The sequence below is a fragment of the Phyllobates terribilis genome, unplaced genomic scaffold, assembly GCF_046119375.1.
Source record: "Phyllobates terribilis strain yellow unplaced genomic scaffold, ASM4611937v1 Scaffold_11__3_contigs__length_659146591, whole genome shotgun sequence".
Lineage (NCBI taxonomy): Eukaryota > Metazoa > Chordata > Amphibia > Anura > Dendrobatidae > Phyllobates > Phyllobates terribilis.
In genome coordinates, this window is record NW_027362771.1 from 283,167,749 (window position 1) to 283,311,927 (window position 144,179).

The window sequence follows — 144,179 nt, forward strand, 5'->3', positions numbered from 1 at the left end:
GAAGTCAGCGGTAACGGTCACAAGCTCTCAATGTAAGTCTATGAGAGGCTCTTTCTGGCCTTGTTCTCGTTCTCATAGACTTACATTGAGAAGTGACTTCCAGATCGCTCCAGCAAACACTGGAATGATCTAGCAGGTCACAACCTGCAGAAGACGACAAGAGCGCCGCCGGCTGGTAACTATAATAATACAGGGGGGCAAGGAACTTAGATTAGTTGCACCACTCCAGAGCTGCAACAACAAAAAACAACACTGGAGTGGTGCTTTAAACATGGCTGCTTTTTCGATAAGTGACTCAAGACACAAAATGTGTTCTTGATTTACTGTTACAGGTGACCACAATTTAAAATACCGTCAAATACCAAAATACGGCAAGTCCCTAATTTAGAGGTTGTCGAAGAAACATCATCCAATAAACAGCCGCTTACTTTTTTTTTATAGAATTTGAAAAAAATGCCAGTCAGCGAAACACCGTTACAGAAAATAATGAAGCATATTTATTGACTATAAAAATAGGCCTAAAGTTGATGCATAAAATGTCAAATGAGAAACAACATTTTTATTGCTTTTTGTTTTCCTACATTTGAGATGAATATCTGTTTGTTATTTGAATTCATTACAGAATATTGTCAGATGCCACGTCATCCAAAAAGTGTGTGTCTCCTTCTAAATTTTTTCTCTCATTTTTGACCAGAGGGCTTATGAAATCCTCATATTTTACACTATAATAATATTACATTTTGCATGGGGCAAAAAAAATCCTTTTAGCATGACAATTATGTAGGTTGTTATCACAACTGCTCCCCTGAACTACAACAATAGGTGTAACAAAAAAATTCAAGGAAAATCCTATGCTCAATTTTCAAGTCCCTTAACAGGGACCAAAGCTATTTATATGGTATTATTTCATTTTTCTCAGCAAACTTTACCGAAAAAAAAAATTAAATGGATGACATTTTGCAGCATAAAATAAACTCAGGGTAAGCTAAAAGTAACACAACAGATGACATAAGTGCTGCTAGACACTAATTATAGTGATTTTTCACTAATACAGTGGGTACGGAAAGTATTCAGACCCCTTTAAATGTTTCACTCTTTGTTTCATTGCAGCCATTTGGTAAATTCTAAAAAGTTCATTTTTTTCTCATTAAAGTACACTCTGCACCCCATCTTGACTGAAAAAAACAGAAATGTAGACATTTTTGCAAAATTTATTAAAAAAGAAAACTGAAATATCACATGGTCATAAGTATTCAGACCCTTTGCTCAGTATTGAGTAGAATCACCCTTTTGAGCTAGTACAGCCATGAGTCTTCTTGGGAATGATGCAACAAGTTTTTCCACACCTGTGATATTTCAGCTTTTCTTTTTTAATAAATTTTAAAAAATGTCTACATTTCTTTTTTTTTTCAATCAAGATGGGGTGCAGAGTGTACTTTAATGAGAAAAAAAATGAACTTTTTAGAATTTACCAAATGGTTGAAATGAAACAAAGGGTGAAAAATGTAAAGGGGTCTGAACACTTTCCGTACCCACTGTATATCTGTAAGGACAAGTCCATTGTATGTATTTCAAAAGAGAAACGTGAACATCTAAGTTCAAAAACGCTTTGTCTCATTTTACCTTATACTGGTAAGGGTTGTGTTCAAAGAGCAAAGTGTGTGAAACCCGATAGAACATTTAAACTGGATTACGTATATTATCCAGACATGTATGTGCCTGAAGACGTCTCCATGAGATTAGTAATAATCCAGCATTCATCTTTAAATACCTGGCATGACTTTAAGAATAACATGATATCAGTGCAATAGAAAAAACTAAGCATCAGTCACGAGTAGTGTTGAGCGATACCTTCCGATATCAGGAAATATCGTATCGGATTGGATCGGGCCGATACCCAAAAAGTATCGGATATCGCCGATTCCGATACCGGAAACCAATGCAAGTCAATGGGACACAAATATCGGAATGAAAATAAACCCTTTCTTTCCTTGTAGGTTAATTCTACATGAAGTAAAACAACTAAGAATAATGTAGAATGACATGAAAAGCCGGCAATTCATCAGCGGCATTCACCGGTACCCGACAATTTACAACAGAAAGAATAGAGCTTCACACATAGATTAGATAGATAGAAACATGTCAGTCACACATATAAGAAGCACAGTGACAGTGTTGCTTACTGTACTTGTCATTTAGTGTAAAGGATTTATTAAAAAAAATATTAGTGTTTTCGTGCACCGTCTCTTTAAAAAAGCCGGCCGGCAATTCAGCAGCGGTACCCGACAATTTATAACAGACAGAATAGAGCTTCACACATAGATTAGATAGATAGAAACATGTCAGCCACATATATAAGAAGTACAGTGACAGTGTTGCTTACTGTACTTGTCATTTAGTGTAAAGGATTTATTTAAAAAAATAATAGTGTTTTCATGCACCGTCTCTTTAAAAAAGCCGGCCGGCAATTCAGCATCTGTACCCGACAATTTAGAATAGAAAGAATAGAGAATCACACATAGATTAGATAGATAGAAACATGTCAGTCACATATATATGAAGTACAGTGACAGTGTTGCTTACTGTACTTGTCATTTAGTGTTAAAATAAAGGATTTATTTAAAAAAAAATTGGCGTGGGGTTCCCCTTAATTTTAGGCTCTAGCGGAGGTTAAGCAGACAGCTGGGGCAAATGTTTGAAGCCTGGGAAGGGGGTAATACCCACGGAGCTTCCCAGGCTACTAATATCAGCCCCCAGCTGAATACCTAGCCTTTACTAGCTATTAAAATGGGGGAACCCCCCCAAAAAAATGACGTGGGGTCCCCCCTAATTTAATAGCTAGCAAAGGCTAGGCAGACAGCTGGGGGCTGATATTAATAGCCCAGGAAGGGTGCCATGAATATTGGCCCCCTCCCAGGCTAGAAACACCAGTCGTCAGCCGCCCCAGAAATGGCGCATCCATAGGATGCGCCAACTCTGGCACTTAGCCTCGCTCTTCCACGCTGCCCTGGTGCGGTGGCAGGGGGTAATAGTGGTGGGGTTCATGTCAGCGCCAGCTGCCATGAAGCCCAGGTTAGTAATGATGGGCGTCTATAAGACACCCCCATTACTAACCTACAAAGTGTTAAAAAGAAAAAACACACACTACACCCAGAAAAAAATAATTTATTTGAAATAAAACACACAATTTTATTTAATTCTTAGTTTACTAAAAATAATAGTTACCTGTCCACGTTCCTGCGCTGATCTCCCATGCACAGCTGTCACATCTGGAGATGGTGACAGCTGTGCATGGCTGCTGTAAGCTCACGCTGCCGGGAACACGTCCGCTCCCGGCAGCGGGAGCCACTGACTGAGGTCACCGGAGTGCATTCAGGCAGCGCAGCTCCGGAGACCTCCTTTACGGCACTGCTGTACCGTGGGAATTTCTCACGATACAGCAGGGCCGTAAAGGAGCTAACCGGAGCAGCGCTGCCTGAACTCCGGTGAACCCTTACGGCCCCGTCATTCTAGCGGCAGCAGCGGTTCAGAGCGGTCACATTCTATGTGGCTGCTCTGAACTGGAGATCTTCGTGGGACACTCGTGGACTGCTACGGAGGGGTAAGGATAAGGTTGTGGTTTATTATTTTATATTTTATTACAGGAGATCGATGGCTTCGGGGAATTAGGTGTCTTGGTGAGTATAGGTGTAGTTTTTTATTTTTTACTTTATTTTAGGTGGCGATCGGCGGGGACAGGTAATGTATGAACTAATTTCTTTTAGGTAACCACTGGCCACCAATGACATGTATTTAACATTTATTGGGGACACAGTAGGGCAATTTAAATAGCAGGATCAGTCTGATGGGAACTACTGCTCCCATCGAGCTGATCCTGCTGGCAGGAGTGGACGGGGGACAGACATAGGCCGATGGGAGTAGTAGTGTCACATCGGCCTATGTCTGCCTGCACGCACACACACCGCACACACCCGCACACATCGCACAGACACCCGCACACACACACCCCGCACACACACACCCCGCACACACACCCGCACACACACCCCGCACACACACCCCGCACACACACCGCACAAACATCGCGCACACACACCCCGCACACACACTAATCATGACGGGCTGATGGTCTGGGAGGTGAGGCTGACCTGTGCGGCCGTGGGAAAGTTCATGTGAGTTCATGCAGTCAAGCATGAACTCACATGAACCCTCTGAGGGCAACGCGGCGACTTCAAATGAACAGCTGATCGGCATCACCTGATACCTCAGCTGTTCATTTGAAATAACCGGCGGGAAAGCGCAGCACAGAACGGGAAAGCCGGCGGTGAAGTCTTTTCACTGCCGGCTTCCCCGCCCGGGTCCTTCACTCCCCGCTCCTTGGAGCTGCGCTCCCCGCCCGGTCCTAACTTACGATCGGGATGGGAGGTGGCGAGGGGAGCGGAGGATCGGGGTGGGAGGCTGCGAGGAAGCAGTATGGGGCTGTGTGATTGTTTAAAAGCCGGCGGCTTTATACCGCCCGCCGGCTTTTAAACAATCAGGAGAATTCTCCCCCGCTGGGATGGCATTCTGATGACAGGCTGGATTGCGCTGCCATCCAACTTGTCATCCTTCACAGACACTGCAGAGCGCAGGCATTATGGGAACTTCCGATTCCGGTATCCGATATTGTAAAAGTATCGGAATTCCGATACCGCGAATATCGGCCGATACCCGATATTACAGTATCGGAATGCTCAACACTAGTCACGAGTGTAATGAACATTTTAAGGGTTTATTGTCATGTGAATAGAAAGAATATGCCGAGATATGGAGTCCTTGATACACTGAATCCTGAAGGCTCCTCGTGGTATTTGGCCATGTTTACCAGCTTACATGCTTCAATGGAATTATTCCAATCTGGTGATTTGTGTTTCCACTGAACACAAGGTTGCTAAAGGCATCAAGTGAATTATTATTAATCTCTCTGAATACCGACATTCTTCAGATTCTGGTATCCTTGTTGAAGTTTATATTAAACATCTGTGAACACAAGCATTTTCCCACTTTACATTTCGGAATGCCTTGCAGAGAGAAATATGTGATAGAGACAGTAAATCATACGTGAATGGGCCAGGGCTGCGCTGCTTAATCTGTATGGTTGGCAAATCATCACTTCATAGTTCTGCTATCTGTTCTAAAGCCAACTAACATAGGAATCTCTGCACCACTGACTTAATGTAAAGACATATATGTTTCCACTACAAACAATAATAACAACGATCTACTTTGTAACACTAATTATGTTAAGTATTTTGCAGCTATTTTCCAACTCTTGCCTTATAATGTTTTTTTTTTCCCCAAAGATAATGGAAAGCTACAAGAGTTGCTTACAGCTCAAAGAGTTACTAGACATTTCTAGAAAAATAAAAAGAGGCATGTACTTTTCTAGAAGGTATTCCACTCTAAATGTGGCCATACATATGAAATAACTGTTGGTCTGAATCCTCTGGCAGCGGCTTATTTTCAGTGAGAAAGATAAAGAATAAGGCATGTTGAAATCTGACATCCCAACTCAACTCTCCTCTGACATCAGAAGAAATTGGGAATGCCCCCATATACATAGGATGATCTAGGTACTATTGGGCACATAGGCTCAGAAGGTATGTGCCCGACCGTGGCTTTTTAGGAAACATATGGACCCAATTTTAAAAAATGTACGCTGCAAAGTATACAATTTTTCCATTGGCTGTCTTTTTGGGAAAGGGCAGTCTGCTGTGCTTTCCTATATGGTAAAACAAACAGTATACAGATGCATTCAGAGGCCAAAATAACAGACTTTTAGCTTCCATCTACTGAATGGGGACATATGGAACAAGTTCCCGACATATACTGTAGGCTAAGTGCACATACATAGCGTGCAATTAGATACAGACACGTCTAAATGGGTGTCTTCGGCTTACATTCATCTAATGTTTATGGCTACATTAAGCACCATTATACATCTGATCAAGTTCATAATGAGATGCAAAAAGTCAATAAATAGGAAAATAGCTATTTATAGATTACAATTATTGTTCCCAAGGAAGAAAAAAATGATTTTAAAACCCCAGCTAAAATAACAAAATCAATTAATTGGTGCATTTTGACAACATTTTTTAAGAAATTTTAGTTTATGAGAACATAGAATTGTTCTGTCCTGATGAATCCCTATAGTTAAATACATTTTCCATTTGCAGTGGAATGTTTAATATCTGAACCTATATGTATACTATAATATGATTACATTAAGAATATAAAAAATGCATATCTGAAATATATACATGAAACATGCTATACATAGAAGAGGCTGCAAGTTAATTATCAGTCCTTTTATGTTTTTGATATGTGATATAGACATCTTAATTGTATGATAAAAGTGTCCTGGAAATGTGGAATTATTTCAGTGTCCCGACAGCAGGCCAAGTCTTCTCAAAGCGTCTTTTCTAGACTCCTCTGAAGAATCACGTCCAGAGAACTGCACTGTGATCCCTTGAGATCGTAAACCTGCAGGTCTTGGCATAGAATAAGTTCTTTTGACTTCCTGATGGTTAATTATCTGTTTTTTCTCTTGTGCAACTTGTAGGCTACTATGTCGTTTGTTCCTTTCTAAAGAAGATGTTGGCTCACCTTTAATAAGAACAGTTTTCCCCATAGGAACAAAGTTGCTTGGTTCATTCATCAAGATTTTGCTGATACTCTCATGCTCATTTGACTGTCGTCTCTTGGTTTCTGGAGGCAAAACTTTTAAGAAATGCTCACCATTTGAGACTGGAGATTTGCAGACATCAGGTGAAGGAACTTCAGCTTGAACAGGGATTTCTTTAACTAAGCCAAGCTTAGTAAGGGCCTCATATCTTGTCTGCTCAGATGGTACATGGAATGAAGGCCTCCGCCCCAGTTGTTCATGTCGATTTTTTGAATCAATTTCATCGGCCAGCAATGCAGACCCATGTAAATTAGCCAGCATTTGAGCTTTGCGCTCTTGTACATTGACAGCTGCCTTAGCAATAGTTTTGTTATACTGTTTCCCAACTGGTTTAATAATTATATTGTTTGGAAAACGACTGAGTTTGGCATTTGATGACCCAGGAAAACTAAAATGTCCTTCATCAATAGGTGATGTACCTACACTTTTTTTCGGCTCAGGTGATTTTTCATCTTTTGGTGACAAGGGTGACCTATTTATGCTGTCACTTTTCCTCTCTGATATTTTTTGAGCAATAATGACAGGTGTTGGAATAGCACCAAGTAGTTTCCGATGTTCGGTTGCTTGGTCATGAAGATGCTTTTCAGTGTCCAATTGTTGAACAGTCACAGGTGAACTTACTGTCATGGTTGATTGTGAGGTCCAAGAGTCTTTCTGACTATGATTCCAGCTATTAAGGCTTAGTCCAATTCCAGAGTCTATAAAAAAAGAGATTTATATGTGTCAGTAAATTCCTGGGTACTACATAAGGATCAAAGTGAGGAACTTGACAAAAAACCCAGGGCTGAAGCCACCAAGAACGTAATGTAACCTGCAACCTACATTTTCCTTACTCCATTTATGAAAACTTGAATGTATAATGAGTTTTACTAATGTTTATCTGAGTAGACATCAATAATTTACATTAAAAGAGCAAAATAGTTCATTTTAGTGTTGCTTAATGTTTTAATGAATACAAAATTAATTTAGGAAGAATATTTCAACAGCTTACCTTCCGGTGAAGCCTCGATTTGGTTATGCTCAGTTTGCACAAGGTCAATAATGTCATCAGCGTCAGAGTGGCTATCTTCTGTTGACCTTGGAGAGTAGTAACCAAGACTTGAATTAGCGGAAAATGGTGGTTCTTCAAAGTCATCTTCAAAAGCATCTAATGTTTCCTCCAAGAACATGAGGGCATTCTTCTCTTCATTTGTTAAGTATTTCATGTTTTCATCATCCTGTGAAGAAATAGAAAACTCATAGCAAGAGGCATCACGGTAAAAGTACACATCTGCTCGTCATGTCATAGCTTTCCTAAGGATGGTCACTGTTAGAGCTTATAATGACAGCTTATAAAACACAATAATGCAACTCAGTGAATTTTATATACAATATGCAATGGGTGGTACAAAGAAGGAAACATTCTCTACAAAGGAGACGGTTTATGTATTGAAGTTTACAGATAATTATTAAGGAACTATACATATGATTTCCCACATCTTTAACTCCTCATCCACCCCATCGTGGTCCCTGCGTCAGAGGTCTGTTAAATTGTGTCCTGTCTTACATGATAGACTAAGTTATTAAAAATAAAACAAAAAAAAGTAAAAAGAAAATCCTACATTCAATTATCCTGCAACTGCACCTGCACTAGAGAACTGTGGTCAGAACCTACACAAATGCAGATCACTGTCATGGTGTGTTTGTATGGAGGAGGCTGTATGACCTGTCTGGTCACATACTCCTACAGCTACAGCCATCTTATGTACGGGATTGTTACGTGCTTCAATAATTTTTATTAACATTTTATAACAGTTCAAGGGGTAGGGATATGGTTAGGGAATAGAGGAATATATGGGGACGGGAGAGGAAAGGATAGGTGTGGGAAAATGGATAAGGGGAAGGAGCAACTCAAAATTGAATAAACAGTAGAATATATAGTATTACAACAAGTAAATTAAGATGAAAATCAAAATATGGTTATAGAACAACTTAGTCGTAATATAATAGATATCCACTTAAACGGGATTGTTATGTGAACGGCAATGAAGTCTGGTGAAGGGGTGGAGTGGTTTGGTGGCTTCAAAAATAAAGATTATGGCACAGAACTTAAAGAAGCACTCCCATCAAAGTTTTTATCTTCTTAATATATTTCAATCATCATATTATATGGCATTGTGTACTTAAAATTGCTTATTTTGCCTTTCTACCCAGTTAGTTTTTCTGTTTTGAATTAGGTCTATGACATCTCATGATTAAAACAGACTAGTTGAATCCTTCTAAGCTCTATGTAGAAACAGGAAGTTTCTTTTCCCTGCACGAGTCATCATTAGAACTACAATTCTATATCATTGAAAAGTCCTTGGTAGCCCTGCTCCACCTCCTCTTCAACTCCTGACCCAGCTACTCCATTCCTCCCCCCCTGTCAGAGACTTTGCAGTGAGGTAGAATTGTAGCCCTAATGGTGACTCATGCAGATGATAATCGGACCATGGGTACCCATATAAATCTATGGGTGTGTGTAAAACATCGGACTGCACTCGCATGTCATCTGAGTGCAGTCCAATTACCGTGGACGCAGAGAATGGAAAAGATGGAGAAATTAAGTTCTCCATCTTCTCCAAACCTTTGCTGCGATTTTCTCATGGAATCGGATCAGAGATTGATCGGAGTGTCATTACCATATTCGGCAAGATTCTCAAGCATGAAAGAACATACAGCTGTCTGACAGCAGCCTTAATATTTAACACTCAAGTTGTATTTCTCATCGAATACATGATTTCTGCCAAGTTGTCCAAGTTTTCCTACTCTGTTGATAGGTTGAGTTAAGCTTGGCTTGTCACTCTCCAAAAGGAGAAACGTTACCCCTTAGATCCCAGTCTTAAGCTTCTCATCTAGGCTAATCAGTTCTCATACTTTGCACTAACGAGGGGCAAAACCCCGAAACACTGTCTGCATATTGAGATTCTGATTTGCTTTTAACCTAAGTCATGTGGCAAGGCTCGTTAAAGGGCCAATATTGACTTTTAGGATTGCTACTTCCAATAGGTGGCGCTAGAGTTCTAGTCTTCTTCGAAGAGTCAATTTGCATATTTAACATTAGCAAAACAAACATGAAAACATTAGGATATAGTATATATTTCAATTTATGTCACCACAATAAGTTAAAAACTGGGGAAAAAAAGTACCATCTTTGTTAATGTTCAAGATCTGATAATAAATTAGCATTGAAAGGGCAGGGAGAAGGATGTATGGTAATCGGTCAGCGGAGGCCACCAGCCCGTGACAAGTGGAAGAAAACAGTGTTTTACAACACAATACAAGCCATGTAGCGCATTTTGTTAATTAGTGGCTAGGGTTGCACATTCCTTTTAAGGCTTTGTTGTTACTCTAAGAAAAGTGGTTTATCACGTACACACAATCTGGATATCACCGGTTATTTATAGCTAAATTCCATGCATAGGTGAACGACAATGACATAACTAACTAATGCGTCCCATTATTCTTGCTATGAGTAAGCAAATGATTTACAAAAATCATGATTAAGAATGACAAACTTTGTGAGCATACCTGTGATCTTCATAATTAACCCTTGGCATTTATACAAAAAAATTCTTCTTAGCGAAGACACAGTGGATTGCACAGCAAATCTATGGCAAATTCTGTAACAAAAATTGTCATGCTACAGATCTAGAATTCACTGATGAGTTCTTGCAGTGTGTGGATAAGATTTGTTAAAATCCCATGCACTTTGCTTCTATTGTAATATGCTGGAAATACATGGCTATGGCCTTTTTTATATTTAGTTTAACTATAGCATTATGAATATTATTATAACAACAACATTATTGAATGCGAGACTAAACCACTATGCAATGTTAATTTATACCATTATATAACCATTAAACGGCACTATGTCTAATGGCGGGAGGCAGAAAAAACAAGTTATGCAAATGTAAATGCCAGTCAACTTCAACTGAAGAAATGAAAGTCACCTAGTAGTCCATGTAGACTATAAGAGGATAAATTGGATTGACATTATCCAAGAAAAACTTATATAATGACTAAAATGCAACTAGTATATTAACCAATCCAGTATGTGTGATAGAGTTCCTTCCAAAGGACTGAAGGGGATCAGTGAAGACCCCTGGAAGTAAAATACAGTGGGGGTCCCTGAGTCATATGATACGCAGCTAAATGACTCCGAACATAAACATTAGATATCTGATTGTACGCTCAACCTCACGATATCTTCTTGTTAGCAGCACAAGCAAATGCAGCATTGGGTCCATACAGGACAAAAGATGTCCGTCTCTTAAGCCATACATATAATACAGTAGATAACTGAATGCTCGTTTGCCAGGCCGATCTCTCTCTCGGCTTCCCCATACAGATGAGCGCTCAGCTAAATGTAGATATGTTCATAAGTTGTCAACAAGGCGAGAGGAGAAAACTGATGTCAAACTACCCTGATAACAAAAAGGTTGGCCACTATAATTCACCAGCCGGGAGAGAGTCTAGAGACCCCTATACACATAAGAAGGTCAGCCAGTCCTCCTACAATCAGCAGTTTGTCCAACTTTCATCTAATCTATATTTGAACTTTAATATATTGACAGGACTTATGTATATGTACACACATATAAACTTTTGCACAGTACTTTATATCTGTAGAATGTGCATGAGGCCCTCTCCCTATGTGCCAGTCTGTCACTGTTGGTTTGTTCACCATAATTTATATTTGTATTTTGTATGTAACCCCATTTCATGACAGTAACATGGAATCAATGGTGCTCTAAAAATAAATAATAATAATAATAATATCCACATCCACACCATCCGCAACCTCATCAGGAGCATGCCCAGGCCTTGTAGGGAGGTCATACAGGCACGTGGAGGCCACACACAATACTGAGCCTCATTTTGACTTGTTTTAAGGACATTACATCAAAGTTGGATCATCCTGTAGTGTGTTTTTCCACTTTAATTTTGGGGGTGACTCCAAATCCAGGCCTCCGTTGGTTAATAAATTTGATTTCCATTGATGATTTTTGTGTGATTTTGTTGTCAGCACATTCGACTTTGTACAGAACAAAGTATTCAATGAGAATATTTCATTCATTCAGATCTAGTATGTGTTATTTGAGTGTTCCCTTTATTTTTTTGAGCAGTGTATATATATATATGCAGAACCTAAAAAAAATCAAATACCCTGCAGCAAGCAAATAAATAAAAAGCAATAAGTCAGCTGAGACATAACGAGGTGAACTACAAGAGTTACGGACCATACTGATTGGGTACACCTTGTCGCGGTGGAATGACTTTTATGCTTTTTTGATCAAAATAGTGTCTACTAAGTGCCCTATGTTATTTACATGTACTACTACTATTTATTTGTTTGCTTACTGCAGGTTATTTGCTTATTTCATATTTATACTAGGTCCTGTCTGTTGAATGGTCACAGTGTAAATGTGCATCTATCTCCAGTAACTTGGAGGAGAACTAACCAAAGATCTTATGTGGATGTCATTTGTGCAAATCCTTCTGTCTGTTAATGTAATCCCACACAGACTAATGATGTTGAGATCAGGGCGTTGTCATCACCTCTAGGACTCCTTCTTCTTCTTTAGGCTGAAGATAGTTCTTAAGACATTGGCTATATGTTTAGGGTTATTGTCCCGCTGCACAATACATTTGGAGCCAGTCAGATGCCTCCTTGATAGTACTGCATGATAGATCTTTAACTGCCTGTATTTCTAAGCATTGAGGACACCATTAATCCTGACCAAATCCCTAAATAAACTTGGAACAACCATGATTCACTAGACACTGTGGTAGATTGATTGCACATATAGGTAGACACAGGAACACTGTCTCTTTAAATCTTCTGTGGTTTATTAAGAGCACTGCATAAACCACGGCAACGTTAGCAAAACAAACACGGCCTTCCCGGCCTAACAGGAAAAACAAAACATAACGTATGGCACAGTGATAGTTGCTACGGGTAACCACCAGCTTCAGGTACAAAACAACCCAAGATTTAGCTTTCCTTAACATGACAAAACAGCTCAGAGATTTCAACTCCAGACCCATCCCACACCAAATGCTCTAAAAGGCTGGGATTTTATTCTCTAAGTTCCTCCCTTTCTACAGGTGTTAAATTACCCTAGTACTAAAGATGGCTGATTAACCCCTTTCTATACTTTGTGTGCTGGAGCATTTCCTATATTTATATTACTGGAGCTAACAATCTCAGTGCTACACATCTTTCCTCCGGTACTTTGTCAGTGACCTTGTCACAACACTTATTATAATATTGCTCTCCAGCCCTTTGTCAAACAAACTGTTTTTTGTTCAAGTCAAATATTTCAAATTTTGAGTCATAAATCCAGAGCATCAGCAGCCATTTTTCTGCACCCCAATTCATATGTTTTTGTGCATAGTTGAGTTGCTTAGTCTTGTTTCCATGACAAAGGTATGCTTTTTTTTTTACTGCAATTCTTCCAAGAAGACCACTTCTGGCTAGACTTCTCTAGACAGGAGATGGCTGTAGCTGGGTCTCACTGGTTGCTGCCAGTTCTGAGCTGATGGCACTGCTGGACATCTTTTGCTTTCTAAGTGAAGTAAGCATGATGTTCCTTTCAGCGGCTGCACTAAATTCCCGTGGCCGACTACTGCATCTAAAGTTCTCAACTTTGTCTATTTTAGGTGCTTCGTCAAAACAGCTTGCACAGCTCATCTTGATTCCCCAAGCGTGCTTTGAAAACTTTGCTTGAAGAGAGACATTGCTGATGTAGTATAACTACCTTGTGTCTTGTTGCTGTGCTCGGTCTTTCTATTGTGTATGAAATGTGACAACACTGTCTTCCACAACTTCTCAACTGTAGCAGGGTTTTGCTGTTTCACTCACTTTTACAAAGCTGTTCATGTTTTAGCTAATGACTGTGTTTTTAACATTAGGGAGCAGTCTGAGCACGTGTGAGAGTGTTAAAGTAGTAATCAGCTTTACTAAGAATCCCATTGACGACAATGCACTAATGACTGCCAGTTACAGCTATTCACTGTATTGCTACATGACAGCTTGCATATGTGTCATAGAAACATGAAACCTCATGACCACAGTGACAGTATGCATATGTCGCCTAACCAGCCTATAGGATGCAGCAGGCTGTAGCCTGGAGTACTAATACTTATGTGATAATTACTGCTTTACTACTACGTAACATTCTTGCCTCTTTGTAGCCAAGGAAACATCTGCTGTCATATCCTGCTATACATAGCCATGTAATCCATATGGCATTGCATGTGTTTCATTAGATAATTATGTGGCTCTAAAATGAGTATTTGCTTTATACTATTACAAGTTTTGAATCATTATTATATCCTTGATTTAGAAAAATCTGCAATGACTACTAAGGCAAATAATGCTGGAAATTATACAGTTCTAAATGAAACAATAAAACACGATAGAAATCTTAAAGCGCTAATGGCAGAATAACTCTAATGACATTAGGATACTATTGTAGATGCAGACCAACCGCGTCGATGGTTCGCTCTCTAAAAAGATCAATCGCTTTTATTGGAAACCATTAAAAATCAGGAAATGAACACTTTAGCTTCACCATCTGAAAGTCATAGAAGTCTCCTACTTCTTTCTTTTTAGGGTATGTACAAATAACATCTTTTCCAGGTTGCCTAAACCAACGAGGTTTTAGGCAGCAGCTCATCTTGATTCAACAAATGCCAGCGTTATTTTACTGAAGAGTCTTGTGTGTTTTTCTTATGTTTTGTGAAGCACTTTGTAAATGTTTTTTGTTGGCATTTTGATAATGTTTTTTAAAGGCATTTTGTAAGCAATTATTTAGCTTTTACATTAAAGGGAATCCGTCACTATGATTATACAGTCCAATCTGCAAATCTACAATGTTGTAGAGCCCACTTACGCAAAGAAAGTTGTCAATCACTGATAAGACCAAAACTGAAAATCCCAGAAAGAACAGAGGTTTAAACGATTAAAACTCAAATTATACTGAATCTTTTCTCACAAAACTATATATTAATCTGCCCAGCGCCTCCTGCTCTATAACACACTGCCTGCAGATTGGACTGGATTTTCATGGTGACAGGTTCCCTTTAAGTAATGAGTAAAACGTTTTCTGGATGTCTTTTTAGCCTTCCCAAAGACTTGTATTGTAACTATGGAGTGTCTTCCAAGTGGAAAATGCATGAAGTATGCTCAAATCACTCCTTTTAACTGCTGATGATGACTACCACAATTAGTTAACCAAAGTTTGAAACTTTATTTTCATATTAATTACATGAATAAAAAGTCAATAAAAAAAGGAGATCATACTGAAATGAAGACCATTAGGTGAGTACATGATTAAGTTGAGGTTTAATATCAAAGGTACTAAGTGCACATGGTAAGAATAACACTCAATAGGAGATAAACTTAATGTACCGTATTTTTCAGACTATAAGACGCACTTTTTTCCTCCAAAATTTTGGAGGAAAATGGGGGGTGCGTCTTATGATTTTTTTTTATGTGCAGCATGATGGGGATTAGGGGGACCATGCATACCAGGATAGGAATGAGGGGTGCCATACATACCAGGATGGGGATTAGGGGTGCCATGCATACCAGGACAGGGATGAGGGGTGCCATGCATACCAGGACAGGGATGAGGGGTGCCATGCATACCAGGACAGGGATGAGGGGTGCCATGCATACCAGGACAGGGATGAGGGGTGCCATGCATACCAGGATAAGGATGAGGGGTGCCATGCATACCAGGATGGAGGGGTTCCATGCATATCAGGATGGAGGGATGCCAGGCATACCAGGATGGGGATGGGGACCATGTACAAACGGAAAGGGGGGCATATATACCAGGATGGGGGATATTGTCAGAATTGGGGGACATTACCCCTATACCAGTGTCAGCAGAAGACCCCCTCCCCCTTAAAAGTGCATCATGACCACATTTTTTGCTTAATTTTTTTTTTTCCTCCTCTAAAACCTATGTGCGTCTTATGGTCTGATGCGTCTTATAGTCCGAAAAATACGGTATATAAGAATAGATCATATCTAAATAATAAATGCAGATATTCAATTAATAGGTAATAGTATTGTGGATCTCCATAATAAGAGCTACCATAGAGATTATGTGCAATCAATCATATGATAAATGATAAGTATAACCATAGTGCAGAGTAATAATTTGAATAAACAAGCCCTATGGATGTAGATATAAAGTACACAATGCATAAGTAATGTGCACATACAGTACAGACCAAAAGTTTGGACAAACCTTCTCATTTAAAGATTTTTCAGTATTTTCATGACTTTGAAAATTGTACATTCACACTGAAGGCATCAAAAATATGAATTAACACATGTGGAATTATATACTTAACAAAAAAGTGTGAAACAACTGAAAATATGTCTTATATTCTAGGTTCTTCAAAGTTGCCACCTTTAGCTTTGATGACTGCTTTGCACACTCTTGGCATTATCTTGATGAGCTTCAAGAGGTAGTCACCGGAAATGGTCTTCCAACAATCGTGAAGGAGTTCCCAGAGATGCTTAGCACTTGTTGGCCCTTTTGTCTTCACTCTGCGGTCAAGCTCACCCCAAACCATCTCGATTGGGTTCAGGTCTGATGATTGTGGAGGCCAGGTCATCTGGCGTAGCACCCCATCACTCTCCTTCTTAGTCAAAAGCCCTTACACAGCCTGGAGGTGTGTTTGGGGTCATTGTTCCTGTTGAAAAATAAATGATGGTCCAACTAAACGCAAACTGGATGGAATAGCATGCCGCTGCAAGATGCTGTGGTAGCCATGCTGGTTCAGTATGCCTTCAATTTTGAATAAATCCCCAACAGTGTCACCAGCAAAGCACCCCCACATCATCACACCTCCTCCTCCATGCTTCAAGGTGGGAACCAGGCATGTAGAGTCCATCCATTCACCTTTTCTGCATCGCACAAAGACACAGTGGTTGGAACCAAAGATCTCACATTTGGACGCATTAGACAAAATCATAGATTTCCACTGGTCTACTGTCCATTCCTTGTGTTCTTTAGCCCAAACAAGTCTCTTCTGCTTGTTGCCTGTCCTTAGCAGTGGTTTCCTAGCAGCTATTTTACCATGAAGGCCTGCTGCACAAAGTCTCCTCTTAAAAGTTGTTGTAGAGATGTGTCTGCTGCTAGAACTCTGTGTGGCATTGACCTGGTCTCTAATCTGAGCTGCTGTTAACCTGTGATTTCTGAGGCTGGTGACTCGGATAAACTTATCCTCAGAAGCAGAGGTGACTCTTGGTCTTCCTTTCCTGGGGCGGTCCTCATGTGAGTCAGTTTCTATGTAGTGCTTGATGGTTTTTGCAACTGCACTTGGGGACACATTCAAAGTTTGCCCAATTTTTTGGACTGACTGACTTTCATTTATTAAAGTAATGATGGCCACTCGTTTTTCTTTACTTAGCTGCTTTTTTCTTGCCATAATACAAATTCTAACAGTCTATTCAGTAGGACTATCAGCTGTGTATCCACCAGACTTCTGCACAACACAACTGATGGTCCCAACCCCATTTATAAGGCAAGAAATCCCACTTATTAAACCTGACAGGGCACACCTGTGAAGTGAAAATCATTTCCGGTGACTACCTCTTGAAGCTCATCAAGAGAATGCCAAGAGTGTGCAAAGCAGTAATCAAAGCAAAAGATGGCTACTTTGCATTTCCAATAATTTTATTAAATTTTAAAGAACAAAGAAACTAAGGGAAGGTTTATAAGGGAAGGGGAAAAAATACAAAGGGATAAACATTACAAACAAATAGAAGGAAGAACTCAGGTTTACAAATATTTGTATCAATAAGAATACATATAATCAAATAAGATAAATGCATATACTAATGAAAATAACAACCACTTGAAAGATTTAGTGTCAAGGTCTAAGCAATTAAGGAAACAATTCTGACCAACGCAACCACTTTTTGGAGAATCTATCAAAGCAATTATTTACTATAGCAAATTTCTGCTCATAAATTTTATGCAATTTGATTTTTTCCACAATGTCAGAAAATAAAGGGGGATTTGCATCTTTCCAATGATAGGCAATGGAATTTTTAGTGACCAAAAGAATATGTATTAGGATAGGTCTAAGTAGCGGATCAAGATCCTCCATACCAATGGAAAATAAAACTAGTTGGGGAGTAATAATAATACTATTTTGGTAATTCTTTTTAATAGGTCTAATATTTGTGTCCATAGATATTTAATTCTAGGGCATTCCCAAAACATATGAAACATATCTCCAATCATTCCACAACTCCTCCAACAATTTGGCTGATTATCTGGGTCAATATAGGATAATCTTAGGGGGGTATAATACCATCTTGATAATAACTTAAAGTATGACTCATGCAATGGCATAGAAATATTAGATTTATATGAATACAAAATGGCATTTTCCCATTTGTCAATATGAAAATAAGCTTTTAGAACAGATTCCCATTTAGTCATATAAGGAGTTTTAATTAATTCTGTGTCTTTATTGTACCAATTATATATATATTTTAAACTCCAGAAAATGTTATGATTTATATTAGAAAGTAAGTTGGAAGAGGCCTCAGAGCAAAGGGGATGACTTTTAATACATTTATTAATATTATCTTTTATTATGAGATAATATAAAAAATCTGAATTATTTAGATTAAATTTATCTTTCAGAGTTTTAAAAGGAAGAAAGTCTAACCCATCAAAAATATCTTTTAATTTTTTAATACCATGGTCCAACCAGGAATCGGGAATGCAGAACTTATATAAAGAAGCAATAAAAGATAATGGTAAAGTTTTTATATGGGTATGTCTATTTGAACATTTTTTGAGAATTGAGAATAGTTTCCAGGCATATATCAATGCCTGGAAAATAGGATGAGAAGTAGTTAAAGGCAATTTAGTAAAAATATGTCGAAGTAATAACTCTTTAGGGTGAGTGTTATTATTTAAGGTATATTCCAAATCCAACCAGGCCGGAGCCTCAGAGTGCGAAAGCCAATATAAACTTTGCTTGATAAGAATTGCTTTATGATAGGCCGAAATATTTGGAAGGCTTAGTCCTCCATGTATCTTTTGCTTATATAAAATATTAGTGGCGATTCTAGCCTTCTTATAATTCCATATGAATGAGTTTAGTAATGACTGAAGATAAGTTAATTGAGTGATAGAAATTAAAAGAGGGAGAGATCTGAACACATATAAAATTTTTGGTAGGATAATTGATTTAACTATTAAATTCTTCCCTATCCATGAAAGGTCAATATTACGGAAAGAATTTAAGTCTTTAGTTATAATCTTATTTAGTTGTTCACAATTAGATGTGATAATATTATCAATATTTTTTGTAATTATAATTCCTAAATAAAGGTGGCTACTTTGAAGAACCTAGAATATAAGACATATTTTCAGTTGTTTCACACTTTCTTGTTAAGTATATAATTCCACATGTGTTAATTCACAGTTTTGATGCCTTCAGTGTGAATGTACAATTTTCATAGTCATGAAAATACAGAAAAATCTTTAAATGATAAGGTGTGTCCAAACTTTTGGTCTGTACTGTACCTATTGTCAGTTATCACCCATAGTCATGAGTCATTAGTTATCTGGTACATATGCACAACATGAATGCATTGAGAACTCACAAAAACTGTTCATTTTACGTGTGTTAGTACTAAATCAGTTCCACCTAGAAGTGTGCGCATGATGTGCCGTTCGCTGTCCCTTTTTAATGAAGTGCCCTATGATCTGCCCCATGAAGAATAGATGGTGAAAAAAGTTGATCACCTATCTAGTGTTGTTATTCCTAGGGCTCGTGACTGCAAAAATCGGACGAGTTCTATCCGTCGTTTTGATAGCACTCATCCCCATGTTATTCTATGGGGCTGTAGAGATGTCTGATTTTTTTTCCCGGACAGAGTCGAAAATCGCAGCATACCCAAGTTGCATCCGATTATCGGATTATCCAAGTATACTTGGAAGATGCAAACTTTGCTAGTCAATAGGCTCTATTTAGATAAAACCCTTTAAGGTGGACACAGATATACTTAGTAACAGAAAAAGTGTGAAACAGATAAGTGAATACATTAACTCTGTCTGCCTTCACCCTGGACCACGCTATATTTATTGAAGATTTATTTAATGCACAGTACTTACAAAGTTGGAGCTTCTAGACCTTGAACGTTGGCTGCTTTGGCTATCAAAACTCCCACTTCTTTCAAAGTCACTGCGGTTATGGAAGTCTGATTCCATGCTTGAAGAACTCAGTTTCAGTAGGTTGCTCGGCATTCTCTTAACAGGATACTTTTGTGCTTAAAGGAACTATGCTTCTTCACAATGAACCATGCCCTTACTCTAAAAATAAAGAAAAGAAATACATGGCATGAATGAATAAAGAGATTATGCAATTTTCCAGGTTTGTCATGTATTTCTTGGACACTTAAAGCGTTGTCTAAAGATCATTGTTTAGGAGAGCACAGCTTCTCTGCCTCCCAGCTTCCTGCTTGGAGGCGGCAGAGAGCTCCAGATTGACTGTTCAGACTAGAATTAAAGCTGCACTCTCTGATGCTGCAATCAGAAGCAACATTGTGTCTGCAGAATTGGAGGAGTACAGAGGCACTGAAGCTGGCCAGATCACTAGATCAGCGCTTACAAACTCTTTGCTATAGAGCTTGTAAGAGTCATGGTCCTTGCCTAGGAGTATGGTCACCGCTGACTGAGTACTGCGGTAGCCAGTAGCCTAGGCAACGAGCATAACAAAGTAAAATTAAAAAAATCTCTCCATTCTTTCGAACAGAGATGATTTTAATAACAAATAAATGGCAAAGTTGCTTCTTTTTAGCTATTAACGATATTGAGGGAAAAAAAACCCTTTAAGTTATATAGATATCGTTATAGAACACAGTCAAGTCTGCTTCATTGGCTATAATGGTGTACTTACTATTAGGATCTAGGGGACTGATACAAGGACCTGCTTTATCCCCAGGTCATCCATGCATGATGGTTACTATCATTGAAACTTTGCACAAAGATTAGTTCTCATGATATCTGGGTGTATCAAGTGTTAAATTCCAACAGACTTAGCTTTTATGGCATGCCATTTCTGAAAGGTCAGCTGATAGAAAACTCCTTTAATTTAACCCTTTGATGGCATTTTACTGCTATATTTAATAAACAGCAAGAAAGGCAACAGAAAAATAGAAGCAAAATCTGCATTCAGTTTTCCGGCGGCGAGTGCCGACATTTGCGCATAATATAGTTCACTGGGGTTGAACATTACAAAAGGCATTCTAGACTTCCTATCTCACACAATAAAGCACAAATAGAGTTGCCTATAAAAACAAGTCATTGTTTATGATGAATGTCCATAAGTGAATCAGGCTATAATAATAATACAGAACTAACAGATTAATAGGCAGGTGCATTTATTGAAACCACACAGCTAAATGTATTTGACATGAACCATGACTAAGAAGCGCATAACCCAGCCAGCAATACACAAAAGCCCAAAAGTCAGATGCTTCAAACGACACAATGATTTACATGTTACTCTTACTGCATAAAGCTCTCACAACTAGTACAACAATATGCGTCCTCCATGTCCTATTTTATTCACTGGAACTGCACATTGGGGTAGCCATTGTAAGCCATCCATAGACGACCCTTTATACAGTGATGCGGAGCTGAGATTAGCTGGCATTCATGGGTTTAGTATTATGAACAATGATCTCGACAGGAAAACATTGAGTTAATAGATGGAATACAGATATTCACAATGACAAAAATAACACTAAAATAACTTGGACCTGTTTGTCTTGTAGTCAACAGGAACAAGAATTAGGGAATTCATGGTTATCAAAACAGAAATGCGTTTGTTCTTCTCATGCCGAGTGATCGATTCTCAAGTGTATAAGTGTCAAAACGCCCCTGATAATTGTAATTATTATTCTCAAACCGAATGTGACAATAAATGGACAACTCTACATGCCATCTTTTACAATTACATAAAGCTTCCCTGATTAAACAGTAACTAAACTTTCAAAACACTTCTGACATCTGATGTTCAGCACGTCAGAAGCTTTCTTGGTGGTGGTCTTGGCCATGAGACCTCCCTCAACTAATCAGTGAAACAAAGGGATAAAAAGCACTAAGCTGGTCCAAGATGTGCTCGAAAAGTGGAGTCTGTGTATGACGTTTCAGTCGTCAACTTCAACCTTCATCAGATACATGGATTGTACTGGAGGAAGGAATATAGTGGACCAGGTAAGTAATGCGTTGGATAGGGAGCGGTACAGCTGTAGTGATAAGAGCTCTTACGACATCGGTCATACCCCTCCTTCTCTAGTACCATACTTATTGACAATGGCAATGAGGAATGCCACCTCCTTAGGGGTCAGTTTGATTTTTGTGTATTGAACAAAGGGATAACCGCTACATAGGAGCTTATATCATGTCTTTCTGCTGGTTATACTGTACATAGCACTTCATACTACATATGATATAGTATTATGAAGATATTGCTGACTTAGAATTGTAAAATGTCTAAATGATTTGTATTTAGTTTTTTTGATAGCAAAGCAAAAACTGTTAGTGAGTCCAGATTCCTGTCCTCGAATACCCCTTGTCAGAGGAAAATTAGTGAAAAATATTACACCTTGGGTGACTCCAAGTTTATGCTCTTTATCTGTCTGATTACTTTATGTGTACACATACCACTCAGATTTCATTTATTCTAGCATTCCTAACATGAGTTGTAGCCTTGTAGTAATAGTTTCGCTAATGACTGCCAAGTGTACAAGCAAAATACTATAGTTATCACCTATAGATACGCAGTGAATAAAAATACAGTGAAAGATAACTTTTGTCAGATCTAAATACAAAACAACTAATCAATTCAGGGAATATTCTGCAGTATGTCCCCAGCCAGTCCTCAACAGTGATGAGGAAAAAGAGGCACCAGTAACAATTTATACAGTTTAAAGGTTGGAGTAAACTTGAACTCACTAAAGTACATTAAAACCAAATATATTTATTGATAGAATAAAATAAATTAAAATACATATTGAGGTCCACCAGATAGAATACAAGTGAATAAAGCTAGGCGAAAACCCCAAAATGAAAGGAGTCTTTTTTACCGGTTTATAGGACGGGATGGTGTGACCAACAATTGGTAACAAAAAGAGAGAAAACAGTCACTGTATCACATATGATAAATATACATAATCTTTCGCTTGTAATTTGAGGTCGAAAATTGTATATCAAACTATAATAGTGACCATAAGTGACTAGATACAATTCATCATAATATTGGTAGATACTGTAAATACAGCAATAATGAATATCTGTAATAAAGGAAAACAATAAAGTGCAAGTGAAGTGTTATCTCTCTGTCACAAAAGGGTCACTAATGTATAAATACATCCACATATTTTTGTATGGCCATCAATAGACCATCACATTCAGGGTAAGAATGAAAAGTACAACAGAATTATTGCCCATATTTTGAGGAGAGTGATCGCCTGCCGTATCGCTATTGCTTTGACCCCTCGTCATAGGAGGCACCGAGACTGCTGTTTATATATCACATAGGAGACACCGAAACTGTTGTATATACATCACAGGAAACATGGGGGATGCAGTATATACTATATATACTGCATCCCCATGTATCCAGTAATGTATTGTATATACGACAGTCTCAGTGTCTCCTATGTGATATATATACAGTAGTCTCGGTGTCTCCTATTTTATGTATACTGCAGATCTCCTACTGCTTGAGTTCTATAAATGTAAAGTGAGCAGTGACCAACGTACCACTGTGAGGAGACCTGCAGTGTAATATACATCTGTGTTCGGTATGAATAACTGCTGCAAATTCTTTACAAAACTTATCGCAAAGAGTCACCTGCACTCCAAACTGACGCAAATCTGGAAAAGCAGTTATAAATAGCAACATCATCCATACTGCCTAACATCACACATTGCACCAAAGAGAAGCAGCTCCAGTCACCACATTAGGTGTGAGTTAATTAAACGTTTAACCAAATATAGCAGGGTAATTTTCAAGTTGATAATTTTGTACGCCTCCTGAAAGATGGTATAGATATTCAAATGGCCCTTGGCAGAAAAAAGACTTCCCATCCCTGCTCTACATAATGATAGTCTTTGATAGCGGTAGGTATAACTGGGTTCCCTTGTTTGCTGCCAGTTCAGAGCTGATGGCACTACTGGATATCTTCTTATTTTAAAGGAAATTAAGCATGATGTGTCTTACCTCTGCTGAACCAATTTTCTTTGGCACGCCATTGCATTTATTGTCATCAACATTGTCCATTTGTTCATGTCCTCAATACTGAGAAATACAGATAGATAGTCAGTGTCGGGACAAGGGCTAGGCAGGGTAGGCACCCCCTAGGGTGCTGCCTAACCAAGGAGGGGCACACTTTGGGAGAAAAAATGACATGGCTGAATGCTTGCGGCAGCCTGGCTCCTTTCCCGGGTTGCAGGCATTTAGAACAGTGACAGACAGGGTGCAGCCACACAGGGGAGCAGTGTCAGTCACTGACACTGCTCACCTCTCTCTCTGCCTGCACTCCGGCCATCACTCCCTCCCTGCCATTGGCGGTACACCATTAAGGGGTCTGTGAGCCGGGAGGGTCCCAAGCCTGTCATCGCAAGTTCAACTGTATCGACATCCTGGTTGCCGGTATAGTTGAAAGCAATGATGAAAGAGGGAGTGTCATCTGATGCTCCCTTCCCTATCATTCATCCTCGGCATCTGACGTCTCAGCGCAGTGAGCGCCATGACATCACTACATGATGCCCGCTACACTGAGATGTGGGTCGCTTCAGAATGCACGCTACAGAGACAGGAGCAGTGGGGGAATGAGGAGGAGAGGTGAGTATTGTATTATGTTTTTTTAAAATCAGTGAGAACATTGTGGTGGCTAGAATAATATATTGAGGACTATGGGGGTGCATTATACTATATGGAGGACTATGGGGAGTGCATTATACTGCATGGGAGACTATGGGGAGTACATTATACTGTATGGAAGACTATGGGGAGTGCATTATACTGTATGGAGGACTATGAGGGGTGCATGATACTATATGGAGGACTATGGGGAGTACAGTATACTATATAGATGGAGAGTGCATTATACTGTATGCAGGACTATAGGTTGCATTATACTATATGGAGGACTATGAGGGGTCCATTATACTGTGGATGTGGGGACATTATGAGAGACTGGCTGTGGGGACATTATGAGGGTCTGGCTTTGGAGACATTACAAGAGGGGCTGTGGGGGACATCATATTATATGGGAGATTGTGGGGGACATTATACTGTATATATAGGGCTTTGCTGGACATCATAGTGTATATTTTGGGGCTGCTGTGAATATACTGTATGTGCGGCTGTGGTGACCATCATACTGTGTAGAGCTACAGTTTGGAGAGGACAAAATGGTGGGCAGTATGAAGGCATATTGTCAAGAGGGGGCACAGAATGGATATGCAAAGTGACAGTGTGAAATGAGGGCACAGTATGGAGATAGGTTAGCATAGTGGGAGAAAGTGTGGAGATATAGAGAGTGTAAAGGAAAACAGTGGAGAGGGGGCAGCCATGCTATAGGCCGTGGTTCATAATGGCAGATGGTGTGGCGGTTATAGCTGATAATGGCAGACAGTGGGGTGGTTGTGGATCAGTAAGGCTGACCATGTGGAGGCCATATACCATAGGAGGCTTATTTAGGGTGTAGCATAGTCAGATATTTTTTATGCAGAGGGCATTTTAATAACACTTTTATTTTTAAGGGCATCGTGTGGGGATTTGCTGCAGAAGACCAGAGAAGGGAAACGTCTACAAAGAAGAGTTGTGGATGTGAAAAGTCATGTCATCTGGTCCTGGTCAAGATGGAGAAGATGTCACCTATAAGGTACCGGAAGTAAATGTTTACATGTGATACTGCCTGTGTTTCCACAGTATTCATCAGTAAAATAAAGATTATTATTATAATGACTGATAACAACAACTCCCAGCATCTCCTTACCATTGTTTAAAACATACTGGGAGTTGTAGGTTCATAAGATACAAATATATATGGGCCTGACTTGACATTACAACTGATTGCTGTACCGATGGTGGATCTGGTGATATATTCATGTACTAATGGTGGTTCTGGTGACATATACATGTACTGATGAGGTTGCTGATGTTGTATTTATTTACTGGCTGTGGTTCTCGTGCTGTATTCATGTACTGCTGGAGGTTCTGTTGACACATTAATGTACTGATAGCGGTTCTGGTGATGTATTCATGTACTGATGATGGTTCTGGTGATGCGTTTATCTGCTGATGGTGGTTCTGGTGCCATATTCATGTACTGCTAGTGGTTATGGTACCATATTCATGTACTGATGGTGGTTCTAGTGACCTAGTTATTTACGAATGATGGTTGTGGTGCCGTATTTATGTACTAGTGATGGCTCTGGTATTCTATTGATGTACTGATGATGATTTTGGTTATGAATAAGTCACCAGAACTATTATCACTACATGAATACATTAAAAGAACCACCACCCATATATGAATATGTCACCAGAACCACCATCAGTTTTGTTGCAAACGCTATTTGTCGCATGAGAAACGTAAAAACCATTATATGTATCCCTTTATCTATAATGGGTTTTGTTTAGTTTCCATTAGAATATCTGCCAAAGGCTGGACACCTTAATTGAAACCAAACATTATAGTTAAGCTATATTAGTTTCCATGATCGTCTTTGGGTCTGACATTTAAAATATAGGATGTCGTGGGATGAATATAGCTATTTGTCCCTCATATTGTGTAAGTGGTCCATAAACAATGAATAATGCTACACCTAACCTTGGAAACACACTCCCTGTTCAGCCTCACCCCTAAAGTACATCACTTTTTTTACTTTTGCTGTTATTTTTGGGTGAAAATATAACAATTCTAGTAAAAGTAGTTGTCAGAGCTTGTTACTTAACCCACCAGAGGGGAAGGAGGGGGCATTAGGGGACCTGTTACTTTAGTCTCTGACCTATTCATTTACTTGGGGGTTGAGGGTCCATCGGGTGTAGGGGGGGCACCATCGGCTTCATCTGTCTAGGGCACCAAAATATCTTGTCCCGGTCCTGCAGATACTTATCAATCATGCAATACCACCCGGGAGGCATCTGATTGGCTACAGGTTTATTTAGCAGAAGGACAATGTCCCCAAACATACAGGTAATTTCATTACGACCTATCTTCAGCGAAATGAAGAGCAAAACATCCTGGAAGTGATATGGTCCCACAGAGCCCTGATTTCACCATCATCGAGTCTGTCTGGGACTACATGAAGAAACCAAAGGATTTGTGCAAGCCTACATCCAAAGAAGATCTGTGGTTAGTTCTATAAGATGTTTGGAACAACCTCCCTGCCGAATTCTTTCAAACACTCTATGCAAGTGTATTGAGAAAAATTGATACTGTTTTGAAGGCAAAGAGGAGTCACACCAAATATTGATTTTGATTTAAACTTTTTCTTTTTGTTTATTCACTTTAGATTTTGTTAATTGATAAAAATAAACTATTAAAACTTCAATTTTTTAAAAGTATTCTTACTTTGCAGTGTTTTTCCACACCTGCTTACACTTTTGCACAATAGTGTACATATAACTATTGTGATTGTATATATAGCGGCATAGTCACATGACTGATGTTCTCGGCACCACAGAATTTGCACAGCTCCCAGTGCGCGCGATGTGAGGATTCACAAGTCCGCAGTCACATAGGGTAGTTTTAGACCAGACAACCTCTTTAAGGCTTCTATCTAGCTGTCAACTAGTTGAGTCACTCATGAATACACTACTGTTCTGCCGATCTTATCTCTTCACCAACTGGTCATACTGGATTTTCAAGCAGAACTTCAGATACCTATAGAATGAATGTTTTAAACAAAGAAACGAGTCTTCACTGGGTTAAAATCCCAGAGACTAGTTATTCAAACATTGAAAGATGATGTAGAGGTGTATGCCTTTCTATGAAAAGGTTAAAAGATCATGAACTCTGTCTCCACACATACAAACTGTCCTGTTCAGGTAAACAGGTGTTTCCATACATTGGCAGATACATTATGTAACATGAGTCTTGCCAGGACCACACCTACAATAAGGTGAAATTACTGATGTAAATAAGCCATTTTATATAGACATAAAATAAATATGTAATATCTTTTTTCATGACAGTTTAATGACTATACTAATTGATTTTTGTTAATTATTGGTCTTGAATTTTGCATTTTTTTACATATATTACCAGTAGGGGCATTTGAGTGACCATTATTTATTTATTTATTTTACTCACTTATATAGCACCATTAATTCCACAGCGCTTTACAGACATTATTGGCATTGTCCCCATTGGGGCTCACAATCTAGATTCCCTATCAGTATGTCTTTGGAGTGTGGGAGGAATCCGGAGAACCCGGAGGAAACCCATGCAAACACGGGGAGAACATACAAACTTCTTGCAGATGTTGTCCTTGGTGGGATTTGAACCCAGGACCCCAGTGCTGCAAGGCTGCAGTGCTATCCACTGAGTCACCAAGCTGCCCACTGTGTATATATATTTTTTTACACGTCATTGCTTGGCCAGGTTCACACTGTGAAATTTTTGAAGAATATTTTTTTATCCACTGTAAGAAGTAGATTAATCCATGCCTTTTGGATTAAAAAAAAATAAAAAACACACAACATCTAACTTGGCATTTAGGTGTAATGTAGGCTATACAGATTGGTTACCTAAGAAAGCCGAACTGTTGTAGTCCCTCCAGATACCGGGAAGTGTACTTATGGATTATGGGCCAGAAAGACACCTTGTCACTAGAGATGAGCGAACCCGAACTGTAAAGTTCGGGATTTGTACCGGACACCTAGTGTCCGGTGATGAACCTCAAACACAGACTTCTCCCGGAAATACGTTTTAGTGTTCGGAGTTTCGGAAGAAGAGAGAGAGAGAGACTCTGTTTTCTCCGGTAGCCAGCCCCCTAGACCTTACTACAACCATTTTATATCACCAAATTTCGGGTTCCCATTGACTTCTATGGGGTTCGGGTTCTGGTTCAAGGTGGGGTAGTGTTCTGGTAACCGAACCGAACTTTGGACTAAAGTTTGGTCGAAGCCGGTGAACCCAAATATCCACGGGTCCACTCAACCCTACTTGACACAATTAATGAGCCACTGTTGAAAGCTTAACATTAAAAACATTATATTTTTTCTCTTGGATGTGTGGCCCTCACTGGCATTGTAGCCTGACATTGGTTCATATATTAAAGCATCAAAAAAGCTACATTCACACTGGTTCAAAGAGGTTCTGCAGATCTTATCTCTTCACCAACTTGTTTTAAAAATTTTTTATTAAGTTTTCAATTAACAAAACTGTAAATACTTTATGTATTATATTATACAGAGTGGTTATTGTAGACATAACATATGTGAGTTATTATCATATAATACAGATATATCTATGCAATATGTTTTAATCACAGATTTACAATGAAAAAACATAAATTTGGGGAAAGGTGAAAAACAGACAAAATAAAAGGAACTTACAACATAATCATACAAGTTGGTTAACCAAAAGGGTAATACATTACTTTTAACATCCCGAATTCTTACAAAGAGTATCATAGCCTAAGTTTCGGAACTACATTCAGTTAGTGAATTAAACAAAATGATATAAATACACCGTTATTGAATCAGAATTCAAAAATCGTAGTTTCACAATGTTAATGGAGTGTCAAGAAATTAAGTTTGGCATAAAGTTTTGCGACCAAATATCCCATTTAAATTTATATTTATTCAAGTCCTTCTGTCTAAGGGCTATATTGTATTCATAGATATTGTGGATAGAAACTATGTCTATTACATCTGCTATGGTTGGAACTTCAACTTGTTTCCAACGTGAAGCTATCAACAATTTAGTAGTTATTAAAATGTGACAAATTATGTGCCTTAGATTGTTGGGGAAAGTATCTATACCTAGCAGCAGAAGAACCAATTGTGGATTAAGGGAAATTCGTAAGCTAGTGAGGTTTTTAATAAGGTTTCTAACCTCTGTCCAAAGATTATTGAGCTTAGGACAACCCCAGAAAATATGTGAGAGGGTCCCCATCTTCCCGCAACCCCTCCAACAGTCAGATGATGTCGATGGTGAGATTTGATAAATTCTCTCCGGTGTCCAGTACCATCTAGACAAGATCTTATAGTGGGACTCATGTAGAGAAGCACACAGAGTGTTCGAGTAAATGATGTCTAGAGTTGTGATATGTCTATTTGAACTTGGAGTTCTTTTTCCCTCTTCACCAACTTGTCATCCTGACAGTTGAAAGAGGTTGGCCTCTACTTTTTTATTCATAGAATATCATCAGCAACGGCTGAAAGTTCACAAATGTTGTCGGAACACGGCAGCTCTATCAAAACTATAGTGGCCGCGGCCAGGTACTACAGATCCTGCCACTTTTCATTTGCACAGGAGGTTGATCTGCAGTACCTGATTGTGGCCACTGTAGGAATTCCGGAGCTGCTGTGCTCTGGCAGCATCCAAGAACTTTCAGTTGCCGCCAATGCAGGTAACAGCTGATCTGGGGGGGTGCAGATCAGATATTGATGACCAATCCCAAGGATAGGCCATCAATAAAAAGTAGTGGCCAAACCCTTTAAGACTAAAGTGTGCATCAATACATAAGGAAAATGAGATCATATACAAAGCATTCGTCTATTAAAGTTACAGTAAGTCTGCGCCATAGACGAGGTGCAAATTTTGCTTAGATGATCTGCTCAATGAAAGTCATACACTAAATGTTCCATAATAATGAGATAGGGTTGCAAAGGATTTCCCACAAATCATACATGAACTTTTGTGAAACTAAACCAACAGTGGACAACAGGCCTCACTTCAGCTCTCTTTTCAGCAATTCAGATGCTAAAAAGTTGACCTGCGTCGTTAAATGGTTAAAAGAAGCTCCACTTTAATGACTAGACCAGGGAATTACAAAAGTACGTAGCATATTGTTATTACAAGCGTTGCCACTTACAAGTGGAATTGGACTGATAAGAGATCCATATTCTCTGCTACTGTCCTGGAGTTACCATAGACAGAGAAGGCGTGCCATTTATAGCAGTCGGCCATACATGCTGGTGGACATTGTGACATTTCAATGACAGAATGATTTCTTTTTCATTGTACAGAATTCTATTCTCTCCAGCTTTACAGGTAGCACATTGCTAGAATATGGTCAGTTTTCTTTGAAAGTAAATGAAATAATTAACTTACAGAATGATAAAGCACAATGAGGCAGAAACTTTAGTATAAGGCTATGTGCCCACGATGCAGAAATGCTCTGGATTTTTCCTGAGCGTTTCTGCATCTCCCTGGCAGAAAAAGCGCATGCGGATTGTACATGTGGATTGTACATGCAGATTGTACATGCGTTTTTCCTGCCAGGGACAAGCGGATGTGAAGCGTTCTTCACTTGCATTTCCGCATGCGGGTTGTCAAGCGCTTTCCAAGCAATTTTAGCATCACTTGGAAAGTGCTTGTCAACTTTACACTATATAAATCCATGCAACCGGCATGGATTTATATACTGTGACCTTAAAGAATGGTAAAAAATAAAAAAATAAATCTATACTTACCTTCCGATGGCCCCCGCAGTCTTGCTTCCCTCCGTTCTCCCTTGCCGGCAGCGGTACACTGAAGGACCTGCCGACGTCAGTGTCGCGTGACCCGTCACATGACTATGACGTCAACGCAGGTCCTTCAGTCCATCGCGAATTGCCGGCATGCGAGGAGGAGTGCACCGCGGGCCGCCAGAAGGGAAGTATATATTTATTTTATTCTTTTTTTTTTACAGGTTCTATGGTACCCGGGTCAGGAGGAGAGTCTCCTGTCCTCCAGACCCGGGTACCATCCGCACATTGGAACGCATGGAATGCGCATCTACATATACAGTGATGCGGATTTCATGCGTTCCAATGCAAGTCAATGGCGGCGAAAACGCAGCGCTTCCGCAAAATAATTGGTAGTGCTGCGTTTTTTTCCGCAACGATAATCCGCAGCGGAAATTTCCGCAGCATGTGCACAGCACATGCGGATTATCATTGGGGAACATGGCAGGCCTTCAACCATGCGTTTTTTAAGCGTTTCCTCAGCGTTTTTGCCTCTGCGGAAACGCTTAAAAAATGCATCGTGGGCACACAGCCTTAGAGTAAGTGATTTTATCAGCCCAGCACAACAAGATAAGGTAAAATCTAGAAGTTAAAAAGTTGCAGCTAAAGTTTAGAGGCAACAGTTGATAGTGAAAGAGTCTACTCTTCAGTTTAGGACCATACTAAGGACCAGGGGGCACTCATTACGGGCGGAAGAAAGGCGATTCCGGCACCTAAATAGGAAAGGGTTCTTTACAGTTAGAGCAGTCGGACTGGGGAATTCCCTACCACAAGAGGTAGTAATGGCAGACACAGGGGCGGACCTACCGCCCGTGCAGCCGGTTCATTGAACGGGGGCCCCCGAGGGAGAGGGGGCCCCTCCAGCCTCCAGCAGGGCCGCCATCATGCCCTGACTCCAGCATGCGTCTCCTCATGGGGCCCCCCCGCAGGACCCCCCGCCGTCACATGACCCCAGGCCCTCACATGAACGGAGATGTCCCTGCGCGGGCGACGCTGGAGTCCAGAGCAGCGACAGCAGCAGGTAAGAAGTGAGGTGAGTATTGGATTTTTTTATTTTTTTCATGTATGGGGGCATGGGGCATTATATGGTGGGGGGAGAGTGGGTGTGACATCCTGCATGGGGCATTATATGGGGGAGGGTGTGACATCCTGCATGGGGCATTATATGGGGGGGGTGACATCCTGCATGGGGCATTATATGGGGGGGGGGGTGACATACTGCATGGGGCATTATATGGGGGGGAGTGACATCCTGCATGGGGCATTATAAGGGACGGGGGTGTGAAATCCTGCATGGGGCATTATATGAAGGGGGGTGTGACATACTGCATGGGGCATTATATGGGGGGGGTGACATCCTGCATGGGGCATTATAAGGGAGGGGGGTGTGAAATCCTGCATGGGGCATTATATGAGGGGGAGGGTGACATACTGCATGGGGTATTATATGGGGCGGTGATATACTGCATGGGGCATTATATGGGGGGGAGTGATACCCTGCATGGGGCATTATAAGGGAGGGGGGGTGAAATCCTGCATGGGGCATTATATGAGGGTGTGTGTGACATACTGCATGGGGCATTATATGGGGGGGTGACATACTGCATGGGGCATTATAAGAGGGGGAGGGGGGAATTGACATCCTGCATGGGGCATTATATGGGGGGGTGACATACTGCATGGGGCATTATAAGAGGGGGAGGGGGAAATTGACATCCTGCATGGGGCATTATAAGGAGGGTGGGTGTGTGACATACTGCATGGGGCATTATAAGGAGGGGGTGTGTGTGACCTCCTGCATGGGGCATTATAAGGGAGGGGGTGGTCTGACATACTGCATGGGGCATTGAAAAGGGGGGAAGTGACATCCTGCAAGGGGCATTATATGGGGGGGAGAGGTGACATCCTGCATGGGGCATTTTATGGGGGGTAGAGGTGACATCCTGCATAGGGCATTAAAAGGGGGGGTGTCATCCTGCATGGGGCATTATAAGGGGGGAACAGCCTGCATGGAGCATTATATGGGGGCCAATATTCTGTATGGAGCGTTATATGGGGGTCAGTATTCTGTATGGAGCGTTATATGGGGGTCAGTATTCTGTATGGAGCGTTATATGGGGGCCAATATGCTGTATGGAGCGTTATATGGGGGTCAGTATTCTGTATGCAGCGTTATATGGGAGACAGTATTCTGTATGGAGCGTTATATGGGGGCCAGTATTCTGTATGGAGCGTTATATGGGGGCCAGTATTCTGTATGGAGCGTTATATGGGGGCCAGTATTCCGTATGGAGCATTTTATGGGGGCCAGTATCCTGTATGCAGTGTTATATGGGGACCAGTATCCTCTATTGAGCGTTATATGGGGACCAGTATTCTGTATGGAGCATTATATGGGGACCAGTATCCTGTATGGAGCATTATAAGGGGGTCAGTATCCTGTATGGAGCATTATATGGTGCCCATAATACTGTATGGAGGACTATACTGTCCGGTCTGCACTGTGCGCTGAGGATATCGCTCATGTAATGTAGTAAGTGAAATCCTTGGCCTTGTACTATATATATATATTTCTCTGTGGTATCTGTGCATCATGAATCATGGTATGTGTTAAAGGGGCCCACTGAGACTCTGTTGCCCAGGGCCCACAAAAACCGGGAGCCGGCCCTGTGGGTAAGTATAACAAGTTTTATTTTTTTTTTAATACAATTAATTAACTAGGAGTGGGGGGAATAAGAGATGCACGGGGGTGTGAGAGACGCACGGGGGGGGGGCTTCATGCCCCCTATGAAGGGAAGGGGGGCCCCCCAAAAAAATTCTTGCACAGGGGCCCACTACAGTCTGTGTCCGCCCCTTGGCAGACACTATAACAGCTTTCAAAAAAGGGCTGGATTATTTCCTCGATACACATAACATTGTGGGCTATAGTTATATTAGACAAAATATTACACATATAGTTGTACATTTAATACGATAATAGCAATTACATAACTAGTATCAATTAGGTTTCATCCTGTGACGCATATTGGCTGAATGTGTCCTGGGGTTTTTACCTTCTTCTGGATCAACAGCTTTAGGCCTAGTAATTTTAATAATACCATTATTAGAATCACAAGAGTAATACAAAATATAAAACTAATTAAAAAATCATAACCGGGTTCATTTTTAATTGTAATAGTGCAGCAATAATAAAAATGGTAATAATACATTTGTGAGGCCAAGTCCCAGTAAGTTAGTAAGTTAGTGTAGTGTTAGTGTAGGGAGTACAATTGGGGGAGAAAGGTTGAACTGGATGGACCTAGGTCTTTATTCAACCTACATTACTATGTATCTGTGTTTTTCCTCCTGATAAGTGTACTAGAATTTAGTATTGACATGTATGAAATGTGTCTACAACAGTGGTGGCCAACTCACCCTAATTTAAAGGGAATCTGTCACCAGGTTTTAAATGAAGAGCAGCACAATGTAGAGACAGAGACCCTGATTCCAGTGATGTTTCCGTTATTGGGCTGCTTGATGTTGCTGTGCTGTTTTATCAGCGGGAGATTATCACTAGAGGACTAGTAAACCTACTTTGTAGTCCTCCATATCCATGAGCTCTGAATAGCACTGATTGGCAGCTTTCTGCCTACGCAGAAAACTGTCAATCAGTGCTGTGGGCAGGGCTATACAGAGCTCAGCATTCAGAGAACTACTGGATCTGCAGCAGATAAAACTGTGATTTTATCAAAACTGTAGAAAACATCCCTGGAATCAGGGTTTCTGCCTCTACGTTATGTTGCTCTCTGAGTTGCTCTTTGTTTCTTCAGTAGTTCGCACATTGTATTGAATTATCTGTTACTTAGATTTCTGATAATACACTGTATCTATGAGGCTCTGAGCTAAGAAATATCCCTGTAATTTCTTTACCAAAAATTGCACTTAGCATAGAAGATAACTCTGTGGTTGAGGGAAGCCTCTGAAAGAACGTCCAGTAACCAATACCAGCTGCCTAAGTGCAAAAGGTAAACTCATTTCCTTCACCATAATGGGGTAGATTCAGGGCTCACTCGGCGTACTATGTGCCCCTGTGCTGTCTATATGCAAAATGGCTAGTATATGGATAGCACACTGGCCAGAGCAAGTCAATGGTGCACTTCACATACATCACGTATATACATGGACTTATGGTCTACAAGTAAAAATCGCACAATGGTCTAGTCTGATCTATTTTTTGGATGAGACTCGCCCATTAGACTCAAGTCGCATTAAAAAAAAAAAACGGATGCCACACAGACACAGTTCACATTGCATCTGTTTTTTACGGATCCATTGCAATTATTAAGTAAATGTTCTATTCTTCTGTCTTGATGAGCACACCGCTCCACTGACTACTCCCGGCCATCTGGTACCAGGACGGCATAATCCTGATGATTGACATTTCAGACCAGCGATTCAGCCAGCTTCGGAGCAGCACTTGCCGGTTATAAAGCATAGAGTATGAAGAACGGAGAGGATTTTTAACAAGAAGTAAAATCTAAAGTTGCTTGGTTTTACAATTTTATCCATTTATGAACTTGAGATAACCTCCTTAACATAGAAAACTGTATTTGTACTATAATTATATTTTTAATTGTTGTTGTACAGTGGGGAAAAAAGTATTTAGTCAGCCACCAATTGTGCAAGTTCTCCCACTTAAAAAGATGAGAGAGGCCTGTAATTGACATCATAGGTAGACCTCAACTATGAGAGACAAAATGAGAAAACAAATCCTGAAAATCACATTGTCTGATTTGGAAAGAAATTTTTTTTTCTTCAAATTTTGGTGGAAAATAAGGATTTGGTCAATTACAAAAGTTCATCTCTATACTTTTTTATATATCCTTTGCTGGCAATGACAGAGGTCAAAAGTTTTCTTTAAGTCTTCACAAGGTTGGCACACACTGTTGCTGGTATGTTGGTCCATTCCTCCATGCAGATCTCCTCTACAGCAGTGATGTTTTGGGGCTGTCGCTGGGCAACACGGACTTTCAACTCCCGCCAAAGGTTTTCTATAGGGTTTAGATCTGGAGACTGGCTAGGCCACTCCAGAACCTTGAAATGCTTCTTACGAAGTCACTCCTTCGTTGCCCTGGTGGTGTGCTTGGGATCATTGTCATGCTGAAAGATCAAGCCACGTTTCATCTTCAATGCCCTTGCTGATGGAAGGAGGTTTGCACTCAAAATCTCACGATACATGGCCCCATTCATTCTTTCATGTACACGGATCAGTTGTCCTGGTCCCTTGGCAGAGAAACAGCCCCAAAGCATGTTGTTGCCACCTCCATGCTTTACAGTAGGTATGGTCTTCTTTGGATGCAACTCAGCATTCTTTCTCCTCCAAACATGGCGAGTTGTGTTTCTACCAAACAATTCTACTTTGGTTTCATCTGACCATATGACATTCTCCCAATACTCTTCTGGATCATCCAAATGCTCTCTAACAAACTTCAGACGGGCCCAGACATGTAATGGCTTAAGCAGGGGGACACGTCTCGCACTGCAGGATCTGAGTCTCTGGTGGCATATTGTGTTACTGATGGTAGCCTGTGTAATGTTGGTCCCAGCTCTCTACAGGTCATTCACTAGGTCCCCCCGTGTGATTCTGGGATATTTGCTCAACATTCTTGAGATCATTTTGACCCCACGGGGTGAGATCTTGTGTGGAGCCCCAGATCGAGGGAGATTATAAGTGGTCTTGTATGTCTTCCATTTTCTAATTATTGCTCCAACAGTTGATTTCTTCACACCAAGCTGCTTGCCTATTGCAGATTCAGTCTTACCAGCCTGGTGCAGGGCTACAATTTTGTTTCTGGTGTTCTTCGACAGCTCTTTGGTCTTCACCATAGTGGAGTTTGGAGTGTGACTGTTTGAGGTTGCGGACAGGTGTCTTTTATACTGATAACAAGATCAAACAGGTGCCAGTACTACAGGTAATGAGTGAAGGACAGAGGAGCCTCTTAAAGAAGAAGTTACATGTCTGTGAGAGCCAGAAATCTTGCTTGTTTGTAATTGACCAAATACTTATTTTCCACCAAAATTTGAGAAAAATTTCTTTCCAAATCAGACAATGTGATTTTCTGGATTTGTTTTCTCATTTTGTCTCTCGTAGTTGAGGTCTACCTATGATGTCAATTACAGGCCTCTCTCATATTTTTAAGTGGGAGAACTTGCACAATTAGTGGCTGACTAAATACTTTTTTCCCCACTGTATAAAACGGTATACGGATGATATGCGTATATTTTTCATACATCCATCTGAACCAGGCCTTATGCCTCACTGAGACGTCCATTTTTATGTACGAGTTCCATCAGTGTTTTTCATGGATTGAAAAGCTATCCATTATAATATAGATGGCAGTTCATATGTCTGTGCTTTTTTGTGGAGTGGATATACAGTTGAAACCAGAAGTTTACACACATTATATAAAAAGACACAGATGCATGTTTTTCTCAATATCTGATGTGAAATCAGAATAAACCTTTCCCATTTTAGGTCAATTAGGGTTACCATAATTTTTAATATTTGCCAAATGCCAGAATAATGAGAGAGAGAGATAATGTTTTAAGGCATTTTTATTACTTACTGCAAAGTTAAAAGTTTACATACACTAAGATTACTATGCCTTAAAACAATTCTGGACTGCCCATATGATGATGTCATGTGTTTGGAAGCTTCTGAGTTTTTGGCAACATCTGAGTTAATTAGAAACACACCTGTGGATGTATTTTAATGCACACCTGAAACACACTACTTCTTTGTGTAGCATCATGGGAAAGTCTAAAGAAATCAGACAAGATATTAGGAAGAGAATTGTTGACTTGCACAAGTCTGGCTCAAGATACCTGAAGGTGTCTCGTTCATCTGTACAAACAATTATACGCAAGTACAAACAAGATGGGAATGTCCAGCCATCATACCGCTCAGGAAGGAGACGGGTTCTGTGTCCCAGAGATGAAAGTGTTTCGGTCCGACGTGTGCATATCAACCCAAGGACAAAAGCAAAAGACCTTGAGAAGATGATGGTGGAAGCTGGTAAGAGGGTGTCAATATCCACAGTGAAGCGAGTACTGTATCAACATAGGCTGAAAGGCCACACTGCCAGGAAGAAGCCATTACTCCAAAACAAATATAAAAAAGCCAGATTAATGTTTGCAAATGCACACAGGAACAAAGACCTTAATTTTTGGAGACATGTCCTAAGGTCTGATGAAACATTTGGAGGAAAAAGGGAGAAACTTGGAAGCCTAAGAACACCATCCCAACTGTGAAACACGGGGGTGGCAGCATCATGTTGTGAGGTTGTTTTGCAGCAGGATGGAGTGGTACACTTCACAAAATAGATGGCATCATGAGAAAAGAAGATTATGTGGCAATACTGAAGCAACATCTCAAGACATCAGCCAGGAAGTTAAAGCTTGGGTGGAAATCGGTCTTCCAGACGGCCAATGACCCGATGCATACTGCCAAAATGGTAACAAAGTGGCTTAAGGATAGCAAAGTCAATGTTTTGGAGTGGCCATCACAAAGCCCTGATCTCAATTCTATTGAAAACTTATGGGCAAAGCTGAAAAGGCAGGTGCGAGCAAGGCGACCTACAAACCTGGATCAGTTACACCAGTTTTGTCAGGAGAAATGGGCCCAAATTCTGACCAACTATTGTGAGAAGCTTGTGGAAGGATATCCCAAATGTTTAACTCAAGTCAATCAGTTTAAGGGCAATGGTACCAAATATTAATGAAATGTATGTAAACTTTTGACATTGCAGTAAATAATAAAAATGCCTTAAAACATTTTCTCTCTCATTATTCTGCCATCTGGCAAATATTAAAAATTATGGTAATCCTAATTGACCTAAAATGGGAAAGGTTTATTCTGATTTCATATCAGATATTGAGAAAAACATGCATTTTTATATAGTGTATGTAAACTTCTGGTTTCAACTGTATGTCCATTTTTTATCTGACGCATGGATCAAATTCAAGTCTATGGCTTCATGAAACACTTGGATAGCACCCGGATGCCATCCTAATTGCATCTACTTGGTCTTCGTGTTTCATGTTTGCTTGATAGGACAAGCTACAAAATATTTTGTCAGTTTTTTTCAGGCATATGAGTAAATCTGATAAAACAAAAATGGCAAATACTGACGCACTGACTAAACACTGATGAAAATTGGAATCACAACACTGATAAAAGTCGGTCTATATTTTGCGTATGAGACTTAACTAAAACTGTCTAAATTTTAGACAGTGCAAACTTAGACTTCAAGCGCACTAAATTCATCAAAGGTGCATATGCGCTATGATCATTTGTTGTAATTTTAGACAGTCTAGTGTTAGTTCACATCACTTTTGACTTGGCTTAGGCTAGGTCTCACCTGCGGTGGTACCCATTGTCAGGCTCATACACACAAGAGGTATGCGATTGATAGAGGCCATTGCTAGGATGGATGTTAAGGCATCCATCCACCATTGGTCCCTAAATAGGTATACTTTTCTTTGCAGTAGGCCTCAGTACTGGAAAGTCCAGTCTGCTGAGTTTTCCTATATAGCTAAACATACAGTATCTTGGCACTAACTGGCTCAAATAACACAATTCTGACCTCCGTGTGATGAATGGCAATGTTATAGTATATATTTTGAAAAGCTCCTGATGTATGCCGTAGGCTAAAGCCCCCGTCACACTAAGCGAGATCGCTGCTGAGTCACAAGTTTTGTGACGCAACAGCGACCTTAGCAGCGATCTCGCTACGTTTGACATGTAGCAGCGACCAGGTCCCTGCTGTGAGATCGCTGGTCGTGTCGAAATGGCTTGGACCATTTTTTGATCGCTGAGATCCCGCTGGGTAGCATGCATCGGTGTGTTTGACACCTTACCAACGACCTCGTTGGCGACTCAGAACTGAGACACATAGGCGTGCATCGTTATACAGATCGTTACGGGTCGCCGCATCGTTGCTGCGTCGTTGGGAAGATCTGACTGTTTGACATCTCACCAGCGACCACATAGCGACGCAGCAACGATCCCTGCCAGGTCGTATCGTTGTCGGGATCGCTGTAGCATCACTAAGTATGACGGTACCTTAAGTGTATAGAAGAAGTACCTAGCCTTACGTTGTATCAGAAATTTGCAGCAAAATTTTGACGCACAACCCTTATCCAAAATATTGATATGAAAAAGTCATTTATTTTCAATTTGTATTCATTTGTTTATTTTTAAATGAATGCAAATTCTTGAATCTTTAGTCGCTTGTCAAACAAATAACAGTACGATATCATGCTACAAGGTGAAAGGCGCGGGGAACCATTGTAATAAACACCTGCCATGTGTACACTTGACACCTTTCATCTTGGGTGAATGGGAAGCAATAGATAAAGTAAATGGAAGATTGACCCCAGAAACAGCAGCAGACACATCTATCTCCTACAGTTTGGAATGCCATTTGCACAATAATTCTAATCTTATCTCCAGTTTGTTTTTTTCAGAAGTAAACCATCAAGTTATTCAGAGATAACAAGAAACAGAAAATTGACATTTTCCAGTTCTTCAGTGGAAAACACACCAGTACACTCTCCATACGGAATTCTGACAGAATGTTCTGTATTTTAGACTTGTTTTTTTTTTCTGTATTTTTCACACTGATCGTGCTTTTCTATCTCATGTATAACATCTATCTGCATAATATGAATCATTATAAATCACAGTATATTAAAGCCATAAACAGGAGTGGGTAAAATAATATATTTTCAAATCTTTCCATTATAGTTTTCTCTGTAGATTTTTCCACTCTTGGCTTCCAAATAATGATGTTAAATACTGATCAAAATACTGATGTGTGAATAAGGCCTCAGGCTGAATTCATATGACCATACTATATGATGGTCTGTGCCGGGGCCATAATTCCCAACCCCACAGTGGGTCTCCTGACATGAACTAACAGCCTTATAGACATACTGTACATGAGGCTGACAGTTTGGGTCAGTAGAGCCATAGTCAAGAATTACATCTTAAGCAAGGACTGTAAAATACAGAGGTGCGCCTCAGCCTGAGAGGTGTGATCCAGCAGGGACAAACTTCATAAATGTAGACCTCCTTGACCACACATTTTCACTGCAGCGAAACTCAAAGGGAAATGTAACGCATGATGAACGCCAGAGTAACGAGCAGACAAACTCTAAAAATAACTGGCCTAGAAAACACAACTTTTTTATGGAAGAGCTGGATGATCCCTAAGCCTTGGCATTGGGAACTAGGATATATGTAGGTTAATTTTTTTAATGGGTGACAGCTGACAGACCCCAGGGGAGCCATATGGGTGACAGCAGGAAGACCCCAGGGGAGCCAGAAAGAGAGACTCTGACTCTCTGCATTCAGCAGCTATACATGCTCATCACAAGTATAGTAATACAGTGAATGAATACAATTTTCAGCGAAAAAGTAAAATTTACAGCACAATCCATCAGTAGTGGATGTTACCCCTCATGTCAACTCTTCCTAAAGGTCCTGATCAGCAAATCAGCTGGGTTATGTAGCATTATGGGAGCAGTGAAGTATCGCTATACCAATATACCCTTCCCAGAATTTAGGAATGATGAATTAAAGCAGCACTCTCATCAAAATTGTTATCCTCTTAATATATTGCAACCATCATATTATATAACACTGTGTACTTACAATTGCTCATTTTGCCCTTTTACCCAGCTAATTCTTCTCTTTTCCATTAGGTCTATGACATCACATGATTAAAAACTGACTAGCTGAATCCTTCTAAGCTCTATGTAGAAACAGGAGGTAAATTTCCCTGTATGAGCTGCATGAGTCATAAGTCACTGCAAAACTCCCTGGAGGTGGTAGGGGGGAGGGGTTAGAAGGGAGCAGCTGGGTCAAGAGTTCAAGAGAGGAATGATAAATGCAGGGAAAAGAGACTTCCTGTTTCTACATTACAGAGAGAACAGAAGAATTAGCTGAGTAGAAAGGCAAAATGAGCAATTGTAAGTACACAGTGCTCTATAATATGATGATTACTGCAATATATTAAGAGAATAAAAACTTTGATGGGAGGAGGAGTGCTTCTTTAAGAGACTTGTAATGGATGACATCAAAAGAATGCCAAGAAAACAGACAGAAAAAAACAAACTAAGCACAGGCCTCATTTGTGGTACCGCTGTGTTTGCTATAGGTGACAACTTGACTTTTATGACTCCACTACTTGTTCAAGTTCAATCTCCTTGAAGAAGATTTTGCATTTTAGGTGTGAACATTTTTTAATTGGTCTTTATAAAAACTTCTAACACCTGTCAGATGAGTAAGAAGCATTACTGCAACTGAAAATTCCTTTCACTCATTTGGATGCGGTGGTTTCTGCATCATGTGCATGGTTTCAGCAAGTCTTACCCAGACGAATTGGACAGTTTTTTTGCAATAAACATGAATGAAGTGTGTTAACGGGAACCTGTCACCAGAAAAAACGCTATTAACCTGCAGATATCGGGTAAATCTGCAGGTTAATATTGTTATTCACCTGCCCGGCGCCTGCACTTAGCCGAAAGCTGCGGGGAGAAAATGAACTTTATTCCTCTCTGCTTCGTTGGCGCTGGTTCAGTCATCGTTCTGAATATACAGAGCGTTGGCTGTAACCTCGCCCCCTGCCCCCCAGTTACAGCCGCTGCTCTGTATACTCAGAGTGGTGACTGAACCAGCACCGGCGCCGTCCCCGTGACTGAATCCTGAACGCTGCTGGATAAAATAAAAAGTTCATTTTCTCCCCTCAGTGTTAGGGTAAGCGCGGTGCCGGGCAGGTTAATAACGCTATTAACCTGCAGATTAACCCCATATCTGAAGGTTAATAGCGTTTTTTCTGGTGACAGGATCCCTTTAATTCATCCTAGTCTGGAAATGGCTGACTCCACTCTCCCTGTAGAAAACATATGAACACCCAGGCGGGTCAAGAATTTATGTCAAGGCTGGAGTGAGAGAGATAGCCATTCATGCGACAATTATCTAAGGGCTCTTTCACACATCAATTTTTCTTGTATGGGTGCTATCCATCTTTTACAGATAGAACTTGTACCTATGATAGTCTGTATGGGGCAGTTCTCATGTTCTATTTATTCCTCAGATCGAGTGATCCACACAAAAGCACAGAGTCTTGTCCGATATGCTCGTAGGATTGCTAGAGAGGCAAATCAGAACCACTGCTTGGCTGCAAAAGACCTTCCGAAAGATTTAGCAGACTTTGGCATGTGGTACATTGTTCTACTGCTCAGAGACACCTGCACAAATATGGCCTTCATGGAAGAGTCATCAGAAGAAAACCTCTCCTGCGTCCTCACCATAAAATTCAGCATCAGAAGTATTCAAAAGAACACCTAAACAAGCCTGATTCATTTTGGAAACGAGTCCTGTGGACCGATGAGGTTAAAATGGAACTCTTTGGCCACAATTATCAAAGGTATGTGTGGAGACAAAAGGGCATAGAATTTCAGGAAAAGAACATGTTGCCAGCCATTAAGTATGGGGGAGAATCAATCATGCTTTGGGGTTGTGTTGAAGCCAATGGCATGGAGAACATTTCACGGGTAGAGGGAAGAATGGATTCAAGAAAATTTCAACAAATTCTTCATGCAAACATAACACCATCTGTAAAAAAAAGTTGAAGTTGAAAAGAGGATAGCTTCTACAAATGAATAATGATCCTAAACACACATCAAAATCCACAATATTCTACCTCAAAAGGTGCAAGCTAAAGGTTTTACGATGGCCCTTACAGTCCCCTGATCTGAACTTCATTGAAAATCTGTGGCTAGACCCCAAAATAGCAGTGCATGCAAGACGACCCAGGAATCTCACAGAACTGGAAGAATTTTCCAAGGAAGAATGGATGCAAATCCCTCAAACTAGAATTGAAAGACTCATGTCTGGCTACAAAAAGTGTTTACAAGCTGTGATACTTTCAAAAGGGTGCTACCATGTACTAACCATGCAGGGTGCCCAAACTTTCAAATTTCCTTTTTGTAATTTTTAAAATGTAAAAGATGAAAAAAATATATACAGTACAGACCAAAAGTTTGGACACACCTTCTCATTTAAAGATTTTTCTGTATTTTCATGACTTTGAAAATTGTACATTCACACTGAAGACATCAAAACTATGAATTAACACATGTGGAATTATATACTTAACAAAAAAGTGTGAAACAACTGAAAATATGTCTTATATTCTAGGTTCTTCAAAGTAGCCACCTTTTGCTTTGATGACTGCTTTGCACACTCTTGGCATTCTCTTGATGAGCTTCAAGAGGTAGTCACCGGAAATGGTTTTCACTTCACAGGTGTGCCCTGTCAGGTTTAATAAGTGGGATTTCTTGCCTTATAAATGGGGTTGGGACCATCAGTTGTGTTGTGCAGAAGTCAGGTGGATACACAGCTGATAGTCCTACTGAATAGACTGTAAAAAATGAAGGTCAGTCAGTCCGAAAAATTGGGCAAACTTTGAAAGTGTCCCCAAGTCCAGTTGCAAAAACCATCAAGCGCTACAAAGAAACTGGCTCACATGAGGACCGCCCCAGGAAAGGAAGACCAAGAGTCACATCTGCTTCTGAGGATAAGTTTATCCGAGTCACCAGCTTCAGAAATCGCAGGTTAACAGCAGCTCAGATTAGAGACCAGGTTAATGCCACACAGAGTTCTAGCAGCAGACACATCTCTTCAACAACTGTTAAGAGGAGACTTTGTGCAGCAGGCCTTCATGGTAATATAGCTGCTAGGAAACCACTGCTAAGGACAGGCAACAAGCAGAAGAGACTTGTATGGGCTAAAGAACACAAGGAATGGACATTAGACCAGTGGAAATCTGTGCTTTGGTCTGAAGAGTCCAAATTTGAGATCTTTGGTTCCAACCACCGTGTCTTTGTGCGACGCAGAAAAGGTGAACGGATGGACTCTACATGCCTGGTTCCCACCGTGAAGCATGGAGGAGGAGGTGTGATGATGTGGGGGTGCTTTGCTGGTGACACTGTTGGGGATTTATTCAAAATTGAAGGCATACTGAACCAGCATGGCTACCACAGCATCTTGCAGCGGCATACTATTCCATCCGGTTTGCGTTTAGTTGGACCATCATTTATTTTTCAACAGGACAATGACCCCAAACACACCTCCAGGCTGTGTAAGGGCTATTTGACCAAGGAGGAGAGTGATGGGGTGCTACGCCAGATGACCTGGCCTCCACAGTCACTAGATCTGAACCCAATCGAGATGGTTTGGGGTGAGCTGGACCGCAGAGTGAAGGCTAAAGGGCCAACAAGTGCTAAGCATCTCTGGGAACTCCTTCAAGATTGTTGGAAGACCATTTCCGGTGACTACCTCTTGAAGCTCATCAAGAGAATGCCAAGAGTGTGCAAAGCAGTCATCAAAGCAAAAGGTGGCTACTTTGAAGAACCTAGAATATAAGACATATTTTCAGTTGTTTCACACTTTTTTGTTAAGTATATAATTCCACATGTGTTAATTCATAGTTTTGATGCCTTCAGTGTGAATGTACAATTTTCATAGTCATGAAAATACAGACAAATCTTTAAATGAGAAGGTGTGTCCAAACTTTTGGTCTGTACTGTATATATATTTTTTTGCCTAAAATTCAAAGGAACTGTGTCATCTTTAACTTCAGGCCTTTTAGAGATCATTTCATCTTCAACTTGCTTAACTGGTCATAATAAGAGTAATTTTGACCAGGGGAGCCCAAACTTTTACATGCCACTGTATAATTGTGGTTTCAGGGATAGCACTCATACCTGTCATAGAATATGGGGCCATTCACATGTCTGTGATTTTTTGAGGACAGACCAAGGAGATATGTCCAAGAGTCACATCAAAATTGGGAATGTAAGTCTATGGGTCCGTGAACAAAATCTTCACAGACTATTGGAAAGGAGAAGGTGGAGAAACTTTTTTCTTGTACGTGAGGAAAACGGATGTCTGAATGGGATTTTAGTGACACATCCAGAATTCTACAACAATGGTTCTGAATGCAGCTTGCCATTGTCTGCTTTGTAGAGCAAAGCTCCAAACTTGATATAAACTAAATGACTAACTGCGGTGGTAAATTTCATTTTTACAAGTGTTTCAAGTCCTCACATCCCATCATAGAGTGATCTATGTAAAGTCTTGACCACTAATGCTGAGATCACGTGCCCGTAGTCATTTCCAGTTTTCTAATCTGTCATGAAGCAGAATACAGAAAATGACGAGAGTGCCGCAGCTGGTGCACCAACAGTGTCTAACAGACCCACTGATCATTAATGGTGTCCTTCAATTTACCGTAACTGAGCCTCCAACAAAGATTGAACAGAAGCTAACAATATCTGAATAGTGCCATCACATTTCTATCCAGAAACATTTTACTACAGTTGTTTAGATTTCAGGGTCAACTGACTACATGGGATCGGAGCAGAAGACGACTTAGTTATTTTATTACTCATCCAGCTACACCCAAAAACATTTGTTTGAGTGAGCTTACAGATGCCCTTTCTGCTTATGCAGTTCACTGGTAACTTCCATTACAGAGGACTATGATGACTTATGATTGACTGACGTCACTACTATATCATCAGTTCAGCCAAATATTGTCCGGTTATACAATCAGCTCAGGTCTATGTGTGTACACAATCGGCAGTATAGCACTAAAAGCAGTGGAACAGTCGACAAATGTACACTACAATGGGCACAATTGTTTGTCTTGGCACAAAGTTTAAACAACTCAAGTAATACATTTGGTGTCATAAATGGATAAGTAAGACAATTCAGCTTCATTCTTGTGTGACTCAACTGTCATTAAGGTTCTGCTCATATCATATCAGAGCCTTCCTTTTGCCCGATTTGTACCTGTGATGGTGTATTTGTGACGATGTACATATGATGGTGTGTACCTGTGACCATGTGTACTTGTGATGGTGTATCTGTGACAGGGTGTACCTGTGACAATGTGTACCTGTGACAGTGTGTACATGTGACAGTGTACCTATGACAATGTGTACCTGTGACGGTGTGTACCTATGACAATGTGTACCTGTGATGGTGTGTACATGTGACAGTGTACCTATGACAATGTGTACCTGTGATGGTGTGTACATGTGACAGTGTACCTGTGACAATGTGTACCTGTGACAGTGTGTACCTGTGACGGTGTGTACCTATGACAATGTGTACCTGTGACGGTGTGTACCTATGACAATGTGTACCTGTGATGGTGTGTACATGTGACAGTGTACCTATGACGGTGTGTACCTATGACAATGTGTACCTGTGATGGTGTGTACATGTGACAGTGTACCTATGACAATGTGTACCTGTGATGGTGTGTACATGTGACAGTGTACCTGTGACAATGTGTACCTGTGATGGTGTGTACATGTGACAGTGTACCTATGACAATGTGTACCTGTGACGGTGTGTATCTGTGACAATGTGTACATGTGACAATGTGTACATATTACAGTGTGTACCTGTGACGGTGTGTATCTGTGACAATGTGTACCTGTGATGGTGTGTACATGTGACAGTGTACCTATGACAATGTGTACCTGTGATGGTGTGTACATGTGACAGTGTACCTGTGACAATGTGTACCTGTGATAGTGTGTACCTGTGACAGTGTGTACCTATGACAATGTGTACCTGTGACGGTGTGTACCTATGACAATGTGTACCTGTGATGGTGTGTACATGTGACAGTGTACCTATGACAATGTGTACCTGTGACGGTGTGTACCTATGACAATGTGTACCTGTGATGGTGTGTACATGTGACAGTGTACCTATGACAATGTGTACCTGTGATGGTGTGTACATGTGACAGTGTACCTGTGACAATGTGTACCTGTGATGGTGTGTACATGTGACAGTGTACCTATGACAATGTGTACCTGTGACGGTGTGTATCTGTGACAATGTGTACATATTACAGTGTGTACCTGTGACGGTGTGTATCTGTGACAATGTGTACATGTGACAATGTGTACATATTACAGTGTGTACCTGTGACGGTGTACCTGTGAGGATGTGTACCTGTGACAATGGGTACCTGTGACTTTGTGTACCTGTGACAATGTGTAACTGTGACTGTGTGTACCTGTGGCAATGTGTACATATGACAGTGTACCTGTGAGGATGTGTACCTGTGAGGATGTGCACCTATGACAATGGATACCTGTGACAGTGTACGTGTGACGGTGTATCTGTGATGAGAGGCGTCTGACATATGCCAGTGTATAGGAACACAGTCGCTTATAAAAAAAAAAAAAAAGAAAGTTTTCTATACAGTAAAATAACAGATGTAAACCAATCTACAAAACTTTTTTCTTTATTTCACTCCACCTGTGAGAAAAACGGACCCCACTCTGATCAGAGTCTGATTAGCATAACCAGGCCATTTTTCTCAGATGGTGAGACCCTAACCATACAGGAATTCTCCTGTTTTTATATATAGAATTGTCGCATCTACACTATAGGATTCTCCTGTATGGTTAAATTCGCCTCATATTATTTATTCCTAATAGGGCTGAACCTTTTTCATCAATATATATGTGGCCTATGAGGTTTTTGAGGCTGTATGTGAAATAAGGTTTACAGATTTCCTGCAAAAAAATGTGGGCCATAAAATCTCTTCTATAAACCTGGATGGGGTTGTTTCGGCAGCAAGTGCAGCCTCATACAGATATCTAGGACAACAACAGAACTTTGAAGAGTGTGAACAGACCTCTATACATATACATCTATGGAGATTATACTATTGAACTTTTACATATAAGGAAGTCTCTAAAAAAAGGGAAAGCGTCAGCGTTATTATCTTATCTAATGATGGAGAGTCAATTCATTACCAGCCCTGATAGGTTTAACATCAAAGTGCACGTCTCCGAACTAAAGTAATGATTAAGTCCTAAGAAATCAAACTTGCATTTATGATGGACTTAATATATGTTTTTTAGTACTAGTTATCCCCATGTCGTGGTCGCCCTGACAAGACAGCAGCACTAGCTCTCCCTTTGTGCAGGGGAGGAGGTTTCTGCAGTAAGAGCAGGTAAAAGGAGAAGCACTTGTAGGTGATACTTGCATTAAATGTATTTCTATGGCAGAGGCTAGGTGAAGAAGAGGTTAAATCCTACTGTCTGCTATTATACACCCAGATCAGTCACCTGGATACACTGCAGATACAGCACAGCTTCCTGACCAGCAACCAGTGGCTCCAAAGCACTTTAAGAACTACAACTCCCAGCAGATCAATGATAGCTGAAGACAGTGCACAGTGTGGACTTACCTACAAGAGCCCAGGAGGTAGATAGTCTGCAGGGGAACTAGGAAATCCGAGTGTGCTGCCGATCAGATCCTGGAGGTGAGTGTAGCAGGTGTAACCGGGTGAGGTGTGCAGTGACAAGTGACAGGGCGGGGACAGCGTTACACGGGAGGGGCGCCTGCGGCATTCCTACCTGACTGCAGCCGCACTCCAGGTGATAGCCAGCAGAGGACGCCGCCGCCATCTAGTGCCAATGTACCGGTACTGCAACACACACAGCTCAGGAGCCTGAATATCTCAGCAAGCAGCAGGCAGAGGAAAGCTGATCGCTGTCCCTACAGGATACATTGTGCAAAGTGTGAAGACTTATTATTTTCATGAGGTCGTATTATTTGTTACTATAATTCTAACGTTGTCCTTTTAATTACTGCTTATTCAGATATCTTTTTGAGTGCACATATGAGGAGGCGTTATAAGCGTTAGGGCTCGCTAACACTGCCATATAACACGGGCAAGTTCTATCTGATGTTATACTACGGGGCAGTGCAGATCTGCCATTATTTTCTCATGACAATTCAGGATGAGAGAACAATCTCAGCATGCTGCGAGTGACTCCGATATATGGATCTCGTGCACCCAGACAAGGCTATGTGAGCGTGTGAAGCATCGGACTGCGCTCAGATGTCATCCAAGTGCAGTCTGATATACGCTCACAGAGACAATTGAGAAATGAAGTTCTCCATCTTCTCTGCACCTGTGCAGCTATTCTCTCATGCAAAAGAATTAAATCACATTCAGATGACACTTGGATCAATCTCTGACTGAGTTTGAGCGGAGTGTCATTAGCATAATCGGCCCGATTCTCTCACATGTGAGAATATACCCCAGTGTGAGCGAACTCTTACAGTGAGGGCTCGCTCACACCACCATATAAATTGGACGAGTGATTTTTTTACCGGACAGCACTCGGACCAATGTCATTCAATGGGGCAGTGCTGACGACTGATTTTTTTCACTGACAGAATCTGTCTGGGCAGAAAATTGCAGCATGTTGTGATTTCACTCCAAAATCGGATGGATGTGAGAAAATAAATCGGATGCCAAATGGAGCCACAGTAAAGCATATGATTTTTACGAGTACATTGCAATTCTGTAACATAAATGGTCCTGTAAATGATTAATAACTCCAGGGTGAAAAGCAGATTGTATACAGACTGCACACGGATGACAAGTGGGAAAAAATCGTACCGCTTTTTATATGAAAATCGGACCAATTTTTACACTGTCATCTGACCCTAGCCTAATAGTTGTCCTGTGGACAGATTCTCCCACCTGAGCTGTGGATCTCTGCAGCTCTCTGAGTGACTATGGGCCTCTTGTCCGCTCTCCTTGCTTGAGATCTCACTTTATATGGCCGGCCATGTCTTGGTAGGTTTACAGTTGTGCCGTATTCCTTCTATTTTTGGATGATGGATTGAACAGTGGTCATTGAGATGTTCAGAGCTTGGGCTATTTTTTTATAACCTAACCCTTCTTTACTCTTCTCCACAACTTTATCCCGGACGTGTCACGTGTGTTCCTTGTTTTTAAAAGGACTTTGTTAGCACAGATTGATTGTTCAAAATCCCACCACTCGATGCTTCATGGCAGGGCCAAATATTAAACTACACCTTCGCACCTGCTTGTTTTCTCTTAATCTCCACCCCTTTCTTTTTTGATTGACAGCTCTGGCTTCATAGGACCAGAGGAAGATGGAGATAGATGGAAAACAAGCAGATAGGAAGGAGTATATAAATGATTGGCCCCGACGAGAAGCACCGAGCGCCTGTACTTGGCTTGAGCAGTCATTCTGTGCTGACAGAACAGAGTCACTTTATTGTTATTCAATGGAGTAGTGCTGCTTTAGGTTTTTTTTTCACTGACAGAATTTGTCTGTGAAAAAAAATCGCAGCATACTGTGATTTCATTCTTAAATTGGATGGGTGTGGGAAAAAAATGCCATACGGAGCATCAGTATGGCATCCGATTTTACGTATATATTGGAATTCTGTAAGATGGGAAACTGTAAATTATTAATAGCTGCTGAGTAAAAAAAACGGATTGCATAGAGACTTCACACAGATGAGAAGTGAGAAAAATCATCCAACTTTTCTGGATGAAAATCGGAACGATTTTTTTATACGCTCGTGTGACCCATGTCTAGAATTTACAAGCAGATTGGAAAAATTGGGAGAAATTAAACACGAACCCATACTGTGAAATGGGTGCATACTTAATTGGAATGGACTGGGTTAAAAATAAATCATACAAGAAAATAAATAGTGTAATTGGAAAACTAATGCAAGGCGTTATTCACAAAGACACAGCGGCGGACACACCACTGGTGCAACCTGTGCAGCCGCAGACGGGTCCAACAGGTAAGGGGGCACATTTCCACCTCCAAAGCAGCAGATGCTTCTGTCACGCGGATAAAAGGCTGCAGTAAGATGAGATACTTCACTGTACAGGGCCCATGTATTGTCCTTGTACTAGGGCCATCATGTGTCTGTGTCCGCTACTGCAAGAACACATTTACATTCATAAGTAGATTATGAAGAACCATACAAAAAGAGTTGATACTACAAAGATATATTTCTTTTGTTTTATGACTGACTGATGAGTAAATATTAGGATGTGACAATGGAAAAAAAGAATTCAACTAATATTGAGAAAGGACCAGTAAAATGATCATGTGTTATCCTGCTAAGCATATCCTGTCTTGTCATTTCATAGACTGTACACGTTTAGGCTCCATTCACACATCCTCTTTTCCCATCCGTGTGCTGTCTTTAGGGGTCCATTCATCATTGCATTTGCACCTTCTTTAGCCTAGTTTTTTGGTGTTTTTTGTCTGGCTTTCAGTTACACCTAATACTTGTTTTAATTTACTGCATTTTTAAGTCAATATATCAAGTTCCCCTATGGAGTGATTTTATGTATGCCAACTTTGTGAAGTCATTTTTTGCACCATTCTGCGAAACGTGCAAGTTGTTTGCGCTAATAAGTCTCAGAGAAGGGTGAAGGCAAATACAAAGCATTTTCTACTTTATGCAAAATACACGAACCGCATGCGCCATTGACTTAAAAAAAAATGTGACTTAATTTAAAAAAAAGCATAAATGATGAATTGGGGCTAAAGAGATTAAAGGGGGTTGCTCACCCCACTGTAAAGATTAAGCAAACTTGCCATATCCTAATGCACACACTGTAAGGATTCGGTTCTGCTCGCCACTGCAAGCGGTCTTCACATGAACACAAGTATGCGACTTGCGTGCTTTCTGTGACGTGTCGACTAGCTTCACATATGCTTCTATCCAGAGAAGCGGATGATAAAAACAATGTACTGGATCTGTGTGTACATTGTTTTTGTGGGAAGAGTCGTACTTTTGAATGACACCATTCATTTTATCATGTGATGTACTAAAACGAGAAAAATATTCCAAGTGTGACGAATTTGAGAATAAAGCGTGATTCCACAATGTTTTTTTTTAAATTACAATGTAAAATTTACCTGGCAATATGATTCTCCAGGTCAATATGATTACGGAGACACCAAACATGTATAGTTTTATTTTAAATTTAAGTGGTGAAAAAAAAAATGCAAATTTGTGGAAAAACAAAAAAATTTCCTTGTGTCGTCATCATGTTTTTTGTGTGCTGAGATACGATGTTTTGATCACCTCTTTTTGCATTTCTTTTTAAGTGTTGCGGCGGCTGGAAAAACGTAATTCTAGAGTTTTTTATTTTTTTCTTGTTATGCCGCTTACCAATCAGTTTAATCAAATGTATATTTTGCTAGATTTATTTATTATGCGTTACTTATTTAGCTCCATCATATTCCACAGTGTTTTACAAACATCATCATCACTGTCCCCATTGGGGCTCACAATCTACATTCCCTATCAGGATGTCTATGGAGAGTAGGAGGAAACCGGAGAACCTGGAGGAAACCCATGCAAACACAGGGAGAACATACAAACTCCTTACAGATATTCTTTGGTGGGATTAGAACACAGAATTGGTTCTTTTACGGCTGTAGCAATACCACTTTTGTGTACTTTTTTTATTCTGATAATTTTAGTGGAGTAAAAGGGGTTTATTTGAACTTTTATATTTAAAAAAAACTTTTTTACTGTATTTGTTAGTCTCTTTAGGGAACTTGAATATGCGATCATCTGATTACTTGAACAATATAAAGTAATACCACAGTATTGCTTTATATACAGTACCAAAGATCATGGTATCCTATGAACACCAGTCAGAAGCTGGCATTCATAACAGAACTATCATGGCAGACACAGGAGTCTTCAGCAAACCTCCAGCCATCATGGCAACGTGTCGGCTCCCCGCAATCGCATCAAACCCTGCGATCGGCAAATAGATGGGCTCAGTTCCTGAGCCCGCATCAAAGTCAGGGAGCCGGCGTATGATTGAACTGTAGGTCATATGTCGATATGGACTTAAATTCAGATCATGTCTTATTTTCTTCTGCCTTTGTGGATCAATCTCGGCCATTCAGGTCTATAGGAATTCATCAAACTGGATGAAAAGGAACAGACACATTGTTTTACTTACCATTTCCATCAGTTTAAGGAATCCATTGCTAAGTTTCAATGCAAAAAAATACTTTAGAGAGATCACCGCCCTTAGTTTTTAAAAGTGAGAAAAAAAAGGAGGCAAAACAGATGTAAACGGATACACGAGAGAAAAACAATCCATTTTTGATGGAAGTAACAATGGAAACGAATGTGTGAATGTTGCAGAAGGCATTTTTCGGACTAGAAATCATTCACACGTCCATGTTAATGATGGTCTGCAAAAAAGAACCAAAGACATGTCTGAGTTTGCTCCAGTTCACGTACCAAACCCATACAGGTCAATGAGTAGATCCATGATGTGAACGGACAGCATCTGTGATGCTTAATAAGGCTAAATGATGGCCACTCGTTTTTCTTTACTTAGCTGCTTTTTTCTTGCCATAATACAAATTCTAACAGTCTATTCAGTAGGACTATCAGCTGTGTATCCACCAGACTCATTTATAAGGCAAGAAATCCCACTTATTAAACCTGACAGGGCTCACCTGTGAAGTGAAAACCATTTCCGGTGACTACCTCTTGAAGCTCAAGAGAATGCCAAGAGTGTGCAAAGCAGTCATCAAAGCAAAAGGTGGCTACTTTGAAGAACCTAGAATATAAGACATATTTTCAGTTGTTTCACACTTTTTTGTTACGTATATAATTCCACATGTGTTAATTCATAGTTTTGATGCCTTCAGTGTGAATGTACAATTTTCATAGTCATGAAAATACAGAAAAATCTTTAAATGAGAAGGTGTGTCCAAACTTTTGGTCTGTACTGTATATATATATATAACAGCTTTATTTCAAGCATGACATACCAAGAGACAAAAAACGAAGTGTCAGAAACGCAATAAACAGGTTAAAAAAAACGCACAGAAAAACAATTAAAAAATGCAAGTAACTTAATTTAAATAATAGGTGCAGAAATTCAGCGTAAAAAAACTCACTAAAAACTCATTGTGGGAACGTAGTCTTAGGTAAATTAGGTTACTTGTATTTTTGAGGCTGCGTTTCTCTCTTTTTGATGTGTCATGTTTTTTAATAAAGCTGCTATGATTTTGATACTTACTGGTATTTGGTTTTGACAAAACTTTATTCATACATACAAGAGCTTCTCACTAAATTAGAATATCATCAAAAAGTTAATTTATTTCAGTTCTTCAATACAAAAAGTGAAACTCATATTATAGAGTCATTACAAACAGAGTGATCTATTTCAAATGTTTATTTCTGTTAATGTTGATGATTATGGCTTACAGCCAATGAAAACATAAAAGTTATTATCTCAGTAAATTAGAATAATTAACAAAAAACACCTGCAAAGGCTTCCGATGCATTTAAAAAGGTCCCTTAGTCTGTTTCAGTAGGCTCCACAATCATGGGGAAGACTGCTGACTTGACAGATGTCCAGAAGACAGTCATTGACACACGCCACAAGGAGGGTAAGCCACAAAAGGTCATTGCTAAAGAAACTGGCGGTTCAAAGAGTGCTGTATCCAAGCATATTAATGGAAAGTTGAGTGGAAGGAAAAAGTATGGTAGAAAAAGGTGCACAAGCAACTGGAATAACCGCAGCCCTGAAAGGATTGTTAAGAAAAGGCCATTCAAAAATTTGGGGGAGATTCACAAGGAGTGGACTGCTGCTGGAGTCATTGCTTCAAGAGCCACCACACACAGACATATCCAGGACATGGGCTACAAGTGTCGCATTCCTTGTGTCAAGCCACTCATGACCAATAGACAACGTCAGAAGCATCTTACCTGGGCCAAGGAGAAAAAGTCCTGGATTGTTGCTCAGTGGTCCAAGGTTTTGTTTTCAGATGAAAGTAAATTTTGCATTTCATTTGGAAATCAAGGTCACAGAGTCTGGAAGAAGAGTGGAGAGGCACACAATCCAAGCTGCTTGAAGTTTAGTGTGAAGTTTCCACAATCAGTGATGGTTTGGGGAGCCATGTCATCTGCTGGTGTAGGTCCACTGTGTTTTATCAAGACCAAAGTCAGCGCAGCTGTCTACCAGGAAATTTGAGCACTTTATGCTTCCCTCTGCCGACAAGCTTTTTGGAGATAGAAATTTCATTCTCCAGCAGGACTTGGCACCTGTCCACACCGCCAAAAGTACCAATACCTGGTTTAAAAACAACAGTATCACTGTGCTTGATTGGCCAGCAAACTCGCCTGACCTTAACCACATAGAGAATCTATGGGGTATTGTCAAGAGGAAGATGAGAGACACCAGACCCAACAATGCAGACGAGCTGTAGGCTGCTATCCAAGCAACCTGGGCTTCCATAACACCTAAGCAGTGCCACAGGCTGATCGCCTCCATACCACGCCGCATTGATGCAGTAATTGATGCAAAAGGAGCCCCGACCAAGTATTGAGTGCATTTACTGAACATACATTTCCGTAGGTCAACATTTCGGATTTTAAAAACATTTTTCAAGCTGTTGTTATAAAGAATTCTAATTTACTGAGATAATGACCTTTGTGTTTTCATTGGCTGTAAGCCATAGTCATCAACATTAACAGAAATAAACACTTGAAATAGATCACTCTGTTTGTAATGCCTCTATAGTATATGAGTTTCACTTTTTGTATTGAAGAACTGAAATAAATTAACTTTTTGATGATATTCTACACTGTGTGCCGAATTATTAGGCAAGTTGTATTTTAGAGGATTATTTAGAGGATTATTTTTATTATTGATCAAAAACTATGTTCTCAATCAACCCAAAAGACTCATAAATATCCAAGCTTAATATTTTTGGAAGTTGGAGTGTTTTGTTTTTAGATTTGGCTATCTTAGGAGGATATCTGTTTGTGCAGGTAACTATTACTGTCCCGAATTATTACGCAAGTTAATAAAAAACAAATATAATCCCATCTCACTTGTTTATTTTCACCAGGTAAACCAATATCAGTGCACAAAATTTAGAAATAAACATTTCTGACATGCAAAAACAAAAAACAAAATAATTAGTGATCAATATAGCCACCTTTCTTTATGATGACACTCAACAGCCTTCCATCCATAGATTCTGTCAGTTCCTTGATCTGTTTTCGATCAACATTGCGTGCAGCAGCCACCACAGCCTCCCAGACACTGTTCCGAGAGGTGTACTGTTTTCCCTCCCTGTAGAGCTCACATTTTATGATGGACCATAGGTTCTCTATGGGGTTCAGATCAGGTGAACAAGGGGCCCATGTCATTCTTTTTTCTTCTTTTAGACCTTTACTGGCCAGCCACGCTGTGGAGTAGTTGGATGCATGTGATGGCGCATTGTCCTGCATGAAAATCATGTTTTTCTTGAACGATACTGACTTCTTCCTGTATCACTGCTTGAAGAAGTTGTCTTCCAGAAACTGGCAGTAGGTCTGGGAGTTGAGCTTCACTCCATCCTCCACCCGAAAAGGTCCCACAAGTTCATCTTTGATGATACCAGCTCATACCAGTACCCCACCTCCACCTTGCTGGCTTCTGAGTCTGAGTGGAGCTCTCTGCCCTTTACTGATCCAGCCTTTGGCCCATCACGAGTCACTCTCATTTCATCAGTCCATAAAACCTTTGAGAAATCAGTCTTAAGATATTTCTTGAACCATTCTTGAAGTTTTATCTTATGTTTCTTGTTCAAAGGTGGTCGTTTTTCAGCCTTCCTTACCTTGGCCATGTCCCTGAGTATTGCACACCTTGTGCTGTTTGATACTCCAGTAACGTTGCAGCTCTGAAATATGGCAAAACTGGTGGCGAATGGCATCTTGGCAGCTTCACGCTTGATTTTCCTCAATTCATGGGCAGTTATTTTGTGCCTTTTTTGGCCAACACGCTTCTTGCGACCTTGTTGGCTATTTTCCATGAAACGCTTGATTGTTCGGTGATCACGCTTCAAAAGTTTGGAAATTTCAAGACTGCTGCATCCCTCTGCAAGACATCTCACAATTTTGGACTTTTCAGAGCCCGTCAAAACTCTCTTCTGACCCATTTTGCCAAAGGAAAGGAAGTTGCCTAATAATTAAGCACACCTTATATAGGGTGTTGATGTCATTAGTCAACACCCCTCCTCATTTCAGAGATGCACATCACCAGATTTACTTAATTGGTAGTTGGCTCTCAAGCCTATGCAGCTTGGAGTAGGACAACAAGTATAAAAAGTATCATGTGATCAAAATACTAATTTGCCTAATAATTCAGAACACAGTGTAATTTAGGGAGAAGCACTAGTATATGTGTAGCTTACATCAGATTTTAGTGCATTTCCGCAATGCAGATGGACTAATAACGTATATGTGTTTTCTTTTACCTGCAGATATACTGCTTATAATGCAAGTCTATGTGGAAAATCAGCACAGAAAACTCAGCGTTCCCGCAAGAGAGATTAACATGCTGTGAACCCGACGATGAAAGGAACTTCCTCCAAGTTTTCCCATAAAGTCTGGTGGTTACTGGCTTCCTACATTTTAGTAGCGTGGAGATTTAATTTGAGGAAAACCCTTTATTCCTCAGGAGGGCCCTTTCAAATTCCAGGCTGTCATGTGCAAGTTTTTTACCTGAGGATGACAAACTGGCCCCTGAGAAAGAAGGTCCGGAAGTTCCGGAAGCCCCCAGGGGTTGGAGATGGACATAATCCTCAGCCAAGAGAACCATGTCCTCCTCAGCCAGAAGGGGGCTATTAAGATTACCTTTGCTCTGTCCTCCCTGATCTTCTTTAGAACTGCTAGAATCAGGGCAATCGGGGAAAGCGTAGCCTAGCAGGAAATTCCATGGAATCGTGAAGGCGTCCAACGCTACGGTGTTCCCTTTGGGGTCTATTGAGCAGAACATCTCCACTTTTCTGTTTGACTGTTGGCGAATAGGTCTATGGTTGGACATCCCCACATCCCTATGATCTGACTGAACACTGATTCTTTCAGTTCCCATTCGCCTTGTCTCAGCTGGGTTCTACTCAGGTAGTCTGCCCTGCGATTTTCTAACCCCCTTATGTAGAGGGCCAATAGGGACTTCAGATTGCATTCGGCTAACTGAAAAATGGTCTCTGTCACTAGCATCAGAGCACGGGACCAGGTACCCCCCTGGTGGTTCAGGTATGCTACTACAACCCGGTTGTCCGAGAACACCCTTACGTGGTGACCCCGCAGAGTTGTCCAGGAATTCCAAAAGGACGAATTCCACTGCTAGCAGCTCCTTCATGTTTGAGGAAGCTGAACCTAGGTCCTTTGTCTAAACCCCTTTAGCTACCTGGTCATTCAAGTGAGCCCCCCAGCCTCTGGGGCTTACATCTGTGGTCAGGATTTGATGGACTGAAATCGACCTTCTAAAAGTCCTTTTAGAGAGCTTTTGGCTCCTAGAATATACCACTGCAACTGTCTGGTATGTATCTGAGCCCATTGAATGGCCGGAAAGCAGGCTGTTATGGAACCTAGGAGGGACATAGCTTTTCGTAGAGACATGGACGGGTGATCCTTTATCCGAGAAATCTGAGCTATGATGTTTTGAACCTTTCCTGCCAGGAGGTGACATTCTTGATGTTTTGAATCTAGATATGCCTAGATATCCATGTACTTGATTCGGCTTAGTTATGGATTTTTTTTAGATTTAAAAGCCATCCTAAGCTGATCAAGGAATCCATGACTCTCGTTAGTTGGTTCTTGCAATGCTGGAATGAACTGCCTGTTATTAGAAAATCGTCCAGGTATGGGACAATCAGTACGTCTTGTTCTCTCAGGTGTGCAGTTACCTCGGAAATTATTTTGGCAAATACCCTTGGGTATTTGGTAGTGCTTGACTACCCCCCCTATAGATATTGCCACCCTGAGGAACTTATGATAATCTTTGTAGATAGGGACATGATAGTAAGCGTCCTTTAGGTCCAGAACCGTCATGAAACAGTCCTGAAACAGTATTTTTACTGACATCTTTATTGACTCCATCTTGAAGATTTGAACTTTCAATAGCTTGTTCAATTTCTATTATCATTGGGGAGTCTGCTGAACAAGAACCCTTTAGCCTTCCTCCTTCTAACCTCCCACTTATCCTGGTCCCTGGGGGGTTTCCTACGGATGTATTTCCTACTCCGAAAAGACTTCCTATAGGAGTTGTTGGACAGAACAGGGAAGCGTTTCTTATTATCCCCAGCTTTGTCCAGGATATTGTTAAGTGTAGGACCGAACAAAACTCGCCCTCACAGGGAATGGAGCATAACCGTGACTTAGTCTGGAGATCTCCTGTCCAGCATTTAAGCCAGAGGGCCCGCTAGGCTGCATTCAAGAAAACTTGCTGTTCTAGACACTAACCTGACTGAGTCAACCGAGGCATCCGCCAAGAAGGCAGCTGCTCCCTTCATTACAGGGATGGAGTCTAATATAGTCTCCGTAGACGTTTTTCCCCTCAGTTGTGATTCCAGCTGATCCAACCAGACCATCAGTGATCTGGCCGTACAAGTGGCTGCTACTGTGGGTTTCAGCCCTCCCCCGACGGCTTCCCATGAACCTTTTAAGAAGGTGTCTGCTTTTTTGTCCATAGGATCTTTTAACACATCCACATCCTCGAATGGTAGTGAAAATTTTTTGGAGGCCTTAACTATAGCCACATCCAATTTTGGTGTTTTTTCCACAGAAGGAGCATACTGGGTCATCAAAAGGGTATTTTCTTTTGGGGACTAAAAGGCCCTTTCTTTCTGTCCTTTTCCACTCTTTCTTAATTAAAGAGTGGACTTTCTCATTAAGGGGAAAAGATCTCATTTTTTGTTCTAGTCCCCCAAACATAATTTCCTGGACAGATCTTTTGGGACGGGGATCTGTCAGCCCCATAGTAGCCCTGACGATCTTAATGAGACCATCTGTTTCCTCTATGGGAAAGCAGCTTCGTCCGCTTTTATCCCCCCTGAAGGGACCTAACGGTGTCTACTACCTGAGACTTTATAATGGACCTGAGTTCGGAAGCAAACCTTGGGGTCTCTTCACAAATTGTTTGCTCTATACAAGAGCTAGAGAGTCTCTTTTCCCACAAAGTGGGTAACTCTTCTGCACAAAGCGCACAAGTCCTGTGTTTGCTTTTGCCCGCACTTTTCCTTCCCTAATAAGAGAACAACAAAAGGGGCCCCCAATTATAAAGTGAACTTTCACGAGGATCACTTACCATTCTGACGGAAGAAGAGGTACCGGGTTAGGAGGAGGAACCGTTTTTGTAGACAGATTCTCCCTTGAATTTGCTGCCGCACTGACATCCTTGCAGTGCTGGGACGATCTTCCGGAACCCCCACTCCCGCTGTTACCACGCTCGTTATGACGGGAAGAGTCCTCCTGACGTCCCGTTTCCTTATCCCGCTTTTTCCTTTGTTGCTGCTGCGACTGAAGCTGGAGGTGGCGGTGAAGATTGGGGATGCAGGGCCTGCACCTCTTAGTGCTCCTGTTCGCTCATGACCGAAGGAGAACTGCCAGAGCTCTATCAGAAGCACTCTGTAGTGCTCTCTGGCGATACATATACAGTACAGACCGAAAGTTTGGACACACCTTCTCATTTAAAGATTTTGCTATATTTTCATGACTATGAAAATTGTACATTCACACTGAAGGCATCAAAACTATGAATTAACACATGTGGAATTATATACTTAACAAAAAAGTGTGAAACAGCTGAAAATATGTCTTATATTCTAGGTTCTTCAAAGTAGCCATCTTTTGCTTTAATGACTGCTTTGCACACTCTTGGCATTCTCTTGATGAGCTTCAATAGGTAGTCACCAGAAATGGCCCTCCAACAATCTTGAAGGAGTTCCCAGAGATGCTTAGCAATTGTTGGCCCTTTTGCCTTCACTCTGCGGTCCAGCTCACCCCAAACCATCTCGATTGGGTTCAGGTCGGGTGACTGTGGAGGCCAGGTCATCTGGCATAGCACTCCATCACTCTCCTTCTTGGTCAAATAGCCTTTACACAGCCTGGAGGTGTGTTTGGGGTCATTGTCCTGTTGAAAAATAAATGATGGTCCAACTAAACGCAAACCGGATGGAATAGCATGCCGCTGCAAGATGCTGTGGTAGCCATGCTGGTTCAGTATGCCTTCAATTTTGAATAAATCCCCAACAGTGTCACTAGCAAAGCACCCCCACACCATCACACCTCCTCCTCCATGCTTCACGGTGGGAACCAGGCATGTAGAGTCCATCCGTTCACCTTTTCTGCGTCGCACAAAGACACGGTGGTTGGAACCAAAGATCTCAAATTTGGACTCTTCAGACCAAAGCACAGATTTCCACTGGTCTAATGTCCATTCCTTGTGTTCTTTAGCCCAAACAAGTCTCTTCTGCTTGTTGCCTGTCCTTAGCAGTGGTTTCCTAGCAGCTATTTTACCATAAAGGACTGCTGCACAAAGTCTCCTCTTAACAGTTGTTGAAGAGATGTGTCTGCTGCTAGAACTCTGTGTGGCATTGACCTGGTCTCTAATCTGAGCTGCTGTTAACCTGCGATTTCTGAGGCTGGTGACTCAGATAAACTTATCCTCAGAAGCAGAGGTGACTCTTGGTCTTCCTTTACTGGGGCAGTCCTCATGTGAGCCAGTTTCTTTGTAGCGCTTGATAGTTTTTGCAACTGCACTTGAGGACACTTTCAAAGTTTTCCCAATTTTTCGCACTGACTGACCTTCATTTCTTAAAGTAATGATGGCCACTTGTTTTTCTTTACTTAGATTTTGTATTATGGCAAGAAAAAAGCAGCTAACAGTCTATTCAGTAGGACTATCAGCTGTGTATCCACCAGACTTCTGCACAACACAACTGATGGTCCCAACCCCATTTATAAGGCAAGAAATCCCACTTATTAAACCTGACAGGGCACACCTGTGAAGTGAAAACCATTTCCGGTGACTACCTCTTGAAGTTCATTGAAGCTTGAAGAGGGATTGAAGTTTGAAGAGGACAATTTGCATATTCCAGGTGCCTTCTGGGAAAAGCGAAGAGTCTCCTTCAGCTACAAGATCGTTGGGTACAGCCGGGACCAGCTGCTTGGAAAGCATCGCCAATTTGTTTATCCTAGGGTATCACAAGAAAGAAGACAGACATCAAGTCAGCAGGGACAAGGAGCAGCATGGCAGATGTGTCAACCTACATGGTGAGCTGCAACATGTGCTACATGTTCACAGATCGACCAGAAGCTGAAACCAACTTCACCTGCCATAAGTGTAGACTACTGGCTCTTTTAGAAGAAAAGGTGCGGGGACTGGAAGAAAGAATTGCGACATTAAAACTCATCAAGGAAAATGAAGACTTCCTGGACAGAACAGAAGCGTCACTACTGGTCACGGAAAGTCAAGGAAGCATCAGAGAACCTCCAGAGGCAGACAAGTGGAGGCAAGTGACAAAAAGAAGCAAGAAGACCATGGAGACACCACCAACCACACAACTGAGAAACAGATTCCATGGACTTGTGGAGGACGAAGATGGCACACCTAAGGATGAGAAACTACCAGCAAGCAAAAAAGAAAAGAGCACCCAGAAACACACAGAAGCGACAAGAAAAAGGACAGCCAAGAAGGGAAGAAGAGTGGTGGTGGTGGGAGACTCACTACTGAGAGGAACAGAAGCAGCTATCTGCAGACCGGACATAACCGCAAGAGAAGTATGCTGCCTCCCAGGGGCGAAGATCAAGGATGTTACCGATAGGATACCAAAGCTCATCAGTTCCAAGGATGTCCACCCATTTCTTCTGATACATGTTGGCACCAATGACACGGCAAAGAAGGACCTACCGACAATCTGCAAGGACTTTGAAGCATTGGGGAAGAAAGTAAAAGAACTGGATGCGCAGGTAGTTTTTTCTTCTATTCTTCCAGTAGACGGGCATGGCGTCAGGAGATGGAACAGGATCCTTGATGTGAACAACTGGCTGAGACGATGGTGCAGACAACAAGGATTTGGATTCCTGGACCACGGTGTGAATTACCTCTATGACGGACTCCTTGCCAGAGACGGACTACACCTCAACAAACCCGGGAAACACACATTCGCCAGGAGACTCGCAACACTCATCAGGAGGGCGTTAAACTAGAAGAAGAGGGGATGGGAAGAAAAACGCCGGACACGAACATGCAACCAGAGAACATACTAATGAAAGATATGAAGTGCGACAAAGAAGGTCCAAGACAAGATGCTTGGAAGGGAGGTAAGAAAATTTCTAATACAATCCACAGGGAGAAGATTGGAACAAAACAAAATCGTGTAAACTGCGTGCTAGCAAATGCCAGGAGCCTGACAAACAAGATGGATGAACTGGAAGCAGAAATATCTACAGGTAACTATGACATAGTGGGAATAACCGAGACATGGTTAGATGAAAGCTATGACTGGGCAGTTAACTTACAGGGTTACAGTCTGTTTAGAAGGGATCGAAGAAGTCGGAAAGGGGGTGGAGTCGGTCTATATGTAAAGACGTGTCTAAAGCCTACAATACGGGAGGATGTATGGGAGGGAAATGAGGAGGTCGAGTCCTTATGGGTGGAGATACATGGGGCAAAAAACAATAATAAAATTATCATAGGAGTCTGTTATAAACCACCAAATATAGCAGAAGCCACGGAAAGTCTATTAATGAGACAAATAGACGAAGTAGCAAAAAATAACGAGGTGATTATTATGGGAGACTTCAACTACCCCGATATAGACTGGGAAACCGAAAGCTGTAGATCTCAGAAAGGAAGCAGGTTTCTGTCAATTATCAAAGACAATTATTTGTCACAACTTGTGCAGGAACCAACTAGAGGGACGGCCCTTTTAGACTTAATATTAACTAACAGGCCAGACAGAATAACTGAGGTGCAGGTCGGGGGGCACCTGGGAAATAGTGACCACAACATTATACAATTCCACATGTGCTTCAGTAGGGTGCCCAGCAAGGGAGTCACAAAAACACTGAACTTCAGGAGGGCAAAGTTTGATCAACTAAGAGATGAGCTTCACCTTATAGACTGGGATAGTATCTTCAGTAATAGGAGCACGGATAGAAAATGGGAAATTTTCAAAACAGTCCTACATAGTCACTGTAGAAGGTACATAGCTTATTGGAATAAAAGGGCTAGGAATAGGAGGAAGCCAATGTGGCTAAATAAGGAAGTCAAGAGGGCAATGAAAAACAAAAAAAGGGCTTTCGGTAAACTTAAACAAGAAGGCAGCGAGGAATCGCTAATATCTTATAGGGAAAAAAACAAAATCTGTAAGAAACAAATAAGAATAGCAAAAGAGGAGACAGAGAGACTAATTGCCAAGGAAAGTAAAACGAATCCCAAACTGTTCTTTAACTATATAAACAGTAAAAGGATTAAAACTGATGGCGTTGGCCCATTGAAAAATAACCTGGGTAAAATCATAGAGGGCGATGAGGGTAAAGCAAACCTACTCAATAGCTTCTTCTCCACTGTTTTCACAAAAGAAAACAATTTATCGGAGGAAATGCAGAGTGATAAAGTAAACCCTCCGCTAAATATCACCCACCTAACCCAGGAGGAAGTTCAGAAACGCCTAAATAATATCAAAATAGACAAGTCACCAGGCCCAGATGACATACACCCCCGGGTACTAAAAGAATTAAGTAATGTGATAGACAGGCCGCTGTATCTTATATTCAAGCACTCATTATGGACAGGGACTGTCCCACTAGACTGGCGCCAAGCAAATGTGGTACCAATATTCAAAAAGGGGTCTAAAAGTGACCCTGGGAACTATAGACCAGTCAGCTTAACATCTGTTGTGGGTAAATTGTTTGAAGGATTTCTTAGAGATGCTATTGTAGAATATCTTAATGATAATAACTGTCTAACTCAATATCAACATGGATTCATGAGGGATCGCTCCTGCCAAACAAACCTGATCGCCTTCTACGAGGAGGTGAGCTCACAGCTGGATCGGGGAGAGTCAGTGGATGTTGTGTACCTTGACTTCTCCAAAGCGTTTGATACTGTGCCACACAAAAGGTTGGTATATAAAATGAGAATGCTTGGTCTGGGGGATAATGTGTGCAAGTGGGTAAATAGCTGGCTGAGTGATAGAAAGCAGAGGGTGGTTATCAATGGAGTAAGCTCAGGGTGTGTCAGGGTTACTAGCGGGGTACCTCAAAGGTCTGTCTTGGGCCCTATATTATTTAATATATTTATTAATGATCTAGTGGAAGGGTTGCATAGTAAAATAGCAATATTTGCAGATGATACTAAACTTTGTAAAGTAGTTAATACAGATGAGGATAGGGCACAGCTACAGGAGGATTTAGATAAATTGGGGAGTTGGGCCAAAAAATGGCAAATGGGGTTCAATGCCGATAAATGTAAGGTCATGCACATGGGAAAGAAAAACAGCAGTCACCCATACATATTAAATGGGAAACCGTTGGGGAAATCTGACATGGAGAAGGACCTGGGCGTCTTGGTTAATAGCAAATTAAATTGGAGTGCCCAGTGTCAGGCAGCAGCTGCGAAGGCAAATAGAGTCATGGCATGCATCAGAAGAGGAATAGGGGCATATGATGAGAACATTGTTCTTCCTCTGTATAAAGCGCTGGTAAAGCCGCACTTAGAATATTGTGCACAGTTCTGGGCTCCGGTGCTCAGGAAAGACATATTGGAGCTAGAGAGGGTACAAAGGAGGGCGACTAAGGTAATAAAGGGAATGGAGGGACTAGAATACCCAGAGAGGTTGTCAAAATTAGGCCTATTTACATTGGAAAAGAGAAGGCTTAGGGGAGACCTCATAAACATGTATAAATACATCAGTGGGCAGTACAGAGATCTCTCCCATGACCTGTTTATACCAAGGATGGTGACAAAGACGAGGGGGCACACTATGCGTCTGGAGGAAAGGAGGTTCCTGCACCAGCATAGAAGGGGATTCTTTACGGTCAGAGCCGTGAGACTCTGGAACTCTCTGGGAGAGGAAGTGGTGATGTCCAACTCACTTAATGAGTTCAAGAGAGGCCTGGACGTCTTTCTTGAGAACAATAAAATTACATCTTATGCTTAGTTAATTAATCCAGGGATTTAATCTGACTGCCAGATTGGTGTCGGGAAGTGAATTTTTCCTCAATGATGTAAATTGGCCTATACCGCATGGTATAGGAATAGCGGAATAGCTGCAGTGCACAAGAAATAGGCTGAACTGGATGGACGCTTGTCTTTTTTCGGCCTTATAAACTATGTAACTATGTAATATGTATGTAAGAATGCCAAGAGTGTGCAAAGCAGTCATCAAAGCAAAAGGTGGCTACTTTGAAGAACCTAGAATATAAGACATGTTTTCAGTTGTTTCACACTTTTTTGTTAAGTATATAATTCCACATGTGTTAATTCATAGTTTTGATGCCTTCAGTGTGAATGTACAATTTTCATAGTCATGAAAATGCAGAAAAATCTTTAAATGAGGTGTGCCCAAACTTTTGGTCTGTACTGTATATGCTTGGCCCCTTCCACTTCCTCACCATTTTTCTTACTTTTTTTTTTTTTTTAACATTTATTTGCCGTCAATATGGTGCCCGCGCGATTTCCTCCCTAGGGACGCAGTTTCAGCGTCCCGGAAATGCCCCTGCGCTGACTGGGTTCCCAGTCAGGCTTTGAGACGCAATGTCAGAAGGGAGCGCGCCTGTCATAGGAGTGCGCCGCATCCTGGGAGTGCGCATCACTGGGGGCGTGCCACATCCGCCTGTGTGCATGGAACCCGGAAGTTCCTGTGCTTTCAGCACACCTGGCTCTTGTTGCGGCTGCGAAGACTCGGGAGAGGCAGCCTGCCTGATCCGTCTTCCGCTGCCTCTCTCCCGCACACACTACAGGCCCACTGACCCCAGCGGTGGCGCCTCAGGTCACCGCACCAGCTGAGGCAGGGAACCCCCGCTGCCTGAGTCAGACTGGTGGGTCTGTCTCCAACGATGATACATCTTCTGGCACAAAAGTATGCCCTTTTTCTTCCGTAGGTACATCGTACTGCAGGTTCCCTATCAAGGAAAGGAAACAAACTAACGCGGGAGAGAGGTACCGCCCTTTTTATCTGTAGGTTTCCTGTCCTTGAAGGGCGGATCCCCTCTCTCCATGGTGCCATCATGGGGGAAGGAGAAAAAGACTTTGGGCATGAGATTTCTCTAAATCTCGACTGGAACTTGAAGAAGCCTGACAGTACAAAATAACCATCATTTAGGGCAAAATATGATCTTCTGAATATTTTAATGTGGATAAGGACTGCCAGTGGAGAACAGCATTTCTCAACTCCAGACAAAGTACTTCCAACAGGTCATGATTGGAGGGTTAGCCTAATGAGAGAACACATGTGACAATTTCTGAGGACTTGACAATAAATATGTCACCCCTGTAACTGTTTAATCCTCTGTTTCCCCTAAAGCTAAGTGGCAACAGAGCTGTAAAGACACCACACATACATGCTCTAATTCTTTGATGGAATCTGCACTTATTTTTAACAATTAAAAATAAAGCAACTCAGAATTGTAGGTGGATGTCAAAAATTTAGTGTTTCGTTTGGTAATAAATGTAAAAATAATGCTTTTGTTTTTTAAAGAGGACCTGTCATGTGCTCAAAAAATTTTGTAAAACATCTTGGAAAAATCAGAGTTACCAAATTCTGACGCTCCGTTTTGCATTGCTCCATTGCAGAGATATTCACAATTATTGCTTTTGGGGCGCAACATGCGAAATCTCTGCTTGCAGTCCAATTGGGCATTTCTTCAGTCTTCTCTAGAGGGTGGCGCTTTCACTTCTCCCTCCCAGATACTGCCAATACTAGTTCAGTAGCAACTGAAACTGCTAGATCAGTTGCTGAGCTTTGATGGACAGCATCTGGGAAGAAGGGGTGAAAGCACAAGCCCCCACAGACTTGTGCTTTAGAATTGCATTCTGCTGGCAATTGCTTTTATAGTATAAACGGTAAAATGTGCCTGCCTTATGGCCATCTGAATGCAATATAAGTTGTATCTAAATATCATTCAGCCGAAAGCTAGCCGCACACTCTTGTGGCCTCTTTCAGACTAGTACATACAGTTGGGGAATAAATAGGGGGAATTGTCCCATTTTCAATGCAGAACTAAAAAAAACAAAAAAAAAAACAAACCTGTTGCAAATATGTATAGAGGCAAATGTTTTATTCTGCTTCCATAAACAATCAATAATGGTAACTTTACAAACAAGAAGAATGCAGTCTGAGTAGGGTTAAATGTGTTTATGTTTGAATAATGTATTTAATCATCTTCTCATCCAGAATGCTTATTTTCTAATAACACAAATGACAGATTAGAGGAACATCACAGTGCAGCAGGAGGGGAGTATGCAGATATATAGGGGTCCGCGCGGACCATTGTGCATGTGCCATGTAGACCTATAGTGATCACTGTGTGGAGCTGCTTGTGTCTGGAACATGTAATGGGAATGCTGCATTGCTTCATCTCCAGTTTTCTATAAGCACAAATGTAAAGTTACCACCATACTGATTTTAGGCTTAAGCTTCTTTATTAATTCAGTGCTGGCCCCTTCTTTGCTGCACCAGAAGAAAAAACCTTTGAAATGTACGATCCAGCTACTAATGGGGGGCTTCAATCAGTAACATCACCCACGGTTGACAATTTTGTGGCTTTCATGTGTCCAAGCTTTCAGATAGAGTCACACGACAGTATAAAAACATCGTTCAGAGCTGATCCAGAAAAGTGGGACGATTTATTTCTCACTAGTCATCCGTGTGCTGTCAGTATGCAATCCATGTTTTTACTCAGCAGCTATTAATCATTAACAATTTCCAATGTTACAGAATTGCAATGTACTCGGAAAAATCGGATGCTACATTGTGGCTCCGCATGGTTTCCAGCTTTTTTCCTCACACCCATAGACTTGAATGGGCGAGCATCATCCGACTTTCGGAGGAAAATGGTGCATGCTGACATTTTTTTTTTCACATGTAGATTCAGCCAGCGAAAAAAATTTGTCCCATTGAATAACATTGGTCCCGGTATTCTATTTTTTTAACAGATAACAGACTGAAAATACGATGGATTGCACGAGCCCTTGTTATGTACAATTTACTTTAACAAGAAAAAACACTGATCATAGTACTCAGATGCGATTTTCCATATGGAAGAGTGAACATAATCATAGAAATGCCAATGCTGAAATGTTTTTAGCAATGTTTCTGCTTCTTTGTCCTCTCTATGTAAATACAGCCCTTATGCTAATTTTGAAGAGTCACCACATTTTTAAGTAACACAGAGTTGGGCAAACAATGTACAACTTTTTGTCCTTTCCAACCCAGTTTCGGGCAGAGCTGGGTAGTAGGGGGAAGGGTGGGGGGAGAGGGGACATGTCAACACCCGCGCGTCTAATTCATCAATAGTGGCAGCGTGTGTTCGGCCAGAATTGTTATTCCAGACCCTCATGCCACATGAATTCGGTGCCTCTTACTCCTAAACATTCCTTTAAGACTGGCGTGTACAACACCGGTCTTCATGAATTGGGCCCTTATTGTTTGATAGAGTTGTTTCTCTTCTAGAACCTCTAAGCCGATATTTGTTACGTACATTGACATAGCATAGGTTAGGATAGGAGGCTGTATTACTGATGTATGCAGAAGTGGGAGAATTACTTACACTGCATACAACTGCAGTAAAGGCAGCTTAGTATGCCAGGTCCAAGCAGAGATCTTGATATTGGTGGATTGAAATGCAGAAACTGCTGCCAAACCCACTGTAGCACAGAGGAAAATACTATTGCCCTCATAACTGGTGTAATGAAGGAGCAACGGCTACTTAAAGGGAATCTGTCATCCCCTGGAACCTATCAGACCTCTAATATGGGCATACAGGTGATAGAAATGTGAATCTATACTTACCGGTATGGCCCATATTAGAAGTCTACTTGCTTTGTAATAGCTTTTTATTAAATTAGTTTTAGCAACCTTCCCGTCCGGGGGGACGCAAAGAAATCCCTGCCCATTAGCTTCATTTCCATATCCCCCCCACCTCCCCTGCACGTCACTGGGCCCTGTGACATGCAGTTCCCGGCCGGATCCCGCACCTGCGCAGTTTAGCCTGAGTCCCTCTGCCTTCCCGGCGCCTGCGCACAAGTTTCCTGCTCCACAAGGCTACACAGACGGCAGGAAGAAGAGCGACTTCAGTACAGGATAAATTTCAAAGGTGCGGGATCAGGCCGGGAACTGCACGTCACAGGGCACTGTGTCGGAATCCTCTGCGATCCCCTGCTGTAATGTCTGGATTGTCTTTCTCCCCTGCCCAGGAGCTGTGGTATGTTCTGTACACGGTCAGACACAGACAATTTTTAAAATTAACTTTCGTTCGTGGGAAAACCCCTTTGTGTATTTTGGGCTAAAAATAGTTTTTGTAATAGGATTACATTAAAAATTTCATGTGTCCAAGCTTCCAGATAGAGTCACACGACAGTATAAAAAAAATCATTCAGAGCTGCATCCAGAAAAGTGGAACGATTTATTTCTCACTTCCGTGTGCTGTCAGTATGCAATCTGACACTATATATCTGACTGCAGAATGAGATACCTGAACATCCGTCAATGAGCTCATCCTAGTGAACCAATGGGGGGACACTTCACAACTCTTATTTGTCTATTTCTGAGCGCCTCTCTGCTGATTTATGAACACAGATCACAAAGTTCAATGTGCAGGGAAGGAAATAAAAATGAAGATTAGTCTATACAATATGAGTGCTGCCCAATCCTGTTGGCTCTTGGATATTAGTGGCTAGTTCCTGAATTTTTTATTAAGGGGGCTGTCCACCTAGGGGACAATTATATAACTTAAATGCATGTATTTGGGGCTAAGGCCAAGACTACATTATCAGTATTTGGTCAGTATTTTTTCTCAGGAGTGGGAGCCAAAACCAGGAGAGGAACAATCAGAGAAAAGGTATAATAGAAACAAGTCACCAATTCTGCATTTATCACCCACTCCTGGTTTTGGCTCCCACTCCTGAGAAAAAAACACTGACCAAATACTGATAGTGGGACCGTGGCCTAAAAGTCATTTAACTTTTGTTTCCCTGCACATTCAGAATTAATGTGGTCTGTAGTCACAAATCAGCCAAGAGGAACCCATTAAAAGAAAGACAAAAGATCTACAAAATGTCCAATTGATCAGAACCAGCTGATTGGCAGATTCTAAGTTAACTCATTCTGGAGCCAGAAATTGTCCCAAATACATGCATTTATGTAACAAAAAAAAAAGAAGTCCCCAAAAGGGGGACAAACCCCTTTACTGTTCTCACGGATATTACTTTCACAAGGATATAAATCAATAAAAAAATAACAAATATCCATTAAAATGTAATAGCGGATACAGAATTCATACATTTCTGTAGTGTCTACATTGTAATAAAACTGGAGTTGACCTACATATTTCTAAACTCATCCAAAAGCAAATATTATTTTAATATTCGAATGCCAAAACAATCAGCGGGTACTTTAGTGGCATGCCAGCAGTGTTTCTACACTCACCACCCCAAACAGTGGTAGTAGATTTTTCCCTACTTTAGGCCAGCCTGCCAAAATAAATAGAAATAATAGGAGCCATTTGGCACATTGCTATTAAAAGCAAAGTCAAGACAAACACACATCTAATAGGATCACTAGTAACGTGATTATACACAAGCTGACGTGACTGGCTTCAGTACTTGTGATACATGCTCAAATGTGAGCAATTTACATTTTATTTCCGCTATGTAACCTGGGAAAGGGAAGAGGCTCCAATCTTATCTTAAGATATTACACAGTTTATGTAAAGCTCTGCTTACACCAATACATCATAAATAAAATACACACTTGTTTTATGGAAATAAAAAACATTAATAACACTGTGTAGATGTATACACTGACTCATTGTACTTCTGTTGCCTTTTCTCTATGAGTCTTCTGATGAGAAATGAGATTGGAGTTCTGGTTGAAATTTCGGCCACAAATTGGACAAGTGAATGGTTTCTCACCTGTATGCGTTATCTGATGTCTTACGAGATTAGAACTGTTTGAGAAGCTTTTCCCACACTCAGAACATATAAATGGCTTCTCCCCCGTGTGAATGCTCTGGTGTCGGACAAGACTGGAGTTCTTTGTAAAACACTGTCCACATTCTGAACATATGTAGGACTCTCCTCCTGTATGAATCTTCTGGTGTTCAGCAAGACTTGAACTCCGGGAGAAACCTTTCCCACACTCCGAACATACAAACGACTTCTCCCCAGTATGTATTTTCTGGTGCTCCACTAGGTTGGAACTTCTGGCAAAGCTTTTCCCACACGTTGTGCAGGTAAACGGTTTCTCTCCTGTGTGAGTTCTCTGATGGTCAATGAGGTTGGAGTTCTTTGTGAAACTTTTTCCACAATCTGTGCATACAAAAGGCTTCTCTCCTCTGTGAATTCTTTGATGGTCAACAAGTGTTGAGTTGCTGGTAAAGCGTTTTCCACAATCATGACAGGCATATGGTTTTTCTCCAGTGTGAACTCGACGATGCGTTACAAGATGTGACTTTTTTGTAAAGTTTTTGCCACAAAGTAAACATACGTACGGCTTCCCTTGTGTAGGATTTATGCAGAACTCCGAGGGCCCAATTTCACTATCTTCAGAGAAGTCCTCCTCTTTTACCACAGGGTTTATTAAGTCGCTCGCCTGTTTATGCTCATTAGCTGAAGGATCTGACAAACCGTTTACACTTTTGTATGAGTTATCAAATGAGCCATTATTTGATAAATTTACATAATCATTTTTCTGCACTTTAGACTCACTTTGATTGTTGTCATTAGTAAGAGGTGGTTCATACAAAATCTCCTGTTTTTTCATGGTGTAAAAAGGAACATTTTTCTCTTTCCGAGGGGGAAATTCGTTGTATAAGAGTCTCACAGGCTTACTCTTCCTTTTGCTTACTTTAGCTTGTGCAGGCAAATTTGAAATAATATCAGGTCTGAAAGATGAGCTTTCTTCTTTCAGAGAGTCTACGCCTATAGACCCCATGTTATATTCATCAGGACTAGTTTTGATGTTCACCTTACCTGTATGAAATAATAAAAGGAACAGTTAGTAATAAAAATCCATTTGGGGTAACAAAACATTCACAATACATTTGCTGTGTAGTTAGGTTTGCCATATGAAATGTCAGATAAGATCTACAGCCCACATCACAAAAGGACAAGAGAGTGTCCTTTGATTCATTAAAACAGCATTACCATTTTTTCTTCTGTTTGGAATAGCGCAGCCTGCTCTAGTATTCCATACAGGAATCTATGCTGTTGGATATACTAGACATCTATACATAAAGATATTAACATACATACATATATATATAATATATATACAGTACAGACCAAAAGTTTGGACACACCTCATTTAAAGATTTTTCTGTATTTTCATAACTATGAAAATTGTACATTCACACTGAAGGCATCAAAACTATGAATTAACACATGTGGAATTATATACTTAACAAAAAAGTGTGAAACAACTGAAAATATGTCTTATATTCTAGGTTCTTCAAAGTAGCCACCTTTTGCTTTGATGACTGCTTTGCATACTCTTGGCATTCTCTTGATGAGCTTCAAGAGGTAGTCACCGGAAATGGTTTTCACTTCACAGGTGTGCCCTGTCAGGTTTAATAAGTGGGATTTCTTACCTTATAAATGGGGTTGGGACCATCAGCTGTTTTGTGCAGAAGTCAGGTTGATACACAGCTGATAGTCCTACTGAATAGACTGTTAGAATTTGTATTATGGCAAGAAAAAAGCAGCTAAGTAAAGAAAAACGAGTGGCCATCATTACTTTAAGAAATGAAGGTCAGTCAGTGCGAAAAAATGGGAAAACTTTGAAAGTGTCCCCAAGTGCAGTTGTAAAAACCATCAAGCGCTACAAAGAAACTGGCTCATATGAGGACCGCCCCAGGAAAGGAAGACCAAGAGTCACCTCTGCTTCTGAGGATAAGTTTATCCGAGTCACCAGCTTCAGAAATCGCAGGTTAACAGCAGCTCAGATTAGAGACCAGGTCAGTGCCACACAGAGTTCTAGCAGCAGACACATCTCTTCACCAACTGTTAGGCTATGTGCCCACGATGCAGAAATGAAGCAGAAAATTTCTGCAGCATTTCTGCATCTCCCTGGCAGAAAAAACGCATGCAGATTGTGCATGCGTTTTTCCTGCAGAATACATGCGGATTCACATGCAGATTGACAAGCGCTTTCCAGGCGATAGCATCACTTGGAAAGTGCTTGACAACTAGGTCACACTGTATAAATCCATGCAAACAGCATGGATTTATACAGTGTGAACCGTAAAAATTAACACAAATAAAGCTATACTCACCCCCGAGGCCCCGGTGTGTGCAGCAGCGCTCGTTCCCGTCTGGTTCCCGGCTGCCGGCATATCGCGAGACAGAGTGGTGAAGGGCCTGCGGTCACATGACTGTGACGTCACCGCAGGTCCTCAAGCGATGCCGGCATTCAGAGAGAAGCCGCCGGACAGGTGAATATAACTTTATTTGTTATTTTATTCTTTTTTTACAGGTACAATGGTACCCAGGTCTGGAGGAGAGTCTCCTCTCCTCCAGAACTGGGTACCATCCGCACATAGAAACGCATAGAAGTCGCTTGTAGAAATGTACAGTCGCGGTTTCTATGCGTTTCAATGCAAGTCAATGGCGGGAGTTCCGCTGCGCTACCGCAAAATTAAAATGACATGCTGCGGATTTTTGTACGCAGCATAAACGCTGCGGAAAAATCCGCAGCATGTGCATAGAACATGCGGAATCCCCTTGGGGACCATGGGGTGCGGATTACCTAGCGTTTAACAAGCGTTTACACTGCGGAAATTCCGCAGCATAAACGCTTGAAAAACGCTACGTGGGCACCCAGCCTCAAGAGGAGACTTTGTGCAGCAGGCCTTCATGGTAAAATAGCTGCTAGGAAACCACTGCTAAGGACAGGCAACAAGCGGAAGAGACTTGTTTGGGCTAAAGAACACAAGGAATGGACATCAGACCAGTGGAAATCTGTGCTTTGGTCTGATGAGTCCAAATTTGAGATCTTGGGTTCAAACCACCGTGTCTTTGTGCGACGCAGAAAAGGTGAACGGATGGACTCTACATGCCTGGTTCCCACCGTTAAGCTTGGAGGAGGAGGTGTGATGGTGTGGGGGTGCTTTGCTGGTGACACTGTTGGGGATTTATTCAAAATTGAAGGCATACTGAACCAGCATGGCTACCACAGCATCTTGCAGCAGCATGCTATTCCATCCGGTTTGCGTTTAGTTGGACCATCATTTATTTTTCAACAGGACAATGACCCTAAACACACCTCCAGGCTGTGTAAGGGCTATTTGACCAAGAGGGAAAGTAATGGATTGCTATGCCAGATGACCTGGCCTCCACAGTCACCAGACCTGAGCCCATGGTTTGGGGTGAGCTGGACCGCAGAGTGAAGGCAAAAGGGCCAACAAGTGCTAAGCATCTCTGGGAACTCCTTCAAGATTGTTGGAAGACCATTTCCGGTGAATACCTCTTGAAGCTCATCAAGAGAATGCCAAGAGTGTGGAAAGCAGTCATCAAAGCAAAGGTGGCTACTTTGAAGAACCTAGAATATAAGACATATTTTCAGTTGTTTCACACTTTTTTGTTAAGTATATAATTCCACATGTGTTAATTCATAGTTTTGATGCCTTCAGTGTGAATGTACAATTTTCAAAGTCGTGAAAATACAGAAAAATCTTTAAATGAGAAGGTGTGTCCAAACTTTTGGTCTTTACTGTATGTATGTATATATATATATATATATATATATATATATATTATAAAAATGTTTACACAAGTCACTGTATAGCTGTACAAGACATACGTCAGAGCCATTGCAGTGTGGAAAGACCCTAACAAGCAATAATTGTGAAATTTTACTATATTATATAAAAAAAATGCATTAGTTTAAATCCAAAGGCCTGATGATTACGCAGTCAAACCTTACAGGGTTATTCTTGAGTTGTCTCTTGACCAGCTCAGAGCTCTTTTGCTTCCTGATTTCTTGCAGGGCTGCCACTTCTACATGAATGACAGCTCTGGTGAATATCAGAACTGTAGAATTAGTAGAACTATAAAGCTCAGCAAGTTCAGATGTAACACATTCGGCTATCAATCGTTTGTTCTGAAGTGTACACTATCACTATATTTACAAGTAGAGATAACAGTGCATTTGAACAAGCACATAGCTCAGGAAAGTGAGAGCTGTGATTAGGAGAACTGCTTTGGGATCAGCCGATGGTGGGGTCTGGTGATTTTGTAAGTTGTATAACAGCAGCTTGTAATGAGCTGGAAAATAAGGGGAGGGAGGTAAGCAGATAACTGCTGTATGAAATCAATGGGCTGGACAGAGCTGACTGGGATGATAGGAGTTACATTCCAGGAGAAGGTTTATCTTCTGCAGTCTGGGCAGGCACGAGTGGCTGAGCTCAATGGAAACCAGCTGTACACTATGTAAGATAAAAGCTCTCATTGCTGGAAAATGACAGCAGATAAAAAAAACAAACAAATATATTGCAAACTTGCTTATTTTCATGCTTCTTCCGAGAGGTGGAAGAAGCGTAATTTATGTGAAACAGCTGTCACTCATTCATTCCTTCATGCCTCCTCATCTTACGACCTTAATAAAGTTTCTGATAATTTACATACCAGTGGCGAGTGCCGCTCTTTTTCATTCTCCTATTATAAGTTTTAACAATGCTCTTCTATGGGCTGCACACCGTAAGATCTGGTTGTCTGGTATAATTGTCAGCCATACTTTGCTTCCGATTTCAATTATAGTACAGGTGTGATAGCAGTGCCAGCATTTCTACATTTTTTTACATTTTCATGCTGTCTAACTAACGCAATTTAATAACTTGAGAGTACCTCTTTAAGGGCATGTTGACACACAGAAGATTTTCTATATGGATTTGCAGTGCATTACAACAGCAACGAGGTTGATAAGATTTTACCAGATCTCACTCACACAATGCAGAAAAAAAATCTGCAGCGAAAAAGTAAATATGGTGTCAATTTTAAATCTGCAACATGTTAATTTATCTGCAGATTTTCACAGTGGATTGGACCATTTGAAATAGTCTAAAGGGATTTGTAGCAGATTTATATGCGGATCTGAAGCAGAATCCCAACAAAATCAGCAAAAGAAAATTTGCACAACTGAACGTACCATAAAAATCTAGTAGAAATGACAGGCCAAAAATGAAAGGTATACTTATCAAATGGACAGCTCTTTCTTCTCTAGATGATCTAATCCTTAAAGGCCACAATGATAATACTGTAGAATGCATGCTATCAGATCCTAAAGGATCTGAAGGTTTAGAACCCCCTAAATAACAGTATTTACTAAGAGGGTTAAAAGACTGAATCCAAATCTGTCATTTTTATGTTTTCTCTCTAGACACCTATAAATGTACTGTGCTCTGTATAATGTTTGTAGGCGCACAATGGGGAAATGACAATCTAGGAATCCGCATCTTTTAATGTAATTAGTCTAGTTTAAAGTGGTACTGAAAATTCAGGGTGTTTGCTTAAAGGGTTTTTTATCTTAACAAGCCCTTTCCACATGGCATATTGCAGTATATGGATGTCGCTCTGTTTCCCTTTCTGCGAGCCAAAGCAGGAGGCTTTTTACAAGCTCTTTAACTAAATTCTCTTAAGACAGCTGTAACAAATGTTCTTCTTACCAGGTGCCTTTTGGCTTTGATCGTTGTGCATTAACCCATCTTTAAAAAATTCTCTATACCCTTTCAAATATTCTTCCATCGTAGAATATACTTCAATATCCTCATGTTTTATAGGCATCTAAAAAAAATAATAATAAAGTCAGTCAAGCGGGACTGAGAAAAACCCTAAAGTAAACAGTGCCCAATTTAGAAATGGGCATTACAGAACTGGCTACTATTGGAAGCTGCTCAAAATCACTGGCATAAAATCTAAATTGTCATCACCAAACAGATTCCTAATAGACATAAAATACAGATTAACATCTGGGGTCTCTCTACCTCTATGGAGTATACTGCTTCATATGAAGCACTGAAAATAAGGACTATATGTGATTTGCTCTATATTCAGTAACTATTCTATACACATAGGGGCCGATTCATCAAAGCTTTTATGCCAAAAAAGTGGTGTAAAAGTGTTGAAAAGAAGCAAAATTTTTGCGTAACATGGAGTTGCGCCCCCAAAAATTGCGATTTTTCAAGCTTTCATTTCATTTTGAATCAGAATCGCCCATTTTAGGGAGCTGGGGTAGGACAGTATGTGGCTATGCTCGTCCATCCAATTTATTAAAAGTGCCGGCGTTTGGTATGGCAGAAATACTACTCCAGTACCCAACTGGAGTAGCATTTCTGTTAAGGCACACAGAGGCCAACGCCACCTGGAATCGCACCAAATTCTTAAGTGGTGTGCACCTCTTAATGAATTCGGCACAATGTACTCCAGAAAGACTAGCGTAGTGCGACATGCGCTATGCCAGTCTTAATGAATCATATCTGACCACCACTCCCGTAGACATTAAACTGAGGAGTGATCAGGCATGAGCAGTACCGCTCCATTCACACAAGGAACATGGCACCCCTATTCTCATGATTAGTTGGTGGACCCCTACCATCCATACATTTATCACCTATCCTCTGGAAAAGGAATAAATATTGTTAGTGGGTTCACCCTATTTAGAATTTAATGTACACAGATGAATTTCTGTATTTCTGTGCAGCACAAAACACGTACCCGATCAGTTAGAATTGTAATAATTTTATTAGCAAGTGCTAAGACCTTCTTGGCTTTGTTTTTCTCAGATATCACCAAGTTGGGATCTTCTTCAGACACAGTGGATGTACTGCTGTCTGTTGTGGCATCATTATATTTTTTTTTTACAACAATATAATCCTAAACAGAGAGAAATGTTAATAAATAACTCACTGATATGAAAGGAAAATATAGGTCAAATAACGGTACGCAGCATTTAATGGAGTTGTCTCTAGGAAATACGGGCTATTAAAGTTTTCCACTCAGGACTTCTATAATACATAAGACTTAAATATCAATATATATCCTAATCCCTAGAGTTTACTGGTTGGATATACCAAGTGACCACTCAGTATAGTAAAATAAAAATACTTTATTGAAATACATTAAAAAACAATTCATAAAATAAGATAGCTCAATAACAGGGCTGTGGAGTCGGAATTGGAGTCGGTATAAAATGGACCGACTCCAACTCCTAAAATATATAATGAATTGGGTACAGTAGTTCAATGCAGTTTGTGGGGAATATTTTTTCATAAGAATTTGGGAAAGTTATGAAATGTCCTATAAATGTCTGTCCTATTCCTGATCTAAGGGTCTAGACTTTTAGCTGAGATTAATCTGTGCTACAGTAAATTTATCACTTAAAAATGAGCCATGTATGAGGGAGTCAGAATCATGGAAATTGAGGAGACAGAAATTCATATGTAAACTGTTAGGAGTGAGCCTCTAATCCATTCCATAGTTATCAAAAGTATACATTGTGGTGGAGACATATCGCAAACACTTAGAAATATGCTTACCTATATACAGATGCACTAGTCTACTAATAGATGTCCTGTTCACAGCACCATGCTGTGTCCAAATACCTTGACACGCGTTTCATGCCACTTATACTATACAGAGTGGTCACTTGGTATATCTGACCAGTAAGCGCTAGGGATTAGGATATACAACCCCTGGCAAAAATTATGGAATCACCGGGCTCGGAGGATGTTCATTCAGTTGTTTAAAAAAAGCAGATCACAGACATGGCACAAAACTAAAGTAATTTCAAATGGCAACTTTAGGGCTTTAAGAAACACTAAAAGAAATCAAGATAAAAAATGCGGTACTCAGTAAGGGTAATTATTTTCAGACCAAGCAGAGGGAAAAAATGATGGAATCACTCAATTCTGAGGAAAAAATGATGGAATCGCCATGTAAATTTTCATTTCCAAAACTAACATCTGCATCAAATTAGATCTGCTCGTTAGTCTGCATCTAAAAAGGAGTGATCACACCTTGGAGAGCTGTTGCACCAAGTGGACTGACATGGCTCCAACACGAGAGATATCAATTGAAACAAAGGAGAGGATTATCAAACTCTTAAAAGAAGGTAAGTCATCATGCAATGTTTCAAAAGATGTTGGTTGTTCACAGTCAGCTGTGTCTAAAATCTGGACCAAATACAAACAAATTGGGAAGGTTGTTAAAGGCAAACATACTGGTAGACCAAGGAAAACATTAAAGCGTCAAGACCTGAAACTTAAAGCAATATGTCTACAAAATAGGAAATGCACAAAACAAAAAAAAGAGGAACGAATGGCAGGAAACTGAAGTCAATATCTGTGACCTAACTGTAAGAAACCACCTAAAGGAAATGGGATTTACATACAGAAAATCTAAACAGAAGCCATCATTAACACCTAAACAAAAAAAAACAAAGTTAAAATGGGCTAAGGAAAAGCAATCGTGGACTGTGGATGACTGGATGAAAGTCATATTCAGTGATGAATCGCGAATCTGCATTGGGCAAGGTGATGATGCTGGAACTTTTGTTTTGGTGCCGTTCCAATGAGATTTATAAAGATGACTGCATGAAGAGAACATGCAAATTTCCACAGTCATTGATGATATGGGGCTGCATGTCAGGTAAAGGCACTGGGGAGATGGCTGTCATTACATCTTCAATAAATGCCCAAGTTTACATTGATATTTTGGACAGTTTTCTTATCCCATCAGTTGAAAGGATGTTTGGGGATGATGACATCATTTTTCCGTAAATATATTTATTAACATTTTTCAAAGATAAGATACACCAAACAGGAAAAATAATCAAGAAAAATAGTATACATAAGAATGAATACATATGAATTCACATTCAGGTATAATACAACCTTATGAAGAAACAAATCAAACTTGTGATCCAAAATATGTCAGGTTGGACTCATCTTGTCCAAACACAGCTTAGTCAATTTTAAACTAAACATTCTTAAATGGTGTAGGAAAAGGACAGTGAAGAAGAAATAAAGTCAGGTAAAGAGATAGGAAAGGAAATAGAGACAAAAGATTGGAAGTGGGGAAAAGGGGGGAGGGGCTAAACCATCCTCGGTCCCAATTACAGTACATTATATGGGGGTTATGAGAACTCACTTAACCAGTCCCGAAACTCTAAGCTCACCTTGAATGTCTCCCAAAGGAACCATGTTTGGCCCTGAACGGTCACAGAGTCGCTATCTTGAGCCATCATCGACTCCATGCGGCCCAAACTATCCATTTCGGACACCCACTCAGCCGCAGATGGAACCCTCACCGCTCTCCAGTATCGGGGGATAATTGTTCTGGCCGCCACTAAGCAGAACCTCAGAATTCCTTTCTTTATGGTTGTTATAGACCCAGGAATCAATGAAAGGAGGGCAATTTGAGGGGATGGTTCACAGTGGACACCCATCATCAAGCGAAAGGCATTAAAAACCGCACCCCAAAATGGACGCAGAAGTCTACAAGACATCCATATATGAAGCATAGACCTTTCCTCGTTGTCGCATCTCCAGCATATATTCGGGATTGCAGGGTTGAATTTATGGAGAAGCACAGGACACCTATACCAGCGTGTTAAAATGTTATAATTTTTCTCTTGTGATCTGCAAGAGACAGAGATCTTGTGAGTAAGGGTAAAGATCTTCAGGCAGTCAGCCTCAGAGAGGGTAGTCTGCAAGTCTCTCTCCCATGCTGTAATAAAGCTAGGGGTGTCAATAGATACCGTTTCCAGGATCAAATTATAAAGCAAAGAGACTATGTGAGTAGGGCCCTCAGTAGACAGCATCAAGGACTCAAATCGGGTCGGTCTGTTAAAAGAAATACCTGAGAGGAAGTCCTTCAACTGGGTGAATTCAAGCCAAGACCGTGGCCTGCTACGGCATATGTCCCCCAACTACCCCACATCAGAGAGCCCAAAGAGCCTGTCCGCCACCTGTCCCAATCTCACCCGGTCAACAGATCTCCAACATAAAAACGTAGTCCTATCTACCGCTGGGGGGAAATCAATGTTGTCGAAGAGGGGGCTCAGTCTGCACGGTGTATTACTAAGTTTCAGTTTCCCCCGATTTCTATCCCAAAATCTCAGCACTATCTGCATAAGTGGTGGAAAGTCTGAGATCGGGGGCCTAGAAACGGCACCACACCATGGTGCCCAATATAGAGAGGCAGGGTAGAGGAGTTTTTCTATAGTCACCCACTGTTTGTGCAAGTCATTATATCTCCAATCAACCAATATAGACAAGAGAATAGCTTGATAGTATCGTTTGAAATTAGGGAGACCTATGCCCCCCTGTGTCTTGGATCTAGTCAAAACCGAGAGCCTAATTCGGGGTTTGCGAGCGCCCCAAACAAAACTATTGATAGTAGATTGTAAACGATTAAAGATATAATCAGGTATTGCTATTGGGGCAGTTTGAAAAAGATAAAGGAAACGAGGGAGAATATCCATTTTAATAACGTTGATACGGCCGAACCATGAAAGCTGAGGTCTACTGTATTTTTTAAGATCCAAAAACGTTTTGTGTAGAAGTGGGACATAGTTCAATGAAAACAGATCTACCCCATCTCTGGGGATCCAAACTCCCAGGTACTTTATTGCTTTATCCTCCCATTTAAATGGGAAGGAAGTTTGAAGTCTCCGAACTAAATCGTCAGGGAGAGATATATTTAGGGCCTCTGTCTTGGAATAGTTAACTTTAAAATTAGATACTTCTCCAAACCGTTGGAACTCTCTCATCAGCACTGGGAAGGCAATGGTCGGATTAGTGATGTAAATCAAAAGGTCATCTGCATAGATGGACAATTTAAAATGATTCTGACCAACAATGACGCCTTTGATATCTGATGCGTTCCTCAGTGCTACCGCCAGATGCTCCATTTCAATGATATAGAGTAAGGGAGAAAGAGGGCATCCCTGTCTTGTGCCATTAGCTATATGAAAAGGGGATGAGAAAATACATTTAACTTTAAGTCGGGCTGTGGGGCCCTGAAATAATGCCATAATCCTACCTAGCATGTCCGGACCCAACCCAAGTTGTGTCAAGGCAGACCTCAGGAAGCTCTACCCCAGGCGATCAAAGGCCTTTTCTGCGTCAATAGATAATAGACATGCTGGGATATTATGTTTATGCATATGGGAGGTAAGGAGCAATGTTTTTATAGTGTTATCTCTAGCCTCTCTGCGGTGTACAAAACCAGCCTGATCTCCATGAATAGAGCTAGGAAGTAGTGAGCTTAATCTGTTTGCAATTGCTTTGGCATATACTTTTACATCTACGTTAATTAGGGAGATAGGCCGATAATTTGCGCATACCAAGGGGTCCTTTCCAGGTTTGGGAATAACGACAATCGTGGCAGCTAAGGTTTGAGGGGCAAAATGGCAATTCTCAGAGATGGAATTGAAGAGCTTTGTCATAAATGATATTAAATTTGGTGCAAATAATTTATAAAAATTAGCCGGGAATCCATCCGGGCCGGGGCTTTTGCCATTTGCCAAAGACTTGACCGTGTCCAGTACCTCCTGTTCCGAGAACGGGGTCTCAAGGGCCACCACTTCCTCAGATGGCAGAGTGGGAATCGGGAGTGCTATTTACATAATCATCCACTCTTTGCTGGAAGTCGGACATGGCCATGTCTGCCAAAGGTCCCCTAAGGTTGTAAAGGGAATTTTAATAATCCCTAAATGAGTCTGCAATCTCCAGGGGAGAATGAAGAAATTTACCTGATTTCGATTTAATGATGGGTATATATGTAGTAGGAATTCGAGGATGCAAAAATAGTGCTAAAGCTCTACCAGGCTTGTCTGAGTATTCATATAGATATCTACGGAAGCGGTCTCTCTGTCTCACTGTTGCTGTATCTAGCAATGAGCTCAAATTCATTTCTAGCTTTCAACAGATCAATCATGACCTGTGGGTTTTGTGATCTTTTGTGATCCAACTCTAAAGCCTGAATATGCGTCAGCAGATTAGTAATGGCAGAAGCCCTATCCTTCTTCAATCGTGCCCCTTGTTGGATGAGTACTCCCCGTATGACTCCCCTTAGGGCCTCCCACTGAAATGGCAAAGCTGTGGGGTCATCTTTATGATTATTGAAGAAATCTGAGATGGCTGTCCTGATTGCCTCTTGGCAAGTGGGATCTTTAAAAAGCCCCGGGTGCAAGGACCAAGTCCACTCGCTCGATGAGAGTTCTGGCAATGTCAAGGATAGTAAAACCGGGGCATGGTCCGACCAAATCATTGGGTCAATTTGTGTCAACGGGTGAAACGAGAGCAGTCTGTGACTAATTAAAAAATAATCTATTCTGCTATATGAGTCATGTACCATGGAGTAAAAAGTATAGTCACGTGTGGAGGGGTGGGTCAGTCTCCAAACATCGACCAATCTAGATTCCGTTAGTTTAGCTCTCAGGCTCTCCAACTGGGAAGGGGGGACGGCCGACCTACCCGTAGATGAGTCCAGGACCCGATCCAGCGTAAAATTGAGGTCTCCTCCGACTATTACCGCACCCTCGGCGAATGCTGTAAGGTCACGTAAGTATGCTTTACAAGTTCTAATCTGATCCTGGTTAGGGAGATAAGAGTTAGCGATGGTAAATACATCTCTGATAATTTTAATCTTTAGGAACAAATACCTTCCTTGCGTATCAGGTTTAGAGGCAAGTACTTGAGCCTGTAGCGACTTGTGTAGGGCAATACTGACCCCTTTAGATTTTGAATCTGGGTTGCTGCTATGGAACCAATGTGAAAAATATTTATGGTTAAGTGATGGTATCCGATCTGACCTAAAATGTGTCTCCTGAAGAAGTAATATATGAACCCGTTTCTTATGCATATGGTAAAGTACCTGTGAGCGTTTTTCTGGGGTATTAAACCCTCTAATGTTCAGAGAACAAAGTTTCAAAGTGGACATCGTAAATTAATACAAGAATCAGTGATGGGACCGAGTGGTGGTATGAGGAGAAGAGGTATTGGGTGTAGAAGAGTAAGCCCTTAAGAAAGAAGAAATGGAAGAAAAATCAGTAGGAAGATTTGAAAGGACAGAATATGAATAAAAGGTTCAGACGGAGAAAGAAATTCTGTCTTATTATACCACAGGTAGCTACCCCTATGGGCTAAGATTAAACAGAGAATCTCTGTAAGTAGTGTCAAAGACTGCACCCTAAAACACGAGCAATCAGCCAGGCCCCTACAGCAAACTAATTATACATTGTTAATTAATTTATGCAACTAAACAAATCCAGTGCCCCTGACTTATCAAAATTCCCCTTAACACTACATAAAACCAGAGGCATCTAAAAGGTGGTGGAAATCCCTGTGGGCTATTTTTAGACATAATAAGCCAATGCAATGCATAGTGAGGTTCCACCCAAGGACTGCAAAGCCCCCCATAAGAAATCTACTAATATTAAAATTAATAAACTCCGACATGAGGAAAAACACAGTAGAGAGAGCAAGTGACTAAGTTAGGACAGACTCCTAAGGCTCAGGAGTCACCAGAGGGACCAGTGGAGTCACTGCGTGGGTATCTTCTCCTCTTCCTCTTAGTTCCCATTGTCACTCTCCCACCTCTCCCTGCTCCTCCGAACCCAAAAGAGGATAAACGGGGCCACTCTCCCAGGGTGACTGGTGGCAACCCCAGAGACGATGAAAAATCCAGAAGATCCAGTGGCGATCTCAGGGTCACCGTGCCAGTGTCCCCACAAGCATGAAGCTGAAAGGGGTATCCCCACTTGTAAGTAATGTTCTTCGCACGCAGAGCCTCCAAAAGAGGTTGGAGAGCCCTTCTTTTAGCCAGAGTTATAGGGGAGAGGTCCGCTAGAAGTTGAATATTTGTGCCATTAAAGTCTATGGCATCGTTCTCTCTAGTTTTACGCATAATGTCTTCTTTAATTTGGAAGAAGTGGATCCTGCAAATGACGTCTCTAGGTCGAGATGGGTCAGGGTGTTTGGGGCCCAGGGATCGGTGAGCTCTGTCCAGCTCGAGATGTTCCTCCGTGGATCTACTCAGCAATGAGTTGAAAAGGTGCTGTAGGGCTGAACTCAGGTCCCGTGGAGCCACCGACTCCGGGAGACCTCGGAGTCTAATATTGTTTCTCCGGTTTCTGTTTTCGGAGTCTTCTAGCATATCCAGAACTAGATCAAAATTCTGGGAGTGCTGATCCAAAATATGCTGCTGGGTGTGGAGCTGGGTAGATCGTTCATCCACTTTAGCTTCAAGTGCAGTGACGGCGGAGTTTATATTAGAAACATCTTCTTTGAGGGAGCCAATTTCTCCTTTGCATTCGGCGTCCAATCACTGGATATAACCCTCCATATCAGTCTTAATGGGGATGGCATTTATATGGGCCCGTAATTCCCCAGTGTTCATAGTCAGGAGCGAGGGATCCCCGAGGTTTGCAGAGCTAATAAAGGTCCCAGGGCCATCCCGGGTAATCATACTGCTATTCTCAGTCATGCCAGTGTCAGAGTCAGATGCAAGGGGTCCCAGAACTGTGCTGCTTGTAGCTCCTGCACTCCAGAGAGATTCAGCTCGGGTAGAGGAATGGGTTAACTGAATAGATGGTGAAGCCGACTTGGAGGGGGAGGGGTGGGACCCAGAGCTCTCCGCTCTCTGCTTGCCTGCATTACCATTGTCACTAATATCAGATCCCACTTGAACTGCCTCACCCCCTCCCTGTGTCTGTCTCCCCGGAGTGCGGCATCCACGTGATAATCCAGCCACAGCAGCAGGAAAGCTTGCTCCCCTCAGGCCCCGCACACTGGGTCCACCCACAGCAGCAGCCATATCTGCACGTGTGATCTGTTTTCCCGCGCTGCCTGAGACTGATAAATACTGAGTGATGCCAGGGTCAGCGGGTCCAGAGATGAGCTCCCGTGATGCCTGGGAGTGGAGACCGGACTTTCTTCTCATGTAGAGGCTGGGATTTGCTTGTGCTGGCTAATGCTTTGCTGTAAGGGCTCTGGGAAGCAGGAGCTCTCTCTAAGTGCGACCGCTCTGCTTCATGGCCAGGCCACGGTGATGACATCATTTTTCAAGATGATAAGGCATCCTGCCATAGAGCAAAAACTGTGAAAACATTCCTTGAAAGAAGACACATAAGGTCAATGTCATGGCCTGCAAATAGTCTGGATCTCAATCCAATTGAAAATCTTTGGTGGAAGTTGAAGAAAATGGTCCACGACAAGGCTCCAACCTGCAAAGCTGATCTGGCAACAGCAATCAGAGAAAGTTGGAGCCAGATTGATGAAGAATACTGTTTGTCACTAATTAAGTCCATGCCTCAGAGACTGCAAGCTGTTATTAAAGCCAGAGGTGGTGCAACAAAATACTAGTGATGTATGTGTTTTTCATGATTCCATAATTTTTTCCTCAGAATTGAGTGATTCCATAATTTTTTCCCTCTGCTTGGTCTGAAAAAAATTACCCTTACTGAATACCACATTTTTTATCTTGATTTCTTTTAGTGTTTCTTAAAGCCCTAAAGTTGGCATTTGAAATGACTTTAGTTTTGTGCCATGTCTGTGATCTGCTTTTTTTCAACAACATTAAACAACTGAATGAACATCCTCCGAGCCCGGTGAATCCTTAATTTTTGCCAGGAGTTGTATGTTGATATTTATTTGACTGCTGAGTGAGGCTGCTTGATCAGTTGGTTATAGTATTTGCGACCCCCCCCCTTTCTGATTTATAATACATTAAGACTTACATTAAATCATACTCAATGATACATCAGTGGACAGATTATTTACATATAGGTGTGGATATTCTTCCTTAGTGGACCTGAGCAAACTTTTCAATTCAACTTCATTATTACAAGGTCTGACTTAAGTTCATAAATGGGTAACATTGCAAAATGAGTGTAAAGACAAACACCTCGGCAATTTACCCCTTATTCAAATTCTCTCTGTTCTCAAAATTGGAGGATTTTTTTTTATTTTATAGTGTACAATTCATTGACTGGGTTACTGGCCACCCCCTGCAGTCTCTGCCTGCCCATTTACCTAGACAAGGAGCGCGCAGAGAGAGAAGGCACTATGCTTTACAGCTACTCTGAGGCTGACCGGATTGCTGGATCCAACCAGCCTCAGTCTCCCTGCTGTTCTCCCATGCTGCAGATCTTCTTCTGCTACCAGCATGGGAAAATATGCAGTTCATGCCAGTGATGTGACCATGTTCCTGATCTGAGCTGTCAATCTTCAGAAATGCACCACCCCCAGCAAAGCAGGAAACCAGTGGATGGGAGAGGTGCGCTCCTGAAGATTCATCTTGAGAGAGCCCCTGTAAGGGTTTGTCTGGAGGCAATGCAAAGCATGTATCTAACATTATAAGCACAACAAGATTGCAGTTGCATACTTGCATCTCTAATGTGCCATTTTGGCAGCATTTTTTTGCATGACTTGGTCTGTAGCAGTACATACCTGCTTTCCCTATCTGCTCACCTCTCCAATCAGAAGGTAGATAAGTTCCAGAGTATGGTTTGAAATCTTTCCAATCACCTGACTCTTGTCTTTTGACATCTTGTTCACCAAATTTACCAAATTAGTCAAATGCTCCGAGATTTGATAGTTATCTTCATGAGGGTTGCTGCCTGAGGCAAGTAACATACATAACTTATGTTTGATGTCAACTTTTAGAAGTTCATTGCATCGATTATATCTCAGTGTAAATTGTGACTAGTAAGTCTAAGCTTTACAATAGTATATTATACACTTACCCTCACGACTGCTCTCTAAGAAACCTGAAGTTCCAGACAACTATTGAGAAAAAAAAAAAGAACACAATTCTAGCTTCAGGAAAGTCCAAGTAATAGCTCTACGCATTGAAAAATGATATTATATATCCTTCCTCAATTATTTATTTTTATTGTAGCAAAGTTATGTTGCATTGAAATCCATCCATTCCATCCACATATGAAGCAAAATCCAGCAATACATCTATAGGGATTGTAAAGTGGCCGCCGGACAGGTCCTTGAGGGGAGATATGCATCATCGAGGTTGGTAGCTTCGGTGATGTAAGCCCGGAAATGCATGCTCCAGGACATATAGTGCTGAGAGGGTTAATAGGGTGTATCAGGGCCAGGTTTTATGAGCAGTCATAAGAGATGGATGGGAGTGGCTGCTCACATATCCCCACCCTGGGAGAGTGGTTTGGTACATAAAATGGACACCAAGTGTCTCAATCAGTGTCTGCGTCTGGAGATGTGTGGATCTCCAGTGTTTGGTCTGTGCTAAGGACGTAAGACCTGGACACTAACCTGAGCGGGCGAACCCACAACATTGTATGAATATTTTACTTTGTGCTTCCACTTTGTGCCGGAAAAGGCTGTTTTGTATTTTGCTTCCTGAGCGGACTATGCAGTCTAAATAAACCAGCCTGGATATTCCAATGAAATAGCTTTCTGTGTCTACTTCAACCGCAGCCGAGTGAGTACAAACCCTACAGGATAAACTAGGAAACATTCTTTTCTATAACAATCCTCTATGTCTATCTGTACGACACAGGAAAGTATACATGAGAATGGCTTCACCTCACATCAAAAAGTAACCATGGGGGGCTACTGCTTGCCTGCATGCTTACCTCTTCCTTAACCACGTGGATTATTTTGTTGGCTACATTCAGCATATTCTTCAACATCTGGTAGTCAAGCTTTATTAGTGGTATTATCATGCTGGCAGAAGACATTTCTGATTCAGGAGTGTTACCCCCAGTAGTAGAATCTCCATGTTTCTTCACAATTACATAATCCTAAATGAAATAAAGACAGATTAGACTCATAAAGATTGACTGAACTACACATTCACAACAGATAACATGCAGAAATCTGGAGGAAAAAACTAACATCTATGTATGTATGTATGTATGTATATATACAGCATACATGTCAGACTCTGGCCCGCAGGGTGATTATATTTGGCCCGCGATGCCAAGTGGAGGACTATGTGGGGCCATTATTCTGTATGGAGGACTATGTGGGGCCATTATTCTGTATGGAGAACTATGTGGGGCCATTATACTGTATGGAGGACTATGTGGGGCCATTATTCTGTATGGAGGACTATGTGGGGCCCATTATTCTGTGTGGAGGACTATGTGGGGCCCATTATTCTGATTGGAGGACTATGTGGGGCCATTATTCTGTATGGAGGACTATGTGGGGCCCATTATTCTGTGTGGAGGACTATGTGGGGCCCATTATTCTGTATGGAGGACTATATGGGCCCATTATTCTGATTGGAGGACTATGTGGGGCCATTATTCTGTATGGAGGACTATGTGGGGCCCATTATTCTGTGTGGAGGACTATGTGGGGCCCATTATTCTGTGTGGAGGACTATGTGGGGCCCATTATTCTGTGTGGAGGACTATGTGGGGCCATTATTCTGTATGGAGGACTATGTGGGGCCATTATACTGAATGGAGGACTATGTGAGGCCATTATTCTGTATGGAGGACTATGTGGGGCCATTATTCTGTATGGAGGACTATGCGGGGTCCATTATTCTGTATGGAGGACTATATGGGCCCATTATTCTGATTGGAGGACTATGTGGGGCCATTATACTGTATGTAGAACTATGTGGGGCCATTATTCTGTATGGAGAACTATGTGGGGCCATTATACTGTATGGAGGACTATGTGGGGCCATTATTCTGTATGGAGGACTATGTGGGGCCCATTATTCTGTGTGGAGGACTATGTGGGGCCCATTATTCTGATTGGAGGACTATGTGGGGCCATTATTCTGTATGGAGGACTATGTGGGGCCCATTATTCTGTGTGGAGGACTATGTGGGGCCCATTATTCTGTATGGAGGACTATATGGGCCCATTATTCTGATTGGAGGACTATGTGGGGCCATTATTCTGTATGGAGGACTATGTGGGGCCCATTATTCTGTGTGGAGCCCATTATTCTGTGTGGAGGACTATGTGGGGCCCATTATTCTGTGTGGAGGACTATGTGGGGCCCATTATTCTGTGTGGAGGACTATGTGGGGCCATTATTCTGTATGGAGGACTATGTGGGGCCATTATACTGAATGGAGGACTATGTGGGGCCATTATTCTGTATGGAGGACTATGTGGGGCCATTATTCTGTATGGAGGACTATGCGGGGTCCATTATTCTGTATGGAGGACTATATGGGCCCATTATTCTGATTGGAGGACTATGTGGGGCCATTATTCTGTATGGAGGACTATGTGGGGCCCATTATTCTGTGTGGACTATGTGGGGCCCATTATTCTGTGTGGAGGACTATGTGGGGCCCATTATTCTGTGTGGAGGACTATGTGGGGCCATTATTCTGTATGGAGGACTATGTGGGGCCATTATACTGAATGGAGGACTATGTGGGGCCATTATTCTGTATGGAGGACTATGTGGGGCCATTATTCTGTATGGAGGACTATGTAGAGCCATTATTCTGCATGGAAGGCTGTGTGGGGATCACAGTTGGGGCATCATACGCTGTTGGGGTCATCATACCGTGCGTGTGGAGTGTACTGTGGAAGAATTCACTGTGGTGGCATCATACTGTGTTTGGGGGGCACTTTGTTGGCATCATACTTTATGGGGGCAATGAAAAGGAAATCTAGGGGCTTCAATAAGTGGAAAAGTACTTTGTAAAGTTGTTAGATATGCTCTTTTGTCACCGAATATTAAGTTGTTTTTTTTTTGGAGGGTGGAGTGGGAATCATTTAGAAATCATGAAGTCCCATAGCAGAAGTTCTATGTATGCCCCTGCCTGCGAGGATATACCCAATGCTACGGTCATGCGGTCTGTCTCTTAAGATTTAGCAATTAAAATGTACTTTGTTTGTGGAACAACCCCTTTAAGTTTGTTTCCATATTTGATGATAACGAAAACATTTCTCAAGGGAACCCTTTTTTTTTTTTAAAATAAATATGAATGTTGGCCCGCGACTTTGTCCAAGTTTTAATTTTTGCACTCTGTGTATTTGAGTTTGACATCCCTGGTACACAGTTTATCATAAACGTGAGTACACCCATCACATATTTGTAAATATTTTATTATATCTTTTCATGGGATAACACTGAAGATATGACACTTTGACACAATGTACAGTAATCAGTGTACAGCTTGTGTAACAGGGTGTATTTTATGTGCTGTCTAAATAACTCAACACACAGCCATTAATGTCTAAACCGCTGGCAACAAAAGTGAGTACACCCCTAAATGACAATGGCCAAATTGTGCCAAATTAGCCATTTTCCCTCCCCGGTGTCTTCTGACTCATTAGTGTTACAAGTAGTGTTCAGCATTCCGATACTGAAATATCAGGTATCGACCGATATACGCGGTATCGGAGTTCCGATACTGAGTTAAGATACTTTTAGAATATCGAATACTGGAATCAGAAGTTCCCATAATGCCTGCGCTCTGCAGTGTCTCTGAAGAATAAACAAAAAAAGCAGCCTCACCGTGTCCTCTTTGTATAGCTCAGTCCGTTTTGCAATGCTGTGGGTCTCCAACCAATAGCCGTGACTTAAGGCTTCACATAAGAAAAATAAATTTGGTGAGTCCCAAGAATAATTAAAATCCTCAATTTATTAGAGAATAATTAAAAGATCATACAGGTTGGGGATACATCTCAACGCGTTTCTGGCAAAAGCCCTTATTCACTGAGATACAGATTCCTTATGATACATGGTATAAAAACAAATAGTGACCAACCGTTGATCAATAAACACATATGTTAGAAATCAATCACACTTGAGAATAATAAGCAAGTTTTTTGGGTTTTTTTTCTCTCTCTTTTTCTCTGGCTTTCTTGGATTTAGCCTTGTGATTATGCTGATTATTCTCAAGTGTGATCGATTGCTAACATATGTGTTTATTGATCAACGGTTGATCACTATTTGTTTTTATACCAGGTCTCTGAAGAATGACAAGCTGGATGGCAGCGCCCACCTTACTCTACTTGTCATTTAGTGTTAAAGGATTTATTAAAAAAAATAATAGTGTTTTCATGCACCGTCTCTTTAAAAAAGCCGGCCGGCAATTCAGCATCGGTACTCGACAATTTACAACAGAAAGAATAGAGCATCACACATAGATTAGATAGATAGAAACATGTCAGTCACATACGAGTATATAGGAAGTACAGTGATAGTGTTGATTACTGTTCTTGTCATTTAGTGTTAAAATAAAGGATGTGAATGTAGCAGAGCTGGAGCCGTCCTGGGAACCATGGAAAGGTAAGGATGAGGTTGCTTTATTATTTTACTTTTATTGCAGGAGATCGTTGGCTTCAGCTGGAATGGGCGTGACGGTAAGTATGGTTTAATTTAGAACAATAAAGAATTGTGTCTTTATTTCAATTAAAGGACTTTATTCTGGGTGTTTGTGTTTTTTTTTTTAACTTTGACTATGGGGTTAGTAATGGGGGTGTCTTATAGACGCCGCTCCATTACTAACCTGGGCTTGATGTCAGCTGGCATTATAAGCTGACATCAACCCCAGCCCTATTACCCCACTGCCACCGCTACAGGGCAGTGGGAAGAGCGAGGCTAAGTGCCAGAATTGGCACATCCTATGGATGCGCCATTTCTGGGGCGGCTGACGGCTGGTGTTTCTAGCCTGGGAGGGGGCCAATATTCATGGCACCCTTCCTGGGCTATTAATATCAGCCCCCAGCTGTCTGCCTAGCCTTTGTTAGCTATTAAAATAGGGGGGACCCCACATAATTTTTTTGGGGGTCCCCCATTTTAATAGCTAGTAAAGGCTAGGCAGACAGCTGGGGGCTGATATTAGTAGCCTGGGAAGCTCTGTGGGTATTACCCCCTTCCCAGGCTTCAAACATCTGCCCCAGCCGTCTGCTTAACCTCCGCTAGAGACTAAAATTACGGGGAACCCAACGCCAATTTTTTTTTTTAATAAATCCTTCATTTTAACACTAAATGACAAGTACAGTAATCAACACTATCACTGTACTTCTTATATATGTGACTGACATGTTTCTATCTATCTAATCTATGTGTGATGCTCTATTCTTTCTATTCTAAATTGTCGGGTACCGATGCTGAATTGCCGGCCGGCTTTTTTAAAGAGACGGTGCATGAAAACACTATTATTTTTTTTAATAAATCCTTTAACACTAAATGACAAGTACAGTAAGCAACACTGTCACTGTACTTCTTATATATGTGACTGACATGTTTCTATCTATCTAATCTACGTGAGATGCTCTATTCTTTCTGTTCTAAATTGTCGGGTACCGGTGTATGCCGCTGCTAAATTGCCGGCTTTTCGTGTAATACATTCTACATTATTCTTAGTTGTTTTCCTTCATGTAGAATTAACCTACAAGTAAAGAAAGGGTTTATTTTCATTCCGATATTTGTGTCCCATTGACTTGCATTGGTTTCCGGTATCGGAATCAGCGATATCCGATATTTTTTGGGTATCGGTCCGATCTAATCCGATCCGATATTTCCCGATATCGGAAGGTATCGCTCAACACTAGTTACAAGGTCTCAGGTGTGAATGGGGAGCAGGTGTGGTAAATTTGGTGTTATCGCTCTCTCATACTGGTCACTTGAAGTTCAACATGGCACCTCATAGCAAAGAACTCTCTAAGGATCGGAAAAAAAGAATTGTTGCTCTACGTAAAGATGGCCTAGTCTAGAAGAAGATTGCAGCACAGTGACCAAGACTGTACAGCGGTTTAACAAGACATGTTCCACTTCAAACAGACCTTGCCATGGTCAACCAAAGAAGCTGAGTGCACGTACTCAGCATTATATCCAGAGGTTGTCTTTTCAAAATAGATGTATGAGCGCTGCCAGCATTGCTGCAGAGGTTCTGTGGTGGTTGGTCAGCCTGTCAGTGCTCAGACCATACACCATACACTGCATCAGATTGGTCTGCAAGAAGCCTCTTCTAACGATGATACACAAGAAAGCACGCAAACACTTTTCTGAAGACAAGCAGACTAAGGACATGGATTACTGGAATCATGTCCTGTGGTCTGATGAGACCAAGATAACTTATTTGGTTCAGATGGTGTCAAGCGTGTGTGGCAGCAAACAGGTGAGGAGTACAAAGACAAGTGTGTCTTGCCTACAGTCAAGCATGGTGGTGGGAGGGTCATGGTTTGGGGCTGCATGAGTACTGCGGGCAGTGGGGAGCTACTGCTCATTGAGGGAACCATGAATGCCAACATGTACTGTGACATACTGAAGCAGAGCATGATCCCTATCCTCCGGAAACTGGGCCGCAGGGCAGTATTCCTCCATGATAACAAACCCAAACACATTTCCAAGATGACCACTGCCTTGCTAAAGAAACTGAGGGTAAAGGTGCTGGACTGGTCAAGCATGTCTCCAGACCTAAACCCTATTGAGCATCTGTGGGGCATCCTCAAACGGAAGGTGGAGGAGCACAAGGCTCTAACATCCACCAGGTCCGTGATGTCGTCATGAAGCAGTGGAAGAGAATTCCAGTGGCAACCCGTGAAGCTCTAGTGAACTCCATGCCCAAGAGAGTTAAGGCAGCGCTTGAAAATAAATTTTCACTTGGGGGTGTACTCACTTCTGTTGCCAGCGGTTTAGACATTAATGGCTTTGTGTTGAATTATTTAGAGGGCACATCAAATTGACACTATTATACAAGCTGTACACGGTCTACTTTACATTGTATCAAAGTGTCATATCTTCAGTTTTGTCTCATCAAAAGATATAACAAAATATTTCCAAAAATGTGAGGGGTGTACTCACTTTTGTGATATACTGTATGTATGTGTATATACACACACACACAGGCTTGTTAGTAAGTAAACACCACAGAGACTCACCTCTCCAGTCAATAGATAGATAATCTCCAAGCTGGATGTTAGGAGCTCACCATTCACTTGTATCTGCTCCTTGTTCATCTCACCTTCAATTGATTTGCAAGCCTGACACAGTTCAAAAAAAAAAAAAGAAAAAAAAGTCAATGAGATCATAGGCGGATTATAATGAGGGCAATCTGGGCTACCTCCAGGGGGCCCGGGGCGTCTATGGCCAGATTGCCCTCATTATATGTGCGGCGCCGTGGCACATACCTGCAGACAGTGGCGGCCGGGCCAGCCCTGTGCGCGGCCGTGTCTCCTAGCTGTGACGTCATGCAGTGCGCACCAGGCCTGCAGTGCTGCACCGGAAAAGAGCAGGAGGACTGGAGCCGAGCCAGGGGATGGTGAGTGTGTGTGTCTGTGTTTGTATGTATGTGTGTGTGCAGGCAGATATCATTGTGTGATGTCTGTTTATATGTATTTTTGTGTTTCAAATGTTTTTATGCGTGTATGTATATGTCTGTATATGTTTGTGTGTGTGTGCATGACTGCGTGCGGCCTCCTGCTGAGTATAGATGGTGCAGTGCGGCCTCCTGCTGTCTCTGGGGGGGGTCGCCGTGCGGCCTCCGGCTGTATATAGATGGCGCCGTGAGGCCCCCCGCGGTGTATAGATGGCGCTGTGCGGCACCCCGCTGTGTATAGATGGCACCGTGCGGCCCCCCACTGTGTATAGATGGCACCGTGCGGCCCCCCGCTGTGTATAGATGGCACCGTGCGGCCCCCTGCTGTGTATAGATGGCGCCGTGCGGCCTCCCGCTGTGTATAGATGGCACCGTGCGGCCTCACGCTGTGTATAGATGGCTACGTGCGGCCTCACGCTGTGTATAGATGGCTACGTGCGGCCTCACGCTGTGTATAGATGGCTACGTGCGGCCTTACGCTGTGTATAGATGGCTACGTGCGGCCTTACGCTGTGTATAGATGGCTACGTGCGGCCTCCTGCTGTGTATAGATGGCTACGTGTGCTCAATATTGAGTCATACAATTAATGTAAGGCGATGTGCCCACGATGCAGAAATGCTCCGGATTTTTTTTGAGCGTTTCTGCATCTCCCTGGCAGAAAAAACGCATGCGGATTGTACATGCGTTTTTCCTGCCAGGGACTTGCGGATGTGAAGCGTTCTTCACATGCATTTCCCCATGCGGGTTGACAAGCGCTTTCCAAGCGATTTTAGCATCACTTGGAAAGTGCTTGACAACTTGGTAACACTATATAAATCCATGCAACCGGCATGGATTTATATAGTGTGACCGTAAAAGAATGGTAAAAAAATAAATATATAATTACCTTCTGATGGCCTGCCGACGTCAGCGGTCGCATGACCCGTCACATGACTAAATTACGTCACGGCAGGTCCTTTTCAGACCATCGCGAGCTGCCGGCAAGCCAGGACGCATCGGATAAAGACACCGGGGGCCATCAGAAGGTAAGTATAATATTTATTTTTTATTTTGTTCTTTTTTTACAGGTTCTATGGTACCCGGGTCCGGAGGAGAGTCTCCTCTTCTCCAAACCCGGGTACCATCCGCACATTGAAACGCATGGATTCTGCATGTACATATGCAGTGATGTGTAATCCATGCGTTCCAATGCAAGTCAATGGCGGCGAAAGCACCGCGCTTCCGCAAAATAATTGGTAGTGCTGCGTATTTTTCCGCAATGATAATCCGCAGTGGAAATTTCCGCAGCATGTGCACAGCACATGCGGATTATCATTGGGGAACATGGCAGACCTTCTACAAAGCGTTTTTTAAGCGTTTCTGCAGCGGAACTGCCGCTGCGGAAAAGCTTAAAAAACGCATAGTGGGCACACAGCCTAGAAAAAATTATTAGAATTAATATTGTGCCAAATTAATTTCACGTGAACTATCACAATGATCTATCACAGGGGATCATGTGACATGTCACGTGATACATCAGGGGTGTGTGTGTGGGGGGGGCACGCCTTCTAAACTGCCCGGGGCCCTTGCTACTCTTAATCCACCCCTGTATGTAAAAGTAACCTGTCAGAAACTTTTTCCCTCCCCTGGCTGATTGACAACTTAGTGGCATGTACTGGAGCAAACGAACTGTCAATCAGCCAGGGGAGGGTGTTGAATAAAGAATACAGTATGAATAAACAATACAGCATGAGACTGAGAAGCTAGAAATGCATAGTCACGCCCTAATGCGCTTCTAGACACAATTTGAAAACCCAATTTTTGCTGTCAGCACAGAATGACTGTTCAAACCAAGTACAGGCGCTCGGTGCTTCATTGCCGGGCCAAACATTTATATTCACCTTCCCACCTGCATGCTTTTCCTCAATCTCCACCCCTTTCTTCTTTCATTGACAGCTCTCGTTTCAGAGTCAGAATAGGGTGGAGATAGATGGAAAACAAGCAGGTGGGAAGGTGTATATGAATGATTGGCTCTGCCATGAAGCACCGAGCGGCGGGACTTAGTTTGAACAGTCATTCTGTGCTGACAAGAGTCCCTTTAAAGGGCTGCACAGTCCTATAAAATTTTCTGACAGGTTCCCTTTAACTCAAAACGATCTTAAAATGAACATTGCATGCACAAAAGCTTTATATTTAATTTGTTTTTCTACTTCAGAATAAAAAAATAAAAATAAACTAGTGAGATAATAATACTACTAGTAAAATAAGGCATCTTCACTAGTGTTGAGCGAGTATGTTCTGTTAATCCTTTCGGCGAGTATGCTCGGGCCGAGCTCCGAGTATTTACCGATGCTCGGTGATATGTTTGAATCCCTCCCGTGTGCATGATTTGCGACTGTTTGACAGTTTTAATACATGTGAGGAATGTCTATTTCTTACACATTCCTCACATGTAATAAAGCTGTCAAACAGTTGCAAATCATGCACATGGGAGCGATTCAACCTTATCACCGAGCAGCTGTAAATACTCGGAGCTCGGCCCGAGCATACTCGGAACAGAACATACTCGCTCAACACTAATCCTCACCAATCGCCACTTGTAAAAAGTGATCACTTGTAGCAGTAACACGTCTGTATGAACAGGCTGTGCAGTCGGCCTCTGTACATATGATTATTGCCAAAGGGTCATGTGGCCACTTCATACAGAGACTGGCAGCATTGGTCACATGCCTGCCTCAGCAAAAATGTTTTTTTTAATTTATAGTTCTTTATTTCGCAAATTTTCATTAAATAATCAGAATGTGATGTCTATTTTTTGGTTGTACTGATATTTACGTATTGTCTTAGATTACAGGAATGTTTGTGTTGCCGTGGATGGTTGTCATAAAGATGTCTAGCTAACACTGACATTGACTTATAAACTGCTTCTGTCTTCTATTTGGGGTCCCCAGCTGTCTCTGACATAAAAGGACCTCACTTACTTTACATTAAACATGTAAACGTGCACTGTACAATTACAATGATTAAAGGGGCTGACCAGCCTGTAGTCACTATGTAACTGCAGACTGCCAAATCATGATAGTGTATGATGCTTACACTGCCATGATTCCATTGTATCCTCCCGTACAAGTGGACAGCCATATGACCTCACGTGTGAGATTTGCATCCTTGTAGTCAGATGCCGCATGTTCTCAATAGAAACCAATTGAGATAAGTGCAGGAGCCTAGTTTCTTGTGACCACAAGTATACAGATCTAATACACGTGGTCATGTGACAGCCCACCGACACGGGGACTCATGACAATGAGCCCATTGCAGGCTGTCACACGAGAGACTACAAACTTTTCTTTTCGGCCTCTTCATAGCCGACGACGAGCATGACACATTAATGGAGCTTGGTCGCGCTAACAGGTAATGTGTTTACTGTGGAAACAATGTATTGTAACTCAGAAAGCTGCTCTCATGTCTCGATATTCCCGCTGTTTCGCTGCACTTTCAGATTTGTTTCAATGTAGGCAGGAAGCCCCACATCCTCCTTTGTTTCTACAGGTGATGTGATAAAGTAGGTTGGTGGCTCAGTTCAGAAGCTAAGCCAGCCCCCTTCTGTATCATGGCTAATGCACAGCCATCAGAATGCACCAGGCCCTTCTCACATCACAGGACACATACACAAGGCTGAAAGTGGAGTGCACCTGCATGGAGTTTGGGAAACTGGTGCAGCTGTCATAATTAAAGGGGCTTGCCAAGCTTGGAAACTTACCACCATTATCCCATAGACAATGAGGGGTGCAGAAATGTGTGTGCGGTCCAGGGTCCTTGGAGTCGGAGCCCATTTTGGTGGAGTTGGAATAAAATGGACCAACTCTGACTCCTAACATATATAATGAATTGGATACAGTAGTTCAATGCAGTTTGTGGGGAATATTTTTTCATAAGAATTTGGGAAAGTTATGAAATGTCCTATAAATGTCTGTCCTATTCCTGATCTAAGGGTCTAGACTTTTAGCTGAGATTAATCTGTGCTACAGTAAATTTATCACTTAAAGAAGTTGTCCACTACTTTGACATTGATGCCCTATCCTTAGAATAGGGCATCAATGTATGATTGGCCGGGGTCCCGCACGCGGCACCCCCGCCGATCAGCTGTTATCGGTGCCGGCTGCCAGATGGAAGTCCTTACCTGTGGTGCTTGGCCATCAAGTTGTAGTGGCCACCGTTTGTAACTGCACATTCAATTGAATTGGAGGCGGATGTGCAGTTACAAGCGGCGGCCACTACAACTTGACGGCCAAGCACCGCAGGTAACAACTGATGCCCTACGGATAGGGCATCAATGTCAATGTAGTGGACAACCCCTTTAAACATGAGCCATGTATTAGGGAGTGGTAGAGTCAGAGTCATGGAGATTGAGGAGTCAGAGGTTTGGCTTACCGACTCCACAGCCCTGGTGCCGTCAGGTCACCACTAGATTCTACAGAGGGTTTAGTGGTCCCACCAGAGAGATCCCCTGTAATCAGCGAATTGTCATGACCTTTAGGTACATTAGTAAGTTTCCCCTGTAAACTCTTTACAGCCCTTATCTATCCGGGCAGCCCTGGGACCACTTCCTTCTCAGACACTTCTTCATTATAGCTACAAGGGAATTACTAATGTGAATGTGCAGTAAGTTCATCTAGACACAAGTCATGGCACAGACATAGTGACCAGAGGACAAGTGCAGCTTCTGGAAGTCACCTGCCTCCCCGCAGTCACTGAGCAGAACAGGTCCCTGCACATACCTGACTGCAGACCGTCTGTGAGAACAGGGGCTGATGGCCGGATACAGGAACGAGCCTTTCCGTGACACTAACGCATCTCACCATGAGAAGTACACAGTGTGCGACATATATGACAGACGGGGGCCGCAGCCTGCCTGCGAGGGACGGGAAAAACAAAGGGCAAAAGCTACACACTACACAGCTGAAGGACCTGCGGTGAGGTCATCACCACGTGATCAGTCACATGGACGAGGAAGGCTGGATTCTATGTGATGGAGGACCTTTCATGATGTCATCACCACGTGACTAGTGACATGTCAGGCTAGTAACAGGGATAAAGGACCTTTGATGATATCATGTGATCAGTAGTGTGGGTGGAGCTATGCTCTGGGGTTTGCTGCTTCTGTATATTTATAAGTAGAGTCTGTGCATGTTTTGTGTATCTGTTTTATGTGTACAGTTATATGTCTGCGAATATATATATACATATCTATATGTGTACAATTATATGTCTGCGATTATATATATATCTATGTGTACAATTATATGTCTGCAATTATATATATATCTATATGTGTATAATTATATGTCTGCGATTATATATATATATATCTATATGTGTACAATTATATGTCTGCGATTATATATATGTGTACAGTTATATGTCTGCGAATATATATATCTATATGTGTACAATTATATGTCTGCGATTATATATATGTGTACAGTTATATGTCTGCGAATATATATATATCTATATGTGTACAATTATATGTCTGCGATTATATACATATATACAGTACAGACCAAAAGTTTGGACACACCTCATTTAAAGATTTTTCAGTATTTTCATGACTATGAAAATTGTACATTCACACTGAAGGCATCAAAACTATGAATTAACACGTGGAATTATATAGTTAACAAAAAAGTGTGAAAGAACTGAAAATATGTCTTATATTCTAGGTTCTTCAAAGTAGCCACCTTTTGCTTTGATGACTGCTTTGCACACTCTTGGCATTCTCTTGATGAGCATCAAGAGGTAGTCACCGGAAATGGTTTTCACTTCACAGGTGTGCCCTGTCAGGTTTAATAAGTGGGATTTCTTGCCTTATAAATGGGGTTGGGACCATCAGTTGTGTTGCACAGAAGTCTGGTGGATATACAGCTGATAGTCCTACTGAATAGACTGTTAGAATTTGTATTATGGCAAGAAAAAAGCAGCTAAGTAAAGAAAAACGAGTGGCCATCATTACTTTAAGAAATGAAGGTCAGTCAGTGCGAAAAATTTGGAAAAGTTAGAAATTGTCCCCAAGTGCAGTTGCAAAAACCATCAAGCGCTACAAAGAAACTGGCTCACATGAGGACCGCCCCAGGAAAGGAAGACCAAGAGTCACCTCTGCTTCTGAGGATAAGTTTATCCGAGTCCCAGCCTCAGAAATCGCAGGTTAACAGCAGCTGAGATTAGAGACCAGGTCAATGCCACACAGAGTTCTAGCAGCAGACACATCTCTTCAACAACTGTTAAGAGGAGACTTTGTGCAGCAGGCCTTCATGCTAAAATAGCTGATAGGAAACCACTGATAAGGACAGGCAACAAGCAGAAGAGACTTGTTTGGGCTAAAGAACACAAGGAATGGACATTAGACCAGTGGAAATCTGTGCTTTGGTCTGATGAGTCCAAATTTGAGATCTTTGGTTCCAACCACCGTGTCTTTGTGCGACGCAGAAAGGGTGAACGGATGGACTCTACATGCCTGGTTCCCACCGTGAAGCATGGAGGAGGAGGTGTGATGGTGTGGGAGTGCTTTGCTGGTGACACTGTTGGGGATTTATTCAAAAGTGAAGGCATACTGAACAAGCATGGCTACCACAGCATCTTGCAGTGGCATGCTATTCCATCCAGTTTGCGTTTAGTTGGACCATAATTTATTTTTCAACAGGACAATGACCCCAAACACACCTCCAGGCTGTTTAAGGGCTATTTGACCAAGAGGGAGAGTGATGGGGTGCTACACCAGATGACCTGGCCTCCACAGTCACCAGATCTGAACCCAATCGATATGGTTTGGGGTGAGCTGGACCGCAGAGTGAAGGCAAAAGGGCCAACAAGTGCTAAGCATCTCTGGGAACTCCTTCAAGATTGTTGGAAGACCATTTCCGGTGACTACCTCTTGAAGCTCATCAAGAGAATGCCAAGAGTGTGCAAAGCAGTCATCAAAGCAAAAGGTGGCTACTTTGAAGAACCTAGAATATAAGACATATTTTCAGTTGTTTCACACTTTTTTGTTAACTATATAATTCCACATGTGTTAATTCATAGTTTTGATGCCTTCAGTGTGAATGTACAATTTTCATAGTCATGAAAATACAGAAAAATCTTTAAATGAGAAGGTGTGTCCAAACTTTTGGCCTGTACTGTATATCTATATCTGTACAATTATATGTCTGCGATTATATATATATGTGTACAGTTATATGTCTGCGAATATATATATATCTATATGTGTACAATTATATGTCTGCGATTATATACATATATATATCTATATGTGTACAATTATATGTCTGCGATTATATATATACAGTGCCTACAAGTAGTATTCACCCCCCTGCAGATTTAGCTGGTTGACACATGCGGAATTAACTTGGCATTGTGACATTTGTACTGTAGATCAGCCTGGAAGTGGGAAATGCACTGCAGCAAATTTTTTTTTTTTTTTTATTTTTTTTTTTTTTAAAAACAATAAAAGTTAATTCAGAGTGTCATTTATTATTCAACCCCTCAAACCACAAGAATTCTGTTTGGTCCCCCAAAAGTATTAAGAAGTAGTTCAGGCACCAAGAATAATGAGCTTCACATGTGTGGATTAAAGATCTCTTTTGCCAACCTTTTCTGACTATTTAAGACCCTCCCCAAACTTGTGAACAGCACTCAGACATGGTCAACATGGGAAAGACAAAGGAGCATTCCAAAGCCATCAGAGACAAGATTGTGGAGGGTCACAAGGCTGGCAAGGGGTACAAAACCCTTTCCAAGGAGTTGGGCCTACCTGTCTCAACTGTTGGGAGCATCATCCGTAAGTGGAAGGCTTATGGAACTACTGTTAGCCTTCCACGGCCAGGACAGCCTTTGAAAGTGTCCTCCCGTGCCGAGGCCAGGCTTGTTCGAAGAGTCAAGGCTAACCCAAGGACAACAAGGAAGGAGCTCCGGGAAGATCTCATGGCAGTGGGGACATTGGTTTCAGTCAATACCATAAGTAAGGTACTCCACCGCAATGGTCTCCATTCCAGACGAGCCCGTAAGATTCTTTTACTTTCAAAGCGTCATGTCAAGGCTCGTCTACAGTTTGCTCATGATCACTTGGAGGACTCTGAGACAGACTGGTTCAAGGTTCTATGGTCTGATGAGACCAAGATCGAGATCTTTGGTGCCAACCACACACGTGACGTTTAGAGACTGGATGGCACTGCATACGACCCCAAGAATACCATCCCTACAGTCAAGCATGGTGGTGGCAGCATCATGCTGTGGGGCTGTTTCTCTGCCAAGGGGCCTGGCCATCTGGTCCGCATCCATGGGAAGATGGATAGCACGGCCTACCTGGAGATTTTGGCCAAGAACCTCCGCTCCTCCATCAAGGATCTTAAGATGGGTCGTAATTTCATCTTCCAACAAGACAACGACCCAAAGCACACAGCCAAGAAAACCAAGGCCTGGTTCAAGAGGGAAAAAGTCAAGGTGTTGGAGTGGCCTAGTCAGTCTCCTGACCTTAACCCAATTGAAAACTTGTGGAAGGAGCTCAAGAATAAAGTCCACATGAGACACCCAAAGAACCTAGATAACTTGGAGAAGATCTGCATGGAGGAGTGGGCCAAGATAACTCCACAGACCTGTGCCGGCCTGATCAGGTCTTATAAAAGACGATTATTAGCTGTAATTGCAAACAAGGGTTATTCCACAAAATATTAAACATAGGGGTTGTATAATAATTGACCCACACTTTTATGTTTAAAATTTAATAAAATTCAACTGAGCAACATAACTTTTTGGTTTGTAAGATTTATGCTTCTGTTCATAAAACCTACTCTCGTTTGCAGTTTGAAGGCTCTAACTTATTTGCATCTTATCAAACCAGCTAAATCTGCAGGGGGTTGAATACTACTTGTAGGCACTGTATATGTGTACAGTTATATGTCTGCGAATATATATATATATATGTGTACAGTTATATGTCTGCGAATATATATCTATATGTGTACAGTTATATGTCTGCGAATATATATATATATATGTGTACAGTTATATGTCTGTGAATATACAGTACAGACCAAAAATTTGGACACACCTTCTCATTTAAAGATTTTTCTGTATTTTCATGAGTATGAAAATTGTACATTCACACTGAAGGCATCAAAACTATGAATTAACACATGTGGAATTATATACTTAACAAAAAAGTGTGAAACAACTGAAAATATGTCTTATATTCTAGGTTCTTCAAAGTAGCCACCTTTTGCTTTGATGACTGCGTTGCACACTCTTGGCATTCTCTTGATGAGCTTCAAGAGGTAGTCACTGGAAATGGTTTTCACTTCACAGGTGTGCCCTGTCAGGTTTAATAAGTGGGATTTCTTGCCTTATAAATGGGGTTGGGACCATCAGTTGTGTTGTGCAGAAGTCAGGTGGATACACAGCTGATAGTCGTACCGAATAGACTGCTAGAATTTGTATTATGGCAAGAAAAAAGCAGCTAAGTAAAGAAAAATGAGTGGCCATCATTACTTTAAGAAATGAAGGTCAGTCAGTCCGAAAAATTGGGCAAACTTTGAAAGTGTCCCCAAGTGCAGTTGCAAAAACCATCAAGCGCTACAAAGAACCTGGCTCACATGAGGACCGCCCCAGGAGAGGAAGACCAAGAGTCACCTCTGCTTCTGAGGATAAGTTTATCCGAGTCACCAGCCTCAGAAATCGCAGGTTAACAGCAGCTCAGATTAGAGACCAGGTCAATGCCACACAGTTCTAGCAGCAGACACATCTCTACAACAACTGTTAAGAGGAGACTTTGTGCAGCAGGCCTTCATGGTAAAATAGCTGCTAGGAAACCACTGCTAAGGACAGGCAACAAGCAGAAGAGACAAGTTAGGGCTAAAGAACACAAGGAATGGGCATTAGATCAGTGGAAATCTGTGCTTTGGTCTGATGACTCCAAATTTGAGATCTTTGGTTCCATCCACCGTGTCTTTGTGCGACGCAGAAAACGTGAACTGGACTTTACATGCCTGGTTCCCACCGTGAAGCATGGAGGAGGAGGTGTGATGATGTGGGGGTGCTTTGCTGGTGACACTGTTGGGGATTTTTTTCAAAATTGAAGGCATACTGAACCAGCATGGCTACCACAGCATCTTGCAGCAGCATGCTATTCCATCCGGTTTGCGTTTAGTTGGACCATCATTTATTTTTCAACAGGACAATGACCCCAAACACACCTCCAGGCTGTGTAAGGGCTATTTGACCAAGAAGGAGAGTGATGGGGTGCTACGCCAAATGACCTGGCCTCCACAGTCACCAGACCTGAACCCAATCGAGATGGTTTGGGGTGAGCTGGACCGCAGAGTGAAGGCAAAAGGGCCAACAAGTGCTAAGCATCTCTGGGAACTCCTTCAAGATTGTTGGAAGACCATTTCCGGTGACTACCTCTTGAAGCTCATCAAGAGAATGCCAAGAGTGTGCAAAGCAGTCATAAAAGCAAAAGGTGGCTACTTTGAAGAACCTAGAATATAAGACATATTTTCAGTTGTTTCACACTTTTTTGTTAAGTATATAATTCCACATGTGTTAATTCATAGTTTTGATTCCTTCAGTGTGAATGTATAATTTTCATAGTCATGAAAATACAGAAAAATCTTTAAATGAGAAGGTGTGTCCAAACTTTTGGTCTGTACTGTATGTCTGTGATTATATATATATTTGTGTGTGTACAGTTATATGTATGCGTTTATTTATGGGTGTATAGTTTTGTGTGGTTTGTATGTTTAGGGTTATGTATGTGTGTTTACATATTATTATTATTATTATTTTGTATTATTATAGCGCCATTTATTCCATGGCGCTTTACATGTGAAAGGGGTATTGTGAAGAATATTGAAAATATAATCCCATGGCAATCATTGTGCCCTGTTGGCGAGGGATTATAGAGGTCTACAAGGTACAGCTGTAATCGGACATTTCTGCAGTTAAACAAGAAGGGAGGGGGTTGAGGGACAGTGAGTGACAAAACCTCCACCTTCTGCTGTGGAGCTTCCACAGGAAGACCCCCTGTGGATCCCAGCCATGTGGCATGTCCTTTGCGTCAGACAAGTATAATTCAGTACCGAGTTATGGGAATATGATATATCCCACCGATACACCAAATAGATTTTTGGAATCACACGAACAGGAGGAATGTCACCCTAGCTTCCAGTTCCAAAAGAAACTCCGGCTCTCCAATGTGAATGCGAAGATTATTTATTTATTAACCCCACATCGGAAAAAGCGGCCAACGTTTCGACCTTTATGGTCTTTGTCAAGGCCTTTTGCTAAAAAATATTCTACCAAAAATCCTCTTCCTCCAGAAACCCACACACTCAAAGAAGGTGCAATGTGTAATTTGGGAGCAGGGGTGGATTAAGAGTAGCAAGGGCCCCGGGCAGTTTACAAGGCACGCCTTCTAAACTGACTGGGGCCCTTGCTACTCTTAATCCACCCCTGATCCCTGATGTCAGTAACAACCAGAGGCGTAGCTAGGCATTTGTTTGGGGGTTGGCAAAACTTCTAAACCATGTAACCCTGATTACAACTATGGTGATGCACCCCAATAGTGGATGTAAGAGAACCTACGCAGTTGACTGTTACTGAAAATAATCTCTATACAAAGACCAACACTGATCTTACCGCCATATGGACACATATAGTGGTAGATACGAGTCCTACAGGATATATGAGATTACAGTACAGTTATACAGTGGGTACGGAAAGTATTCAGACCCCTTTAAATTTTTCACTCTTTGTTTCATTGCAGCCATTTGGTAAATTCTAAAAAGTTCATTTTTTTTCTCAATAAAGTACACTCTGCACCCCATCTTGACTGAAAAAAAACAAATGTAGAAATTTTTGCAAATTTATTAAAAAAGAAAAACTGAAATATCACATGGTCATAAGTATTCAGACCCTTTGCTCAGTATTGAATAGTATTGCTTGCATACAGTGTAAAGACTCCCACATAGCCCTCCATATATTATAATAGCCCCCACAGAGCCTTCCATATAGTATAATGCACCCCATAGCCATTTACATAGTATACTGCACTCCCCATAGTCCTCCATACAGTGTAATGTGCTCCCCATCATCCTCCATATAGTATAATGCACGTCCCATAGTCCTCCATATTGTATAATGCATTCCCCATAGTCCTCCATATAGTATAATGCACTCCCCTATAGTCCTCAATATAGTAAAATACAACCCCATACTTCTCCATATAGTATAATGCACTCCCCATAGTCCTCCATACAGTGTAATGCACTCCCCATAGTCCTCCATACAGTATTCTGGCCACCACAATGTTCTCACTGATTTGAAAAAAGAAAAAACACAATACTCTCCTCTCCTCCTCGTTCCCTTGCTGCTCCGGTCTCTGCAACGAGCGTTCTGAATCGCCCGTACATCTCAGCGCAGCGAGTGCCTTGTAGTGATGTCATCATGCCCGCTGCGCTGAGACATCAGATGCCGAGGAAGAATGATGAGCTGACACTCCCTCCTTCCTCATTGCTTTCAACTGTACCAGCATCCAGGATGTAGCAACCCATCCAGTCCACAGAGGCAAAGAATTTAAACCATAGATCTCCATAAATTAAGTTATGTGTATTAATGAGAAGTGACATGGGTAAAAGGTATTTAACATGAAGAAAGAGAGGTGCAAAAAGCCATGGAAAGTCATGACACCAGCTGAAAGAGATTAGTAATTAGAAAGAAATCCTGCCACTTAGTAAAAAATAATATCAGCTGGTTCAGCTGGTGGCCTATAAGAAGGTGTCTCATTAGCAAGGTGCCAAACAAGAAACATCTCATGATGGTTAAAACCAGTGAGCTGCCTCAAGACCTTCACAACCACCTTATTGTTGCAAAACATACTGATGGCATTGGTTAAAGAAGAATTTTTAAACTGGTGAACGCTCTAGTGAGCACTGTTGCGGCCATAATCCAAAAGTGGAAAGAACATCAGTTCACCATAAACCGGCCACGACCAGGTGCTCCCCGCAATATTTCAGACAGAGGAGTTAAAAAAAATATCAGAAGAGTTGTGCAAGAGCCAATGATCACCTGTGGAGAGCTACAGAAAGATCTGGAATCAGCAGGTACAATTGTTTCAAAGAAAACTACAAGTAATACAATCAACCTTCATGACCTGTATGCACGCTCACCACGCAAGACTCCATTGCTGAACAAAAAGCATGTTTAAGTGCGTTTAAAGTTTGTTCAACAACATTTACACAAGCCTGTGAAATACTGGCAGATGAGACCAAAATTGAACTCTGTGGATGCCATCATAGGTGGATTATAATGAGGTCAATCCGGGCTACCGCCAGGGGCCCGGGGCTACCATGGGGCCCGGGGCTCCCAGGGGCCTGTGGCCGGATTGACCTCATTATAATGTGTGACAGAAGGGCCCGGGAGTCGGAAGATGGAATCTGCTCTACTGTGTCCAGCGGCGCTACGAGGATGACTCACCAGCTGCTGACTTTGTAAGTGCAGGAGAGGAGGCTCCGCCCACCTGCTCTGGCCTCCAGCAGAGCACAGAGCCAGCTTACAGCATGGCCACTGCTCTCCCTGCCCCCTACCCGGGTCTGAATGTTACCTCTCCGCTCTCCCCCTCCTGCCCTGCAATTACACCAGAGCTCTACAGTTGGGCCTCAAGAGGAGGGGAGGCTGCCCCACAGAGAAGATGGAAGAATCTGCATCATGTACAGAAAGGGTAAGTGTGACACCCCAGGGGTCTGGTTGCCACAGTGATAGAGATATTACGTCTGAGAGCAGGTGGGAGGTCCTTTGGTCAGGGATCCTGTGCATGCCACACCTCCTGCCCAGTCTTGGGAGGGGAAGAACTTCCCCTATATAAACCCGGGGCTGAAGCAGGGTTAGGAGTCAAGGAGAGTAGAGACAAGAAACAGTCATAGGAAGAAACAGCAGGAGCTCAGTGGGAGCAATACTACTACGAGTCAGGGGCTGGCAGCTGCAGAGCTCGCCCTGACTGAGAAGCTTTCTTACCTGACCCGGCATCCGAGGCTGTGGGGACTAACTCTTACCCAGCAGCAGAAGCCGACCGGCAGGGGATTTCAGGTCCTCAGGCCCAGAAACCCGAAGGCACGGTCACACGCGTGGGACCAGCACCGCCATCGTGGAGCGGAAGCCATTAGAAGGCCCCGAGTCACCGGCCATACGGGTGAGCACCACACGGTACACTCAGGGACGTGGGCTACTTATATCCGCTTCTAGCAAGGTAGCCAGAAGAGTACAGTCAGTTTGGGAGGCCTACAACTCCGCCTGGCCAGGGGAGATCCCATCTGCTCAAGGACTGACCAGGCCCCGTTCGCTAGCAAGTACTCCGGGAGGGTCTATCGTTGTTACCAGTAAAGACCCTGAATTACACCGCACCGTCTCTGAGTGGTTCCTGCTACCCCCATCTTCCACGTCGGCTGCCCTGAGGCCAGACCCCTCCCGTTGGAGGTTATACTATCATGCTGCACAATTCTATACCGGCCTCAGCGGTCTGCCCTGCAGCGGCAGCTCCATAGCTGCAAGTCAACGGGTGGCGTAGTCGACACTCAAATAACATCTATCAAGACTGCCACACACTGCGTTTGACTCCCTGGGCACGAACCGGGTCCCCGCCACTCGGAGACTACAACCCTCATCTGATCCGGTTCCGGGTAAGCCCCCGTGCGCGAGACGCTGCGCGACACAGCAGGCCCAGGGGCGCGTCAACTTTTGGCGTAGTCGGCAGGATTTCGTGCCCGCAACCACCGGGTACTGCGTGCCTGAAAAGCAAATACTGTTCAAACTTACCAGTGGTGAGGTTTCCCGCCATCCGGCGCCATCTTCTGCCTTCTTCCCGCCATCCGCAAAGTTTTCCCGCCATCCGGCGCCATCTTCGGCCTTCTTCCCGCCATCCGTGGAGTTTTCCCGCCATTGGACGCCATCTTGAGGACGCCGCGCGGGAAGAAGAGGGGCGTGGACTTCGAAAGCGCGCGAGAACTGAAGCCCCGCCTCACGTCCGGACGTTGCGTAAGGTCCTGGAAGGAGCCCAGCAGACGCTGACGTCACCGGAGCGCGACGGAAGGTCCTCAACCCTGACGATCTACTGCGGAGCCGCGGCCTACGGAACAGGATCATCGCAAGGTAGGCCACGGTCCACTAGGGGGGAGGAAGATGTCGGATACGGAGGAGAGCTTCACTGCCTCAACCCCCGCCAGCGCCACCGCTGCTGCAGTTATGCCCTTCACCATGCCCTATATCCCGGGAGCAGCTTGGCTACCCCAGTACTCAGGGGAGTCACATACCCTGCATGACTTTAGAGAAAAGCTGGATAGCCTCTTCCAGGTGTACCCCCTCACAGAAGAGCAAAAAGTGAGCATCCTGGTGGCCCAACTAACCGGGGCAGCTAAAAGGGAAGTAAAATCCTGGCCACCTGGGAGGAAGACTGTCGCAGGGATACTAACCCGGCTGAAGGATACCTTTGATACCCGCACCTCAGCCGAGATTAAGCTTAGATTCTACGGGTGCAAGCAGCGAGCGCATGAGAGTATAAGGGACTATGCACTAAACCTACAAGAGGCCCTGAGGGCCATTAAGCAGACCGACCCTGATGGAGTGGGAAACGAGGACAGGCTGTTGACTGAACAATTTATAGAGGGACTGTATTGTAATGCCCACCGAACCCAGTTGCGGGCGATGGCCTTACAGGATCCCCATCTGGGCTTTGCACAGTTCAAGGACAGAGCCATCCGGGTGCTCCGAGAACCGGCACCGGGTGGCGTTATGACCCACAGGCGCCCAGCTATTACTTACCACCAGGAGGCGGCGCCCTTGTCGGCAGGGCCTGTGGGAGCTGATGCGCAGGCTTTGGACAATGACCCGGCTCCAGACCTACACCATCAGGTCCAAGAGCTAGCTAAGAGCGTTGCTGCGCTAACCCGAACTGTGCAGTCTTTACAGGTTTCCACCCCAGGGAAGATCCAGCTGGCATCCGGACCGGAGGACATCCCGTGGCGTCGACCAAGGAGGACCCCACCGGCCAGAGGAAGACCCAGTGACCGATACAGCGAGGACGGACGACCCATCTGCCGCCGCTGCAATCAACCCGGACATATGGCAAGGTACTGTTCTTTAAACGGGCACAACCTGGGGTAGAGGGCCAACCCCCAGGAAAAAGATCACCAGGCCCATCGAACTGGCGCGACAGATATGTGGGAGGACGTCCAGTCTTGCCTGTGGTACTGGATGGCATTCCCATGAGTGCCCTACTGGACACCGGGTCACAGGTCACCACCATCCCGTACGTGCTCTTTAAGCAGTACTGGAATGACTCGGATATTACCCGCTACCCTGACGACGACTTGAGTATCATCGCCAGCAATGGCCAGCCCGTGCCACAGATCGGATTTAAAGAGGTGACCATCAAAATCGGTAGAGTCGAACTGGCAGCACAGGGACTGATCATTGTAGATATTGACAAACATGAGAGTCACCCAAAAATAACTCTAGGAACTAATGTAATTGAAAATTGTCTTGCAGAGGTGATTTTCCTTTTGCAGCAGGTTGCCAAGAACGCCAGCTCCGGCGAGCAGCGGGTGCTCCAGAAAGAGATCCGGGCACTGATGCGACGGCAACAGGTGGAACTCTCCGGCGGTGAGATTGGTAGCGTAAGAATGTGTGACCCTTTTCCTATTGCCATGCCCCCAAAAAGTGAAATGTTGATTTGGTGCCGGGCAGCTATTGGTCTGAGAGGTAGGGATTACCAGGCAATGGTAGAACCAGTTTACTCAGACAGTAGGCCCACCATTTTGACAGCACGGGGGGTGGTTGATGTACGCCATGGGAGGGTGCCCGTTCGCATAATAAATATCGGGGAGAGGGAAGTGTACCTGCCCCGGTATGCCACGCTAGCCAAATTATATACCATTAACCAAAATTCTATACAATCTGTGGAACCCTTGCCTCCATCTCACCCGGAGGAAGGTAACGGCTCTAAGAAAAATATGGAGGACTGGTGTCAGCAACTACATCTGGGTACTGACTCCACTCCCTCACACCAGAAACAAGGAGTCTATCGGGTGGTTCAGGAGTACGAGAGAGTGTTCAGTAAACACCCGTTAGACTTCGGGCGAGTCAAGGGGGTAGAACACCACATCCCCACGGGAGACCATCCTCCTATAAAAGAGAGGTATCGACCCGTACCCCCTGCCCACTACCAACACGCTAAGGGGATGCTTAGAGACATGAAGGAGGCTGGGGTGATCAGGGATAGCTGTAGCCCCTGGGCAGCTCCACTAGTCTTAGTCAGAAAAAAAGACAACACCATGAGGATGTGTGTAGATTACCGGAAAATCAACCGTATCACACACAAGGATGCGTACCCCTTACCAAGGATAGAGGAGTCATTGGCTGCTTTAAGATCTGCTAACTTCTTCTCTACCTTGGATCTCACTAGCGGGTACTGGCAGGTTCCTGTAGCAGAGGCGGACTGGGAGAAGACCGCATTCACCACCCCGATGGGACTTAGCGAGTTCACCTGCATGCCGTTCGGACTCTGCAATGCACCAGGAACCTTCCAACGACTAATGGAGTGTTGTCTGGGCCACAGAAACTTCGAGACGGTCCTGTTGTACCTGGACGATGTCATCGTATATTCCAAGACGTATGAGGACCACCTGAAACACCTGGCGGAAGTGTTCGAAGCTCTGGCGAGTTACGGCCTAAAGGTGAAACCCTCCAAGTGTCACCTCCTGAAACCAAAGGTGCAGTACCTGGGACACATGGTGAGCGCTGACGGAGTGGCTCCCGACCCTGATAAGATCACCGCAATTAAGGAATGGCCAAGCCCCTCCAGCGTAAAAGAAGTGCGGCAGTTCCTCGGGTTGGTAGGCTACTACCGAAGGTTTATTCCCGGTTTCACCAAAAAGGCAGCACCTATGCAGGACCTCCTGATAGGCCAGTCCCGGAAGGCCAAGAACCAGAAGCCGCCCTTCAAATGGGAGGAGCTGGAAGAAGAGTCCTTCCGCCAGCTGAAGATGGCCCTCACGGGGGACGAAATCCTGGCGTACCCGGATTATAGCCAGCCCTTTATCCTCTACACCGACGCCAGTAACATCGGGCTAGGAGCCGTACTGTCCCAGATCCAGCAGGGGAAGGAACGAGTAATCGCCTACGCCAGCCGAAAACTGCGACCCACCGAAAGGAACCCCGAGAATTACAGTTCATTTAAGCTAGAGTTCCTGGCCGTAGTATGGGCAGTCACCGAGCGCTTTAAGCATTATCTCGCTTCTTCCCGGTTCACCGTGTACACGGATAACAACCCGTTGACACACCTGGACACGGCAAGACTCGGTGCCCTGGAGCAGAGGTGGATGGCCCGTCTGTCCAACTACGAGTTCACAATCAAATACCGGGCCGGACGCTCCAATACCAACGCGGATGCCCTGTCCAGGATGCCCAACCTGCCGGACGAAGGAGAAGATCCGGAGGGACTGGAAGAAGTTGAACTCCCTGCGTTCCACCGTCATGGGACCATCCAGTATTCCCACCGGGTAAGGAGTAAGCAGGCTGCTACGTTGAACCCCTTACCTCACTACAACTGGGCGGAAACGCAAGACAGCGACCCTGCCGTCCGACTGGTGAAGGAGATGCTGACTCGCCCGGAGGCTTGCCTTGAACCAGACGCTCCGGAGGAAGCCAAACAACTATGGGCAGAGAAGAGTCGACTGTTCCTTTACAAGGGGAAGTTGTGCCGCAGAATGGTTAACTCCCGGATGCATGAACTACTCTGGCAAGTAGTGGTGCCACGAAGAGACGCAGCCATGGTGATGGAGGCATACCACGACGGAGCTGGACACTTCGGGTGGAAGAAGCTGGAGTTCCTGCTGCGCGAGCGATTCCACTGGGTAGGCATGAGGGGAACCATTGAGAAGTGGTGCAGAGACTGTGGCCCGTGCAACCTGAGAAGGAAGGACCGTGCCAGCCAGAAGACTCCCCTGCAGTCCATCGTCACCCGGCAACCGTTGGAACTGGTAGCCTTGGATCATGTAAAACTGACCCCAAGCAGAAGTGGCTACGTCTACGCGTTAACCATCGTGGATCATTACTCCCGGTTCTTGGTTGTCGTCCCCGTCAAGGACTTAACGGCTCAAACAGCAGCTAGAGCCTTCCAGCAGCACTTTTGCCGTCCACACGGGTACCCGGACCAAGTGCTGACGGACCAGGGACCTGCCTTTGAAGCGGAGGTCTTCCAGGAATTCTGCAATCTGTATGGCTGCCGGAAGATAAGGACGACACCCTACCATCCGCAAACTAATGGACTTTGTGAGAAAATGAACCAGGTGGTAATGGATCTTTTAAAAACGTTGCCCCTGTAACAACGCAGTCTGTGGCCTGAGAAGTTGCCCGATCTGGTGGACCTATACAACCACATCCCGGTAGGTTCCACCAACTGTACCCCGGCTTACCTAATGAGGGCAAGACCTGGTAAGTTACCTGTTGACCTGGAAATGGGAGTCCTGACACCCGAGGACACTTCACCAGAAACAGACTGGGACACAGAGAGGCAGCAGCAGTACCGGAGAGTACAGGAGAGCGTGGAGCGAAGTCTCTGTCAGGCTAGGGAAAGACAAGAGAAAATTTACAACCTGTATGCTCCCGCTGTTCCCCTGGTACCCGGAGAGCAGGTCTTGAAGAGGAAGAGACGGCTCCACAAGTTGGACGACCAGTGGGAGAAGGACCCGTACACCATACTGCCCTCAAGCCACGAGAACCCGAAGGTTTGTACCATCAGTAAAGACGGAGGGGAAACCACAGCCATTGTATCCCGGGACCACCTGAAGAAGTGTCCCGAACAACTGAGGAACCCTGAAGAGGAACAAGAAGACCATCGACCCGTAGAGGAAAGGGAAGATATGGTTAGTACTGTGCTCGGGGACTTCCCTCGGTCTTGGACTCAAGTCAATGGTGCAGTTGTGGTACCCGTACTCACCTTCCTCCAACCAGCATCCCAAGCACCTACGGAGCAACAGGTAGAGCTGGAAGAACAGCCGGTCCAGGAGGCAGAAGACCCCACACCCGCAGACCAGGAGGATCAACCCTCTGCTTGCAGTGAGCCTGCCATATCCCTAGTGAGCAAAAGAGCCGGTAGACAGCTGCCCAGTTTACCCTTGACAGCTCCTACACCCTGTAGTTCAGGGCTAGGCAGTCAGCTCCGTAGGTCCACTAGGGCCACTAGAGGCCAGTTACCCGCACGTTGGAGGATTTGAAGTGTATAAATTGTTTTATTTATGTTTACCTGTGTATTGTTGCTTGTGTATAATTTTGTGTTTCTAGTTATTTGTAGGAGTCCTTGGTGGATTTACCGGGAATCCTGTGTACATAGTTGGAGCGTAACCCAGGACGGACTAAAGACTGTTAAGGACTCGGGGTAGGACAAACCCCTACCTGGTTACGTCTCCCTGTTTTGGTGAAATGGACACCTTGCTTTTCTTCAAAGACTGCACCCGGTTACGGACATGCCGTAACCATCTTTATATGTTTTTCTTATTGTATTATTATTGTTTTTACCTTGTTATGTTTTTCTAAAATATGTTTAGTCCCGGAGTACTAAATTTCACTAGGGGGGAATGTGACACCCCAGGGGTCTGGTTGCCACAGTGATAGAGATATTACGTCTGAGAGCAGGTGGGAGGTCCTTTGGTCAGGGATCCTGTGCATGCCACACCTCCTGCCCAGTCTTGGGAGGGGAAGAACTTCCCCTATATAAACCCGGGGCTGAAGCAGGGTTAGGAGTCAAGGAGAGTAGAGACAAGAAACAGTCATAGGAAGAAACAGCAGGAGCTCAGTGGGAGCAATACTACTACGAGTCAGGGGCTGGCAGCTGCAGAGCTCGCCCTGACTGAGAAGCTTTCTTACCGGACCCGGCGTCCGAGGCTGTGGGGACTAACTCTTACCCAGCAGCAGAAGCCGACCGGCAGGGGATTTCAGGTCCTCAGGCCCAGAAACCCGAAGGCACGGTCACACGCGTGGGACCAGCACCGCCATCGTGGAGCGGAAGCCATTAGAAGGCCCCGAGTCACCGGCCATACGGGTGAGCACCACACGGTACACTCAGGGACGTGGGCTACTTATATCCGCTTCTAGCAAGGTAGCCAGAAGAGTACAGTCAGTTTGGAAGGCCTACAACTCCGCCTGGCCAGGGGAGATCCCATCTGCTCAAGGACTGACCAGGCCCCGTTCGCTAGCAAGTACTCCGGGAGGGTCTATCGTTGTTACCAGTAAAGACCCTGAATTACACCGCACCATCTCTGAGTGGTTCCTGCTACCCCCATCTTCCACGTCGGCTGCCCTGAGGCCAGACCCCTGCCGTTGGGGGTTATACTATCATGCTGCACAATTCTATACCGGCCTCAGCGGTCTGCCCTGCAGCGGCAGCTCCATAGCTGCAAGTCAACGGGTGGCATAGTCGACACTCAAATAACATCTATCAAGACTGCCACACACTGCGTTTGACTCCCTGGGCACGGACCGGGTCCCCGCCACTCGGAGACTACAACCCTCATCTGATCCGGTTCCGGGTAAGCCCCCGTGCGCGAGACGCTGCGCGACACAGCAGGCCCAGGGGCGCGTCATAAGTCCATGTGCAGTGTGTGTGTGTTATATATATATATGTGTGTGTGTATGTATCTATGTATTTGTGGACCATCAGAGGGGCTCACTCGCTGTCGTGGCCCGGGCTGCTTTCCCTGTGCAGGACCACTGGCACTTCACCTGACATGGCCGTGAGCTGTGCGGCTGTGTCTGGTATTAATGACACGGCAGGGGCGACACTGCGCCTATAATTGTGCTTGTGTATTGCCCCTGCCGCGCCATTACTACCAGACACAACCGCACAGCGCACGGCCATGTCAGGTGAAGTGCCGGCAATCAAGCAGCGCCAGAGGTCCTACACAGATGCTGTAGAAGCAGCCCAGGCCCCAACGGCAAGTGGGCCCCTCTGATGGTCCAGGGCCATGTCTGTGACATGCCAGCGGTCCTGCACTGACACATGCCTGAGGAGCTGCTGGACAGGACAGTTTTTTATGTGTTTATAAGATATGTACACATATCTGCATACCGTGTGCATGTGTGCGCATATCTGCATATCGTGCGTGCGCACGTGTGCTGGCCCGGCCGCATCACAGCTAGAAGACACGGCACTGTGCGCGGCAGTGTCTGCTAGCGTGACGTCATGCAGTGTGCCCTGCACTGCTTCTTACCACCATAGAGGAGCTGGACGACTGGAGCCGAGCAGGGGGACGGTGAGTGATGTGTCAATGTGTGCAGATATCATTGTGTGATATGTCTGTTTATATGTATTTTTGTGTTTCAAATGTGTTTATGGCTATGTGCCCACGATGCTGAAATGCTGCATATTTTTTCCGCTTCTCCCTGGCAGGAAAAACGCATGCAGATTTTACATGCGTTTTTCCCGCCAGGTAGAAGCGTTTGTCAAGCGTTTTTGCATGCATTTCCGCATGCGGGTTATCAAGCACTTTTCCAAGCGATTTTAGCATCACTTGGAAAAGTGCTTGACAACTTGGTCACACTATATAAATCCATGCAACCGGCATATATAGTGTGACCAAGTAATAGTTAAAAAAAAGAATAAGAATGGTAAAAAATAAAGATTATACTTACCTTGCGATGGCCCCCGGTCTCATCAGCGATGCGTCCGGTGTGTTGGGCGGCTCACGGTGGTGTGAAAGGACCTTTCATGACATCATTTAGTCATGTGACAGGTCACGCGACAGCTGATGTCAGCTGTCGTGTGACCTGTCACATGACTAAATGAGGTCATGGCAGGTCCTTTCACACCACCGCGACGCATACAACAGATCGGACGTATCGCTGAGGAGACCGGGGGCCATCGGAAGGTGGGTATAATCTTTTATTTTTTTTATTTTAAATTCTTTTTTTCACAGGTACTATGGTACCCGGGTCTGGATGAGAGCCTCCTCTTCTCAAAACCCGGGTACCATCCGCACATTGAATCGCTTAATATCTGCATGTGCACATGTAGTCATGCGGATATTAAACGATTCAATGCAAGTCAATGGCGGCCATTACGCTGCGTGTCCGCAAAATTAATGGACATGCTGCTTTTTTTTCCGCAATGATAATCCGCATTGGAAATTTCCGCAGCATGTGCACAGCACATGCGGATTATCATTGGAGACCATGGGGCACGTATTACCAAGCGTTTTTTCAGCTTTTTCGCTGCGTAAATTCCGTGGCAAAAACGCTTGAAAAACGCACAGTGGGCACGCAGCCTATGCGTGTATGTATTTGTCTTTGAATATGTCTGTATATGTTTGTTTGTGTGTGTGCGGCCTCCTGCTGTATCTGGGGGGGCGCCGTGCGTCCTCCGGCTGTATCTGGGGGGGGCACCGTGCGTCCTCCGGCTGTATCTGGGGGGGGCACCGTGCGTCCTCTGGCTGTATCTGGGGGGGCGCCGTGCGGCCTCCGGCTTTATCTGGGGGGGGGCACCGTGTGTCCTCCGGCTGTATCTGGGGGGGGCGCCGTGCAGCCCCCGGCTGTATCTGGGGGGGGGGGGCGCCGTGCAGCCCCCGGCTGTATCTGGGGGGGCGCCGTGCGGCCTCCGGCTTTATCTGGGGGGGGAGGCGCCGTGCGGCCTCCGGCTGTATCTGTGGGGGATGCCGTGCGGCCTCCTGCTGTATCTGGGGGGCGCCGTGTGGCCTCCGGCTCCTCTATCTGGGGGGGCGCCGTGCGGCCTCCTGCTGTGTATAGGAGGATTATGTGAAAGCTCATATTATACAGTATGAGACCCTAAATACATAGGGGGATGTCAGCATACTTAATTGTGCTCAATATTAAGTCATACAATTAATATAAAAAAATAATTATAATTAATATATTAATATTGTGCAGAATTAATTTCACTTGAACTATCACATGATCTATCAAAGGGGGATCATGTGACTAGTCATGTGATACATCAGGGGTGTGTGTGTGTGTGGGGGGTGGCCCATGCGTCTAAACTGCCCGGGGCCCTTGCTGCTCTTAATCCACCCCTGTTGATGATGATGACCTATCCATAGGAGAGGTTATCAATCTAAAATCAGCAGGGGCGGGCAGATAACCACAGCTCCGTACATTGTTTAGCGGCCACCGTTAAAGTGCTTCATTTTCTTCTTCATTTATTATGACCGCAGACACATCTCACTGCGGTAATCACTTCATTTCTTCTTAGGTCCTAAATGACATAAGGAGTACAGTAGCCTGGGAAAAGAATGGGTCAAATTGTGCAAGGACCGTAATGGTGGTGACATTTGTAGCCACACAGCTTTTCAGATATACAATAGGCAGAATGAAATTCACGACAACAGAAGATGGCAAAGTGTTGGGCGGCTCACGGTGGTGTGAAAGGACCTTTCATGACATCATTTAGTCATGTGACAGGTCACGCGACAGCTGATGTCAGCTGTCGTGTGACCTGTCACATGACTAAATGAGGTCATGGCAGGTCCTTTCACACCACCGCGACGCATACAACAGATCGGACGTATCGCTGAGGAGACCGGGGGCCATCGGAAGGTGGGTATAATCTTTTATTTTTTTTATTTTAAATTCTTTTTTTCACAGGTACTATGGTACCCGGGTCTGGATGAGAGCCTCCTCTTCTCCAAACCCGGGTACCATCCGCACATTGAATCGCTTAATATCTGCATGTGCACATGTAGTCATGCGGATATTAAACGATTCAATGCAAGTCAATGGCGGCCATTACGCTGCGTGTCCGCAAAATTAATGGACATGCTGCTTTTTTTTCCGCAATGATAATCCGCATTGGAAATTTCCGCAGCATGTGCACAGCACATGCGGATTATCATTGGAGACCATGGGGCACGTATTACCAAGCGTTTTTTCAGCTTTTTCGCTGCGTAAATTCCGTGGCAAAAACGCTTGAAAAACGCACAGTGGGCACGCAGCCTATGCGTGTATGTATTTGTCTTTGAATATGTCTGTATATGTTTGTTTGTGTGTGTGCGGCCTCCTGCTGTATCTGGGGGGGCGCCGTGCGTCCTCCGGCTGTATCTGGGGGGGGCACCGTGCGTCCTCCGGCTGTATCTGGGGGGGGCACCGTGCGTCCTCTGGCTGTATCTGGGGGGGCGCCGTGCGGCCTCCGGCTTTATCTGGGGGGGGGCACCGTGTGTCCTCCGGCTGTATCTGGGGGGGGCGCCGTGCAGCCCCCGGCTGTATCTGGGGGGGGGGGGCGCCGTGCAGCCCCCGGCTGTATCTGGGGGGGCGCCGTGCGGCCTCCGGCTTTATCTGGGGGGGAGGCGCCGTGCGGCCTCCGGCTGTATCTGTGGGGGATGCCGTGCGGCCTCCTGCTGTATCTGGGGGGCGCCGTGTGGCCTCCGGCTCCTCTATCTGGGGGGGCGCCGTGCGGCCTCCTGCTGTGTATAGGAGGATTATGTGAAAGCTCATATTATACAGTATGAGACCCTAAATACATAGGGGGATGTCAGCATACTTAATTGTGCTCAATATTAAGTCATACAATTAATATAAAAAAATAATTATAATTAATATATTAATATTGTGCAGAATTAATTTCACTTGAACTATCACATGATCTATCAAAGGGGGATCATGTGACTAGTCATGTGATACATCAGGGGTGTGTGTGTGTGTGGGGGGTGGCCCATGCGTCTAAACTGCCCGGGGCCCTTGCTGCTCTTAATCCACCCCTGTTGATGATGATGACCTATCCATAGGAAAGGTTATCAATCTAAAATCAGCAGGGGCGGGCAGATAACCACAGCTCCGTACATTGTTTAGCGGCCACCGTTAAAGTGCTTCATTTTCTTCTTCATTTATTATGACCGCAGACACATCTCACTGCGGTAATCACTTCATTTCTTCTTAGGTCCTAAATGACATAAGGAGTACAGTAGCCTGGGAAAAGAATGGGTCAAATTGTGCAAGGACCGTAATGGTGGTGACATTTGTAGCCACACAGCTTTTCAGATATACAATAGGCAGAATGAAATTCACGACAACAGAAGATGGCAAATGCCTTCAGATTTCCTCAGTTACGAACAAACCTGTATCTTGTAATGGATCTGGCTTGTAAAAGTTAGCGGCCCATTGAAAGCAGTATTTTCACATTGCAGAGTGTAATACCCTTCATTTATCTTACAGCCTTTACGTACAACCTTTCATTTCATGGACAGTTCATGAATTGATCTCTGGGATAACAATATTGTAAATCCTTCTACTTTATACAAGAAACAAGAATGAATATTAGCATTTTTTTCTGTAGTTTCATAGTAGAGAAAGCATTACACACCTGTGTCCTTCATTTCTGAGCAAACACTGCTTTCATTTTTGCTGTTCCTATGACGAATCTGAACCACAAAATTACGTCAGTCCAGGATTTGCCTCACCAATGGCACCCGGATTACCATAATATAGGATTAACTTTAAAATAGGTATTAATCAGTCCCTAAATGAGTCCTTATTTGCCCTAAATGGTTAATCCAAGCTATTCTAAATATTGTATTTAGTATTTACCTCGGCTGGAAATGCCTTCTCCATGAGGAAATGCACATCCTTACCAAAAAGTTCTAGTAAGTGGGTATAGTTTAGTTAATAAATAGACTACAGTTCAGGAATGCTGCAGAGAAGTTCAGTCATTAGATGTAGATGCTGTTACAAGAAGCCTGAATCCATGGGACCTAATTTCCAGCACATATCCAAGGAAGGAGGTGCAGTATTGGTTGCCATTATGCTAGTGGATGAAACAGAGATGCCGATCTCTGTGATGCTACTCCTATGTTAAATGGATGAGGACCTTGTATAATGCTGGATTATACAACTCACCAGGGAGTGAAAGCCCTATGGAGTAAAGGAATGGGGGTGTCTAGCCCTGAATACCAAGATAGTGTCCATCTTTGGAAGAGAATCACACCACCATTCAGTGCATCGGCTGTCGTTTGCGCCTGCGTGTTACACTCCTGTCTTCACTCCCTTCTTCTGCCCTCTGTTGTGCGCCACGTCGAGGTTTGCAGGTTGCTTGGTGTGGATCAATGACAACATCTCCTTAAACCTATTTAAGGCTGATTGAGACACACCTGTGTCTTGGGATTCTCTAGACCTATACGTTTCGTGTGCTCCACCTTCTGTCCATGCTGTGTTTATGACGCGCCCCCTGGGCCGTGGGGTACTCGGTAGCCGGGCCGGTGGATGCTGGGGGATGTCACCGTGGCAGTGACACAGGCCGTGATACAGGGCAGTCAGTAAAATGGGAAAAGTAAAAGGGGATTAAAGTTTTTATAGATAATGTTCGTGACGCCACCTCTGGTATGCGGCTATATGGGGTCTGCCGCTGCAGTGTAGATCCTCTGGAGCTGATGGTGACGCAGCAGAGTTGGTTCAGCTCTCCACAGGCAGAGCTTAGCTCTAGGGCAGGATATGGTAATATGGTGATGTTATGAGGTGGATGTTGTTGGTGCGGTGTAGTGCAGGGCTGGTGATGGCGCAGCAATAATTCTAGGACACAGTGGGGTGCTGTCTTCAAGGTTTACTCACAGTTGTTGAGACTCCAGGTTGCCAGCGCCAGTGTAACCTCCCACGCCGTCCTGTGTTTACCAAGGAAGGGGTTCAGCAATCTCTCAGGTATTTCAGGAGCACTTAATGGGAATCCGTTCTATGTGCCTTCCTCGGTCGTCTTCCTGCGCTGGCTCTCACCCACCTGCCCTGCGCCTCACAATCAGTGTCCCAAGCCGGTAACCACGGATCTTGGCGGGCGACATGCAATCCCCTGGACCCTATGCGGTCACCTTTTCGGCGATATAATTGCGGTAGTGAGCAGCTGCACCCTGAAAGTACAGTAGCCTCAGTTTTCTAGCTGAGCCTGATTGTTCTCCACTAGTTAGGGGCCGGTCCCCTCTGCGGCCTGATCCCTCCACGGCCGTGTAGATTCGGGCGCACGGGTGGCTTCCTGCAATTCCCGTGCCCCTGGGATCCCCTCTGTCTCTCTGGTGCCTTCCTTCTGCTCCCGTCCTCTCCTCTCGGTCTGTCCTGGGCCTCTCAGTCTAGGCCCGCTCCTTCCTCCTCTCCTCCTGAGCAGACGTGCTCCCAACACTCTCTCTCTCTTCTGCCTCTCTCCTCAGACTGAACTGTCTCCTACAAGATGGTTCCCCTCTTATACCTCTACTGACGGTGCTCCCCTTAACTGCTTCCTCCACCCACACCCACTACATGGTTCCCCCTCTCTAGGTTGCCCCCCAACCAGGGACAGGGCTCAGCACTGTGCACGTGCATCTTGCCCTGCCTGCTGGTCTGGAATGGTGCAGTGTTGGATGTTGGTGGGTGGGTCCCGGGCAGTACTCTATCCTTACCTGAGAATGGGGTACCACACCTCTGGGTGAGATGCAGTACCTCTGTGGCGACTGAACCCGCATAGGCGCCACACTAGCATGGAGATTCAGAAGTAAATGTGATGATGTCATCAGGGCCACATGACCTTTGTGCACATGCCCTGCCAGCCAGAGTGTGCTGCCTAAAAAAGCACTAAAGATATATTACACAGCATTGAAGTCCTGGAAATATTAACTGGAGTTAATGATTATTTAAGCTGCACAATCTGATTGGCCAGGCATGTGGACAGGGCCGGCGTCAGCACCCTGCGCACCCGGGCAAGTGCCGGGGCCCTGAGCAGGAGGAGAGGCCCCCTCACTGTTGGGAACCCCTGCGCGCTATGGGACCCATGAGTGGTGCTGTGCCAGCACCCGCTCCCCCCGCTTGCTCAGGGCCCCAGCAGCCGGCACAATACTTACCTCTCCTCGTGTCTCCGCAGCAGCTCCGGTCTCTTCCGCGGCTGCTGCACTGTGACGTCTCAGGTCTGAGGGTGTGATGACGTCTTTACACCGCGCCCTCTCCTGAGCCGTCACAGTGCAGAGCGGGAAGACGACGGCTACGCTTAGGAGTCCGGAGCAGCAGCAGCAGGTGAGAAGTGAGGTGAGTATTTGATTTTTTGTTTTTTTTTAATATATGGAGGCGTGGGGCATTATAAGGGGGGGAGAGATGACATCCTGCATGGGGCATTATAAGGGGGGGGGGGTGACATCCTGCATGGGGCATTATAAGTAGTGTTGAGCCACCCCCGTAGTGTTCGAGTTCGGTTCGGTTCGTCGAACACCCGTGTGTTCGCCGAACTGTTCGTCGAACTGTTCGTCGAACACCTTCGAACACCGTTAAAACCAATGGCAGGCAAACAAAAACACATAGAAACACATAGAAAACACCTTCAAAGGTGTCCAAAAGCTGACAAACTGCTCAGAAGACATAACTAACACATGGAAAAGTGACAAGTACATATAGTCATGCGAAAATAAAAGAGGTGGAGGAGTAAAAGGAGGGGGAGACACAGATATAGGCATGTCATGCCCTTCTAAAATCCAAAAAGTGAGAAGCCGACACGGTCAGTCCGCTCCTGCCCGTGCCACCTCCGTGTCGCCGGGTTTGTGCCAGAGCCGCGGTGAACCCTGATGGCCAGCCCCCCTCTCCCAATACTGGTGCCTGTCCGCTGGTGGGTCGAGCGAGCCCCCCTGTGGTGGAGGCAGCTCTAAGCTTTTTAATTTAAATTGTCTCTCTAATTTGAATGAATACACTTTAAATCCATTTACAAGGATCTATTGGAGGGCAAGTCTCATGCCAGCAGCCGCGTAATTCCAGCTCCAGTAGCGTCCACTAAAGCTGCTGCAGTTAAAAAGCTTTTATAAGGATCGAGCTCGGCTGTCCACCGCAAGGCATCCTACTGCCAGTCCCAGCCCCTATGCCTTGGGGTGCCTCCTGATGCTCTTCACTAAGTATCCCATGGTCCCGAAGCATTTCCTTTGAAAAAATTAAGTGTCTAAACTACAGGTGGTGTAGCTTGCTTAACAGCCGGGATAATCCGCTGACTAGCAGACACTGCTACTAGGCACAAAGTATTTCCTGGGCTAGATGCAGTTAAAAATTTGTAATTAGATACTCTCGTTGGATGCTGAGAAAGCATTCCATAGAGTCTCCTGGCACGCCATATATGATTCTCTTAAAAAGCTTGGGGTAGGGGTCTAGGGGACCCTTTTATAGCCAAAATCACGGCCCTGTATCGCAATACGTCACCTAGGCTGAAGATAAATGGAACTGTAGCACCCTGAGGGCTCGGTTGCTACAGACGTATTGCACCTCACCCAGAGGTGTGATATCTCACTCTCAGGTAAGGATGGAGTGTGGATCAGGACCCGACACCTGCATGCATTACACCACATTGCCGTGGGGCAGGGCGACCAATATGCCCCTGAGATGGGCACGACAGTCCCTGTCCCTGGCTGGAGTGGGGGGAGGGAACACTGAGGAAGGGGAACCCGGTAGTGCAGGAGCAGGGAGGAAGCAGTTCCTGGGTGCATTGAGAAGGGAGTATAAAAGGTGGGCACCATCTTAGTTCAGTGCAGAGAAGTTTGAGCAGAAGTGGCAGGGAGCAGGGGCTCTGCATGAGCTCTGCTCCGGAGGCGGGCCTAGTAACAGAGGCCCAGGCCTGGAAGAGGGAGAAGGAAGGAAGAGGAGCGGAGAAGGCTCCAGGAACGAGGAATGAAGGGATCCCAGGGGTGCGGACGGGCGAGTCGCCACCGCACGCCCGAATCCACCTGCGTGGAGGGGTCAGGCCAAAGGGGGAGACCGATCCCCGAACTAGTGGAGGCAGGAAACGACCCTCAGCTAGAAACCGGAGGCTCTGACATTTTATGTGGCGCAGCCCCTCGCTACACCCGCTAGGAAGGCACCACATAGGGTCAGGGAAACTGGCGCCAAGTTTACCAAGAGGAGGCCCGAGGCAGCCGGACAGAAGTGTTGGTAAGAAAGGCCAGACAAAGGACACACAAAGGGGGTCCTGTGAAGTGCTCCAAAGTTATCTGGGAGTTGTCTGAGCCCCTCACCTGGTGAGCACAGTACGACGTGGGCAGCCGTTACCTGCAGACGTGGTCTGGATAATAAGAACTGTGAGTAAAGGCCCTGAACTGCATCACTGACTCCGTGTCGTTACTGCTGCTGCCCTGCACCATCACCCCCATCCTCCGCATACACTGCCCTGAGGCTATACTCCTCCCGTGGGGAGTTATGCTACGCTCTGCTGCACCCACAACACCAGCCTCAGCGGTCTGCCCTGTAGCGGCGGTTCACTCTGACCGCAATCCACGGGTGGCGTAGTCGTACATTTAAACATCAAAACCACATAAATAGTTCCGCCACTGGTTTGACCGCCCTGAGCCACGGAACCGGGTCGCCGCCACGAAGACTACAACCACCAGCATCCACCAAAAAGGGTCCGGCTCCGGGTGTCCCAAGGCCCAGGGGGTGCGTCAGAACATTTTCATCACCTTTCACAATCACCAATGGGACAAGGCAGGGATGTCCTCTGTCCCCTCTCTTATACATCCTAGTGACGGAGCACCTGCTCTCATCAATTCGCCATAACCCCAATATTAGGTGGATTGAGGTGGGAGGCACCGAGTACAAGTGCTCTCTATTTGCTGATGATGTCCTAGTATATATCACTCAATCACATATATCCATCCATGCTGTTATGGCTGAAATAGATCACTTTGTTACATGGTCAAATTTTAAAATCAATGCAGCGAAGTCTGAGGCCCTCGATGTCTCCCTCCCCAAATCCATATAGGATTCCATCCAGTCCAACTTTCCCTTTGCCTGTCCCTCACAGGGTATCAAATACTTAGGAATTCCTATTCATAGAGACCTCTCCCATCTATGTTATCTTAATTTTGGGCCCTTTATTGAACAACTCCATACAGACCACGGTTGGCAAGTTAGAACTGTAAGATTCACTACGTGAACCGCTGGTGTTTTGTGGAAAAGCACATGTACACTGCGTTCCAAATTATTATGCAAAAAGTGTTTAGGAGTGATAAGGGAAGAATTTGTTTGTTTGTCAGTTAAACTCATTGATGGTAATGTGTGTCAGGGCTCTTTATATCACTGTAAGCAATTGCAGACACCTGTGCTAATTAGTTTGGCAGGTGTGTCCAATGAAAGGCAAGACTACTTAAGAAGGCTCTCTCACATTATTAAGCAGCCTACATTTTCTGCCAAAATGGGAAAGAAAAAGGATGTGTCGGCTGCTGAGAAGCAACAAATTGTGGAGTGTTTAGGTCAAGGCATGACTACAATCAACATTGTGCGATGATCAGGATGAAGTGTCTTGGCAATCAAGAAGTATGTAGCTGATTCACAGTACACACGTGTGCGTGCTGATAAGGGCAAATTGAGGACTCTTTCCTACAGGCAATTACGTCAGGTTGAAAGAGCAGCGGCAAAAAAGCCTTGTCATAGCAGCAGACAAGTTTTTGAAGCTGCTTGTGCCTCCAACGTTCCCCGAACAACAAGATGCAGGGTCCTTCAGAGGTTTGCAGCTGTGCATACGCCATCCTGTCGACCTCCTCTATCCACTTCACACAAGCAGAAACGGCTCCAGTGGGCCAAACATTACATGAAGACTGATTTCAAAACAGTTTTGTTCACAGATGAGTGCCGTGCAGCGCTCGATGGTCCAGATGGATGGAGTGGAGGATGGCTGGTTGATGGACACCCCACGCAAACACGGCTACAGCGCCAACAAGGAGGAGGTGGAGTAATGTTTTGGGCTGGAATCATGGGGAGAGAGATTGTCGGCCCCTTTAGGATCTCTGAAGGCGCTAAAGATGAACTCCATAATGTATGTGGATTTTCTCAAACAGCACTTCCTGCCATGGTTCAAGAAGAAGAACCGTGTATTTTACAGCAACATCATTTTTCTGCATGATAATGCACCATCTCATGCTGCACATAAAACATCTGCATCTCTGGCTGATATGGGCATAAAAGGGGACAAACTTATGGTGTGACCCCCATGCTCCCCTGACCTCTACCCCATTCAGAACCTTTGGAGCATCATTAAAAGGAGTGTCTATGATGGCGGGAGGCAGTTCACATCTAAGCAACAGCTCTGGGAGGGTATTCTGTCCTCATGCAAAACAATTGAAGCAGAAACCATCCAAAACCTGACAAATTCAATGGACGAGAGAGTTCAGAAGCTCCTTTCGAACAAGGGGTCCTATGTGAAAATGTAACATCACCTACAATAAAGTTTTGAGTTGAAAACTGTTTGATTTCAGTTTCTAACAACCTGCTAATGCTTATAATTTCAAAAATGACCATTTTTTTGGTCTTTATTAAAATGAAAAGGTTGATCGAAAAGTTTGGGGGATCTAAGAGTGTGGCAACCCAGTAGTCATGATTACTTCGAATTCTGACAATATGAGGGTCATGCTGCAGGTAGTGCAGCAAGAAGGCACTTATGTGTCTTGCGCATCTCGGAGCCCCAAAATTATTTTCCGGGCTAGATGCAGCTAAAAATTATTTTTAATTTTAAATCTGGTGAAGCTTTAGTATAGATGGCCTAATAGGATCAGTGCTGCACACTGCTACAAAGCCCAAATTATTTTCCAGTCAAGATACAGATAAACATGATTAGTAATTTGAAAGCTTAAAACGGTTGGTAGGGTGATTTTAACCAATCATCAAGCTTTTACTCTCCCCAGGATGACACAGGGGTAGAAAAGTCGTTTCGGATCCATGATTTGTTCATCTTTATGAACGTGAGTCTGTCTACATTATCAGTGGAGAGCCGCGTGCGCTTATCTGTCAGCACACCACCAGCAGCGCTGAACACACGTTCAGACAGAACGCTGGCTGCGGGGCATGACAAGATCTCCAAGGTTTAAGTGGCTAGCTCCGGCCATTTATCCAGATTGGAAGCCCAAAAAGAGCAAGGGTCCAGTGACACAGTCGTGGCTTCAATGTTTACTTGGAGATACTCCTGTACCATCGTCTCTAGGCGTTGACTATGTGTCAGACTTCTTGTCTCCTGTGGCCTTGCAAAGGATGGGCTAAAAAAGTGGTGAAATGATTCCGCAAAATTGATGTTACCAGCAGATACTGTGGTTCTGTTATGGTTTGAGTGCTGAACACTTGACGGTCCCACGGTTGACAAGTTGGAACTGTGAGATTCACTACGTGCACCACTGGTATTTTGTGGAAAAGCACATGTAAGATTCTGCAACAGTCTCTGCTGATACTCCTGCATGCGTGCATCCCTTTCTATGGCAGGAATAATTTCTGCAAATTTACTTTTGTACCGGGGATCTAACAGTGTGGCAACCCAGTAGTCAGGATTATTTCTAATTCTCACAATTCGAGGGTCATGTTGCAGGTAGTGCAGCAAGAAGGCACTCATGTGTGTTGCGCATCCAGGAGCACCAAGTCCCTGTTGTGTTGGTGGCGAGGTAACAATCATGCTTCCTTCCTCTGTCCTCTCCCCCCAACCTCGCACAACAGAAATGTGATCAAGGTCTCCCTCATCTGATGAGTCTTCCATCAGTTCGTCCTCCACTTCTTCCTGGGCTCCTGCACCTTCCTCACTAGTTTGGCTGCTACCATGCGCCCTGGTAAAACCATCTCCCCCACCCTCACATGCCTGCCGCCTTGGTGCTGCCGACCGTCTGGACCTTGCAGATGTTAGCCCTTCCGCATACAACTCCTCCTCCTCTACTTCCTCCACCTCCTCTTGTGCCACCACCTGACTCCGAATTCTGTTTAACATGTGCTCCAGCATGTAAATCACCGGAATAGTCATGCTGATAATGGCATCGTCAGCACTAAACATCTTCGTCGCCATTTCAAAACTGTGCAGAAGGGTGCATAGGTCCCTGATCTGAGACCACTCCTCCAGCGTGATTTGCCCCACCTCTGAATCTCGTTGGCCCAGGCTATACATCAGAACGTATTGCACCAGGGCTTGTCGGTGCTGCCACAGTCGCTGCAACATGTGCAGAGTTGAATTCCACCGGGTAGGCACATCGCATTTTAGCCGGTGAAGTGGCAGGCCCAACGACTTCTGTAGAGATGTAAGTCGCTGAGCTGCGGGATGCGAACGGCGGAAGTGAGCACACAGCGACCGTGCCCTCTGCAGAAGGCCATCTAGTCTGGGATAGTGGGCTAAAAATTGCTGGACAACTAGGTTCAACACGTGAGCCATACAAGGCACGTGTGTGACATTGCCCCGGCGAAGGGCCGCACCCAGGTTTGCAGCATTGTCGCACACGGCCTTCCCTGGTTTCAGGTCCAGTGGAGACAACCATTCATGAAATTGGTTCTCCAGAGCTGACCACAACTCCTCAGCTGTGTGACTCACATTTCCCAGACATTTCAATGTAAAAACCGCCTGATGACGTTGAGCCCTACTGCCAGCATAGTAAGGAGGTGTGCAGGATCCCTTCTGCGCAGTTAGAAAGCTTGTGGCATGACCAGACAGGCTTTGGGTGCAGGTGGAAGACCGAGAGGAGGTTGAGGAGGCAGAAGCAGTGGAGGAACTTTGACATAAAGAGGATTGACGCACAACTCGTGGGGACGGCAAGACTTGGACAGCAGCCCCTTGTCCTGCTGTCACCATAGTTACCCAGTGCCCAGTCAGCGACATGTAACGCCCCTGTCCATGCCTACTCGTCCAAGTGTCTGTGGTGAAATGCACCCTGTCACACACAGAGTTTCTCAAAGAAGCGGTGATGTTGTGTGCGACATGCTGGTGGAGCGCAGGCACACCTTTCTTTGAGAAGTAGTGCCGACTGGGCATCTGGTACTGGGGCACTGCGACGGACATAAGGTCTCGAAAATCCTCTGTGTCCACCAGGCGGAAAGGCAGCATTTCTGTAGCCAAGAGCTTGCAGATGGTGAAATTCAACCTCTTAGCTTTCTCATGGCTAGGAGGAAATGGTCTTTTACTTGTCCACATCTGAGGGACCGAGGGCTGGCTATTGTGCTTAGACGGGGTTGATAAGGGTGTCCCCGACAAACTGCCGGTCTGTGAGGAAGATGCAGGCGGACATGTTAGGTTGCTATCGATGTCGCACAGCGCTCAACACCAGCTGGTGTTCCCACCTCCAGAGAAAATGATGACCTGCCAATCACGCTGGCTGTTGCGGGTAAAGAGGTGGCAGGTCTGCGCCCCAAAACAGGTGTGACTGCTGTCCCCCCAGTCACAGAGGATGAAGAGGCCGCGGATGCACAAGATATGGCAGACGGTGGTTGGCCCGGCCGGCTAGGCCGCATTGTAGCACACTGAGCTTCCCACTGCAACTTATGCTTCATGTCCATGTGCCGGTTCATGCATGAAGTACTCAAACTATGTATTTTTTGGCCTCTACTTAGCTTTTGCTGACAAATGTTACAGATAACACGAGTTGGGACATCTTTATCGATCTGAAAAAATGCCCAGGCTATGCAAGGCTTAGCACCCATGCGACCTGAAGAGCCACCACGACTTGTGGTGAGAGGCAGAGTTGTGTTTGAGGATGCAGTTGTTGACGTGCTTCCAGTACTACGTCTCTGTCCAGGAAGGCGCAACCTGACCTCGTCGTCACTAGCATCTTCCTCCACCTCCTCTGCTGACCTCATCTCTTGGCTGACTGTGGGTTGACAGTAAGTGGGATCTCCAACCTCATCATCATCACCCTGTGTGTTATCACACCCGTCGTCCTCAGAGCCAACCTGTTCCTGCCCTGACAAAAAACTAAAGTTGTCGCTCCAATCAGGTATTTGAGTCTTATCATCGTCTTCCTCATTGTCTCCACCAACAGGAGTTACAGTTTGGGAATGAGGGTCTACATTATGGTCAGAACCTTCTGCGTCTGGTCCTGGATCCGACTCATAAAGATTCTGGGCATCAGTGCAGATCATTTCCTCGTCTGGATTCACAGAAGCGCTGGAGTCGACCTCTGATTCCCAGGCTATAGTATGAGTAAACAGCTCTGCAGACTCAACCATCTGTTCTACCTCATACTCAGACGGGCAGCTGGAGATTTGGGAGCTGTGAGGAAGCAAGTGCGATTGGGGTGACACCTTTGAGGACTGGAGTATTTGTGATGTTGAAGTTGATGTGGAGGAGAGCCCACTTAAAGGAGCACTTGATATCCGTTGAAGCACCTGCTGTTTTTGTGCCTCATCTGGAATTTGTAGCGATTGGCGTGGCCGTAAGAAAGGGATCTTATCACATTGTCCGCTAAAAGAAGTAGACATTTTAGTTTGGCTGGAAGATGGTCTTTCTTCTGCAGATGTTACTGTTGCTTTAACACCTACCCCACGGACACAACCTTTTTTCCCCTTCCCAACACGCCTATTCCCCTTTCCATCAGCAGCAGGCCTTTTTCCACTCATTTTGGTGGTTAACTAATTCACAACTCTGGAGTTGTTTGCACAAAAAAACAATGGATGGTAACCGAGCAGAGCTGAGTGGCCAAACTGTGGTATTAGGCCAAAACTATTGGCTGGGTTAGATGCAGAAAAAAATTATATTCAATTTGCAACCTGATGGAGGTCAGTATAGATGGACTAATGCAACAAGTCCCACACACAGCTAGAAGCCCAATATTTTTTCAGAGGTAGATGCAGAAAAAAATATATTCAGTTTGCAACCTGATGGAGGTCAGTATAGATGGACTAACAGAGAAAGTCCCACACACTACTAGAAGGCCAAATATTTTTTCAGAGCTAGATGCAGAAAAAAATTATATTCAGTTTGCAACCTGATGGAGGTCTGTATAGATGGATTAATAGAACAAGACCCACACACAGCTAGAAGCCCAATATTTTTTCAGAGGTAGATGCAGAAAAAAATATATTCAGTTTGCAACCTGATGGAGGTCAGTATAGATGGACTAATACAACAAGTCCCACACACAGCTAGAAGCCCAATATTTTTTCAGAGGTAGATGCAGAAAAAAATATATTCAGTTTGCAACCTGATGGAGGTCAGTATAGATGGACTAATACAACAAGTCCCACACACAGCTAGAAGCCCAAATATTTTTTCAGAGGTACTGTAGATGCAGATAAAAATTATTTTTAATTTGCAACCTGATGGAGGTCAGTATAGATGGACTAATAGAGAAAGTCCGACACACTACTAGAAGGCCAAATATTTTTTCAGAGCTAGATGCAGAAAAAAATATATTCAGTTTGCAACCTGATGGAGGTCAGTATAGATGGACTAATACAACAAGTCCCACACACAGCTAGAAGCCCAATATTTTTTCAGAGGTAGATGCAGAAAAAAATATATTCAGTTTGCAACCTGATGGAGGTCAGTATAGATGGACTAACAGAGAAAGTCCCACACACTACTAGAAGGCCAAATATTTTTTCAGAGCTAGATGCAGAAAAAAATTATATTCAGTTTGCAACCTGATGGAGGTCTGTATAGATGGATTAATAGAACAAGACCCACACACAGCTAGAAGCCCAATATTTTTTCAGAGGTAGATGCAGAAAAAAATATATTCAGTTTGCAACCTGATGGAGGTCAGTATAGATGGACTAATACAACAAGTCCCACACACAGCTAGAAGCCCAATATTTTTTCAGAGGTAGATGCAGAAAAAAATATATTCAGTTTGCAACCTGATGGAGGTCAGTATAGGTGGACTAATAGAACAAGTCCCACACACTGCTAGAAGGCCAAATATTTTTTCAGAGCTAGATGCAGAAAAAAATTATATTCAGTTTGCAACCTGATGGAGGTCAGTATAGATGGATTAATAGAACAAGACCCACACACAGCTAGAAGCCCAATATTTTTTCAGAGGTAGATGCAGAAAAAAATTATATTCAGTTTGCAACCTGATGGAGGTCAGTATAGATGGATTAATAGAACAAGACCCACACACAGCTAGAAGCCCAATATTTTTTCAGAGCTAGATGCAGAAAAAAATTATATTCAGTTTGCAACCTGATGGAGGTCAGTATAGATGGATTAATAGAACAAGACCCACACACAGCTAGAAGCCCAATATTTTTTCAGAGCTAGATGCAGAAAAAAATTAGATTCAGTTTGCAACCTGATGGAGGTCAGTATAGATGGACTAATACAACAAGTCCCACACACAGCTAGAAGCCCAATATTTTTTCAGAGGTAGATGCAGAAAAAAATATATTCAGTTTGCAACCTGATGGAGGTCAGTATAGGTGGACTAATAGAACAAGTCCCACACACTGCTAGAAGGCCAAATATTTTTTCAGAGCTAGATGCAGAAAAAAATTATATTCAGTTTGCAACCTGATGAAGGTCAGTATAGATGGATTAATAGAACAAGACCCACACACAGCTAGAAGCCCAATATTTTTTCAGAGCTAGATGCAGAAAAAAATTATATTCAGTTTGCAACCTGATGGAGGTCAGTATAGATGGACTAATAGAATGATGCTATGCCCAAAAGATTTTACTTCACTAGGTGCAGTAAAAAAAATGGTATTCTATACACAGGTGGTATATCTTGCAACACAGATAGGCTACTCCACTGACTAACACACTCTGCAATAGGCCAAAAAGGATTAGCTTTGCTAGATTCAGCCAAATGCTGTGAAAAAAACTTGCACAGCACTGGCACAGACCTGCCTGGCAAAAACTGATAGGAACTGATGTAACCTAGTCCTGAAAAGGACTCCAATTACAATTAGTCTTTACTCCCACAACCTATCTATTTAAGAGCACAGACCTGCCTGATAAAAGTCGTAGGAAATGCTGTAACCTAGTCCTTAAAAGGACTGCAATCACAACTATTCCCTACTCCCAAGCTATCTGTATATTTGTGCGAAAATTGGCTTGAAATTAACAAGGTATAGCGCACACAGCAACAGCGGTGCCGTCTAACACGCAGCTGCAGCAGTGAGAAAATGGTGGCGACGGGGAAAATGGCTTGGTCTTATAGGGCAAGGACATGTGACATACACTGCCAATGACACATGCCCTTGCTTGTGTGAAAAAAAGCACTTCGCTCCGTGTGTGCGCTGCTGATAGGCTGACAGATTGCACCTCCCCACTGTAAATGCGGGAAAGAGAAAAAAAATGGAGATCTTCATTGTTCCTGCAGAGATCCATCCCCTGCCCCTCCCCCCACCCCGCTGTACACTCAAACTGCGTATTAACATTAATTTTCATCATTACTGAGAAAAAATCCAGATATGATTTTGGTGCACGAACAGTTATCGAACATAACCTCGAACAGCCGAATTTTTCTCAAATTGTTCGTGTTCGCCGAATGGCTCGAACACCGCCCAAAACAGCTCGAATTTGAGATTGGCGAACAGTTCGAGTAGAACAACGCTCATCTCTAATTATAAGGGGGGGTGACATCCTGCATGGGGCATTATAAGAGGGGGTGACATCCTGCATGGGGCATTATATGCAGGGGAGAGGTGACATTCTGCATGGGGCATTATATGGGGGGGGGGGAGGTGACATCCTGCATGGGGCATTATAAGAGGGGGTGACATCCTGCATGGGGCATTATATGGGGGGGGAGAGGTGACATTCTGCATGGGGCATTATATGGGGGGAGGTGACATCCTGCATGGGGCATTAAAAGAGGGGGTGACATCCTGCATGGGGCATTATATGAGGGGTGACATCCTGCATGGGGCATTATATGAGGGGCAACATCCTGCATGGGGCATTATAAGGGGGGGGGTGACATCCTGCATGGGGAATTATATGAGGGGTGACATCCTGCTGGGGCATTATGTGGGGGGAACAGCCTGCATGGGGCATTATAAGGGGGGGGTGACATCCTGCAAGGGGAATTATAATGGGGTGACATCCTGCATGGGGCATTATGTGGGGGGAACAGCCTGCATGGGACATTATAAGGGGGGTGACATCCTGCATGAGGCATTATGTGGGGGTGACATCCTGCATGGGGCATTATAAGGAGGGTGACATCCTGCATGGGGCATTATGTGGGGGTGACATCCTGCATGATGCATTATAGGGGGGGTGACATCCTGCATGGGGCATTATGTGGGGGTGACATCCTGCATGAGGCATTATGTGGGGGTGACTTCCTGCATGGGGCATTATAAGGGGGGTGACATCCTGCATGGGGCATTATAAGGGGGTGACATCCTGCATGGGGCATTATAAGGGAAGGGAGAGGTGAAATCTTGCATGGGGCATTATGTGGGGGGAACAGCCTGCATGGGGCATTATGTGGGGGGAACAGCCTGCATGGGGCATTATGTGGGGGAGCAGACTGCATGGGGCATTATATGGGGGGAACAGCCTGCATGGGGCATTATGTGGGGGAACAGCCTGCATGGGGCATTATTTTGGGGCCAGTATTCTGTATGGGGCATTATAAGGGGGCCAGTATCCTGTGCAGAGCATAATATGGGGGCCAGTATCCTGCATGGAGAATTATTTGGGGGCCAGTATTCTGTATGGAGCATTAAAGGGGGCCAGTATTTTGTACTGAGCGCAATATGGGGGTCAGTATCCTTCATGGAGCATTATTTGGGGGCCAGTATTCTGTATGGAGCATTAAAAGGGGGCCAGTATCCTGTACAGAGCATAATAATGGGGCCAGTATTCTGCATGGAGCATTATTTTGTGCCAGTATTCTGTATGGAGAATTATAAGGGGGCCAGTATCCTGTATAGAGCGTAATATGGGGGCCAGTATCATACATGGGGCATTATTTTGGGGCCAGTATTCTGTATGGAGCATTATAAGGGAGCCAGTATCCTGTACAGAGCGTAACATGGGGGCCAGTATTCTGCATGGAGAATTATTTGTGGGTCAGTATTCTGTATGGAGCATTATAAGGGGGCCAGTGTTCTGTACAGAGCGTAATATGGAGGTCAGAATCCTGCATGGAGCATTATTTGGGGGCCAGTATTCTGTATGGAGCATTATAAGGGGGCCAGTATCCTGTACAGAGCGTAATATGGGGGCCAGTATCCTGTATGGAGCATTTTATGGGGGATATTATTCTGTATGGAGCGATTCACCGGTTTCTGAGCTGTTGTGGAATTTACAATAGATATTGGTCATGTAATGTAAGAAGTGAAATCTTTGGCCTTGTACTATATATATATTTCTCTGCTGTATCTGTGCATCATCATGAAGCGTGGTATGTGTTAAAGGGGCCCACAGAGACTCTTTCGCCCGGGGCCCACAATATCCTGGAGCCGGCCTTGCACGTGGACAAAGGTCATGTGAATCTGATGATATCATCACAGGTTCTTGTGCATTTCTATGTTGCTGCCTTCTTATGATTGGTCAGTATCATAAAGAAGGAAGAAGTACACGCCCCAGTGAAGACTATCTAATAACACCCACTTGGACTTAACTAAAGTGAACCCATTAGGTGCCAAATAATTGATTGGTAAATTTCTGCGACGATGATGAGATATTAAAAAAAAACAAAAAAAAATGTATTATTCCGTGTCCAGCTTAACATGAAAAATTTGTTGAAAGGTTCTCTTTAAATTCAACTTTCCTTTGAAATTTCTGGAAATTGTCTTTAGTCTCATTCTCATTCCCATTTGTAGTCTTAAAGAATTATATCGTTGGTCAAACAGACACCACAATACGTTTTTTCAGTTTTTGGCAACCCTGGCTGAAGTCCTAGATGTGGAGCTCAAGCATTGAAGCTAGATTATACCAACTATCACATGTGACTTTAACCTGAGTTTGAAGGACCTAGGTAATAAAGCTGGTATTGAATATTGCACCTTGACTGTGATGTAATCACTCGATCTCCCTTCCTATACACTTACCTACCCCGCCTCCATCGCTGTATAAGAGGTCGCTTTGTATCAGCCATCAACTTGGAGGGGATTCTCAGGTCAGGACTACCATCTCTTCGCTGAAGTATAAAAACTGTAGACAAAACAAAAATTCTACAATAAATTAGCAGAAAGTAAAGGAACATAGGTGTGACCTATTGAGAACGAATAATCAGAGGAAAGGAGCAAAACTAAGGGTCTCATTGAGACGATGAGGTTGCCTAGTTTGGGATCCAGAACCATTTGCTCGCTCACTATGTGCGGAGGCTATTAATGTTGCCCCCTCTAATACCTGGACGAATCTAGTGAATGTCTCTCACATGTAGAATAGATGGATTACACTGATGGTACTGTTTAACCCCTTTCTGACATTTGTGGTAATACTCGTCATGGTGCCCTGGGCCTATTGGGCCGATGACGTACTATTACTTCAAATGGTGATCGCGACCGCACATAAGCGGTGCTGTGCGATCGCCGCAGGGTGTCAGCTGATTGTCACAGCTGACACCTGGTACCATGTGCAGGGAGCGGTCCCTCTGCAGCAGTGACAGCCTGTATAGCACAGGGATGCTCCTGCGTTCCTGTGCTATACAGGCGATCAGAATGTAAAAAATGAAAGTCCCATAGTGGGAGAATGTGTAAAAGTTAGAAAAGTGTGAGAAAGTGAAAAAAAAAAAATGAGAAAAATAATCCAAAAAGATAAAAATATACTGTACCCAAAAATAAATATTATTGTGAAAAAAAACCAAAACAATAAAAGTACACATATGTGGTATCGCTGCATCCGGAACAACGTAACCTATAAAAATATCCCACTGGTTAAAAAAAAAAAAACGAAACAAAAAACGATGCTTTATCATCATACTGCCAAACAAAAATTGCAATAAAACGCAATCAAAAAGACGAATGCAAATAAAATTGGTACCACTGAAAACGTCATCTTGTCCTGCAAAAAACAAGCTGCCATACAGCTCCATCAGCCGAAAAATAAAAAAGTTATAGCTCTCAGAATAAAGCGATAAAAAAGGATATAAATAGGGTACCGCTGTAAACGTACTGACCCAAAGAATAACATTGCCTTATCAATTTTACCACACGCGGAACAGCATTAAAATAAAAAATTCCAGAATTGTTGGTTTTTGTTTATTCTGCCACCCAAAAATCGGAATAGAAAGCGATCAAAAAATGTCACATGCCTGAAAATGGTACCAATAGAAACGTCAACTTGTCCCGCAAAAAAACAAGCCATTACATGACTCTGTCGGCCACAATATGGAAAAATTATAGCTCTCAAAATATGGCAATGCAAAAACTAGTCTTTACCAAAAAAAAGCGTCTTTTAGTGTGTGACAGCTGTCAATCATAAAATACCGACATGAATCTGGTATCACTGTAATCACACAGACCCAAAGAATAAAGTCGTCTAATCAATTATACTGCACGAGGAACGGCGTAAAAAATAAACTCTAGGTTTGTGCTAGAGTTAGGGTTAAGGTTGGGCTAGGGTTAGGGTTGGGCTACGGTTAGGGATGGGTTATGGTTAGGGTTGGGCTATGGTTAGGGTTGAGCTAGGGTTAGGGTTGGGCTAGGGTTGGGTTAGGATTAGGGTTGGGCTAGGGTTAGGGTTGGGTTAGTGTTGGGCTAGGGTTAGTGTTGGGCTAGGGTTAGGGTAGGGTTAGGGTTGGGCTAGTGTTAGGGTTAGGGTTGGGCTAGGGTTAGGGTTGGGCTAAGGTTAGAGTTGGGTTTGTGCTAGGGTTAGGATTGGAGTTGTATTAAGGTTGGGGTTGCATTGGGGTTGGGATTTTTTCAAAAGTAAAGAAAAAAAATGACAACGATATGGCGACTAGTGTTGAGCGCAAGTGCTCACTACTTGAGTTTGCATCGGGTGCTTAGGTATGCACCAAGTATCGTGGGTGCTCGAGTGACATGCTCGAGTCTCCACCCCATATGTTTTGCAGCTGTTATACAGCCAAAAAAAACTTGCAGGGATTGCCTGCCATGCATGCGCGATCCCCACATGTTTTTTTTTGGGTGTCTAATAACCATGAAACATGCCGGGCGGGGACTCGAGCATGTCAATCGAGCACCCGTGATACATGGTGCATACCTGAGAACCCGAGGTAAACTCAAGTAGCGAGCACTTGCGCTCAAGACTAATGACAACTTATTCAATATGATGACCTAATGATATCAAATTATGTGTCGTATCTCTGCGTTCAAAATGTTCACTATACCCCTTGATAAAATCCTTGAGGGGTCTAGTTTCCAAAATGGTGTCACTTGTGGGGGATTTCCACTGTTTAGACACATCAGGGGCTCTCCGAAAGCAACATGGCGTCCGCTAATTATTCAAGCGAATTTTACATTCAAAAAATCAAATGGCGCTCCTTCTCTTCCAAACCCTGCCGTGCACCCAAACAGTGGTTTTCCCCCACATATGGGGTATCGGCGTGCTCAGAAGAAATTGTACAACAAATTGCATGGGGCAATTTCTCCTGTTACCCTTATGAAAATGCTAAATTGAAGGCTGAAAAACATTTTTGTTGGAAAATTGTGAAAATTTTATTTTTACAGCTCAATGTTCTAAACTTCTGTGAAGCACCTGGGGGTTCAAAGTGCTCACCACACACCTAGATAAGTTCCCTGCTGGGTCTAGTTTCCAAAACGGTGTCACTTGTGGAGGGTTTCCACTGTTTAGGCACATCAGGGGCTCCCCAAACGCAACATGGTGTCCGCTAATTATTCAAGCAAATTTTACATTCAAAAAGTCAAATGGCACTCCTTCTCTTCCGAGCCCTGCCGTACACCCAAACAGTGGTTTTCCCCCACATATGGAGTATCAGCGTGTTCAGGAGGAATTGCACAACAAATTTTGTGGTCCATTTTTTCCTGATACCCTGGCAAAAATAAAAAAAATTGGGGTCTAAAGTAACATTTTTGTGAAAAAAGTTAAATGTTCATTTTTTTCTTCCACATTCCAAAAATTCCTGTGAAGCACCTGAAGGGTTAATAAACTTTTTGAATGTGGTTTTGAGCACCTTGATGGGTGCAGTGTTTAGAATGGTGTCACTTTTGGGTATTTTCTGTTATAAAGGCCCCTCAAAGTCACTTCAAATGTGATGTGGTCCCTAAATTTTAATTAGAAGATAATAAATTCAAGGTGATCTAATTGAAAAAAAAAATCTATATATACTGTATATATATATATATACAGTACAGACCAAAAGTTTGGACACACCTTCTCATTTAAAGATTTTTCTGTATTTTCATGAATATTAAAATTGTACATTCACACTGAAGGCATCAAAATGATGAATTAACACATGTGGAATTATATACTTAACAAAAAAGTGTGAAACAAATGAAAATATGTCTTATATTCTAGATTCTTCAAAGTAGCCACCTTTTGCTTTGATGACTGCTTTGCACACTCTTGGCATTCTCTTGATGAGCTTCAAAAGGTAGTCACCGCCAATGGTTTTCACTTCACAGGTGTGCCCTGTCAGGTTTAATAAGTGGGATTTCTTGCCTTATAAATGGGGTTGGGACCATCAGTTGTGTTGTGCAGAAGTCTGGTGGAAACACAGCTGATAGTCCTACTGAATTGACTGTTAGAATTTATATTATGGCAAGAAAAAAGCAGCTAAGTAA

The 144,179-nt window shown here is 43.2% G+C and overlaps 2 protein-coding genes across 4 annotated transcripts; both read right to left on the reverse strand.

Annotated features, from left to right (window-relative positions):
* Window positions 1-3,827: 3,827 nt before the first annotated feature.
* Window positions 3,828-49,969, reverse strand: PROSER2 (proline and serine rich 2). Its single transcript, XM_073652394.1, has 4 exons — window positions 49,837-49,969; window positions 19,915-20,112; window positions 7,716-7,941; window positions 3,828-7,422 (listed from the first exon to the last, which is right to left on the reverse strand). The coding sequence occupies exons 2-4, from the start codon at window positions 20,044-20,046 to the stop codon at window positions 6,419-6,421; spliced, it is 1,362 nt and encodes a 453-aa protein (XP_073508495.1). The 5' UTR covers window positions 20,047-20,112; window positions 49,837-49,969; the 3' UTR covers window positions 3,828-6,418.
* Window positions 49,970-69,528: 19,559 nt separating this feature from the next.
* LOC141166089 (uncharacterized) lies at window positions 69,529-102,777 on the reverse strand. Of its 3 annotated transcripts, none has more exons than XM_073652395.1 (8): window positions 102,533-102,777; window positions 97,338-97,439; window positions 91,094-91,261; window positions 90,230-90,269; window positions 89,955-90,103; window positions 80,194-80,352; window positions 79,146-79,263; window positions 69,529-74,457 (listed from the first exon to the last, which is right to left on the reverse strand). In XM_073652395.1, exons 1-8 carry the CDS (start codon window positions 102,614-102,616, stop codon window positions 73,292-73,294), a joined length of 1,986 nt encoding a protein of 661 aa, XP_073508496.1. In that variant the 5' UTR covers window positions 102,617-102,777; the 3' UTR covers window positions 69,529-73,291. The 3 variants fall into 3 exon arrangements, with proteins under 3 accessions (XP_073508496.1, XP_073508498.1, XP_073508499.1); XM_073652397.1 differs by lacking the exon at window positions 102,533-102,777 and adding an exon at window positions 97,587-98,464; XM_073652398.1 differs by lacking the exon at window positions 102,533-102,777 and adding an exon at window positions 93,964-94,034 and having other exon boundaries at window positions 97,338-97,432.
* Window positions 102,778-144,179: the final 41,402 nt, after the last annotated feature.

Excerpts from the sequence above, each read along its gene's own strand:
- PROSER2 (XM_073652394.1), bottom strand. The coding sequence starts at position 20,046 with ATGCCGAGCAACCTACTGAAACTGAGTTCTTCAAGCATGGAATCAGAC. Across the intron at positions 7,942-19,914 it reads GGTCTAGAAGCTCCAACTTT|GATGATGAAAACATGAAATA; the intron begins GTAAGTACTGTG and ends ATTTCTTCACAG. Across the intron at positions 7,423-7,715 it reads AATCGAGGCTTCACCGGAAG|ACTCTGGAATTGGACTAAGC; the intron begins GTAAGCTGTTGA and ends CTTTTTTTATAG.
- LOC141166089 (XM_073652395.1), bottom strand. The coding sequence starts at position 102,616 with ATGGTGAGATGCGTTAGTGTCACGGAAAGGCTCGTTCCTGTATCCGGC. Across the intron at positions 79,264-80,193 it reads TTACAATTCTAACTGATCGG|ATGCCTATAAAACATGAGGA; the intron begins GTACGTGTTTTG and ends TATTTTTTTTAG. Across the intron at positions 74,458-79,145 it reads TCAAAGCCAAAAGGCACCTG|GTAAGGTGAACATCAAAACT; the intron begins GTAAGAAGAACA and ends TATTTCATACAG.